Source organism: Hydra viridissima, unplaced genomic scaffold (assembly GCF_058129835.1).
Source record: "Hydra viridissima isolate aposymbiotic clone 2 unplaced genomic scaffold, HvirCarnegie_v1 scaffold_5, whole genome shotgun sequence".
Classification (NCBI taxonomy): domain Eukaryota; kingdom Metazoa; phylum Cnidaria; class Hydrozoa; order Anthoathecata; family Hydridae; genus Hydra; species Hydra viridissima.
The window spans coordinates 15,843,103-15,964,998 of NW_028324304.1; the positions used below are offsets into that span (position 1 = coordinate 15,843,103).

The 121,896-nt window shown below is 28.9% G+C and overlaps 5 protein-coding genes, 1 long non-coding RNA gene and 9 pseudogenes across 6 annotated transcripts in view; 6 read left to right on the forward strand and 9 right to left on the reverse strand.

The window, feature by feature from the left end:
- Positions 1-2,213, forward strand: part of LOC145193566 (uncharacterized) — a 17,169-nt pseudogene extending 14,956 nt beyond the window's left edge.
- Positions 1-38,528, reverse strand: part of LOC149888907 (uncharacterized) — a 280,117-nt gene extending 241,589 nt beyond the window's left edge. The window contains exons 1-2 of the mRNA XM_090089138.1: positions 38,465-38,528; positions 37,717-38,141 (exon numbers count right to left, since the gene is read on the reverse strand). Of these exons, the coding sequence (XP_089945264.1) occupies positions 37,717-38,141; positions 38,465-38,528 (489 nt within the window). The remainder of the gene's footprint in view (positions 1-37,716; positions 38,142-38,464) is intronic.
- Positions 2,890-3,856, forward strand: LOC145186836 (uncharacterized; annotated as a pseudogene).
- Positions 29,095-30,080, forward strand: LOC149888926 (uncharacterized; annotated as a pseudogene).
- A 2,485-nt stretch (positions 38,529-41,013) lies between the features above and the next one.
- On the forward strand, positions 41,014-42,759 carry LOC149888927 (uncharacterized). Its single transcript, XM_090087992.1, has 2 exons — positions 41,014-41,184; positions 41,479-42,759. The coding sequence occupies exon 2, from the start codon at positions 41,495-41,497 to the stop codon at positions 41,885-41,887; it is 393 nt and encodes a 130-aa protein (XP_089944118.1). The 5' UTR covers positions 41,014-41,184; positions 41,479-41,494; the 3' UTR covers positions 41,888-42,759.
- Positions 42,760-56,969: 14,210 nt separating this feature from the next.
- Positions 56,970-59,554, reverse strand: LOC149888928 (uncharacterized; annotated as a pseudogene).
- A 1,355-nt stretch (positions 59,555-60,909) lies between these two features.
- On the reverse strand, positions 60,910-62,947 carry LOC145184830 (uncharacterized). The gene is made up of 8 exons (XM_090087996.1): positions 62,743-62,947; positions 62,431-62,527; positions 62,246-62,311; positions 61,994-62,136; positions 61,775-61,834; positions 61,503-61,705; positions 61,140-61,305; positions 60,910-61,064 (listed from the first exon to the last, which is right to left on the reverse strand). The coding sequence occupies exons 1-8, from the start codon at positions 62,939-62,941 to the stop codon at positions 60,925-60,927; spliced, it is 1,074 nt and encodes a 357-aa protein (XP_089944122.1). The 5' UTR covers positions 62,942-62,947; the 3' UTR covers positions 60,910-60,924.
- Positions 62,948-64,861: 1,914 nt separating this feature from the next.
- Positions 64,862-66,458, reverse strand: LOC149888929 (uncharacterized; annotated as a pseudogene).
- An 18,323-nt stretch (positions 66,459-84,781) lies between these two features.
- Positions 84,782-86,188, forward strand: LOC149888930 (histone-lysine N-methyltransferase set-1-like). The gene is made up of 5 exons (XM_090087988.1): positions 84,782-84,868; positions 84,949-85,114; positions 85,194-85,389; positions 85,631-85,986; positions 86,138-86,188. The coding sequence occupies exons 1-4, from the start codon at positions 84,817-84,819 to the stop codon at positions 85,694-85,696; spliced, it is 480 nt and encodes a 159-aa protein (XP_089944114.1). The 5' UTR covers positions 84,782-84,816; the 3' UTR covers positions 85,697-85,986; positions 86,138-86,188.
- A 1,978-nt stretch (positions 86,189-88,166) lies between these two features.
- On the forward strand, positions 88,167-92,474 carry LOC149888931 (uncharacterized). The gene is made up of 5 exons (XM_090087995.1): positions 88,167-90,487; positions 90,577-90,654; positions 91,504-91,584; positions 91,914-92,018; positions 92,338-92,474. Exons 1-5 carry the CDS (start codon positions 89,131-89,133, stop codon positions 92,472-92,474), a joined length of 1,758 nt encoding a protein of 585 aa, XP_089944121.1. The 5' UTR covers positions 88,167-89,130.
- LOC149888932 (uncharacterized) lies at positions 91,228-93,605 on the reverse strand. The gene is made up of 2 exons (XR_016452644.1): positions 93,533-93,605; positions 91,228-91,603 (listed from the first exon to the last, which is right to left on the reverse strand). It is a non-coding gene; the product is annotated as an uncharacterized LOC149888932 (long non-coding RNA).
- A 2,699-nt stretch (positions 93,606-96,304) lies between these two features.
- LOC149888933 (uncharacterized) lies at positions 96,305-98,204 on the reverse strand (annotated as a pseudogene).
- A 3,764-nt stretch (positions 98,205-101,968) lies between these two features.
- On the reverse strand, positions 101,969-103,498 carry LOC149888934 (uncharacterized; annotated as a pseudogene).
- A 6,646-nt stretch (positions 103,499-110,144) lies between these two features.
- Positions 110,145-111,453, reverse strand: LOC149888935 (uncharacterized; annotated as a pseudogene).
- Positions 111,454-113,875: 2,422 nt separating this feature from the next.
- Positions 113,876-118,283, reverse strand: LOC149888936 (uncharacterized; annotated as a pseudogene).
- Between the last annotated feature and the right edge of the window lie 3,613 nt (positions 118,284-121,896).

Consider the following 121,896-nt stretch of genomic DNA (forward strand, 5'->3'; position numbering starts at 1 on the left):
GGTTCTGCCTTACACTGATATGATCTGTCAGTTGTAAATTACTCAATGTTAAATAATTGGTAAATTATATTACCTCCGCATACTTTTAATTTTAATTTTACAAATGGTTCAATTTTTTTAATTTGAAGGGGTTTTTCTAAAAGGTTATTAGTTAAGGTTTCGCAACTTTAAATTGTGGAAAACAGCCACTATAAAGTAACAGACCGACCATAACCCGTATTACGGGTTGCTTATTGCTAGTTTACATAAATTTAATAAGATCATTAGTAGTCCATTTGATCTTGGTATGAATATGTAACAAGCATATTTTTAGGTTAACTTTTGGTTAGTGCAAACATTCTTGTTCCTTTTTTTGAATTTCAAAACTATGTTGAAGAACTTTTTTATTTCTAATAAAACTTTAAATATCTTTCTTTTTTAGTTATACTGATGCCAACTTCAAAATGGATGCACGTTACCGAAGATATGGACGTTGGGTGCCAAATTATTTGTACAACCGTCCTCGTAGTTTAGTGAAGCATTGCTTGATCAAAAAAGATATAGCTAATTACATAGATTTGTCTGGGGTCACCATAATCAAGCATGGAGTCTTTGCTGTATCTAGTTGAACCAAGACTGCTATTAAGTATTTTGCATTTTTTGGTGATGATTTCACAATGCCAAAATGTACCTGTCAAGATTGGATGTCAACGGCCTACCCATGCAAGCATTTCTTTTTGGTATTCAGATAAAACCCTGCTTGGTCATAGAGTGCACTGTCATCACTGTATCTAAATTCACCTTACTTGAACTTAGATGCAGATGATTATGAAGTATCACACGGAAAAACACCTTATATTCAGCCAGAAGGTTTAAGTCACCATAAAACAGGAAAGACTGTTACTGAAGGTTGGAGTCAGAAATCTAAAAATATTACAAGTGTTTGCCCTGGAGCGAATGTTAGAGAAATGCTCACAACCATCCAAAACCTATCATTTGAGTTTAAAGAAAATTCAGAAGAAATTGTTCTTATGCACAACATCTTTGCTAGTCTAATAGATAAACTTAACCGAGCAAGAACTAGAGAATCTGGAATTCCAATTCCTCGAGTACAGGTCAAGTTGGCTGGTCCATCAAACAAGCACATTCCAATTCCTGTTCGTAAATCAAGAAAACTTTTAAGTGATCGTGTTGGTTCTCATAAAGATAAAGTAGCAGCTGCTTCTAAAATATTTCTGATGGAAAAAAGTGATACAACAGAGTCAGTTGAGGAGAACATTGTTGAACCTGTTAATGGGAAAGATATCTTTATTGAAGAGTTGATAGTTGCTTCTGATGTTAATGACGAATTCCCTATAGAAAGATATCATTTATCACCTAACTGTAATCTCTCTTCAGATGATTTGCTAGATATTTCGGCAAAACACATGTTGTCTGACACTGTTATCCACACCATCCAAAAGATGATCTCAGGTGTATGTAATCTCCAAGACCCTGTTCATGGACAGAATCTTTTATTTGATATACCAAAATCATCTTTTGTCCAGGTGTTATATGATGGTGATCCCCACTGATTGACAATTTTTACTTATGGATGTTCTGTTGGTGAGGTTTCCCTTTTAGACAGTATGTTTCGTGGCGAAGTAAAAAATCATGTTATTAGGCAAACTTGTACTTTAATGTATTGCACTGAGGATATTTTGACTGTCCGTGTTAAACCAGTGCAGCAACAAACAAATATCGTTGATTGTAGCTTGTATGGATTAGCGTTCGTAAAACATATTGCTGATACTAGAATAAATCCAAATTATGTTGCTTTTGACGATTCTCAAGTGAGGAATCATTTGCTACAATGTGCGAAGGGAAATCAGTTTAATGTTTCCAAAGTCCGAAATAGCTTTACGGTTCTGCAAGGAAAAATACTTCCAGTTTTCCCTTTATTGCATTTGTAGCCAAGTGTGGCTAGCCTCGGATAAATGTAACAAGGAAAGGTAAATATGGAGTAAATATTTTGATTGTTTATTTACGCATCAAATAATAGTGTGCTTACGAGTGAAAATATTTCTTAGTCTGAAGCGGGAGTTGAAAAATCAAAAATAATCGTGCCACACTGAGGATTATAATTAGGCAAATGGTAAAGTGCGGAAAATGTGAAAATTGAACGCATCCCGGAGTATGTTTAGGAAGACGAGTGTACAGAATGATCATGCTTCAGATGCTACTCTATAACATAAATAATTTATTTTTTAAATATATATTCTGACCTATAAAGTTGAGTTTAGCTGGTTTTTAAAAGCAGTTTAACTTAAATTGTTTCCACAAGTTAAAACAATATAAAATGTTGATTTTGCAGTGATTTATTATATTTGCTTGCATTTGATGTCATTTGCTACTATTTAGATTATAAATTTTGAAATAATAGACTTAAAACTTGGGGGGTGAGAGGCTATAACACCAAAAGCCCCCCATACTTTTAAAAGTGAGGTTGTAGCCCCACTGCTTTGTTACCTCTTATGACATGTGAGTTAAATTAAACGGGTAATAAGATTATAACAAAAATAATAACTGAATGTCATAATATAATCGAAATTTTTTTAAAATACTTTTTACTTTTATGCTTCTAAATAAGTGCATTCATATTAAACAACTAAGTTTAAGAATATGTAAGCATAGCCTTACAGTTTTTAAAATGGTTTAAACCATGGTTTGAACCAAACAACTGTGGGTATTGTAATAAATGATAAAACTACAATATTATTTAAAACTGCATACAATTATCATACAATAAATAAATGTATAAAATATAATGTACAAAAGTATAAAATATAGTTGAAACAATATAAAATTGAATCGTGTCTATTAATAAAGATATTAATAATTTTTTTTTTAATTAAAATAGATTATGTTATATAAATATAACATGTGTATATTGTGCCAATATATGGATGACTTATTAACTATTTTAAATTTTATATGCTGATCTTTTAGGTAATATTGTTTAAATGTTTAATTTAAATAGCTGGCGCTTACAAAATCGCCAACAAAACAATTTTATAGAGGAAGCTTTGACTTACTAAATGATTTACTTTGATTTACTGAATGATTTACTCACTCAACAAACATTCTGCCAAAGTGAATCAATTATAAATGAAGAAAAAAAAGATAATATAAGTCAGCCAGCTTCATCAGAATACTTGTTTCGTGAACCACCATCAGGTTCATACACAAAATTTAGTTATAGAAATGATATCTTTAAGCACCGTAATGTTTTACAGGAAAAGCTTGCTTCATGGGCTACTAAAAATAAATGCACGCGTGCTTCAATAATTGAGTTGTTATCCATCTTGAAAAATAATGGGCATAAAGACCTGCCCATAGATAGCAGAAGGTTGTTGAAATCTCCAAGGTATGTAGAATCACTATATTTAAGTGGTGGCAAGTATGTTTATTTAGGAATTTCAAATGGAGTTTCCAGACTTAAATCCCATATCTCTCGTCAATATTGATGGATTGCCTTTATTCAAAAGTAGTAACACCCAGTTATGGCCAATACTTTGTTCGTTTAGTGGGTTGAGTCCATTCTTTATTGCTGTTTATTGTGGAACTCATAAACCAGATCCAGTGTCTGATTTTATAAATGGTTTTTTAGAAGAGTATAGTGGCTTAATTAGAGATTGGTCTTAATTTCCATGGGCAATTGTTTCAAGTAAAATTAAAGTATTTCTGTTGTGATGCACCTGTAAGAGCAAACCTCACAATTGTTATAATTCATATGAAATATGTACAGTAGAAGGAGATTATAAAGAAAATAGTTGTATTTAACGACATCGGATGTGCTTTAAGAAGTGATCAAGATTTTTCACAAGGAAAGTATTAGCCATTGTATCAACTAGGTAAATGTGTTTTTGTAGACTATGGTTTTCCATGTATTTTGGGTTTCGTACTTGACAGTATGCATTTAGTTATGTTAGGTGTAGTTAGGCGTATACTTCTTTTCCTGAAATAAGGACCTAGATTTTGTAAATTGGAACCTTATGGAACCTTAACGTGGATAATAAGGCTGAGGATATTGTCTACTCGAAATTTCATGGGAACGATGTAAAGAGATAGTGTGAATCTCTTCTCTAATTCGCCACAATTTTAATTTCTGATCACTTTAAACAAATACTTGCATAATTGAGAGATTTTGATAAGTGGTAGAAAGTTGTTTCTTCAACAAAAACGAATATTTCTTCTGAAGAACTGCTGTAATCGCGAAGAGGTTTATTCTGCTTCTAGAGATTGTTGTTCGACAGCTTCCCTAGCCAATGGTCTTGAAACGGTTGGCCGTTATGGGACAAGCCCTTTAATTCACATGATGGAGATGCATCTCGGATTTTTTGTGCACAAAAATAAGTTTATCAAAGCAGGATCTGAAGATAGATTAGAAAGTTTTTACAGTAAATCATCGAACGAAATGATTCGGCATAAGTTGTCCGGAGAAAATCGGTTGAAGAATGCCGTAAAATGGATGTATATTGATGTTTTGTTATCGGATTCCGGTCTAACTTTGTAATAATTTTCACAGTCGATTTCGATGTTTCTTATTTCTTAATGATGTAGTTGATAAACTTGTTGTTTAAATTACAGTGGCATCTCTGTTTTGAAACGTACAAAAAATTCAGATATACCGCTTTGTAGAGCATTCACTCCTCTTCAACTTAGTAATACATCGTGTTATATATATTTCAGCTACTTTTCGAGGTAATCCAGAAAAACTTTTTTGGCCTTTCTAAGCCATTTTATAAGGCACAATTTCAGAACGTGATAACTTTTTTTTAACGATCTCAATTTTTCGAAACATTCACATATTCTTAGCTGGATAGTGCCTAAAAGAATGTGGAAATCATTTTTTCATTTTTACGAAATTTTTTTTTCACACTACGGCAGACTCGTTGTGCAATGCCAATAATCCTGTTAATTCAAATCATTAAACGAAGTTCCAAACTGGAAAAGTCTGGTGAAAGCATTACTCACCAATATATAAATGATAAAATTGCTAATGCTGACAGAGATAGTTGGTTTTGTTTAACTAGTGGAGAAAATATTAAGATCACTAAAAAATTGACAAATAGTGACTTTCAATGTAAAACTTTTAATTTAAAAGATATGATTTTTTTTTTTAAATGAGCCTTGTAACTCTAGATGTATTGACATATTTGTTGCAAATCAAAATATTTCAACGGAGAAAAGAAATATTTGTAAACAAGATATTCGAAATAAAATGGTTTGTTTACCGCGTAAAAGGACACTAGTTTTTTTCCCTTTTCTTCATAGCTTTAGAGATAATATTCTGGCACCTGAAAAGCATTAATAACTTTATTTGTATCATTATTTCTTTTTAGTTAAAATTTTGATGAAAAAATGTTGTTCAATCTTCTTTGTTTATATTTTATGTTTACTTAATGCAACAAAATCACAATAAATGAGAATAGTATTATAAAATACTTGTGTTTAGTTTTTGTTTGATGTTTTTATAAATGCTTTGTTTACTAAAAGTATTTAGTTATTAAATGGTTATTTAATTTTTAGTGACAACTTTACATTTATATTGATTTATATTAATTATATATTAAAAAATTAAAAAGTAACTATGTCTAATAGCGGTCCGTATGCACGAGCAAATTGGTTGAAGGAAATCAGGATTGAACCTTTACCAATAAATTAGATAGATGAGGATACTAATAGAGTATTTTGGCCCAACACTTTAAATGTGAAGAATGCATTTGAAAGGTGTCAACAACCTAAAAAAGATTGGCTGAAACATGAATTTGTAAAGATTAAAGTCTGTGGTTTGTAAAGTTTGTAAAGACTAAAGTCACAGCACTTTGAAAACACATATGTACCAACTATTAACACAATAAATGTGTTTAAATAAGTATATAAGGTTAAATATATACCTTATATACATATTTAAACAAATTTTTAAAACAATTATATAACACATATTAACACATACACAAACAATAAAAAAACACTTTACATTATAATAAAAACACATTAATAAAACAACTATACAGCACTCATTACTACATACACATACATATCAAAAAAGCATATATGCAAACAATAAACGTTTGCAAACAAAAATTTTAAAAATGATGCGAGAAAATTTAAAAAGATTCAAAGTAAAAAAAATATATATTTACAAACAATACTCTTTACCTTCTTTTTTTTTTTTCATAAGAACTTTAATCTTCATAACAAAATTTGACCTTTACATACTATAACATGTGACATGCCATGTCAGTGTTGGCACAAAACTTTAATTTACTTTCTAATTTTTCTAAAAAAGAACAATAATAGTTAATAGCATCAGAGAAATTTCAAAGTAGTAATAACCATTTTATGGAGATTGCAATAGTATAGCTCTAAATGACATCCATACCCTTATTTTCCTTCTAAAAAATAAAATAGTAAAAATAAAACTGCTAAAAGAAAAACTAAAACAAACAAAATATAAACGATTTAAAAAATTAAAATCCTTTCTACTTTATCTAATAAAAATGTATATATAACTATTTCATATACTTACTTCAATTATAATATGATCTTAACGATGATTATTTATCTTAATATGATTCTTTATGTAATATATCTAAACAAATAATTAAATTCCAAAAGGAAAAAAGATTTAACTCGCTTAAAAGATCTTTCTTCAATGACCGCGTGCATTTAAAGAACGCGCTTTTCCAAAGCCTAGTAACTAATTCAAAGACTAGTAACTAATGACGAAACGACGTTGAACATTAAACGTTTCTGCACTTATTATATTAAGGTTAATAGTAAATAAAATTAAAGATATTATAGATATTAAAACTTATATTAACCAAGCTGTGCATTTTTAGCCTTGGTAATGTCTTTGAAAGAAAACACGTTGAAAGAGATTAATTTTGAAATGCAGAAAATTCTGAGATACGCACCAAACAAGATGAATGTAGAAGATGGCAGGCGAAAACAAAATTAAAGCACAACCAATGATGTCCCAAAAAACTGCAGCAACAAGAGAATAACTAACTTCTTATTTTTAAATTTATTATGTAAAAATTCCCTCGAAATATTTGTTAATGAACGAAATTACTCTACCACGAAATGTTTTTGTAAATCGACGTTTTTAACCAATTTTTTTGTCATTTTGTTGTCAAAACTGTTGTTTATTAAACGTTAACCTTCAGCTAAGTAGATCTACTCAAACGTTTAATAAGCGTTAGAAAAACGTTAAGCAAAGTTTGAATGTGTTAATCCAAAGTTGTTCGATGTTAGTCCAACTAAATTAATGTTGGAAAAACGTCAAGATAAATATTATAACATTTCGTTTTAGCGTCTAAATTACAACGTTAGCTAGCGTTAGCAAAACTTACGTCGTCCATCCTTTCCATTCCAAACATTAACCCAACGCCAAACCAACCTAAAAAGCCCCGTTAGATTGTTGTTATACCAACGTTGCTCGATGTTAATTAATACAACATTAATTAATTTTGGAATAACGTCGAGTAATATTGGAATATGTCGTTTTTTCTCAATATTATAGCGTTAGCTAATGTTGGCAAATATAACCTCGACCATCCAATCCATTTTTAACGTTAAACCAACCGAAAAATTCTAACGTCAGAATATTGTTATTCCAACATTGCTCGATGTTAATTCAACATCAATTAATGTTGGAAAAACATCGAGGATTATTATAACATATCGGCTTCGTTCAAATTATAACGTTAGCAAACGTTGGCAAATGTGACGTCGTCCATCCTTTCCATTTCCAACGTTAATTCAACGTTAATCCAACCAAAAACCAACATCATTTAAGGTTGAATCGACGTTGGTGTGCCCGCTGGGTTACCACCGTCTACAATTTGAATAAACTGAGTCAGAATAATAAACATAATGCCATCACTAACAAGGTGATATTGCCAACTTGTTAAGCAGAGAACAGTAATTTTCTAAGTCACAGGCTGCAACAAATATTTAATTTCATTTAGATTGTTACTTCTTGCTGTAATCTGCCAAAAACTGCATTAAAAAGAGTAGAACTGATTTAACACTTCACAATCAATAATGCAGTTGGAAACAGAGAAGCAATGGAAAATGTTGCTTGTTAATGGCATTACAAATTCACTACTTAATCATGAAAATATTCAGACTTGATATATTAGTTCTTCTACTTAGCAATGAGGCAAATAGTTATCAACACTTTTTTTCCAATAAGATTTTAATCACTTAAAGCTTATTAAGAACCTCTGATGTATGAAGCCGGCAGTTGTTTTAGATTTTGTTTTTATTTAATTCCTAATACGATTTTCCATTCATTGAACAAGTTCTCAAGAGCATTTTCAGTCATTTAATCTAATCTAAAAATTATGTGTGGTAAATTATGAACATTTAAACTAGCAAGACGAGCAATTTCATTTAAAAGTTTAAATTTAAATGCTTAATGGTTTTAACATGAAGTTTTTTTTAATCAAATATAACAATGGATAGCTACTATCTATTAACTTTTTTAAATCACTAATAAATTTCTAAAAATTATATTTTTTAATTTTTTATTTTGTAATTAGTTAGTAAATGTGAATCAAAGAAGAAGAGAAGATGAAATTGAGCTTCATATTTATAATGATTACTCTCTACTTATTTCGTTGTTAAGAAATTATAGTATACGATACTTTATAATAAGCTTTTGACGCTCGATGTAAGAGGACTTAAAAATAATTAAGCACTTAACAACGTTTTATTTAACCTGTTTTTACTAAAGTATATTCTTATTTAACAGTATCATAAAATAATTTTGTAAATCACTTTTTGGCTCATAATCTAAACATGACTAAGATTATGAGCCAAAAAATTCGATTTTAATGGCGCCCCAAAAAAATAGAGAATTTTTTATTTTTGAGTAACCAAAATTATTACCCCGAGCAACATTCATATCAACTGTGCAACATAGCAACTTTTAACCTTGGTAAAAATTGTTATTTAATTACCTAACTTATTATTTCACCACAACGAAATGTGCATTTTATATCAATATACGTTACAAACGTGTTATTTCAAAATTGAATTTTGCAATAATGCTATAATTATAAATTTATTAATTTCGATTTTTGTTGGAATGCACTCTTTCGCAATTGTAATTGTGAAATGTCACGCACTAAAAAGTATATATAAAGCTTTAAATAAACGATTTCATTAGTCACACAGTGGTGAAACAAAAGTTCTTGTTTTTGCCTCATCAGATCTGTAATGCTGACGAAACGGAGATAAAAACATTTTAAGTGTCCTAACACAAACGTGCTAAAATGGTTGAACACAAAGTATCTGTCAATGTAACTTATTCTTTATAGTTATTCTTTTATAAACATTCTGTAAGTGCATTTCAAGAACACTTCATCATTAACATTTTGAGGTAATTTTTAACAAGTAGCTTATGTTGGTTTCAACCCGACAAGTGAAAAGATGATTTTTTTTTTTTTCAAAATCAGGTATAGTGTCTTGCATTTATTTATTTTCTGTGTTTTTGAACAGCATTAATATAAGGTATTGAATCATTTTCATTATCCTATTTATATTTTTAATCAAAAAGATCACAAAGTTAGACAATTTAGTTTTTTTTCTGAAGGGAATATTATGTTTATCGATACTTTTAAGGTTACAAAATTGGATTTTTTCATCCAAATTCTTATCCATATTTACACCAGCAACAATGTTTAACAAGATCAGTTCCCTGCAAATTTTAACTCAAAATTGTTTCCTAGAGCTAGAACAATAAAGGCAACTAACAGCGGAAAGAAGAAAATTGCCGCCGGTATTTTAACATATACTTTAGAAAATCTCTAGTTGTCAGACGAAAGCAAATCCAAGAAGTAGAAAATGAAAGATACTAGTTTTTAGAGACGAAATTTCCTGGCGGCAAATAAAGAACAAGACAGTAACAATGCCGCGAACTTGTTTTACGTTTTTTTAGCTTTTTTTTTTTTTTATCGTTTATTGAATGTTTTTTGAGTAACAAAGGAGCTTTTAATTTCTTTAAAAATATTTTCAAAATCGTTTTGGATCTTAAACTTATCATTTTTTTACCTGTTTTATAAAGAGTTGGTTCTTCAAATAATCTACTGTACCAATAACCAGTGATTAATTCAATATTTTTATGGTGTGAACTTGTTCGATATATATTTGGTTATTTCAGTAGTTATTGTTGTACTAAAATAACTGCTGTTTATTTCAGTACATTTAGTATCCGCTGTTTATTTTAGTACAACATGAAGTATTGAAATAATTGCTTTTTATTTCAGAACTCCGTGAAATACTGCAATAACCATAAAATATACTTATAGTATATTGAAAGAAAAATTCATTATTTTATTCGTTGGATTAATATTTTATAATATGGTTTACAATATTATCATTATATAACAATATTAGCATTTAACGTTTAGATAGACAGTAACAATTGCATTTTACATTTGTATAACATGAATAATAGTAATTTAATTTTAAATTTATTTTAACGCTTTTGATGTAACTGGAGGTTTTCCAAAAACTCCAAAAAAATGGTACTTCACTTCAATAGCATCAATTTACCCTATATATTTTTAAAATATTTTCTCAGGACTTCAAAATGGAAAAACCAGAAAAGAACAAACTTTATTTTAACAATATTGAAAAATATATAACGGAGGGAAAATATCCAGCTGGTCTTGGAAAATGCGCCAGACGATCCCTCAGGGATGTAGCAGCAAGTTATTTTGTGCTTGGTATAACAATGACACCATTAATATTTTCTTTGAGAGAAAATTTTATGTTTTACATATTTAAATATATTTTTAGATGGTAAGCTCAAGCGTAAAGTTATTATTAGTGGTGACTCCTTTCATGCAGATGTTATTTTGGATCTGGAAAAGAGAGTCAAAATATTTGTTGAGGAGCATGGCACTCATTTAGGAGGCCATAGTGGTCAAACAAAAACCATTGCTAAAATTATGGAAAAATATTATTGGCCTAATATCAGTGGAGAAATGGGTAAGTGGATTCTTATATATATATATATATATATATATATATATATATATATATATATATATATATAAATTTATTTAACAAAACACTTTTGTTAACAGATAAAAGAGTGTAGCCGTTGTCAAAAATCTGGTCAACTACTTTCAATATCCGAACCTTTACATTCAATAAAGGTCAACTTGAATAGTAATCTTAACATCAAAATGTATTTAAAAATAATGCTACTTGATGTAGCATTTTATTTAATATAAAATTATTTTTACAACTTTGTTTATTTACAAAAATTACATTTATTTAATTATAATAATATGTATAACGACATTATAATAAGAAGAATTCCTGTAAATTAAAAAAAAAAGCAGTTTTTCTTTAGACTACACGCGTATGGGAAATAGTTGGCCTAGATTTTGCGGGACCGTTTGCTCAAACAAAAATGGGGAACAAATTTTTATGAGCTGTACGGATTTGTTTTCCAAATGGCCTGTTGCCTACGCGTTACCTAACAAGGACGCTATAACGGTCGCTAAAGCAGTTATAAATTTAGTGACAACCTTCGGGTTTCCCTTTGTAACAATTACAGATAATGGAACCGAATTTTGTAACGAGGTAGCTATTTATATTTGTAAACTTATGTTTAAAAAAGGAATATATTTAAAAAAAAATTTAATCACTTAGTTTATAAAAAATAATTTCGGTAATTTTTAGTTAAACGACGAAATGTATAAAATCTTGGGAATAGAACGCAGAAAAACTGCCGTCTATCATCCACAAACAAATGGGCAGGATGAAAATACTAATAAAAATATAAAAAAGTAATTTTTGATTTGATACTTTTGGAGTAAAGTAGAGGAGAAGGAAGCAGTTTAGGAATCTTAAATTAGGATTATTATTGGTGAAAGAGATGTGTTCTGGGTTGAGGAACGACTTTTTAATGCGGCACATAAACACTTATTATTGCACTCATCATAACAAACTTATCGACAAAAAAAATTAAACTAAGATTAAAAAGATGCGCAAGGTTTCCTAACTTGCCTCCTTTTCCTATATAAAGCGATTACTTAAAATTATTTTAAATTTATTTTAAACAATGACTTTGTTGATATTTATTTGACATTTTCTCTTATTAGAAAAATCCGAAAGTTAGTTGACGATAACCAAACAAACTGGGATGAGTTTATTGATATAGTTTTGTACCCACTAGGGATAGAAAGGCAAACGTCGACAAAAGTGTCACCTTTTGAGTAAATGTCTGGGGGTCGCCCACCTGTTTGTAATAGTGAACTGAAAGAAGTAATTAAAGAATAGTATTATAAAGTTTTATATCCAAAATCATAAGATATCGTTAATAATTCATAGTTATCATAAAAATGAAAAGAGATTTGTAATTTAGGAGATAGGCTTTATTGGAGTTGATGAAGAAGAAGTAAAAGCAGAAGTAGAGAAGAGTAAGATTCATATCGAAAACTTAACTAACTTGGTTACTAAGGTAAGGCACTTCAATTCTTCGATTTAATTTGCAGTAGTTAGCATTATTTGTAGAAAAGCTATAAATTTTACTAGTACTAAGTTTTAATACCATATCAATTTTAGAATATCGAAGAAGCTCAAATCAGGCAAAAAAAATATTATGATAGAAGAGCTTTAAAAAATATTAAAATAGAAGAAGAATTTATTAAGGTTGGCGATAAAGTTTTGCTACTTGACATAAGAGGAAGAAGAAATAAAGGAGCTGCTTTTAAGCCACGGTTTAAAGGACCTTATAATGTGTGTTGTATTACACGTGGTGGTAATTTCAAATTAAATGATGATAATAAAGTTCCATTGAAAGGAACTCACAAAAGATGTCATCTTAAGAAATTGTTGAATGCGATTTAGATAAAGGTAGGCATGTTACTTAAAGAAACACATTTGTTTTGTAGTTATTAAATTTAAATTTAATTGTTTTTTTTTGAAATTTAAAAGAAATTACAACTGTAAATATCGAACAATCTTTAACGAAAAAAGCACTAGAAACCGAAAAAAGTTCTGTGGTGGAAAATGTAAAAAGTTAGTTGCCTTTTTTTTTTTTGACAGAAGTTTCACTTTTGCAAATAACTGCTAATATTTTTGTAACAATCGTTTCACGAATGATTTTTATCTTTTTAGAAGACTGTATTGTCATTGATTGTTCAACCAGGAAAGCCAAGTTCTCTATGCAATAAAAACATTCCATACAAGTAAGTTAACTAAAAATTCATACTTTCAATACAATTACCTTAAAATATCTATTATAAAACATTAAAAACGTTAAACATAAGAAACATTAAAAAGTGAATTATAAACTTTTAGTAAATCGAAATAAAAATTGATGTTTTATTTTCTAGATAGAGCTGTTACAAAAAAAAGTTGCATCGTTGAAGATAGGCATAGGCTTTCGCATTGACCCTTTGTCAATATTTGATAAAAAAACATAATCTTGGAAGTTATACGAATATTATTAAAAGTATAAGTTGGTAATTTTATAACTATAAAAAAAAAAAAAAGAAAACTTTAAAACCTAGTTGTTGAGCCCAGCCTAGAAAAACAAAAAGTATTTTTAAATATTATGTAAATTTTTAAACTTTTTTATTACTGGTTAGGTGGTAAGCTTTTTTATAATTTCCTTACAAGATTTAATATATTGTATTTCATAAATAGGTAACGGAATTACCGACTATCTTCGTAAAGTAAATCCTATATAAGCCATTATGGGTATATACCCTAGCCTAGGTGGTTGCAAGGTTTATGACTACTCCTTGCAAGATACCTTGAAAGACTGTCTTAGTGATGAAATTGTTTATATTTACCTTAAGCTTTTAGCAAATAGTCGGAATGAGGTAAAACTTGAAATGAAAAGGCTGTATTTACTCGAAAACGTTTTAATATATACAATATTAGACTAAATGTTATTCTATTTTTCTTTGGTTTCAAGTACCACATTGAAGTATTGGCACCAGCGGGTTTACTTTCACTCGAAGAGTTACCAAATCAAACTGACCTAATACGCATGCAGCCCGAGGTATTTACAAATATCAGCTAAATACGAAAAAAAGATATATTATATATATATATATATATATATATATATATATATATATATATATATATATATATATATATATATATATATATAGCATATTAATGTGAAATATATTTTATTTATAACTGTAAAAATTTGTTTCAGAGTGAGTTGTTTAAACATGACATGTTAATATGCTGTATTGTTGCAAATTTCCATTGGACACTTACAGTATGTAAAAATACTTAATTATTTTTAAAAAGATAATTTATTCCTAAAACTTATATAGAAAGGTTTTTTTTATAATGCCCATACCGCCAAGGGGGGAAGAGGTATCGTTGGTGGCGCTGGACCTTCATTTCTTACTAAATCTCTTTGTTTCACGCAAGTTTTATCAAGAAAGATTTTTATTTGCTATTCTGAACTACTCTTTTTTTAAAAACAACCCTCCTATAAATTTTCCCAGTACAGACCTGTTTATGGTACAGTATATAAGATTTAGTAAGCAATATTTTTTTGCTACTTTTATCCATTAAATACATTGTTCTTTTCTAGTATAAAAACCTTTCTAGTATATGCAATACTTTAACTTAAAATGCCATTATTACAAACTAGCCACATAATTAAAATATAAATTTGGTAAATAATTTTGTTTTAGATAATCAAATCTAGGGACAGAACGATTCATTATATGAACCCTATAGGTAAACATGAAAGTGCTGTTATAAGAGAAGAAATAAAATGGAAGTATGATGCTCAAATTAAGTTGCTTGTTTTTTAAGAATTTAGATTATATCTTGTTTTTCATTTAATAAATATAATTCTATCTTAGTAGTTACTTGTCACAGAGATAGGGTGTAACCACAAAATTCAAAATATATACATCCAAGCATGCAAAACAGGATGACAGTGTATCATGTGGAGTGTTTTGTCTGAAGGCAAGTCAATTCTTTTAGTTATTATATAAATAAGATTAAATTATATGAAGTCCAGGCTCATCTTATATTTCTTTATACTTTTATCTATCTATTTTTTTTAAGTTTTTGCTTATTTTTTTAAAACCATGTATTAAACTCTTAACTATAAACTTCAATTCTAAAATTTTAATTCTCTCAATTTTTAAACAATTTACTAAACTTCAATTCTAAAATTTTAATTCTCTCAATTTTTAAACAATTACGTCAAATGGGCGGGGATTTTATGGCCATACACTATAGCTACCCCGCCCATTTGACGTAATGAGCGCGCGTGACGTCAATAGGGATTATAAGGGATGAGCGGTGAGCATGAGCTAAAATACTTTTGTGTGAGTAGTTCAGTTAAGCGCAAACTATTGAGCAGAATGGATATTAATTTCGAACCAGACTTATTTGACAACGATAGCGAAAGCGACGAGTTGTTAGCAAAATTGTTATGCCCAACTCAGGAAATTGAAGAAGAACAGGAATTTGTATTACAAAACAGTGTTAAGGATTATATCAAAGGAAGACAAGAAGAACGAGAAATAGACTTCCGTATGCAAACTGAGTTACCTAACATACCGATAGATAAGCTACAAACGCATCACAAACAGCAATTGTTAAAAAGCAACGAAAAAGCGAAAAAGAAAGCGGAACGCCAACAAAGTGAGGCATTTTATTTAACACCTTGTTTAACATTGATAACTTACATCCAAAACTACATAAGTTATTTGCAAGAAAGTAACAGACTTAAGAAAAAAGACTTTTTCAGTCCTGTTGAAAACGAATTATTGATTAAAAAGAAAGAATGTCTAATATCCTCAAAGCATACCTTGATAAATGTGCCAACGTATTATTTTATGCAGCAACTAAAGACAGCTCAGAGTTTTCCTGCACTCCTGTCCACATTATTACATCTTACAATTGGATCGGCACTTACTTCGGACTCGAGGGGAAAAAAATCTTTGAATGTCTTCATGAAGGTAATTATTATTTTACATTTTTATATATTTTTTTATATAACAATTCTTTAAAATCTTTTTTTAATTTAGGATGCAGTTTGGGGCGCCATTGGCACAGTATTGTACTTCTACCATCTGACGATGCCGGCAACCCAATATGCACAGTTAGAGCGATCCGCAATCGCTACTTTGCAGCTAGTGCGAAAGGAAGATGCGAGCAATCCTGTCGCATACGGACTACAAACGCTAATGGTGATTTTGAGGGATGTTGTGCAGAATGCCAGTCCAAAGTTTTACAAAGCTGTGGCGCCTGCCATGCCGCAAGTAGGTCCTCAAGTCAAGCAGATTGTCCTACTTGCGAAAACCATTTCCGATTGTACTCAATTAAGTCAGAGAATCATTTGCGAAACAGTCTTCAGTATTGCGGATTCCGCTATCTATATTCATCAGGCAATTGCGTTCATAACTGTGGCGAATGTGGAAAGTGTTACGAACACTCTATCGAACCTCAAAAAGGGGCTGATTTCTACTACTCCTTTGACGAAAGATATCCCGTTACAAAGCCCAGTTATGAAGATTACCGAGAATACCTCAGGAAAAAGAAAGAGTCCGCAGATTCCTACGAAGAAAACAGTCAGGCAAAGCGATTTAAAAGAAATTCAGAGTCGGACGAATTTTGAGAAGGTAGTTTTTCCTAATAATCCTATACCTTCTACCATTTGTACGAATAGAAACGCAACTTCTAAATTTTTAACTGAATTTATTAAACATAAAATAGTATCTAATCGTCAATTTTACACAGTTTTAAAAACTAGTAATGAATTAAGAGAAAGTTATTTATCTTTACCATACGGTATAACTAATCAAATTATAAATAAAGGCTTAACTATTAATCAGGCTAATTTTACTCCTTACACTTTTGTTGATAAATATAATTTATTAATTAAAGATAATTCTAAAGTAGTTAAACGATTAACCGGTTTGTTTAAAGAATTTCTTGAAATAATTTCTATTGAAAACTTTTATCCAAAAGATTCTCTTTTAAATAACATATTTGATTGCTTTCATCTTCGAGATAAAAAACGAATAACACTTGCTTTAATTGGCAGTAGCAACTCGGGTAAATCCTTTTTATTAGATGTACTAACTAGTATGTTTGAATCTCACGAAATTGGTAATATACTACCACCAACCAATACTAGTTTGTCTGATTTTTGGCTTTCAAATTGCGTTTATGCATCTATAAAAAGGTGTGAAGAATTTTTAATTCCGACAGTTGCTATTGCTGGAGAATTTAAAAAATTACTTGAAGGTTCTACTTCACAAATAGCTAATGTAAAGTATAAAGAAAATTTAAATTTACATACTACACCGACGTTTTTAACTATGAATGGTAGAAACGTATTTGAAATCACTAAGTTTTGCAGTAATGAGTTCGATGCAATTGCTAATAGATGTTACCTTTACTCTATGCAAACGGACATTAATAGTCAAAAGATTGCACCGTATCTAAACATGATAAGTCTACACAAACAACAAATTATGGCACGACTTTACGAAATGGACGCCGCTACCCACCGTATTACAGTATTTACTACAGACTTGGAAGAATTGAAAGGGTACTCCGGGGACGAGGAATGAAAAAAGCAAAAACAATTGTAATAAACATGTAAATATATTTGAAATAAAATTAAGTTGGATTATCTAATGTCATTATTGGAAATGCATCTGGTACATAGAAATTTCTATGAAATCCAGGTTGCACAGTGTTTTGTTTTACTCTACTCCCTTGTTCGTGTTTTAAATCTAAAAAATAAGATATATATTTGTTTTTATCTCGTAATTGAGTAGTAGTAGGATCAAAACAAGGAGCAGTTGCACATTGTTCTTGCATTCTGCGATAAGTTTCACTTGGTAAACCAGATCTATCGGCTTCTCTCACTAATATTGTATGCTCTATAACAACATCATAATCAAATTCTACAGGCATATTACCAGCAGTAAAATTTACTAAACTTCCAGTATATATAATTGGCAACATTACATTATTTTCAAAGTAAGCTTGTGGGACTGTTAAATCAGAGTATTCGAAACGTAAATCGCCATTTTTTCCTTTATCTAAACATCTATCTGTTGAACCATTTACTGAATCTCCTTTTGGATGAGACATTCTATCTTCATTTATTGTATGAGCAACTCCAAATTTAACCATTCTATAATAAATATCACTAAATGCTTCTAATGGGTATACGTCCATCATATAACGGTTAGTTCCAATTTGAGCAGACCAATTATCTGAAATTATTTTCATTTCTTCGTAATTTTTAAAATCAACCCTAGGCTTAATAATTTTACCTTTAATATAATCAAATCTTGGTAGCGATTTTAAATTAACATATGCAATACCAGCTGAAGGACTAGTAGAAGATATTACTGAATCAAATGGTATTTCTGTTGCTTTATAATATGCATTATTTTCCCATTGCGCCAAAAGTTCGTTTCTTAAGCGCCAAGGACTATCAATATGCAAATTATGTTCCCATTTAAAATGAGCTATAGCTGGTTTTTTACCAACTCCAAATTGATGCCAAGCTGGGTCATTTAAAGTTATTGCCTTAGCGCCATAACGAGAAAATCCAGAATAGACGGACCTTATTATTCCACTAAATGTATTTATTGTATCAGGAGGAGTATACCCAGACCAAATGCCGTAATCAGCATGATCTTGAAATATAGGTAAATTTAACGGGGCATCTTCACCACATAATAAAAATTCCATTGTATAATCTGCTATATCCTTATGATTTGGGGATGCATTAGTTGGAGGTTCTGTAACCCATGCTCTGCCATTATTAAAAGTAACTGAGGCCCTTACTGGTTTCCAAAATCCGCAATTATACATTTTGTCTAAAATTACTTCAGGGGGATGACAGGCATTTAAACTTTCCCAGGGAATATATCTAAAATATCCGTCATTAGTATTATGAAATTTATATACACTACGAAACGTTATTTCTTTTTCTTTATGTATTTCTAACTTATGTAAATTTTCCAAATTGTCCATTAAAGGTTTACCAGACGCATTTTCTAATGTTAAATTACCTCCTTGAGAAGATACTGATGTTGCAGACATCGACGATATTGGTGAATCATGCATATCAAAACTGCTTGTGGAAGCTGATCTTGGTCTTTTATTTGACATTCTATCTGGAATTGCACTAATAGATGGGGAATTAAACATTAACGGACTACCTGAACTTTCTCCTGCAACTTCTCTTATTCTATCTGCTACTCTTGTTAAAATATTACCACCACCTCCTTCTATCGCCTCTCGCATAAGTTGGGTGAGTATGCCATCCATTCGTTTGTTACGGGATCTTTTTTATAGTAATAATAGATATTCAAAGTTTTGTCGTAGAAATGTGCTGTATTTTCATTTGCATATATTTGTTTCATTTCATGCCATCTATAATAATCTTTATACAGAGCAGTTTCATGTTGCCATTCAAATCGGGGTGAATTATATTCAGTCATTTTTGTTTTGTTTCGTTGCGCGCTCGCTTTTTATTCGTTGTTTTTCGTTTTGTTTTCGTGCAACTACTCACACAAAAGTATTTTAGCTCATGCTCACCGCTCATCCCTTATAATCCCTATTGACGTCACGCGCGCTCATTACGTCAAATGGGGAAGAGCTGGTACATTGTTTTCCAGTTGAAGAAGTGAATAACTATAGAGAAAGAGTGGTACAGTTGCTTTTAGATGAAGGAGGCTTGGTTATAGTAATATTTACAAAAAATTTACGATAGAATAAAAATAAACAAAAACATTAAATTATTCAAGCTTAAATTATTAGGTCAAAAATGCTGGTACAATACAGTGTGTCGCATTTGTGGAAACATAAATGGTCCAAAAACAAGAAAAAAGCAGAAGTTAGATGAATGGGTAATAAAATCTTTGTTCCACTAATTTTTTATTATTATGTTTCAATTAGGGAAAGAATTATAAAAAAAAGATGTTTTTTATAGATAAAATGTGATATTTGCATTCCAAATAGATGGTATCATATGGAGTGCATAGCCTATGAAACCAAAAACAGCATATCGTTTTGCTGTGGAAACATTCATCTTTAAAAGTATGTTAAGATTTATAACTATAAAATTTTGAAGATATTATTTATGCACATATATTTACTATTACAATTCCTTTATTAAATCATAACTCTAGGCTTTATTATTATTATTATTATTTCTTTTGAGGTCTTTAATACGTATAATATATATAAATATAAAGCATAAAACATCAGTAGAAGAAGTACGTTTTCATTTATTTTGTTAAAAATTGTTTCAGATAGTTATACAGAGATATTTGAACTCCTAAAAGTTGGAGCTATTTTTCAACTTGAGACAGAAGAAGTCTTTGTACTACAAAGAAAAACTAATTTTTAGTTCGATTTTGAATTTGTTGTGTTTAAGGAGGTTTTTCAATTTCTTAAGACTAGGTTGGTTTTAAGAAAAAAACTAATTATTATTGTTATTATTATTGTAGATTTTTTAATTTTGGTTTAGATTTTTTTAAACATTTGCTACAGTAAATGATATATTATAATGAACATAGGTTTAGTATGAACATAGGTTTAGTATATTTGATATGATAAAATATTTGATTGATTTAAATAACTACAACTATACTTTCACTATAGGTTTGGTACATGGCTGAAAATTTTTCAAGCAAAAGAAAAGAATTAAAAAATTTTATAAAATTTTGTATATAAAATGCTTTATTGTAATATTGGTTTATATAATATGATAACCCTGATAAAGACAAAGTAGACTTTTACCTGTTATCAGCTTCCAAAAAACAAATACCAAAAACTTAATACAATTAGATGTAATACATTAGTATAACTAAGAAAAAATTAACAAAAAGTTTTCAATTATGTTTAAAAAAAAATTGTATTATTTTAATAAAAACTAAAAAACCTTGTACACCAATTTCTAAATTAAACGAAGTTAGAAGTGTTGGAGCAACTATTTACAACCAGATGCTCTTCCTGGCATTGACCGTTTCTTCAGATCAAGACTGACAGTTTTTATTGTGATTCTACAACTAGGAAGATTAAGAACCTAAAATCAAGGAAAAAAAAGGAAGATTAATTAATGATTTTAGGAAAATCAAAAATACTTTAGGCCTTGCGATTAAGATAAGCAGTGCAAACATCATAAAAGAAAAAAAAGAAAAATAGTTATGTAGAACATAGATAAATTACTGAGCTCTTTTTTTAAATATAATCAAAAACAACAAAACAAGCATTTTCAATGTATTTTCTTTCTAATTATTATAGTTATATTTGCAGCCTAGAATCTATGAACAGCACATCAAATTAATGAAATTAAAAAATATATTATATACTATCAGTATTAAATGCTTAGAATAACACATCGCCCATGTAATTTGTTAAAAAACAACATAGTAGATAGTGCTTAGAATCTTAGAATATCACCTCCCCTTAATAAAATTAAGAAATATTGGCATGCTACTATTATATGTGTAGAATATCAAATCGCTCTTGTATTTTGTTAAAAAACAACAAACCAAATAGTGCTTAGAATGTAACATCCCCTCATATAGATATATAAAATATTGCATAAAATCTGGTTGAAAATATGTAAAATATGTAAAATATTACTAGAAAATCATCAATTTTAGAATTAAAAATTAAATTATAGTACCATGTCTTGCGGACTTCGTATATAGCAACATATTAATAATGAATTTCATTTATGTATTTGTTGCGTTATTATTATAAACTATGAATGTTCTTGTATTATTCGGACGCACTCGGTACCCTACTAAGTTCTATTACTTCAAAACGCATCCTCGTTTTCATTATTTCTACTGGTGCGGTGATATTCTATTACATAGCACTTAAAAAAAATATGTTTCTTATAATAGAAAAACAATCTGTTTTGCCATTTTTAAATATTTTCCAAGTAATCTACACGTTTTTTTTCTATCGGAATAATTTACGCATCAATTATATTAAATTAACAAGTGGACTTTGTTTGCCTTTTGAGCGATACTTTCATCAGCTAACCTGGAAAATGTTGCTTGTTAATGGAATTAAAAATGAATTGCTTAATCATAAGGGTATTCACTTGACATACTGGTTCTTCAACTTGGCAATGAGGCAAATATTTAACAACACTTTTTTTTTCCATACCAGATTTTGATCACCTAAAACTTTACAAAAAGCTCTGGTGTTTGAAGGTAATTGGGAACATTTTATGCCAGCAAAGTGAATGCTTCGCACTTAAAAAACCATTTATTTTCAAAGAAAAGCGGAATTGTTGGCAGCAAATTTTTTACAGATATAGCAAAAACAGTGAACAAAGATTTCTTTTCTAGGAAGTATGCAAATGTATATACTTGTTTCTTCAAATTTCCATGACAAAATTAATGATAGATGCATGTTAACCAAATATATAAAATCTTTTTAAATTTGATATGTGTAGAGACCCTGCAGTTTCATTAGATTCTGTTTCTATTTAAATCCCAATATGGTTTCCGACTGATGAAACAAATGTTTACTAGCATTTTAAGTCATTTAAAGAAATTATTAGTCCATCTCTATCTGAAAAACATGCGGGAGCAAATTATGATCATTCAAACTATCAAGGCGAGTGATTTCATTAAACAGTTTAAATTTAAATGCTTAGATGTTTTAAGATTGGTTTTTTTATTATTATAAGCTAAGTATGGGTATTAAGGCCCGGCGGGTAATAAGGCCCACTAATCCAAAGTTAGGGAAAAAATAAATTGTGAAACTTTTTTTCGACATTAAAATATTAGAGTTATCTGGTTTTATCACTGGCAGCAAAAAAAAATCAGCATTTCTTTACCGCGCGTTCGACAAAGCAAGATTACTTTGTTAGTTTCGTCAAAAATTGCTTAAGTGTAATTTTTAAGATACGTATTTTTACATTTTAAAATATTTTATAAAGCTTCTATTTTTTTCAATTGCATTTATTTGCATTAAGTACTTGTTCGTTATCATTACTCATCATGTAATATTTATGCAAGTGTTGAAACAAAAGGATACATTATCGATAAACGTAACAGGTTCAAAGCGAGTAATGAGGCCCACTAAAAATCGGGTAATAAGGCCCAAACACGAGGTCAGCGGTAATAATAAAAGAAATGCGCTAAACTTTAGTTTAGCGTTACAAAAGAATTTATTAAAAAAAGTAATTAAAACAAACAACTTGAAACTGACTAAAGTTTAGCGTAAATAAAAGAAATAGTTAAGAAAAGTAATTTATACAAACAATAAACAACAAACTTTAGTGTAAATAAATAAAATTGTTAAATATTAGTTACAAAAACGTTGTTGTTCTGGAATTTATAGATTTTATACTTTTACTACTTTTGAAAAAATTTATTTTTTACTTTTTAATCAATTTAAAAATGTTGTTTTTTAAAAGAAAAAATTATATATTTATTTTTATAGACTTAAATACTATTTATTAAATATATATATATTTAAAACATTGTCTTTGGAAATGGCAACTGCTAATGGAAAAAGTAGAGCTCATTGGACAGAAGGTCAATTGCAGGAGGCTTTCAAAGCTGTGCAAAACGGAGCATCGCAAAGAGAAGCTGCCATAAAATACAAAATTCCTCGTAGAACTCTACGAAATCACTTGTGTACAGGATCCCAGAAAAAGTCTTTAGGAAGAAAAACTACGCTTTCTAGTGAGCAGGAGCAAAAGTTAGTGTCAAGAATTTTCAGATTGTCAGACATTGGTATGCCAATAACACAAAAACTCTTGAGGGCATATGTTTTTGAGTTTGTCGAAGCAAACAATATTAATCATTGCTTCAATGTCAACAAAAAACTGGCAGGTAGAGACTGGTGTAATAATTTCTTAAGGCGCTACCCAAAAATTAGCTGCCGAAAGGCGCAATTTATAAACCCAGCAAGGGCACAAAAAATGAATCCGTTTATTGTTAAGGACTATTTCACCAAATTAGAAAAACTAATGTTATTGCATGGCTTTTTTAATACTCCAGAAAGGCTCTACAACATGGATGAAAAAGGAGTCAGGCTTACAGTTCATCACCAAAAAGCTGTTTTAGTACAACGGGGAGCGAAGAGAGTTCATCTTGTTACTCAGGAACATGCAGAAAATGTGACTGTGGTTGGCTGTGCCAATGCTATGGGAAGTGCTATACCTCCAATGGTGCTTTTCAAAGGTATTCGCCTGAAGAGTGAATTCAGTGATGATTTGCCTCCAGGTTCAACTACATTAATGACGGAGAAGGGGTCGATGACCATCGAATCCTTTCTTATATGGCTTGACCACTTCAATAAATATAAAACAAGTGGAGAGACTCTGTTAATTATTGATGGTGCTGCTTCCCATATTAATATTCGAATAGTTGAAAAGGCGGAAAGCTTTGGGATTCACATCTTTTGCTTACCAAGCAATGCTACCCATGAACTGCAGCCCATGGACAAATCTGTCTTTAAAGCTTTCGAGTCCTATTGGGATGAAGAAGTCATGAAATATTTGAGGACATATCCAGATAGAAGAATAACCAAACCTCTATTTGGCAAACTTTTTACACCAGCATGGAACAAGTGCATGTCAATTGGGAATATTACAAGTGGTTTCAGGGCTACTGGGATTTATCCTTTTAACCCAAATGCCATTCCAGATACTGCTTTTTTTCCAAGTACTTTGACAGAAATTGATAGTGCATCTTTTAACACGTGCCTTACTGAATCTGGTCCTTCACCAGCTTCAGTCACCCAACCCAGTCCCTCAACAGTTTCAGTCGATCAACCTGAGATTAATCTTAATGCAAGTTTCAATGATTTAATGCCGAGTCCTGCTAAAAAGAAAAATATGGCTATGGTCGGTCGCAAAAAAAGTTTTAACTATGTTGCTAAAGCCCTAACGAAAGAAGATTTTCAATCCTCTACTTCTAAAGCTGTTAATAATAAGAATAAGGGCAAAGGAAAAGCAAATGTTTCTAAAGACCTGAAAAAAGATTATTCTCAATCTTCCACTTCTAAAGCTGTTAATAAAAAGAATAAAGGCAAAGGAAAACCAAGTGCAAAGAAAAGTAAGTCTGTAAGTGTGGATGTGAATGATTGGTTTTGTTTGTTATGCCAGCAAAAGTCTGTAGAAAGTATGCGACAATGTTGTAAATGTAAAGTATGGTACCACGAGGGGTGCATGGGGTATGATTCTGAAGATGAGGAAGAATTAGTATGTCCATTCTGCGAAGAATAATGTTTTTCTTTGTAACATTTCTTTATTGAATTTTTTAATTTTCTGTTGTTATTCACTGTTGTATAAAAAATTGATTCTTTTAAAGTATATAAATATGCAAGATTACTTATTATTTTATAAATTTGAGATAAACTATGCAATAAAAGAATGTTTCCAAACTTTTTTCTGGTTTTTCTTTATTTATTTTTTGTATTTTTTACATGTGCCTTATTACCCCCATAAGGGGGTAATAACGCCCAATTAAGGTATGCTACAAAAACATGAATAACCTTTGTTATAATTATTTCCTCAATATGCAGATAAGATTTTTACATCAAGGAATGTTTAATCTTAAGCAGCAATCGAAAATATTTTTTTAAACTTAATTTTTAAAGTCTAAATGACCAAAAGTCTGTTAGGTGGGCCTTAATACCCATACTTACCTTATATTAAATATAATAACTGGAAAGCTATTATGTATTAACTTTTTGAAATCACTAATCAGTCTCCAAAAGTTATATTCTTAATGAAGTTTATTTGTTATCAATCTAAAATATGTTTTTCCTGTGAATATATACTTTTACATAAACTTTTCAACTCCATCATTCTTTGAGGTTGATTAGGCAGCAAATTTAACAGCACAATGTATACTGAAAAAAATGATTACTTTTGAACTGTAAATATAGATCTAATATTTTAAAGACCGTGGATAGAGTGCCGAACGTCCGCACTGTAACGAAATTAGCTTTAGTGCTGAAAGCCCGTTTATTGGTTGAAAAAATCAAAACAAGTTCCGATTTCATTTATTTTAAATTCCAATTAATGGGAAAATATTTCAACCATACATTTTAAAAATTTCATTAAATTCATACTTAAAAGGTATCAACTAGTTTTGTATGCAAAGATACATTTTAATCATTGGAAGATTTAAAATCAGTTATTAAGTAATGAAGATTCTCATTTTGTGCAGTTGTGGGTTCGTGACGCCAAAACAACTGAAGCTGCTAGAAAAACCATTCCAAGAAAAGCTGCTATAATAGTTCCACAGATAAAATATAACTATATAAAGTTTTGTTGTATACATGGTGGAAGGAAGTTTACAAATAAAGGCAATGGAAAGCGTCAAACTTTGTTAGTACTTTTTTGTTTTGTAACTTTGATATTCTTAATGATGAATTTTTTATAAAGGTTTAAAATAATAAATTGATAGCTTATTTATGAAATAAACAATGTTCTAATTTAAATGCTTCTATTCTTTCTGCTAATCAAAATGCTTTCATCAAAGGATAGCACATTTATTTTATGAAAAAATACCGATTTTGAACATGTTTGTACAGAACTTATAAGAAAGAGTGTCCATTCCTTTTAAGTTTTAAAGCATCAGAAGATGGGTAAACATTATTTTTGCAAGATTTAAATAATGAACATGCAAGATTAAAACAATGAATTATCTGAAGTATATTAAAACATTTATGATAAAATGTTTTAAAATATGTAAATGAAATTCTTGAAGCATCCTGCAATTTACTTTTGAAAATTTTGTCACTGACATTTTCTGGAAAGATAAGGTGGTTAAAAAACCATAGAAAATTATGTTGTTGGTATTTTTTTGATTGTAAGGATTAAAAAAATTGCTTTTAAAAATAGATTTTGTATCAGCAGTTACCAAATTAAAGAAGACATCCTAATTATGCTGTTGCAAAAGAAGAAAACTTGTTACGCTTAAAAGCAAACAAAAAGCTCCTTCAACGTGAATTGTCGAAAGAGACTGGAAAAATGAAAACTCCTCGTAACTTATCAAATATTGCTGCTTCTGCACACAAAAGTGATGACATGAAATCAACTTAAACTTATCAAGAGGCACAGTCCATAGAAAAAGGTTTGAACAAATTCAAGGATTAGGTGATCAGATGAGGCAGGACATATTTGACAGATTGAAAGGAAAGAGACTTTGTCTTCATTTTGATGGAAAACAAGTGAAGCAGATAGAAGAACAGCAGAGCATAACTGTCACAGTTAAAAGAATAGCTGTATGTGTCACTTCCACAGACATAGAAGATACAGATGACATACTCTTGGGAGTGGTTCAAGCAAAGAGCTCCAAAGGTTGCGATCAAGTTTAAGTTATCTCTAACTTGCTTGGATACTATACTATCATAGATCAAATTCATGCTATATGCTGCGACACTACACCATCAAAGATTGGGATATTTTCTGGAGCTGTTACCATTCTTGCCTCCAGTCTAGATGTTCCACTTTTATGGTTTATGAGCGGCAAGCATAACTGCGGCGTTTTAAATTTTGTGCTATTTGTGCTAAGCTATTATAGAGTTAAGATGTCTCGCCTAGTTTCAGGTTTGAACATTCGAGGACGCTATTGAATGGCCACTTTTAATAATCCGAATTATTTTTATCATGCATAGCACGTAAAAAAAGAATGAAAACACGACTACTACATAATGAAATTCGAGCAGAGATTACTGGTAGACTACTAAAGTAAAAATTGAATTTTACAATATTTTATTTCAATTAAGTGAGTGTACCCAACCTTTTTTGGAATTGGAAGGATCTGTTACAACGTTACTCATGAAGGATGCGGTCGTGGCCTTCACAGCCATTTTGTTGTGTTGTTACCGGCGCAAGATAACGGAACCCCATTTATCGAATTATCTCAAGTTAGTAGACAATATTTTTTACAATGTTACAAGAGAGGAGTTTGTATCAAATGCGGAAAAGTGTTTAACAAAGATTTATGTGAAAGTGATACAACTTGTCATGAAAGACGCGGATGTTGTTTTATTAACTGTGAAGGATGCTATCGGGCTTCTAGATCAGCCAATCCTGCCGTAAGTTATTTGATTATTATTTATAATAATACGTTTATAGTATTTACAATTAATATATATTTTATTCGTATATAGACTTGTGCAGTATGCAACAACCGTTTCAAATCTTGGAAAATTAACAATGAAATGCGTCTTCAGAATACTAAGAAATACTTTGAGATGCGGTATATATATAACCCCACTCCCTGCGTCTCTGAATGTGGAAATTGCGAACAATGTTACGCATTTAAATTCCAAGTTAGTTCAAATAAACCAAGTTACCTGTGAAGTTCATGACAAAAGATTCGAGTTGGTCAAACCAACTTTCAGTGAATACAATGAATGTTTATCATCTAAAACAATCGGCTGTCTCGAACTCGAAGAGTTCCAACAATCAAAAGCCAACAAGAAAAGGAAAGCGAACTCTTGAAGAACTTGCTAAGGTAGCTGATTATAATTGTTTGATATTATTGTTATGATTATATTATTTGATAGTATACCGTGTAGTTCTTCGATTCTGGATATGTTCTTCCTTAGTTACAGTTATTTCAAGTATATCATGTATATCACATCTATCACTATTGGAAAGATCGAGTTTCTCATTGTTGATGGGATCATCATGTATAGCGTCTCCATTATTCATAGGTGTGTTAGGTTCATTTAGGCGTTTGTTTATTTGATCACAGTGTGCTAATGTTCCGGAGGAGTTATTCCTCAAAATGATTGCAGTGTTAAGACCAGCCTGAGATATGAATGCAGCAAGTTCACGTTTGGAATCTGGTTTTTGTCGATACCATAATGGTGTTCCACTTTCAAAACTCATAGTGAGAGGAGATCTTAGCTGTCTCCCCATCATATCGGAAGGACTTCTTGATCTCCCTACACATTCTTTTCCACACTTGTTTCATTTTTATGAAACACTATACTGCTTTTCTACTTTACATGACCACTGGAACAATAAAATGTTTCAGTTTGCTACCAATTCTGCGAGAAGCATTTTGTAATACAACTACTATAAAACAAATGGGAGTGCTGGCACTATTTAGTAAACTTCTCAGTGGACCGTGGATGACTAAGTTTTATGTATCAACTGATGATGCAAGTTTTGATCATGTCACTGGTATCCAGGTAGTAAAAGATGTTTTAAAAGAAGTTACTACTTGCAAGTCTGATCCAGCTGCACTATTTTGGAGAAAAATTCATTTTTTTGGAACAAAGCTTGCCCCAAAATATTTTACAACCTATTACAACTTTATGCCCCATTGATGACCAACTTGTAAAAATGACTTCAGCTTGTCTTTATGCAGTAAAGGAAGTCTTGACTCGTCAATATAAAAAATATTTCTCCCTTTCTATTACAGCAGCACTCAAAAAGGAGACAGCGAGTGCAAGGCTTCACAATACAGACAGCGAAGAATTAATGGGTATGTTTAGTGATGCCAAAGGACGATGCACAAATGCAACAATTTGTTATATATCTAGCAAATTAAGATCCAAAAAGAATAGGACGACCGATCATCTTGATAATCTGGACGAGTTGTCTAGAGAAAAGGTAGTTAAGTGGTCTATCTGCATAGCACGTAAAAAAAGAATGAAAACACGACTACTACATAATGAAATTCGAGCAGAGATTACTGGCAGACTGGGTTGTAAACGTCAAAAAATAGACGAAAAACAAAAAAGAAAGTTAGAGCGTGAGCTCTGTTTTTTAACTACCAGTGAAATGATGCACAAATATAAACACTTATTTAGATGATGTTATGTCGAAGAGAATTGTAGGCAGAAAACTTGGTCATGAGTGGTATGATGCTGACAATTCCAAACCTGTCATTTATGATGGTAGAGTTGAAAAGGTAAACAAGAGATTACATAACAGAATTTACACTATTTCTTACTGGAAAAAAGATGAGACAGATATTGAAGCTGCTGAATATAAGATGAAAAAAATACAGCTTGCTGCTAATGTCATAACAGGTGAATTAATATCTTCCTAAATGGAATATAAAAGTTATTGATATGCTATTTTATTTTTAATATTGATAATTTCAAGTATACAGATAAGTTAAATAATAGTTAATAATCATAACATAATAATAATAATCAATAAAAGTTAATAATGAAAACATAATAATTTTAAAACAAGATATTCATTAAAAGTTAAAACATATCAGCAATAATAGAAAGTGAATAACCCAAGTTTTGTAGCTTGCAAATATGGTACAGCAAGTTGTGTAATTTGCAAAAAGAGTACTGCAAGTTTTTTAGCTTGCAATTATTGTACAGCAAGTTGTGTAGCTTGCAAAACATTTTTGATAGACGGCTCTGGCTTACCTTTACGTGGTGTCTATTGTTAAAAATGATTTATTTAGTTTCATTATTGGAATTTTAAATAATATCATTTACTAAAAGCCAAGACATTAATTTACTATATGTTGTATTTTAAAAATTTTTTAAATATGTTTTATCTTTGGCTTATTTTTAGGGTGGATACTCCAACTTGCATCTTGTTATGTGGTAAGATTTGTAAAGTTATATCTCTCTTTTTAAATAAACATAATTTAAAAACATTTTCAAGCTTAAATAAGAATTGGAGGGGGGACGTTGGGTGTGGCACATGCCCCTTCCCTAACTAACATAGTAAAATAATTATGAATACTTATTTCTTTTTTCTATTAACTCTATTTAAAACCTTCATTCATATGTATTTAAAAATATTTGTTTTAGGTTGGATAAGACTGGGCGGGGGGCGCGAAGGGGGGGGGGGGGGCGGGGCGTTAAGCGTGGCACATGCCCCGCCTCTAATGTCAATTTATACACCACCTGTATATGATGTAAAGTAATAAAATTTAATTTAAACTTTTTTAACACAAAATATAATCAGTGTTTTTTAGGTTTAAATATGTTTAAGAATGTAACATTTCACTACGAGGGTGTTATAACATAACAAAGACGTCCACCCTTTAATCTAAAAAAGACCACTAATATTTGGAAATGGAATGGTAGCAAGTTAGATTAACTTTTTGTGTATAAAGATAACATATTTTATCAGAAAAACACTCTTTCGTATGAAAAACTTGTATTTTTTAAGGTTACGATGGAGTTCCGGTTCCCCCCTCTGGCTCTCTATACACCCCTTCTATCTATAGAGTTATGTGAACTTGTAGCCTACTCTTACATCTATCTTTTGATACCAAGGTTTAGGCATTTGGATAAGATTTGACAAAGTTATAACAATTTCAGTGAAAAAAAAAACTTTTTTTGGAACCAATTTCTTCAATAAATCCATATATCGAAAAATTGCTTCTAAAAACGTCATAACTTTTTTTTAAATTGTTCGTTTTTAACAACTTTTTCACCTTTAGAATACTGTATTGAAGGGCTTTCTAATGATATATAACATTTTAGTATATGCTTAATTTTAAAAAATCAGTCCACGTACCTACATTGTTGGAATAGATGAATTTGTTTTTTGTCGAAGAAAATATATAATTGGTAGAATAATCCCGTAGCAGTGGATATTTGGAGGGTATGAACCTGCAACGAAGAAAGACTTTTTGGTTCCTGTCCAAAATCGCGATGCTGCACATTAATTCCTATCATACATCAATGGTTCCTGTCCAAAATCGCGATGCTGTAACATTAATTTCTATCATACATCAATGGAAACTTCCTAGTTATATTGTCTGGAGTGACATGTGTGCAGCATATGATTTGCAAGCTCCTGCATAGTTACATGGTACCGTTAACCACACCCTCAACTTTGTAGATCCACAGACAGGTGTAACAACAAATGACGTGGTAGCTATGTGGTGTCAGGCCAATGCAAAAATTCAAATCAATGATGGGGCCAACTAATCGCGAAATGGTAGCTGATTATTTATCCGAGTTTATGTGGATGCAGAGATTTTCCGAACATCGGTTATTTCAATTTTGGGATTAAGTTTTAACAGCGTGTCCTGTTTGATATCCTGTGTGCATCAAACGTAACATACATTAAAATTCATGCCTAAGGTTGTGTAAATCAAAAAACGGCTATTTTCATAGCTACACAAAATTATTAAGAACATTTATTGCAAAGAACATTAAGAAAGCCCTTTCTCATATCTCTAAGAAAGTTTGTCTTTCCAACTAATTTTTTTCTTTAATAACATAAAAATAAAATTATATTCGAAAAATTAATCGTAAATTCTGTTATAAAACTTATACTCTTAAGAAGGAATCGCATTTTCACAAGAGCAACACGTTTTATAACTTGAAAACTCGATCGTCTGCCTGATACCTCTGGAAAGAACTTACGCGTCTATATTAAACTAGGAACAATTCCTTATAGTAAAAACCAGGCTGGCAATGTTTTGCGGTTAAAAACAATATCAACCGTAAAGTTAGTGAAGTCAACATGGCGAATATTAACGATTTGTGGTGAATGTTTGTACTTTCAACTTCAGATTAGAGCACTTTCCGTTGATTTTGAGACCCATGATTTTATACGATTCTTAATTAGCACAAAATTCTCTATCAGAATCAATCATAAAATGAGGAGGGGGAGAAAGTGGGATTTTTTACAACTTTGACTTCGAATTAAAGCACTTTCCGTTGATTTTCAGGTTTATGTTTTCATATTATTCTGAATCAGCATAAAATTCTCTATCATTATCAATCATAATAAAATAAATTAAAAAAAAGGGGGAGGGGGAGAAACTGCAGAAGCGCCAAATACTTTACTTGGTAATGATATGACAATTTCAACTTAAACGATGAAAAATTCTTTTTTTAGAAAACTGGAATTCACGATATTACTGTTCCAAATAAAATTTACAAATGACATATTCCAAATATACCAGTTATGCTGTTTGAGAAATAACAGACTAAGTTAAAAAAAGAATACATGAACCCTATTATTTAAGAAAAAGAAAAAAAAAAAGAGTATTTTAATCCTGCTTAAACAAATTTGATTTATTAACATTATTACACAAATGTCTTGTAGGTCATACTTTGATTAATTACGAAATGGTCAATACGTATATTTACGTAATATTTCAAAAACATAACGAAGTTTCTTTTTTTCGGTTTTTAGTTCGAGCTTTTATTCGGGCTTTAATAAAGTGTTAATTCTAGTTGATTCATATAACTCTTCTCACTTATATTGATTTGTAATGTAAGACATTGGAATGACCAATGGTGAGGCGAAATAACGTAGTTATTCAACAATATACGATATATTGTCATATAAAATATATTTTATTATACACATTAACAAAATGTATAAACAAGTTTTGCAATGAAATATATCAACTATCTTAAACAAAAAGCGAGTTTTAATTAAATAAATAAAGTCATTTAAAATAACAAAACAATAAAGAAAGGGTTGTTATTAACAACCCTTTCTTTGTTATCGTGAAACCTCATTTGAGAAATAAAATATTTCTTCTGCCAATCCTAAATTATGATCAGTTTTACTGAAATATTTGAAGCCATCATTTAAAGAAAATAGGTACATATAATGATTGTTTTATTCATATAACTTTATCATATTAAATGGCTATTTACTATGACTTTAAAAGTATTTTTTATCACTATGACTTTAAAAGTATTTTCTTGATGATGATGTCTTGCGCTTATAGCACAGGTCTACAAAAAATTTATTGCATTAAATTTGACACTTGTTCTTACATAATTTTGATACGCTGAATTCAAATCTGGTTTCAGATTTTTACGGAATGCTACAGATTTTTTGCAATAAACATTTCCTTATTTTGCAAAACATTATAATAAATAATAAAATACAGATTTGAAACTCATTTCCAAGTGCTACGAAATATTTTTTACAATAAAAGTTGTTTACCAAACTAAAACAAAAGGAGAAAGCAGATGAAAACAAATGCCAGCTGTTGAAAATAAACCTTTTATAAATATCATCCTATAAATATTGTCCCAGAAAATTATCAACTTTATACTAATTATTAACAAATTCATGTTTTGCTTTAGTTTTAAATCTAAATCTGCATAGTTTTCTGCTTTTTTATTTCCAAGAAAGTTTTTCACAAAAACAACAAACGACAACCCAGCCGTTTTCTCTTTGATATTGATTGTTTTAACTAACACAAATCAACCCGTAATACGGGTTATGGTCGGTCTGTTACTTAATTTATAGTGACTTTTTTCCACAATTTAAAGCTGCGAAACCTTAACTTATACCCAATTAGAAAAACGCCTTTAAATTGAAAAAATTAAACCATCTGTAAAATTAAAATAAAAAGTATGCGGAGGTAAAATAATTTACCAAGTACTTAATATTCAGTAATTTACAACTGACGTAGGTCATATCAGTGTAACGCAGAACCATTTTCCTCGACATTGCTAAGTTCAAAACAATAACAAAGTTTTTAGTTACTAACACAAAATAATAACACTTCATCATGCTTTAAATTGACAAAAAAGTAAAGCTAAATTCTTGTCATGTTTTTTATAACATGAACTTTAATTAATAAGATTAATATAAAGCGAACGTAAATTATACATGAGTTATTAATTTTTTGGTATCCCCTTGATAAATGTTTCTTTTTAAAAAAAAGGAAAGTGACTTTAAAACGTTAAATACACACAACTAAATAAATTTATTAAAAATAACTGATCATTTGACCATTACAATATTTGGCACTAATCTGACCATTTTTATATATGCCCTCTTTGTTTCAATAGTTTTTAGTAAAGGACCTCTCTTACCCGTTTTTGCTCTAATGGTGGTCAGGAGAATAGAGTTATTTTTATTAAGAGTTATCAAGTTTTTGATGGAGACCTTTTACCAGAGTAATAAAATGTAAAACTATGATTGACATGTATAAGAGTTTTTTTCTTTTTAATATTCATAAGAATTTAACATATATAAGAATTTAACATATATAAGAATTTAACATATATAAGAATTTAGCATATATAAGAATTTAACATATATAAGAATTTAACATATATAAGAATTTTTTCTTTCCTTAAAAGTGTTGCAAATGCAAGCTAAGCTAATTAATTAGTTAAACACCTTACAAAATTTAAGTAACTCGATATTTGACAAATGCGCAAAACTACAATATTCACCCCCCGTTTAAAAAGATCCCCTAAGTTACGTACAACAAGTTATTTGGCATAGTTTTTTCTGAATGTGAATGTACACATACACTCACTAGTCAAATAACATTTATAATTTTTTTCTTATTATTCTTTGTAATAGTTAAGCACATTATTTCACTTTATTTTAAATTATTATTTTAGGACCTGTTAAAGTGCATTTTCCTGACTGCTAAAATTATAGCCAGCGTGGTTTACAATTGATTTAAAAAAGATCGTGCTGGAGCATCACAAACAATATTTTTTATTGATATGTAAAACTCTGTACTACTTAGCACTACCTTTTTTCCCACAGTATTTAATTCTTTCATAAAATCATTTAAACAATATCGCTTTTTATGTCCACAATTTAAAGCTATTAAAATTAAATCAGATTTAACAACGCCCCAACTATAGACCAAAACTGAATACTTGTTGACTGAAGATAATCAACACTGATTTATAAGTCGAGCTTTTTTACATTAGCTTTAACTAAAACATTAAAATCAACAATTTCCTCATTATTTTTAATAGTATTTTCTTCAGTGAAACATTCTGTCAATGAAGATATACCAGTATTGTCCATTTCTAAGTCATCTGTTAGAAGTTTTGCACGTTTGCATGATCTGTACTGTCCCATGTACCTCTTTATATACATTTTACTATCCCATTAACGTCGAGGCATTACGTCAAAGTTATGATTCAAAGAAGACCCAAGAAATTCAGATAAAATTTTTAATAGGTAGTTAAGATAATAATATTAGTGAATAAATATATTTATTGTTATACATATAACATATCGTGTTTGCAAAATAAAATAATGACTTGAAAAAATATTTCAATCAGATTTATACGAAGTAAAGATGTGATCTTATTAGATCACAATTTAACTTCAAAAACTTATCTATTTTAAAACATGCCTGCTGTTTCTTTTATGCTCTTTCATATTTTAATGAAATAATGAATGGAAATAATTTACTTCAAGACGTCTAAATTTCAGACGTCTTGAAGACGTAGCATAAGCATCTATTGGCTGGTGACCCTGATTCATTTCTTCCATGTGCTTTTTTCTTTTTTTGTTTTTGTCTTTTTTGCTTTTAACATAAGTTTAATATAATTTTTTGGCATAGGGGATTGGCACAAACGGACAATATTACTAATTAATCTTTGGATTATCGTAGCCAACGATGGAACCAGACAAATTTGCTAAATTTCCGAACCCAGCCCCCAGCTAAATTAGTTAAATTAGCGCAGGGTTAAAATGCTTTTTTTTGCTGTTGCAATTCACATTTAACTACTTTAAAAGAGAAAAAAAAAATTGAGTAAATTTTTGACAAACTTTTTATGTCTACTAATATAAGGAATAACACTATTAAAAATGAATATATATCATATCAATACTCTGAGTAGGTACAAACGGCGGGGCGGAGCGGATCAGCGGGGCGGATCATTTAAACGGTACAAACGGCGGGGCGGATCATTTAAACGTTACTAAAGCGAGTTATATTTCATTAAACGAACAAGAAAAAAAACTATTCAGATATAGTTTAAATTCACAAAAGATATACTATTTAGAAGGAATTTGCATATTACAATTTTATTAAACGACAAAAAAAAGTATATAAGTTTATAATATTTTATAAATTTTAAGAACTCAAAAAACAAAGTGATCCGCCAATTTATATTAAGTGATCCGCCAAATTTTTATGAAATGATCCGCCTAGTATTTTGATTCTTTGAATCAAACTCCTTTAATTTTATTGTTTGTTCTACCAAAAAACAAAGTGATCCACCAATTTATATCAAGTGATCCGCCTAGTTTTATGAAGTGATCCGCCTAATATTTTGATTCTTTGAATCAAACTCCTTTAATTTTATTGATTGTTCTACCAAAAAACAAAGTGATCCACCAATTTATATCAAGTGATCCGCCTAATATTTTGATTGTTTGAATCAAACTCCTTTATTTTTATTGATTGTTCTACCAAAAAACAAAGGCGCTATTTTACTTTCGCACCCCTCTATTTTTATTGCAGATTATGAAAGATCGTCGTTTAAAACGAAGAAAACGTATAAGAAACAATACTTTAAGACCAACTTAACGTACTCTAATTTCAATCTCAAAAAATCAAAAACTCATACGAAAACGCTAATATTCGCCATTTTTTCAACGCGATAACGTGTTTAAAAAGTGAAAGTAAATATTTAAAAATTAAACATGGTTTTCACCGCTGTTTAACATTTTAAATTTTAATTTACCAGCTATTGTAATGGTTGTCAAGGAAATAATGGAGAAATTAACAATTCAGTAATTTTTATTTCTCCATTACTTCCTTACATTAAGTTAGAGTAAATAAATCTTTTTCATAAATGTATTAAGTTTATAAGTATTTCTTGCTGTTATCAAACTACATAATCATGTGCAACTTGATCCCAAAAATGAAAGTAAGAATGTTCTTTAAAACGCTGTGCCCACATGAACTCTGACAAATAATCTGGTATCATGTCATGATTTGTGGGTCCGAACATAGCTTTGAATTTTGATTTGCTTTGTTGCCACATCGCTTCGACTCTATTAGTAGTCACCCCTGTAGCTGGATCAACTAAGTTGTAAGTATGGTTTACAGTATTGTGTTGGAAACCTTGTGCAGCTAAGCCTCTATATGCTCCCCACATATCGCTCCAAATTTCTGTTCCAGGGCGTATCCATTGCGTAATAATGGGCAATAGGGTCGCTGCATCACGGTTCGCAACAGGAATGAGGAGCCCCTCTTTGGTTGCTGGCTCATACGCACCAAATATCCATTGTACTTCCTCAATTCTCCCTCGGTTATATTTTCGTCTAGAAAAAAGTGACTCGTCTATTTCAACTATTGAGCCTGGGCCTCCTAATTGAATACGGTTGTTCACAAAGTAGTTGACGGCTATGTCTCTGCAGTACTGTTTCCAGTCCACCACTGTATTGCAGGCTCCGACTTCTTAATCTTTTTGAATGTCATTTACCGACAACCCACGACTTTTTCCTGCACTTCGAGTCCAAATATACGTAATTCCAACTGTTTGCCATAATTTAAGTTTGGATCGTTCGAAGAAACTTCCAACTCGAATGTTTATTGTTTTTTTTGCATTGCTTTCTCGTACAACGCCAAATCTTTCCATCAATACTACGACTATAGCTTTGTTCGTTGCATTGAATATTACATCGAGGTCATGGCTATAGTAAGTAACCCGAGTTCTCTGCACCAACGTATGCACTCGTTAGTGTTGCCTTTAAATCTACAGCCAATATCAGTTATTGTAATTCCATCTAAATCAAGCATGGTAGGTCTTCTAGCAAGTGCCATTTTATGCTTAATAGTAAAAAGATTTTAATCAAAGTTTAGATTTTGATCAAAAAACAAAAGAAACCTATTTTGGTAATTTCGAATTCTTTTTTACGTATTACGCGGTAATTTCGAATTCCTTTTAACACTGATGGTAGCGGAAATTATGATGCAACAACCACACCATATAAAAACCAGGTCTATAACTGTAACATTTATGTGGTTTTTTAAACTCGTCATCGCGTTGAAAAAATGGCGAATATTAGTGTTTTCGTATGAGTTTTTGATTTTTTGAAATTGAAATTAGAGTACGTTAAGTTGGTCTTAAAGTATTGTTTCTCATACGTTTTCTTCGTTGTAAGCGACGATCTTTCATAATCTGCAATAAAAATAGAGGGGTGCGAAAGTAAAATAGCGCCAAACAAAGTGATTCGCCAATTTGTATCAAGTGATCCGCCAATTTATATCAAGTGATCCGACTAATATTTTGATTCTTTTAATCAAACTCCTATATATTTAATGATTGTTCTACAAAGAAACATGGTGATCCGCCAATTTATATCAAATGATCCGCCTAGTTGTATGAAGTGATACGCCTAATATTTTGATTGCATAATCAAAATATTAGGCGTAACTCTATAAGTTTTAGTGATATATTAAGTCATTCGCCTAATATTTTGATTGTTTAAATGAAACTCTATAAAGTTTAATGATTGTTCTACAAAAAAAAAGCGTGATCCGCTGATTTATATCAGGTGATCCGCCTACTGTTGTCATCGACCAGAGTGAATGTTTATTGCTTAAAAACAAAATGTTACTTGAAATTCTTTTATTCAACTGCTTATTAAACTGCTTATTCATCAAAATACTCTTCTTATCACAAAATTCTTTCTCTTCAAAAAAATCCTCTTTAAATCTCTTAAAAATTCTTTTCTCTTAAAGTCCTCTTTAAATCTCTTCTTCTAACAAAAACTCCAACTTCCAGATTTTATCTTTTTTTTTGAGCTTTTACAGCTTTTGTTTGTTTTCCAGTTGCGATATCTTTTCATTTATTTATATGGCAGGTTTATGAGTCTTCATGTTTACGTCTTTTCTCAGTTGTTTTCAACTTAATTCTTTTTTGCTTTATCATTTACGAGTCTTCGCGTTTACGTCTTTTCCACCTATACCCATCTGCCCGCCAATCGTCTAAATAATGATAATAATAATAATAATAATAATAATAATAATAATAATAATAATAATAATAATAATAATAATAATAACAATAATAACAAGAATAATAATAATAATAATAATAACAAGAATAATAATAATAATAACAACAATAACAAGAATAATAATAATTATAATTATAATAATAACAACAAGAATAATAATAATTATAATTATAATAATAATAATAATAATAATAATAATAACAAGAATAATAATAATAATAATAATATATATATACACACATATACATTGCATATACAATAAACAACCGCAATATTTACATGCAACATCACTTGGCAACAAATAAGGAGAATTTAAACTTTTGTTTGAACTAAAAAGAGCATGGTTTAACAACTCATCAATTTTATAGTTACTAGGTTTCACAGTATAAAATGAAAATAGATGTGGCAGGCAAAAAGCTGATAATTGCTGGAATAATTGGAATTGCTTTATACATGGAGAACAACTTCACATCATATAAATTAAGTGACAGAAATCAGGACAACCAAAATTGTTGAGTAAAAAGAGCAAAAATATAAGCAAACAAAAAAAGTTCAAAACATGCAGAGGTAATAACAAAAAATAAAGCTGAGAACAAACCAAGTTTATACCGAGGTACGAATTCCTTATAAACAAAACAGAAAATTTATGGAACATATTCAGGGTGTTAGCTAGCCTAATCATTAACCAAATTGCACCGAGTATACTGTAGAATTCCTACAAAAATTAATGTTTAATGTTTAATGTCGTCGTTTCGTCATTAGTTACTAGGCTTTGAAAGAGCGCGTTCTTTAAATGCACGCGGCCATTGGAGAAAGATCCATAAGCGAGTTAAAACTTTCTTCCTTTTGGAATCTAATTATTAGTTTAGATATATTACATAACGAATCATATGAAGATAAATAATAATCGCTAAGATCATCTTATAAATGAAGTAAGTATATAAAATAGTTATATTTACATTTTTATTAGATAAAGTAGAAAGGATTTAAATTTTAATTAGATAAAGTAGAAAGGATTTAAATTTTTATTAGATAAAGTAGAAAGGATTTAAATTTTAATTAGATAAAGTAGAAAGGATTTAAATATTTATTAGATAAAGTAGAAAGGATTTAAATTTTTATTAGATAAAGTAGAAAGGATTTTAATTTTTTAAATCGTTTATATTTTTTTTGTTTTAGTTTTTCTTTTTGCAGTTTTGTTTTTATTATCTTATTTTTTATAAGGAAAATAGGGGTATGTATGTTATTTAAAGTTATACTAATACTATTTCCATAAAATGGTTATTACTACATTGAAATTTCTGTAATGCTATTAACTATTTTTGTTCTTTTTTAGAAAATTTTGAAAAGTTAATTAAACTTTTGTGCCAACACTGACATGGCATGTCACATGTTATTGTATGTAAAGGTTAAATTTTGTTATGAGGATTACAATTCTTACAAAGAAAAAAAAGAAGGTAAAGAGTATTGTTTGTAAATGTATATTTTGTATCTTTTTAAATTTTCTTGCATCATTTTTAAAATTTTTGTTTCCACACGTTTATTGTTTGCATATATGCTTTTTTTGATATGTATCTGTATGTGGTATTAAGTGCTTCATAGTTGTTTTATCAATGTGTTCTTATAATAATGTTTTTATAATAATGTAAAGTGTTTTTTTACTCTTTGTGTATGTGTTAATATGTGTTATATAATTGTTTTAAAAATGTGTTTTAAATATGTATATAAGGAATATATTTAACCTAATTGAGAGAAGGAGCAGAACAAATGGCTTTAGATCGTGCAGCTCAGTGTGATATGCACCTAATGGCATGGTTTAAGTTAAATACTGAAAATGAAAGAGCACATTGCTATTCGTATGTAGACATTCCTTATCACTTTATATTTGATGATAAACATTGTAAATGGAAGGTTAGACAAAGGGGTGGTAATAAGGTGATAGTAAGAATGTATAAAGTTAATCCAACTGGAGAATTGTTTTTTCTTAAACTGTTACTTTTGCAAGCAAAAGGAGCAACATCTTGGGAGGATGTGCGTACTGTTAATGGTATTGTCCTTGAAACGTTTCGTGAAGCATGTGTTTTAAAAGAATTGTTGCTATATGACACTGAATGGCAGAATACTCCTTCTGAGGCGGTTTTAACACGTACGCCAAAGTAAATTAGACAGTTGTTTTCAATTATTTTGACCTTTTGTGAACCTGACAATCCTTTACATCTCTGGAATACATACAATTTTTTTATGATGGAAGATTTCATTCACCACTCAGTCCCACTTCTAATAGCTGAACAAGCTACTCTTCATCAAATTGAAAAGATTATTAATCAAATGTGTTATATAAAACCATATTTGTTTATAGTTGTATATATGTTTAAATTATGTTGTCTCCATGTTTTCAAAGTGGTGTGATTTGGCATTATGTTGAGCAAGATTGATAACCTTGCCAGCCAAGCGATGTACTTATAGCAGAGTTGTGACTTGGCAGCATTTAGTGCCAGGCGGAGTAACTGCTTTGGAGCTAGGTTGTGTTGTCTAGCCTTTTTTAATTATTCTCAAAACATATAATAATGTCTGTTAATGTTTAGCGTAATGTGTATGAGAGTATGCAACCTTGATCTTTAAGTCTAGGGTGTTTTCATGTCCTAAATTTGAAGTAATTGAATAACTAATATTGAACATAAAAACAAATATACTTTTATGTATTTATATGTTTAGTAAAAAGATAAATATAGCTAACTTTAAATTGGTTTTCTAATTTTGCCTTTCATATTTTAATTTGCTTTGTTATCTTCACTGGATTTTAGGATCAAGGATGTAAATATTCTATTGTTATGTGTTATTGTTGTGATGTTTTGTGTTGGTATTCATTTTTAACAATAGACACCTTCATGTTGGTGACTATTGTAAAAAATGAATAATAGGTAGTTTCATTATTGGAACTTACTGCTTTTATTTATTTACTGAAAGCCAAGACAACATTATGCTAAAAATGCAATTTATATCTTAATTTGATTTTTTTTTTTTTTTTTTATAGTATTGTTAATCCTTTTGTACTTCGAAACAAGTTTTATTGTTACATTTTCGATAAATGTTTATATTAACTGCCATGTCAAAATGGGTTACTATAAACAGGTAAATCGATTTTCAGTTTTTATGTGGTGTTTTATTTTTGTTTGTTTTTTTTGTTGTTGTAATTATAGTATCATATTTCCATTTTTTTTTTTCTTTAGGATTTACGATTGACGCATTTATACGATTTATAAAAAGAAACCTGATTACCTTTTATTGTAAATTTTGGTCAGTTAAAATGATATAAATGTATGCAATTAGTGCAATTTTTTTTAAATTTTCTCTATTTTAAGCCTAATAATTTGCTGTACGTAATTTAGGGAATCTTTTTAAATGGGTGGTGAATATTGTAGTTTAGCGCATTTTTCAAATATCGAGTTGCTTAAATTTTATAAGGTTTTTAACTAATTAATTAGCTTAGTTTGGATTTGCAACACTTTTGAGGAAAGAAAAAATTCTTATGTTTAAATCTTATAAATATTAAAAAGAAAAAACTCTTATACACGTAAATCATTGTTTTACATTTCATTATTCTGGTAAAAGGTCTTCATCAAAAACTTGACTACTCTTAATAAAAATAACTATTCTCCTAACCACCATTAAGGCAAATACGGGGAAGGGAGGTCCTTTATTAGTGTCAAAATATTTAAGAGAATTAAATTTCAAGTAACAAAAGGAATTTTTAGCAAATGGTAGTAAGTTACCGTTTACTAAAAGCTATTGAAACAAAGAGGACATATATTTAAAAATGGTCAGATTAGTGCCATATATAGTAATGGTCAGTTATTTTTAATAAATTTATTTGGCTATGTGCATTTAACGTTTTAAAGACATTTTCCTGTTTTAAAGAAAAATGTATCAAGGGGATACCAAAAAATTAATAAATCATGTATAATTTAAGTTTGCTTAATATTAATCTTATTGAAATTCATGTTATAAAAAATATTACAAGAATATAGCCTTACTTTTTCGTCAATTTAAAGCATGATAAAGTGTTATTATTTTGTGTTAGTAACCAAAAACATATTGTGTTGAACTTAGTTATGTCGAGGAAAATGGTTCTGCCTTACACTGATGTGACTTACGTCAGTTGTAAATTACTTAAATAATGTTGAATAATTGGTAAATTATTTTACATCCGCATACTTTTTATTTTAATTTTACAGATGGTTTAATTTTGTCAATTTGAAGGCGTTTTTCTAAAAGGGTATAGTTAACGTTTCGCAACTTTAAATTGTGGAAAACTGCCACTATTAATATGGTCCGTCTGTTAAGTAACAGACCGACCATAACCCGTATTACGGGTTGCTTTTTGCTAGTACTGTAGAATTCCCAATGGGTTTAAAGTTTCCAAAATTCAATACCTCTTTTTTTTTTTTTTTTTTTAGTAGTAGTAGTGGTAGTGGTGGTAGTAGTAGTAGTGGTAGTAGTAGAAGTATAGTGGTAGCAGTACTCTTAGTTGGCCTCATTTTACGAATTGCCTAGCTCTGGCCTATCAATTTTGCCCTCATGTTACAATATTTTGCCTGCGTAACAATATTAAGTTACACAGAATGTAATTATGAATCTGCCCTTATGTCACAAAATGTGCATAGCATGAGGGCAAAAACTGCACTCATGTTAAGCTACATAGTAACATCAGGGCATTTGTCGTAAAACATTTATTTTAAGATAAAAGATTAAGCGAGCAAATTGGTCAATTTAAACATGGCAAAGTTTGATGTATTTGTGGAACGATTAAGATTGATATAGTAATAAATTTAGATTGATAATATAGTTAGAACGATAACATATTAATAAACAATATTTATGTTGAACATATATGTAATAATATCTAAAATAAATTGAATGATATTGACAATATATTAATTAAGATTAATGATAAAGTTAACTAATACCGTAATCTAACTTTATTATCAGCAATAAACACAAATTTATTGCTATCTAGATAGTAATTAATCTGTGTTTATTGTTAAACCAACAATGCTATTGAACTTTTTGTTGACGAATCATACTAATTAACAATACTTTTGAGGTCCTCATTGATGTAAGTTCTATTCTTTTTTGGATAAAAAAGATAGAACTTACATCAATGAGGATAGAGAATAGAATCAGGAGTAATAAAGTAGCAAGCATGGTAAAGAAATACAACCTTAGCCGATGGTTAAAATCAGAAGCAAGATTTGATCCTAGAAGACAAAGGGTAGATGACTTATTCAGTACATTACTGTTCATAAATATAGGAAGATCTAGATTTTTGCGACAAGGATTCCCCGAAAAAAATGTAGTCTTATCTGAGTTAGAGATACTTCTCTATCAAAAAAAGAAAAAATATTATAATTTTATTTTCATTGCAAAATTATAAGTTTAATTTAATAAAAAAGTTTTAAAAAGTTATAACTTTGAAAATATGTCTCACCCATTTAGGGCTAGATGTTTGGGTTACATGAGGGCTTCGAACCGGGATTATAGATATATTCCTGTTTATCATAAAATATATTCCTGGCTAACACCCCGACATTGCCACAAGTCAACAAATGTAAACAGTTTCAAGAACAAATTAGACAAATATTTTGCATTAAAAAAATTAACTTAATGAGTTTTAATAGTAATGAAAATTTTTAATACTAATAAAAAGTATAAAAAATTTAAACAAAAGTTACTTTTGGTCTTAAGTCTTCTAAGTAGTTTTTGTTTAAATTTTTTATTTTTTATTAGTATATACCTACATTATCAAAAGTGAGTCGTCAAAGTGAGTTTCTAATTCACTCGCTGTTAACACATAGCTAAGTGTTAACAATCATAAATAAATCTTCAAATAAATTATAATAGGAAAGACAATTTTTAGCTTCAAAAAAATGTTGCATATTAAATGACATCTTGAAAATATTCAATATAATGTTAAATGACATTTAGAAGTCCTTTCATATTTATTAATAAGATATCTTGCTTTACTGTAGCATAGCCTTAAGTAAAGGATAAACTATGCCTAAGTAAAGTTAGATTTTACTTTAAACATTAAAAGAAACAAAGCTATATACAGTCTTGTAGACTACATGCAGGCTACAGTCTACATTGTAGATTACAGGTATAACTTCTTTAAATGTGTTTAAAGTCTAACTTTTCTTTAGGCATCATAATTGATTTTTTCTAGTATAACCCAAAAACTATGCTATTTACTACATTATACTATTTTAGTATACAAATATATTTAAAAAATACAAATACTATACAAGTGCACTGAAATATTGCTGCCTAACCTTTTCCATGATTCACTTGTATGACATAAACTTCGCCTGCCTTAGGATTGTTGAGTGTAGTTGTTCTATCTTCATATTGCTCTTGGCGATAAGATTTGCAATAACCTCTATTATAAGGTGCTTTATGCAACCTGTCAAAACTGGCACAGTCATTTATTAAAAATTCATCATAAAAAAATTTAGCAATTTGTTTGTTCAGGTTGAATTCGTTTGCAGAAATTTAACTATTAAAAGTGCCGTGTCACTTGAATGATGCGCCCCGCTGATCCGCTCCGCCCCGCCGTTTGTACCTACTCCAATACTCTGATCCAGACTATCGTACAACCCCAAAAATTTGCTTTTAATTTTTGATGGGCCAGGTAACCCCTTGAAAATAGTAATTATTAAATTTGCACTACATCCTCATTAGATAGAGAAAAAAGATGAAGGTGTTGACCAAAATCAGCAACCATAACCGGATTGTTAACTTACTGCTTCATTTTTAAAGCAAACGTTTTTCGTTTTTTTTTGTAGAACATAGCTTTTTAAATTAAATTCTTGTGTTTTCAAATAATTTTGAATAAAAACAGTAAGATAACCATACTCAAATAAAAACAGAAATAAAAAATACAAAAGTAAACAGAAACATTTATAATGATCTTTTCCACAAAGTTCCAATAACATTTTTCAATGAAATTATTTATAGATTTTTTAAACTTGTTTTTAGTAATTTAATAAAGTTTTTAACTAATCAACTGAGATGACAAACCACTTGAATCAACAGAAACATCGTCTTCATTATTATCATGATCATTAGTATTCCCAAGCATTATATCAGAAATGCTTGCTTCTTGTTCATGGAGTGTGTAATTTGCGTATATGAGAACTAAGCCAATTGCTTTTTTTTTTTTTTTTTGCAAGTTGGTTTCTACGCTTTGAATTTATAAAAACGTACAAACTCCATATTCGTTTGATGATGAGGAGGAGGACGAGGAGGAGGAGGACAAGGAGGATGACGATGATGAAGGGTTTTTTTTTTTTTTTTTTTTCTAATGTTCCTCATTTAATTAAAACAGCAAGGAAAAACCTTTACCATTCTGGACCTGGTAAAAGCAGTTTTTCTATGTGTAATCAGGGTCAAAATATTCTCTGGTGCCATATTTCTGAATTACTTTACGAAATTTTAAAATATCATTTACTTGCATGTCCAAAGCTAACTGTTGAGTACATCAAAATAACTCCTTTTTTAACTATGAATGTTCCCTTAGCTGCACAAGTTTTAAGTGATTCATGTAATACTGCAATAAAAGTCTATGCACAATCAGATACAGCTGGGACAGCACAATTTTGCAAATATTTTAATGATTTTTTTGATTGCTTAAATGTCCGGAATACAAATGATTATATATTAAAGTGCAACTCTTTTTTGAAAGCATTTTCTGACACAAACAATTTTCGATTTATATGGCTAAAAGAAACATTTTTTAAAAATATTTTTGATTGGCTTTTTTCTATTGAATCAATATCTGTAAAATTTTCCATAAAGCAAGAGAACTAATATGTTTATTGATTGTCAAACGGTTTAAAAAGGTAAGGTTTAAAAATCACAGTTAGTTTTGTTATTGAACTTGTCAAATTTTTAACTAACTAATACAAAAGTTATTCATTGAAAGGTTGATATGAAAAGTTGACTTTTCAAGGGATTTGATAAAAATTTCCCTTATGTCTACTTACACTACTAAAAAAAAAAAAAAACAACATGCATAAAAACGGCTATTTTCAAAGTCACAAACCTGATTAAAAATGTTTAATGGCATACAATATTAATTATTTGCATTAGAATTTATTTTTATATTTATAATAAATAACATTTTAGTTAATTTCGCAGACCTTTTTTTATATTGACTTTTGCTACAATGTAAACAGGCACTACTAATATATTTATATGATTGGGGCGGAATTGATCTTTTAATTTATGAGTTATTTGCTTTTTGTTGCAAATATAAAACGAGTGTGTTTATAGTTAGTTTTCGACTTCAATTTTAATTATTCTTTTTTTTCTTTTAGATTTGTGGGAATGTCTCTTACCTAGCTCTTATTCATACGAACAAATAAATACATTTTTAAAAAGTAATTTTGTTTATGGTAAATAATTGCTAAAGTTATTATGCCAAGCATTCTTTGGAAACTCCATTTGTGCAAAAACTACGAAGTTCAGATATGTTAGCCGAAACTCCAGTTTTTTAATGTTTCACTTACAATTAACTCTGAATCAATTTTTTTTTATAAAAGTTTCTATATCTAGATGAGACACTTTCCGCAAACCAGCACGATGTTTACCATTTACAAATTTTTCATAAGATTCAATCCATGTTTCAGGATTCTCAAAATATTGTTCTGTTTTACCAGCATTAAAAAGTGAAAGGCAGTCTGTGCTTAACTTTTGCTGCCATAATCGAGAACTGCGAATTCTGCAATAAAATGTGCTAAATACATAACCACTTAGATAAAATATAATTTCTTTATCTCTATCAGAAAGTTCAACAGATGATAATCTATTTAAATTTAAAAAAGAAGTATTGTAAAGTGAGTTTGTAAGAAATGCTAAAACATGATTGCATAGTTCATAGCCAATAAGTATAGTTGATTTTTTAGTCAGATTGCTAAAAAAAATTCCTCGATTAGCATTTTAGTAAAATTTAGGATAAAATTTTTCAGTATCACCAACAACTTTAAAACCAGCTATTATTGTCTCTAATAGAGAAAGAGTTTGTTGTGAATTATCTAAAATCGTTGCATGATTAATCCTGAACTCATCTCTATAAAAATCAGGGTAGCATTCGTCGTTGATTAAGGTAGTAATGCTTTCATCTAGCAGATTTTTAAATTCATCAAGAAGAATAGGTGGTTTAGGACTTTGTATCGTTAAATCTAAAGGAATACTTTGATGCTTTGAACTTGTATGCCTTGAAAGTCCTCCTTGAGATATGCACTTCCTAGAACAAATTAGGCAAGAAAATATGCTTGTTAACTTGTTCACTAGACAACTCCAATACCAAATCATCTACATCATTAACAAAATTTTTGTCTTCCAAAAGAATATCATTCTCTAAAGAAATAAATAATGCTTCTTTATTTAATTCACCTTAGAGTTCTTCGTGCATTTTCTGTTCTTATGCGTTTTGTTCCTGGCCGTCCGAAAAATTTGATGCGTTTTTAATGATTATTAGCAGATATTACGGTCCAAGTAACCAGACTATCTATTTCCTGACTATGTTTGTTTACATTGATGTATTTTCGCCTGTGTTTTCGAACCAAACTCATGGTTCCTAGATATTCTATTTTGTCTGCTGATCCTTCTATGTATATGTCGAACCATTTATATCTGTTGTTGTCTGAGTTTGGTATTTGCTGAAATGTATTTCCTTTTTGATAACTTGTGGATCTTTAACTGCGTTGTATTCGCTTGTAAATACGAATAATGTATTTTTAGCATATACTTCTGTTAATTTTTCTCCAAATGTGCAATATCTTTTGTTTCTGTAGTTGCAGAATGTTTGAAATTTTACTTCAAAATCATTATTGTTAATGCAGTTTTGCTATTCTTGCTTGTTGTAGATTTTGTGCAATATTTATTGCGTATCTATTAACAACACTGGAAAAGTAATATTCCTTTTCCTGATGTTGAATCAGGTTGCCATTTTGTACCATAAGTTTGCCATATATTGTATTTTAATCCGGTTACTTTTATATTTCGGAATACCAAAGTAATGTTGGCACATTTGATCCTGCGTTTAATGTTTATATATATAAGAATAATGGACTTGTAAACTAGCTAAATTTATATCTGATGTTATGTTTAGTATGAGTCATTGTAAAGTCAAACAATGGGTTATTGTATTTGAATAAATTAAATTAAAATCTCCCATTAACGTAACCTTTTTTTTCTCTCAGCTAGTTTTTTAAAGAAGGTGATTTATGCTGTGATTAAAAAAATCAGATAGATTCATTGTTGGATGACGATGTAAACAATCAACTATAGAGTCTTCCCGTAGACACGTGACTTTGAAAATTTTGCCACTATGAGAGGATAAAAATGTAAACAAAGCCGATATAAAAAAATTAATTGTGCAGAATTTTAAATAGATTTTAATTGGGAGCGTTTTTATTTTACTTATAAAACATTATAAAATACTATTTTTTATTTCATAATAGGTATTATATATATTAAATATTGATATGGTTTCTTTTTGTAGAGTGTTTAGTTTCTCATTAACTAAAAAAAGTAACCAGATATCAGATTTTTCAGGCTTCATGTGACAGTAACAAATCTTATCTTGTAAAGACAAAATATTACTTTCAATGTATTCAGGTTCACTATAAAACTTTGAAAATAGTTCAGGAAGAATAATCCTTGTAAAAAAACTCCATTGATATATTAAGAAATTTTTTCTATCAAATTTTCATCGCGAGGAATTCTAAGAATTAAAAATTCCTTTACTGTCCATTCAAAAAAATCACAAAATTCATATTCAGTAACAAGAAATTGAGTTTGAACTTGAAAGTAATATGCATGGTCTATTTTTAGTGATAGTTCACCACTTTTATCTAAACAAAGATAACTAGTTTTTTTATTTTCAACTGTATCTTGTTGTATGTTGTTTCTAAGGTTGTATGGACATTTAATTTCTAAACATATTTTCCCACAACAAGAACATTCAACAACACCATCTGGTGACGCACCCATATAACTAAAATCTGTATTAATAAATAAACCTGAGTCAACAACTTTAAAGTTTTCGTGACATGCAGTCATAAGATTTACATATTTTTCTCTAGCAGCTTTTGTGAGAAATTCCCCAATCAGTAGCGATGCTTCGAAATTTTTCAGGATAACATATCTTTTTAATAACATAGCGAAGGACTCTCAATATCAGAATGACACACATCTTTCATAACAGATGCAGTTACTCGACTACATCGAAATTGATACCAACAACTAGAACTTGATTGTAATCGTGTCAAGCTTTGTATTTTAACTACTTGCTCAGTTGTTAAAGTTAAACTAGTATAAGTAAATTCACAATAAGATTGCAACTCCTTGAAATTAAGAGTTTTTTTCATCTAAATAATGTAAATCACTCATTAAAGGTTCTTTAAGATAATCAGATTTTGTAGAGTATGCATGAGCATATTCAGGGATTATTTTTAATAGCTGCCTTTGATTTTGATTTATTAAGTTTATTAAAATATACATTTAGTTCTTGATGTGTTGGCTTTTCAACAGATTTCTTAATGGTAGAATAAACTAATGCAGAAGTACTGCAATCATTTGGGTCATCTTCCAAACCTTTGCCTAATATTCTTTTCTTGGTTATGCTTGATCAAAAATTTAAATTATTTAAAATAAAAAAGGTTTATACAAATGGAAAGTTGATATCCTCTCATAATAGCAAAATTTTCAAAGATACGTGTCTACGGGAACACTGTTAAATTGCTTTTTTTTTTCTTTTTTTTTTAACTATTATTACTTCAAAAAGTATAGAGTCGAGTTACTTACTTTAAACCTGGCTCAAGTCAGTTCTAATGTTAAAGTTTAAACTAAACTTAATATGCAGTGGTGTGCAAAATAATAGGTAATTGTTAAATAATTTGACTTTTCGTACAAAATAAGTACTTGATAATGATCTAATTTATTTAATTAGTTTGAAAATGTAGTACCGTCTTCCTTTTTAACGCATTTTAAATTCAAAGGGAGTCAATAGCTGGCAATTCCAAACTCTAAGTAAATTTCAGATCCATTCTTAATGTCCTTTCTTACAATTAGTGCAAGAGTGCTTCTGTATTTGTTTCGGAACGCGTTATTTTACTTTTTAAAAAATATTACTGTATGAATAAAAATATTAGGGTCTTTAGACATGATTATCGTGCGTATTAGAATCAGTTATCTCAATCATATCAGGCAACTTATCAAAAGATGCTAATAATATTTTAAAATCATCATTATGATATGGTAGTGAAAATGCATGGGGATAATTTTGCATGGGGATAATTTCCAGAGTTTCTGGACAAGTCCAAGTACCTAGGAAAATCTGTATACTAGCAGTTGATTGTAGGTAAGACAACTCATTGAGAATCCCAAAAACAATTTTAAGTTTGGATTATCAGATAGCTTCTTTACCAGGTTATATTTCAGTAAATTTCCCACAAGTTTGGTAGATAATTCAATATCAGAAATATTATAGAAAGGCAGAAAAATTTTTGTGCAGAATAGGCATTACCAGGTATATGAAGTTTTGAATTTTTCATGTCAGTTTGTGAACTCAATTGCCTTTTATGAATATGTACAGGTTTTATGTACTGGCACTCATATAAAACCTTTTGAACATTAAAGTACTTGTTAAAAAGGAAGCCTGAGTGGGTCTTCGGCCCGTATATTAAATTAAAAGTCGTTTTTTTTTAACATTGATAAATTTTTGTGTGTAGTTAATCTGTTACATCAAATTGTTTAAATTTTTTAATATGGAAATCGTACTCTGAAAAAAAAAAGCATAAATATTTTTATTTAATTTCAAACATAAATAACATCTACAACAGTATAGTTATAAATATCTGTAACAGTACTTTCATATCAATACATATATACACCTTTGATTAATATATGAATTTATATACATCTATTTAGATACTTAAAAAAATGTACACACAGACATGAATATACATATTTTCCTATGAATGCATAAAAATATACAGTATTGGACAAAACATTTGCAACCAAATAATGCTAATTTAGCTTCTTTATATAAAAGTGCTGCATTTTTTCAATTTAGAGAAATAACTATGTAACTGTTTAGAGCCAAAGTTCTTCAAGTTTTATTCATCACAAAGTTCATTATTTGTACACGAAAGTTAATAAATTAATCAAAAGTATTAAAAAAAGTTGATTTCCTTCTGGACAAAACAAGTGCAACTCGACAAAATGTTGACCAAGCTTTATTTCGCTATCAATATTTCGTGGCGAATCCTTTGTTGTCGATCACAGCCTTGCATCTTATTTTTTTATTATTTTAGTTTACATTATTTACATGTCGTGATTTACATGTAATATAAATATATAAACTTGGAATCTGGAAGAAGATCATATTGATCTTGTCGCCGGAACCATATAAAAAATTACAATATAATTACAATATAACTTTTAGACCATATAATACAGTTTATAACAAAATATTATTCAAAAGATTTGAAAAATAGTAAGAATAACATCTCAAAAATATTTGTTGAAAAAATAATATTCTTTAACTTATTTTTAAAAACAGAAAAAGAGATAGATGAATTTAAATAAGGCTAGACAATTTCATTCCAGAGATAAGGTGCTCGATAATCTATACAAAACTGTTTAAGCTTTGTTTGACAAAAGGCTTCTTTTAAATAGTTTTTATTTCGCAAACTATATTTATTCTTTACTTTAAAGGTAAATAGATCTTTAAAAACATTTAATAAATGGTTGTTCACACAACAAAACGTAAAACATAAAGTATTATACAAGTTTAGTTCATAACCGTTTAATAAATTCATATCTTTGAATAAAGAATTTGTGTTTGAAAAACGATTTAAAAAATATATTACTCGCATTGCATGTTTCTGATGGCGGTAAAGACGTTGCAACTTACTTTTACCTGTACTTCCCCAGGCAATATTTGCATAGCTTATATAGCTATGAGTAAATGAGTAGTATAGTTGTTTTAAATTATTTTTATTTAAATAATTTCTGGTCTTATAGAGGATTCCAATACTTTTTGCAACTTTAGTTGATAAATAATTAATATGAGTTTTCCATGTCATATTTTCGTCAAGATAAATACCTAGGAACTTTAAAGCGGAATCTTTTTTTATTTCTACTTCATCAATATAAAGTTTAGGTAAATTATTAGGTAAAAAACGTTTTTTTGTTGAGGAGTGGAAAAGGATCCACTTTGTTTTGTCAATGTTTAAGGTTAGTCTATTGCATTTAAACCAAGTAGAAATTTGTATAAGTTCTTTATTCATATTTAAAAAAAGTTTGCTAATATCTTTGTTAAATAAAAATAAATTAGTATCATCTGCAAACATAATTCTCAATAGGTTCGAGGCCTTATTTAGATCGTTGATGTATACTAAAAAGAGAAGTGGACCAAGGATAGAACCCTGTGGAACACCACATTTTATTTCAGTTAATGTTCTATTTTGTAGATCAATAGGAAGCAATTCTTCTCCGTGGTAGACGAATTGCTTTCTATTAGACAAGTAGCTTTTATACCATTTAATCAATTTGCCAGTTATTCCGTTGAATTCAAGTTTTTTAAATAAGATATCATGATTGACTGTATCAAAAGCTTTTGATAAATTGACAAAAACGCCAAGTGTATATTGTGATCTTGCAAAATAATTTGAGACTTCGTGTGTAAACTGATTAATGGCTTGTTCGGTTGAACTATTTTTTTTAAAGCCAAATTGATTTTTATATAGTAAATTATTTGAAATCAGGTAGTTTTATGTTTTTTCGAAGATGATTTTTTCTAAAATTTTCGAAAACGTAGGAAGCATAGAAATAGGACGATAATTATTGATGTTTGATTTTTCTCCACCTTTATGAATAGGAATAACTTTGGCAATTTTTAATAGATCAGGGAAAACCCCTTGTTGTAAAGATATTTTAAAAACTTTAAATAGAATACCGCTCAAATTTTCATAGCAATCTATAATTATGTTCCCGTTTATTCCATCAGCACCGAGTGCTTGGTTTCTTTTTAGGGATTTAAAGGCTCTTTCAAACTCTTCAATTGTTAAATCTAGGGATAAGTCATGGGGAGAAAGTAAATTATTTGGAGTTGTCAAAAAATCATTAAAGGAAATATTTGTAGGAGGAATCCTATCAGCCAACCTGCTTCCAATATCCGTAAAGTATTTATTAAATTCTTTTGCTATTTCATTTGGATCATAAACACAAACATTGTTTATTTTAATCATTTTCGGAAGGAAATTTAAACTAGTTTTCTGTTTCCCCGTTATTTCTTTCAATATTTTCCATATTTGTTTTGAGTCATTTTTATATTTGGTAATTAGATTAGAGTAATAATTTTTTTTCATGTTTTTACGAATTTTTTCAAATAGAGTTTTGTAGTTTTTATATATGCGTAAGTTAGCATGGGATTTTGTTTTTAAATATTTTATATACAATTTTTGTTAATTTTTGAAGATTTTTTAAGACCCTTGGTAATCCAAGGACTATTTAAGGTTTTTGGTTTTAAGATTATTTCGGAGACGGGAAAATTTGCATCATACAACGAGAAAAATGTATTAAAAAACTTATTATAGATTATATTTATGTCTTCATTAAAATTTATATCCTTCCAGTTTAACAATGATAATTGATATTTAAACGTTTCTAAATTTTTTTTGCTGAAAATACGTTTTCTTATAGTTTGACTTTTATTACAGTTAGGAGTTGAAATGGCGTTGATTGTTAGAAAAATGGGAAAATGGTCTGATATATCTGATTTTATAATGCCTTTTTGCATGTCATTGTCATATACATCTGTTGTTAAAATGTTGTCTAATAGGGTGGCTGAGTTTTTTGTTATTCGAGTAGGCTGGTTGATAAGCGGTATTGCTCCTGATACAAATATTTCATCATAAAATCTTTTAATTTTTCTGTTTTCGCAATAGCGTAAGCAATCCATATTAAAATCGCCAATTACAAAGTTTTTTTTCTTTTCTTTGTTACCTTTATGAAAAATATTGTGCTTTAAGTAAAAGCTTAAGTTTTCTGACGCACCACCAGGTGGCCTATAACAACAACTTAGAAGAATGCTTTTGCTTTTTAACTTTTCGCTTTTATTGTTTAAAATTTCAATTGTAACGATTTCTTTATCGTCATCAGAAACGCACAAATCATTCCTAATGTTATTTCCAATGTTTAGTTTTACGTAAATCAGAATTCCTCCACCGCGTTTATTCAATTTTCTTTCTAATAAAATTGCTTCAAAACCAGGAAGATGGAAATTAGAGTTATTATTAAGCTCATTTTGTGAACACCAAGTTTCCGTTAAATAATATCAAAATAGTGTTTAGTTTCTTCTATAAAATGCCGAAGATTTTCAAAATTTTTGTTTATACTTCTTATATTTATGTGGACAATTCTGATTTTTTTGTTTTCATCGCCATTTTTAGAAAGAAATCTTCGAGGGATAGATTCGATCAGGTGATCAATGAAACTTTGTGGAATCGCAGCCCAGGCCTTTTAGGTTTGTTCAAACAGTTGATCAGCAATGTCTTTGCAATGCTCCACACGAGCGATTTTTTGGTCTTCATTTAATTCATGTGGATTAAAACGCGTACATACCTTTCTTTTACCGAAATCTTGAGTTAAAATTCTACAAACAGTGTTTTTACTTGTATTTAGTTCCTCAGCCATTTTTCTCGTAGTAAAACTTGCATCGATACCAATGATTTCTCGGACTTTTTCCACCAATTCAGCACGATTACTAGCTTCTGGACGACCTGGCCTCAGACCGTCATTTAAATCCTCACGACTATTTTTAAATCGTGTAAACCACGTATAAACTTGAGTACGACTCATACAATCATCACCATAAACTTTTTTCATCAATTCGTATGTCTCAGCGAATTTTTTTTCAAGTTTAACACAAAATTTTATAATCGCTCTTTGTTCCATTTTCGTTTCGTAACATTAGGACGCGTTTTTCTTTTATTGAAATGGCTGTAACTTTCACATCTGTCATCCGATTTACGTGAATGTAGGTGCGTTTGAAAGAGGATGAATGTGTCTTTGTCATGCTGCAAATTATCAATTGATGGCGCTGCATGTTATATGATTTAAATATGAAGTTCGGTTATTTTTGAGACACACCGTGTATGTGTACACACGCATATTACGTATTAGGCCATGCCAAAATATCACGAATTTCTGAAAATGAAAGGTTGCGGTATAAGTACCTGTTCTATACATAAAAAGAAGTATATATACTAAATATGACCTCCCTAGAACTGCAAGCTGCTCTTCAAAATCTAGATCTGCCAGTGTTAACACAGAAACCTTTAGGGCAAGGTACCAAGAGAGTGCCAATTTCAGAATATAATTAATATAAATATAATACTAATTTTGACATCAAGTTCTTGCTGTGTAACATAAGCTAACTTAAATGACAGGTAATCATATTTAGCATATTCTTCTTTGTATGAACGTTAATACCATGGAGCATAAAAAGCTGTACATATAAAAGCTGACTTTTCCAGGTGAGGTAACTGATCTTTAGGCAGAAAATCTATTATACCTGATGTCATAACAATAGTTAAATTGTAAAACCTGTCAGCCATGAAACAAGCATTGTGATTGGCTTCTGATTGATGAATTTTAAAACCATTCAGCTTTGGTGATGAGACATTTAAATAAAATGCAGCATACTTGACTAGACGATTATAATCATCTCTTGGAAACACTTTGTGATTAAGAGCAAACTTCAGATATTCCTGAGCTTCCAGGTAAAGTTGATGAAGTTCAGATGCAACTTCCAGCTACTTTTCATCAAATTTCTTAAACTCAGACAGGTCAGCTTTTTGAATTATGGCATGATATTTTTCCAGTCCTTCCTGAAATCTTTATAGAACTGTCTATCTGGTGCAGCAGTAAGTCCAAGGACAATTACGATTGCCTTATGTATTGCTATTTCAAACATGTGATGTCTGCATAACAGCCAGAGAACAGGTTTTCCCAAAATAAAGCACAATCAGGTTATAATTCCTGCTTGGGCTCCTGTATTAACATGGTAGTATCTGCAACTGTATTAACATGGTAGTATCTGTATCTGTAAGTTGTGAATAATTTCTGTTTCATCAACAGCTTTGCCAGACTCTGCAGGTAAAACACCAAGTAAGAGATCGTTTTTATTCTCAAATTCAGGGCCAGTACTACAGATTGCAAGATATTTTCATTTAAATGTTTTAACAGCTTGCCATCAAAAGGGAGAACAAGGTGTTTTCCAGCCATTATCACTCTGTAATTTTCTCCGTTGGTAATACCTAAATAAAGATCATTTTTTAATACAATATATTATTGTTATAATGATTTATTTTTAGGAAAATATTCCACTTTTTAAAGGTGTAGTAAGATTTGTATCATAACTTTCATTTATAATAGATTTATATTAGAAAAACAGGGACAAGAAATATGGCATCTGAAGAAAAACCTTTTGATTTGAAAAACAAACTTAACTTAGACTGGCAAAAAGTTGGCATAAAACTTTTTCTTTAGGTGTTATATTCCTTTTCCCTTTAAAAATTACCTTGATGTTCAATTACTTTCGCTCTTTCTCTTGAAATACTGGATTAAGAAATGCCCATCTGATTAACATCTCCTCCCAGATAATTAACAACAGACGACAACAGCCAGGTTTGTAATTCAATGCTGATGAACCCTCTAGCACAAATAGGTGTAGTTACTGCCATCAGTTCTTCTCTTGTGATCTTTTTATTTACTTGCATTGAGCCTTTAGGTAAGACTTTTGGGGTTTTATCATGAGCAGCATCATATTCAAAGTCATCATCACTTCCTTCGAATGAGTCTTCTTCTCCAGCAAAATCTGGATCTGTCAAAATTGAGTCAAACATATCCAAACTGGCTGGACTAGAATGGTATATTGGTATATTCAGAATGAGCAGAGAAAACCCCAGACTCAGCTACAAAAAGCTAGCACAAATCTTCAATGAGTCAAAAAATAATCCAAAAGTTAGCAGAGAGCTCGTGAGACGAACATTGTCGGACAAAGATATTGGAACGTACATAGCTGCTAAAAAACCTATTCTTTCAATCACGGATAACCGTAAACGACGAGTGTGGTCCAAAGAAAGGCTGGACTGGTATGTAGAACAGTGGGCAAAATTTATTTGGAGTGATGAAGCTAACTTTCAAGTTGTAAACCGCAAGGGAAGAATCTATGTCAAAAGATTTGCAACTGAGAATTATTCAGACAGGTTTTTGCAACATCGTCGACAAGGCGGTGGAGGTTCGGTTGGCATCCGGGGATGTTTTTCTCACAAAGGTATAGGCTTCTGTGAGCTGTATGAAGGCCGAATTAATCAATACACCTACAAGAACACATTGGAAACGTGTTTAGTTCCATCAATCAGACACTTGTATGGCAGAAGCAAGCAATTCATCTTTCAACAAGACGGGGCTTCAGCTCATACAGCACACTCAATCAAAGAATATTTTTTGAAGAAAAAGTTCAATGTGATGCCCTCCCAGCAAACTCGCCATGCTTGCTCCATGCATGGCCCACCATCGGCCGACAAGCATGGCCCAAGCCAAGTGTTGCTCACCGTTTAATGCATGGTCCATGCATGGCAGCCGTTTTTCGACCAGTGTTTAGCCGTTGCTTCACCAATTCTTATTTTTGTTGTTTTTAGTTCGTTTTTTTTAAAATTACTTTAAACCGGCGTTTATACGTTGCTTTGTCATTGCTCATTTTTATGTTATTTTTGCTTTATTATTATTATTTTGTTACTTTTTTTAAAAACTAATACTTAGCACATAAGAGAATTTAAATTAAGAGGAATTCCTCGTTCTTCCTTTGTTCAAAGACGTAATAAGTTGCCGGAGGAAAAATATGAAAATAAGTCAATGTTTACTTAACTCAGAAAAGGTATACGCGAAAACATATAATTGATGAGATATTTCAAAATATTATAAAATGGAATGTAGAAAATTAAGTCCACCGTTTTTGCAATACGCTTTGTATTGATAAATATTTTACATTTCAATAAAAGTTAGTTAAAATGCAATTCAAATTCATATAAAGGTTTAAGATTAGCAAAAGCTTAGCCATCATTTCTTCGGCCGCCATTTATTCGACTATCGTTAACTATCGATACTCTTCGACTTCACATTTTACTGCAATCTTTCTGGCATGTCAAACTGCTTCTGATAAATCAAAAGTAAAACAATTGATCGTTCGTAATATAAGACATTTACACTTAAAAAATTACATCTACACTTATTACTTATTATACTGCGTTACTTAACAAATCACTCGCTGACAATTTTACATCGCTGTCAACAATTAATCCAAACAAGTTTTTATCTATTTTTAGACATAAAAACTAAAATTCATATGTATATAAAAAAAGATTAAAAAAAAAAAAGGATAAAAAACGATGACGATACACTTTGTTTGTTTTACATATGATTACAACGAAAAGCTGCTAAACAGCTGAAAGTGAAAAAAATGTTAAATAAGCTTCAAAACTGAAATAAAGTTTAAGAAATGTAATCTTTAAGTAAAAAAAGTTTAAAATAACACATAAAACAAACTATAATAAAAATAACAAATAAAACAAATTCAATCAAATTCAAGACAAAAACTACAAGTTTTGTAAAACTACCATCTGTCAAGAGTTTGCGTTAACCAGCGTTTGATGCGCCATTCGACATCTGCTTCATATTCACCTTTCTTATGCCTTCAAAGTGTGACTGTTAAATTGATAAAAAATTTATTTAAAAGCTATTCACTTAATTGTCACCAAAAAAATTGTACTTAGTGTCGATGATGAGTGGACCTTTGAACTTTTTAAATAAAGGTTTAGTTTTATACATGTCATGCCACATTTATTTTTTTCAGTTGATCATCAACATCATTATTATCAAAAACTTGACTAGTTTCTAAAAAATAATTTGCGTCATTAAGTCTAAACCTAAATCTGGCACTGAAAATATTACTATTGTATATAGGAATAGTAAACTATAAAAATGAGTATTATACTATAAAAAAATCATACCGTAATGAAAGAAAATCATTGTAAAATATAAAATATCAAAGAAAGTTTTTACAATTATCTAGAGTTATGAGTTAAAGTTTTTAATGCACGACGTGCACGACCACCATTTCTATCAGGAGCTTTCATCAGCCATCTTTTAATGCACTTCTCAACATCTGCATTACTAGCACCTTTTTCATGCTTTTGAACTGCAACTGTTAAATTTAAAACAAGATAGATATATGTGATCCACTTAATTAGCACAAAAAAATAAATATTATTTTGCTTACTGTTGACTATGCCAGGAATTTTTTTTAACTTTCCGAATGCATGTTTATTTTTATATTTATCCTTCCAATTCATTTTTAGTGCTAGTTCATGACATACTAGTTGGCTCATAACGTTGTATGTTATTGATTTCAAATTGCTCCCACCAATTACACCAAGCACCCTTGACTAATATAAAATTATAATATTTATATGATTACAGATATATATATATATATATATATATATATATATATATATATATATATATATATATATATATATATATATATATATATATATACCTATATAAAATTTTTATTAAATGTTCTTGATGCAAAAAAACTTTGGAAATTGATTATGGTTAATAAACTTTCCTAGCTTACCAAACCAACAGAAGAACTCATTTCATCTAATATTACTAAATCCTCCCAACTTTGAACAGGCAATGTGACAGGTAAATCTGCAACTGGTGATTCATTTATACAGCTTTCTAACTGCATAAGAATGGTTTTTAACATCTTTTCATTGGATTTCTGCCTGTTTTCCATCACAACAAGCTTTTCCAAAATTTTATCCATCATTAAATCTAAAAAAAAATCATCATCACTATCATCATCATCATCATTATCATCATCACCATCATCAAAAATCTAACCTGTCCTATTAATTGGTGTTGAAATTTGACCGTTTTCAAAATATGAATTAGTGCCATTATCTAAATATAAAGAATTTTTATTTTTTTTAACATGCCAATATATATATATATATATATATATATAAACACTAATAAAATGTATCAGATTTGTAAGATAAACTTTAATAAACTGAACTTATTATTTATTGATTATTAATTCGATTAAGTATAATAACTAACCTAAAGAACTATTTAATGAAACAGAACCTTTGTTAAATATTGAAAAAGGTTTCGACTTCTCATTACTAGGAGAAAAAATTTTACACTCCACATTTGGTGCACATGTGTTTCTAGAGCTACTTGATGTTCCTTGAAGTGACAACCTAGCCCATAAGATAACAATTATTAACAGCATTAACATTTATGCTAGGCTATGTTAATATATTATAGACTATGCATGTTCAATTGTCTATTCAAATTCAACAATCATGCTTATTAGGAGAAAAATCAACATCAAGCTCATCATTTTCATTGAGAATTTCAAATCTTTGTATTTCCCTAAAAATTAGAAAAAATTAACATAGAAAAATAAATAAGGACTAAAAAATCAAATAACATGAACTTATTGTAAAAACAACATAAAACTTTGTTAAATTTTTAAAGAAAATAATATATACTTTCTCTTTCTTTTTTTCCCTGTGGTTTCTGTATCAGTATTGAGATCTGAAATATCTAACGCTAAAGTGGCTTTATCGTGCGCTATTTTGTAATCAGCTAAATAAAACAATATGTATGTATAAAAAACGTTATTTGTAAAATACATTTAAAATGAATATTATAAATATGAATATATTGATAGTTATAATACTAAAACATTAAAAATATAGCTAAAACTATAAATAATTTTCAAATAAATTTTGTAAAAAAATATAAAATTAATCTTCAGAATTTGTAACCTCTATTCAAATACTTTTAAAGATTTAAATTACTTGTTTTCCACAAAGCAATGCCTGTATATGTTTTCCAGTTGTCTTCTGGCGGGAACATCTTTAAAACATAATTATTAAATGTTTTTGAATCCATTTTTGTTGGAAAAAAACACTTCCCAGTCTCATAAGAGAACCATGTTTCTGGAACTACTTCCACTGAATCCTCTTCTGGAAATTTTACAACTAAGTAATGTGTCATGGTCTTTTAAAAAAATTATATATATACATATATACATACATATATATATATATATATATATATATATATATATATATATATATATATATATATATATACATACATATATATATATATATATATATATATATATATATATATATATATATATATATATATATATATATATATATATGTTTGTAAATTCACTTAAAACAGACACTTTAAAATAAAAAAGTCATCTTTATACGGACACTTACGTAAAGCGGACAATTTGATGTCCGTTTTACGTTTCGTTGAGCATTTTCTCAAAATCCGCTAATTGAAATTTATTACTCGTTATGTTTTACATAAGAATGTTGCTCTAGAAAACAATTTTAAAAAGTACTAACAACCAAGTGTAGTTATTATGAAAATGTTAAGCTTTTTAAGTTGGCCGATGTATATTTGATAAGTTGTAAAAATAGTCTCTTAAAACGGACACTTATTAACTTTATTTTTTACTCAGCTTTCTACATGTATATCTATAAAGTGTATAAATCTTTAGTAGTGTTAGCATACATATTTTTTATTTTTATAGTTATTTGCAAGCAGCAGAAAGAAAATTATCATGAAAATGAGATATACATAATATATATGTAAACAATTTCTTTTCGGATTACAGAGAAAAGACGTTTAAACGCTGAAACTTTTTAAATTTACTTTAAATTTAGCACAATTGCTGTGGATTTATTAACTAACAATACTAAAATATTTATATTTGTATTTAAACTTATTTTTTTTGTTTCTTAAATTCATTATAATTGTTTTCTCTTAATGTCCGTTTAGCGTCACTTTTTTATGCTTTTTCAATTGTTTTAAATGTTACGCTTTTTTTTTTGTGTGTATAAGAAACGTGTTTATAAGAATTAATTTGTACTAAGTTACTTTTTGATAAGAAACTTATTTTATCAAGAGTTTGAGGAATAATTTCTAATTTGTGTTTATTTCAGGGACAATTCTGAAGATTATATTACATTGAACGATATTGAGGGAATTCAGATAATTTTATAGTTGACTGTGAAACATTTTATCTTGCTTATAAATGTTTTCATATTGTATTTTACTTACTCTTTCTCTTTTTGAAAATTAGGAAACTCTTATGAAACTTTAACATTAGAGTTGTAAAAAAATACCCTTAAAATAAGAAACTTTTTAGTACAGTCCATTTGTTGGTTTCTTATAAGAAAAAAAAACAAAAAAAAACGCGTAAACGAAGCTCCTCAAAGTATACTTTAAGAATTTCTTTGTTATGCGAAAGTGATAAAATATAATTTAAAAATAAATTTAGTATTGAGTTAGCCCCATTACTACGTAAATTAATCAATTAAAACATCTTGTTATTAATATGAAAAATGATTTTGATTTATTTATCTCTTAGAAACCGTCTAACCGTTTAGGAAGACTTTGGTACAAATAAACTTTTTCAGAAAGTGCTTTTATTTGTCTTCTGTTAAGAGGCACTATACATAAAATAACAAAATGATTTATCATTTTTATCATTATTATTATTTCTATTATTATTACTATTACTCAGTGGGCGTTTGGACGTCCAAGTTGGACCTAGGACGTCTATTTAGGACGTCCAGCAGACATCCAAATGAAACACCTTTTTTCCGCCCCTATTAGACGTCCATTTTAGACACTTTTAGGACGAATTACGATATCTGGTGGACGTCCAAATTAAACTTATCCCAGTAAACATTGGACGTCCTTAGACGTCCACTGGTCTCCTAAGGACGTCCAATGTTTACTGGGATGATCGTTATTATTCGGGCATTAGCGACACTAAACTCTAGGAATAACTACTTTTTTTGAAGTTATTTATAAAGATATATTTAAATGTTTAAATTCAGATTAGATAATATAAATCCTATAACAAAAAAAAAAAAAAAACTTTTATTATTTAATTTCTTCTTTTTGCAATTTAGGAATTGCTCGTTTTACCAGGTCGCCAACCAGTGTCACGATATTGCCTACGTCAAAACTATCTTTTTCTGAAATAAAAGCTTCTAAAACAAGCAAAATATAGAGATACTTTTTATTTAAATATTTATATTTAAAGACATACTACATAAATTTTATTATAACTTTTTTGTTCTTCATAGAAACACTCAGTAGAAACCTTACAACATAATTTGATATGTAAACTAACTTACTTTTTAAACATTTGTATAACATTGTCGCTACAAATTTCCATTTTCCCTCTATCCCATCTTTAATAAAACAGCTTTGCAAAGGTTGTGTCATTATGCTGTCTAACACATTTTAACTGTTCTACGTGGCATTGAACCACCAACATTTTTAATCTGTGTAATCTAGAGAAAATAAAAAATTTAGTTAAAAAAAAGTCCGGTGCAAACAAACCTATAGTTGAGGAATGGCAATAACAGTCTACATCAGTGTAGGGATGCTTTTAAATCAAAATAACATAAACTTTGTTTTTAGTTTTGAGCTGTGTTTATAGTGGTAACATTTTAAACTTTATTGATTAAAGTTACTTTTCAAAAAAATTTTCTACATTAAAAAAAAATAACACTGAGAAAACTACCTTCTGAAACCTAGCTACTTTATTGGAGTTTAATTAATTTTCCTCCTCTTCAAACCTCTCTAACATGTGAAGTGGTTCTGTAAATCAGTCTTATCCGTGTAATCTAGAGAAAATAAAATCCCTGGGTCCTGCCTCTTTTTCCTTAATTTCATCAAACTGATTTGTGAATTCCATAAAAACAGCAAATATTGGAATTCTGAAAATAAAAGTTGAGATTTTAATTAAACATTTTTAAACATTCATTCGTCAAAAATGATTAAACATGTAACTTTTTGATTATATTTAATTAGCTTTTTTATTCAATAAATTCTTAATTCTAAAACTAAAATTAAATCAAACAATAGAAAAGCTTATATTATTGATATAATACAAAAAAATGAATAAGAAGCAGTTTTAATAAATTATCTGTAATATAATATTGATAAAATTATTCAAATAAATACAAAAGTACTCACGCTTATTTGTCATTTCTTTACAAGAAACCTATATTTGAATGTTTCCTTTTTAATTTATCAGTTTTAAAACAATCTAAAGTTGAAAATTTAATGTCAACATTTATTTAAACCAAATCAGGAGGAAAATCATGCAACACACTGGGAGATAGTGCTGCTTTCAATTTTTCTAATTCTAAAAGTTAAAATAAATACTAAGAAAGCAAATTTTATCTGGAGTTTTTTTAAGTATATCTTCATCATCTGTATTTGAATATTTATCACTCAGGTTATGAAAAAATCCACTTATCATAAGTTCATTAGAATGAAAACTGAAATCTAGCTCTGGACTAGGTGCATGAACTTTTTTTGACTTTCTTAATAGTTGATACAAAAAAACTATTTACACACTATAATTTTTTTATCATGAAAAATGATTATATAAGTAATAATAATAAAAAAATGAACCTTGATGTTCTGACTCATTTTCTGTTTGAAACTGAAGCAACTGTTGCATGTCTCTAATGTCCCAGCTTCCAAAATAAATTCAATAAACTTAAATTCTTTCCATCCTGGCTTCAGAACAGCCCACTCAGAGATATATGTTCCAAGAGTTTTGAAACTTTTGGGTAGGAAATAAATAATACATTTGGCTAAATTAACCCAATTAAAAGGAACCACTGTCTTGGTTGGTAGACCTTTTTCAGTTATAACAACAGTACCAAACAGCCTGAGAATAAAAAAAGGACTTAACTATTTAAAAAATCAAAAGCATATACACTTTACATTAATTTTTCTAAAACTTTAAAAAAAAAATTTTAAAAGAGGAAAAAAACATGGAAGCTCTCTTTATAACATGTAGATATAATCTACTAGATTAAAATATCTTGTATATTTTAATATTTTACTAGATTAAAATATCTTGTATATTTTAATCTAGTAGATTATATCTATTATATTTCAATCTAGTAGATTAAAATATATCTAATTAATTAGTTAATTAGAAAAAATTCTTGTCAGATATCTAGATAATATATATCATTTATTAGCACCCTGTTAAGCTCAGTAACAAATAAAAAAAAATGGCGTTCAATAAATTAGTTCACGCATGCGTGCTAGAAAATATCCAAAAAATTTTCTTTGGACGTCAATAGACGACTGAGTTAGAAATCAAGACGAAGTTCGACTAATTAGGACCTGTATTCAATGATATATTAAAAATAACTAGATGTCTAACTTCCGCGTATTTTTTTAAGCAAAAATCGGCCATTATGGGGGGTAAATTTAACAAATCATAAGCTTCGTATTTGTTTTGTTTTGATAAATAGCGTAAAGATTTTGCCCCCCATAATGGCCGATTTTTGCTTCACTTTTTCTTATGCCGATTTACGGCAGTTAGACATCTAGTTATTTTTAATATATCATTGCCTGTATTAGCCAAATCACGTCAGAGGCCTGCGTCTATTTGTAGGGAAAAAAATAAAAATGGTAGTTTTGTTTAAACTTTTTTAGCGCATTTTAAGGCTGTTCTGTTTGTGCTTTTTATTCAGAAAAAGTTTAAATTGATAGCTTTAGCAAGCCTAGATTTTAAAATGGTGAGATGGACATGTGGTTCTTCTATGTGTTTTAATAACTTCACTTCTAAAGACGCAAATGAGAAACCAATAGGATTTTATCGCTTTCCACGTGTAGAAGCTATTCAGAACGAATACAAAAAACTTTTTAAAACTGTTGGAATGAATTGGGATCATGGTTACATTTGTGCAGCTCATTGGAGTAATGAACGAGAAAGTGCATCATCGTTACCCGATATTGTTATTCCTAAAGATCAATATAACAAAATAAGAGGAAACATATGAAAAGTATAAAAACCCTAGTGACAGTATAAAAAGTCGTTTAAAAGATGCAAAACAAAAATTCGAAATGGCAACTGAAATTTTAAGTGATTCTTTAAACAAAAATAATCTTGTTAAAATAGATACCATTCTGTCATGCTCATCAATACAAAAAGAGCCTACACATAAGAAATATAAGAAACAGTTAAGTTCAGCACTACCCAAGATATTAAATCTAAAAAAATATAATTAAGAGACGCAAAAAATCAAATTGACCTGCTTCAAGCACAAAATAAAATTTACAATACAAATAAAAATAATTTTAAATATTCTGAATTACTTAACCAGCCAATTGTTTTTAAGCACTTATGTAGACTTATTATGACAGTTGAACAGCTTTGTTTACTTTTAAATTCTGTTGTACCATATACTCACTTAATTCCATATCCTGACTGCAAGAATAACACTAATCGAAGTTCGATCGATTACCAACTGAAATGTTATCTGTTTTTACTACATGTTGACATGGACATTTAATTATTGACGCAACGGAGTTTAAATTCCAAAGTGCATCAAACTTTAAGCTAAGTTCTTTGATGTTTTCTTGTTATAAGAACAATAAAAAAAAAAAATTTGTTAAAAAGCATTATTTCATTTTAGATTGACATGAAATTTTTTAACATTTATATACGCGAATACAAAGCTGACCTGCGTCATATAGATTGTTTCTGGATTTCAGAAATAAAAGTTATATGAAAAATGATTACACTTACATACTAATATTTTACAGTTTACTGATGAAAGAAACTCTTTTCATCAGTAAACTGTATTTCAATCGCATATAACTCTTATTAGTGAAAACAGTCTTCTCCCAACCAAGATCTCCCACCAGTTTTAAAAATAAAAAAACTTCTTTGATTTTCACATAATCAAATTGACCTCTGTCCCCCCCCCCCCCCCCCCTTGACACTCCTTGTTCGGCTAAGTATATTTCTTGATGTGGTAATTATTTTATGATTAAAACTATCATGTAATGTGAACGAGTTTTATTTAATAATTTCTATATATAGTTTGCTAGCATATTAAAATATAATAGCATGAAAGCAATCTTTTTAAAAATTTTTATCTATTATCTTTATCGTTCAATTTTGCCAAACGGCAGCAATTAAAATTTAGGTGTTACTGCGTTTGAAACAAAAATTTTTTTTTTTTTCATATTTTTATAATATTCATTAAAAAAAAATAATTTTTTGAATAGTTTTTCCAATATTTGATCAATAAAGGGTTAATGAAATCTAGATCCAGACTGTGCGCTTATTTACGTAAATTTAGAATGTGTGTAAAAAGTCATTAACCTAAATCAAACGATAAAGAGTATTGTTTTGAGTGGATACACACTTTTCTAATATTAAAAATCGTAGATATAACAACTTTATGAGATGCAGAGCTGGCGATATATACTACAGAAATCTAAGAAAATATTCATTTCAAAGTGCGAATTTTTTCTTATCTAACACACATAAATAACCTTACTCTCAAATTAAGCCGTTCCAACGGCATGTTAGCAAAAATTCGACGCTAAGTTAATTTTGAAACATTGCTACCAATATATGACTCAATTTTTGGTTCACATTTAAAATATGCATGCCAAGTTTGGGGATATTCTAAAACCGCCTGTCTAACTAAAATCGTTTCGCTTCAAAATAGAGTAATACGAATAATTATTTTCTGCCCAAGAAACTTTCCTACTGACATCCTGTATCTAACATCCAAAGTTCTTCGTTTCTATGATTTAATCCAGTTTCTAAATTGTTCATTTGTCTGGGATCAACAACGCGGTCTCCTTCCTTCCATATTTCGTAACTACTTTAATAGTAGGACAACGTGTGGGCATAACCTAAGAACAGTCACTCTTAACAACTTAACCATTCCACAAAAACAGACAACTAAACATGGAATAAATTCCATTACATATCAGTGTGTCCTTTCTTGGAACACCCCTCCGTACACCCTAAAAACAGATTTTATCTTTAGACCCAAGAATCTGTTCTTAAAGTCACTCCATCATTTCTACCTAAAAAGTTACGCTTAACTTTATTCTTTACCTCTATAACTTTTTTCTTTATGTTTATGTACATTTTACAATTTCTTATTTTTGTATATGTGTATATATCTATGTATATGTGAATACATTATAATAATTATTTCACCTATATTTTAACTCTTTTAAAAGTCTGTTTTATAAGTGTTACTTATAAATTTTTGTAAAGTTCTACTTTTACTATGTGACTAGTTTATTTCTTATGATTTTCTCTTGTCTTTTCTTTATATTATTTAGGTCATTGCATTTTATTAGTGAATTACTATTTGCAATGACCTGTGTTTTTTGTAACATCCTTAAAACGAAATATATTGAATTGAATTGAATTAAAAAAAACAAAAAAAAATGCGTAAACGAAGCTCCTCTACAAAGTATACTTTAAGAACTTTTTTGTTATGCGAAAGTGATAAAATAATATAATTTAAAAATAAATTTAGTATTAAGTTAGCCCCATACCTAGGTAAGTTAATCAATTAAAACACCTTGTTATTCATATGAAAAATGATTTTGATTTACTTATCTCTTAGAAACCGTCTACCCGTTTAGAAAGACTACAATGCCTGAATTTACTTTATAACGATAAAAATGGAAAAAATAACTATTAATCAACATTTTAACTTATTGAAGCTTTTGCAGTTATTTTAAATTACTATTGTTTTTTTGTGTAAATTTGATCATAAGTTTTAACCATAAATTAAGAAAAAGTATAAAAAAATACAAATTTGGTCATGAATTTTAAACTTACATGCAAAGTTAAAAAACACATTTTAAAAAAATATGCTTGTCGTACTTGAATTATTCAAAGTCTTGCTTTTAAAAATATCTTTTTGGCAATTAAAAGCTTTAAATTCTTATTTCCAATAATTGCGCTGTTCAAATTTTGAAAATTTGTAAGTTAAAAAATATTTAATTTATGTTGTATTATTTTTTGCTGATTGGTTTAAATATTATTTAGATGCAAGTTGTGATGCAATTTATAATAAAACTGGGAAATTAAAGACATTTAAGGCAAAAAATGTAAAAAACTAATTTGCTTGATTAGTATAAAATTCAAAACATTTTTCAAAAATAAATTTGAAACAATATATGCTACATCAAAATTTTTGTTTATCTATTATTTATGTGATCATGATAAATAATAATCATCATGATGATTTATGATGACCATATGAAATAAGACTGAGTAACTGATCAGTAACATCGACAAAATGAGTAAGCAACAGTTTTCTATAACAACATATTAGCATAAAATTATTTTATATAATTAACAATATTTTAGACAACTAAAATAAAAAAAATGAATTAGATAAAATATTTATTGTTTTCACTTTTTTATTCTTTGCTTCCACTGCAATACTTGATTAAGTATTTGAGTTGCATGCTCTTTCAGAAGATGTTTCAAGCTTAATGTTCGCCAACTATGATAGCAACTTTTACCTTGACAACAGATTTAAATTCCAAATATGCAACAATATATCTTCATGCAATTTTTCAGCAACTTCGTTCATGAGGCTCTCAATGATATTGAGAACTTATGAACGAAATAGCTGTTGATGCTAGTTGCTCGCCTGTCTTGATTAATCCGAATATTTGGTCAACTATTTTAGGCTAATTTCTTAGCTTTAATCTTTTTAGGATCAATTTTTCCGGAAGAATTCTATTCCTTTTTTCTTTCTAATATAAATAAATTACAAAATAAAAAAAAGTAAAACACTTTAACAGCTTTTTTCCAGACTTAATTTTTCATGAACTTTAAACGCTAAAAGTCTCTTCACAACTCTCATAAATCTTGCTAAGTTCAAACATATTTTATCGAATCTAATTCTTTTTATTTTACAAAATAAAAACTAAAGAGCGTTTCAAATATTTGTTTCGAATTCGAATGATTTTGAATTGTATCGAATTAGTTTCGAATTTGAATGATTTCAAGCAAGTTCGAGCAGTTGCGCGTGATTGGAAAAAATTTGTAACCATTAAATTGCCAATAAGATCGCTAATTTTTTATTAGGGATCGCTTGTGTACGGTATACTAAAAATTTAGTGTACAGTTTACCGTATAGTATACCATTAAGCATAACGTAAACTAAACATTTTACTTATTGATTTTTTTAAATACTGTTATTATTAATTTATTTCAGAACAGAAATCCATAGAATAAACAATCTTAAACCTTAAAACGGTGAAGAGCAGCACAAACAGCGTGGTATAAAAATATAACAACTTAACAAATTAAAGTTTTTACTAAGTAAATCTAAGAAACAAAAACTGAATTAAAAAAAACACTTTAATCATGATAAGTCAAATAATAGTCCAGTATTTTAATTTATTAAGATAATATAAATACCAGATTATCAAGTGAGTCCAAAAATATTTCACAAATAAAAGTAAACAGGTATACTAATCTGTATACTAACTTTTAGTATACCAAGTATACGGTAAAGTATACCATAAAGTTAGTATACCGTATACTGTAACCGGCGATCCCTATTTTTTATTTAAGTGCCACTCCTTAAATGTTTCTAATAATTAGTTTTACAAATTTATTAGGTAAACTTTTCATAGTTTTTTTCATCATAGCCTTTTGTGTCATGGTTAAAACTTTATAATTACTTAATTACTTAAAATTAATGTAAATTTATTGGAGTGGATGGATACATGGCCAATATGTGGTAATGAAAAACCTTATTTTGGCTTTTATCATTGCTTATAGAAAAAAGTTTATCGAATTTTTAATATATTTAACACACGCTAATAGATTTCCCGAAATAGAACGTTGACCTCGTCTACATATGAATTTTACTTTTTAATACGTTTATATTCCATTTGCACTTATTACATTTTTAAAAAATATAAGTTACATATTTTCAATCATATTATATAATTAAAAAGGCTGGGAGGAGTTAGACTTTAGAATATAATTAATGGTAAAACTGTTAATAAAACCTAAATATAACTTAATCTGACGAAAACGTTTATGGTCTTCATGTTTATTTAGAGCACGTTTACAAGGAATTTCATGTCGGGGAGAAATGAAATATTTTCATTTCGGTCTTTAATAAAGCACACATACCTGTTTACATTCATTAGGCGAAATGAAATTCATTTTGATGAGAATTTCATTTCTGTCATTTTGACCGAAATGAAATTTTATTTCTGTTATCGTTTTATCATGTTAACAGTTTTTAATCGAAACGCGCATGCTTAAAATTTACATGATTGACATATTAGTTTTTCTTTAACGCGGTATTGGTTAATTACAAACAATCGAAAAAATTTATTCATTATGATGTAATATTGTCACATTTGTGATATTGTCAAAAAAATTTAAATTCAATAAAAACAGTAACAATTATATGATTGTGTACGACCAAAATACTTTTTTTTTATTCATAACAGTTTATATTGAAACCACATGTATTTTTAATATAAACTCTTATGAACTGAAACCACATGTGTTTTTAATATAAACTGTTATGAATAAAAAAAGTATTATTACAAAACTTTTAATTTTTTTTGGTGATGCTTAGAAATTTTTTGAAGATCCATGTTCATAAAAGAAATGAGTTGCAGTTGATTACCATTTAACCTTAATAAATGAAGCAACACCAATGTTGTAACCATAGCTATATTACCTAAAGCTGAAATAAAACAGCTGGTCAACGAAGCAATGTTCTTGTATATATAATTGTTTATAGGTGCCATTTTGAAATAAAGCTTGAAATGCGCGCTTAGTTAAACTTTACGGGCAACTTAACTGTGGCTGTAACCGAAATCAATTGTATATTGCTTAATCTCTTAAACCTTTTGCTATCTTGAGTGCAATCACATTATAGCTGTCAGTTTAGCGACTGGCTGAAACATTTTTTAAATTTAGGAAAAGTTAACTTTAAGCCACGCAAGCTATTAGTTGACTACGAAAATTCTTTGATTACCATATTTGAAGGATAAATCTGACTAATAGGATGTTAGTCACTTTTGCTAAAACTCACGGTTAGAGCTTTAAATGACTGAAACACGTGAATAATATTAAACAACTTTTTATGAACCCAGCCCCGTTTTTACAAGTTTGAATGCCCTCTAGCTAAAATATCTAGGCGTCTTAATCCACTTACACTCAGATATTAAATGGCTGTTCCCCTGTATAGAAACTATGGAAAGTTTTCCACCTAGGATATTCTTATTACACCCCACCAATCCATATCTGTTTATTAAATTTATGAAGAGTTCCAGCCAGAACATTAAAAGTCTGTATTACCTCTTAAGTATTTCTCCTAAAAATAGACTTTAATACATCTTGCGTTCAAATTTTTAATGTCATTACATAATGGTTTCATATTAAGAAATGCTTAAATGTTTTAAAGTAATATTTGTTTTGTTTATAATTTGTATTAGACAAATATTCGCATTACGGAATAATATTCATGCTTCGAATTTTTTCATCGTTTATAACATTGCCTACACAAATATTTCTTCGTAAAACGAATATTTTGTTCGTATTTTAAGTATAAGATAAAAAAATAGTAATTTGTACACATATGACCATTAATAACATATGGAATTTAGTTTACAACTCAGGTTATTGAGCTCAATTAGTAGTAATAGTAATAGTAATAATAATAAAATGGAGGGGGAGGGGGAGGGGGGACTAGGTGAGGCTATAGCTCTGAACCCCGCAGTTTTGTGAGATCACGAAAATGTACTACAAAGCTTAGCGGCTTTTAGACGATAATTCGTCTGACTATTTTTCCCGTGAACTTTGGGAAGTCAGACGAGAAAACTTTGGTTATTTAAAAAAATGAATAATGGCGAAATATAATTAAGGTTCGCATGTTTAAAGACGGGGGTAATAAACTTTTTAAAAATCAACTATTTTCAACCAATTATCAACCATTTTGCCAAATATAAATATACGTCGAATATATTTTGTAAACCCGTATTTTGTAATTTCAAATTAATGTTTTTCACAGCCTGTTGGATGGCAAACAAAACAATCTTTGCCATTGCTGAGAGCTATTAAAACTTCTTTTTGGTAATCCTTTAAAAACTTAATAAAAAATAAATCACAAACTATTTTAAAAGCATACTCTAAATTATCCTTTTCGTTTGTCATATTGCTTCTGAATAGCACTGACAATTTAATTAACTAAATTTTGGCGCAACCTTAATTAACCCCCCGAAACTTTACGATATTTCATTAAGATCAGAGAAAAGCCGCAGGAACATATTCCGGTAGATGAAAAATTGCATTAGCGCAAAAACCAAAGTTTTCTCGTCTGACTTCCCAAAGTTCACGGGAACTTCCCAAAGTTCACGGGAAAAAAAAGTCAGACGAATTATCGTCTAAGCGGCTTTGTAACTTCTTTTTAAACGGTTATCTTAAGAAATATATGAAAGTAATGTGATGTGAAAAGCGTGGATATTTGTTGCTACATGTTGTAGTACACTTTTTCTCTATTTAGATCTGGTTCCCGATTGTACAGCAGAAGTTTGCATTCGTGGCCTTCGTCATTTTATTGGTCGCTTTGGAGCACCCGTTCAATTTATTTGTGACAATGGTTTCAACTTTTTTGATAAAGAAACACAAAACTTCTCGAATTCACGACGTATACATTGGTGTTTAAACATTCCTGCAACGCCTTGATGGGGAGGAGTATTCGAAAGGATGGTCCGAACTACCAAGAGAACACTTAAAAAAAGCCTTGGCACATCAAGATTTGCATATGAAGAAATGCTGACGATATTGGCTGAAGTTGAATTACAAATAATCGTCCAATCACATTTGTTTATGAAATACTTAGAGACGAGCCTCTCACTCAAAATCATGTTATTTAAAAAAAAAATGCCTCCGGAATCTCTGAATCCTAATAATTTTACAGTTCAAAGCGAAGATAAACAAAGATATTTACATCATTAGGTGATTTTGGACCACCACTGGGATGTTAGGAAGAAAGAATATTTAATTAATTTACAAGAACTTCACAAAACCATTACAAATCAGAATTCGGAATTTCAAACAAAAGTTAGCGACGTCGTGTTAATTGATGACTCAAAAGTTCCACGTTCAGTTTGAAAAATGGGCATAATTTAAAGTTTAACCCCATCCAGTAATGGGCAGGTACTGGCTGCAGAAGTACGGGTAATCTCTAACAATAGACCACTTATTGTTAAAAGAACAGTTAACAAGTTTTACCAGCTAGAAGGACACAAAATATCAAATCAATTAATTAAAGTAACATTTGAGAAAAACATTAAGATTCTAAATGATAATATTAAAGTGCCGACCGCAGTGATGCTTTAGTTCGCTAACACACCAGCCAGATTAGCTTCTTTGAGCGTGACCGCAAAATAGTACTATAAAGCTTAGCGGCATGCGCAGGATCTCTCTCTCTTTCTCTCTCTCACTCTCTCTCTCTCTCTCTCTCTCTCTCTCTCTCTCTCTTCCTCTTTCTCTCTCTCTCTGTTCTTCGATACACTTGGTGCAACTCAAGTCTTTGTAAACGGTTATCTTATTAAACTAGTATACCATAGTTACTAATTTAGTGACATTTTTGGAACAGAGGGATTAACGCTCCGTTTGTTTCTAAATATGAGGATCCGTTAAATTATTTATATCACCTATATTGCATTTCTATAAAAATTCTGATTTATACTCTGTAAATTTTGTGTATATTTTTTTTTTTTTTTTTATGTCATTAATTTATTTCCAATATTATTTTTGTATTACTGTAATCATAGATCAGCGCAATTTAGTAGTGAATCACTATTTCTAGTGACTTGTATTTTATAACAATCTTATTAACACAAAAGAAATTGATATTGATTGATATTGACGCATTCGTTTGTTTTTCTAAAAACTCTCTTAAGAATTTTTTGAAATGATGCTATTGTAATGCAAAAAAGTTATTCGTAAATGGCTCTCAATGTAACTATTAATGTAAATATTGTTTCCCCGTCTCTTTTCACCTTGATTGAATGAATAAGTTTAGTATGATTCATTTGATTTTCAAATAGCTTTTAACTTTACGGAAACTATATTCTTTTGCCCATTTTATATAATGCCTAAATCAGTGTTCCAATAATTTTCTTTGCTGGTAAAGTTTAAAATTTTCAATAATATTTGTAATCTTATTTTCAATAACATAACTTTTTAAGCTCCCCTTTCTCACTGCAAAGTTATCAAGTAAGGAATATGTAAATGAATTTTACACAATGTAATTCAGATACTTGTCTTATATTCTCTTTTTATGGAACTTATTCTGCATGTATCCTAACGCTGCATATCGTATAGTTTAAACCGAATTTTAAAGATGGTGCTAGTAGCATTGCACAATGTGGTACTTGAGTACATAACGTTAACCAAAATTAAAAAGTTGTTAAAACGATTATGGTATATTTATTGTTATACTATGATAACTTAGCCTCTGTGAAAGTTTCATCCTTCTAGCTTAAATAGTCTGTGAGAAATTTTGGGCTAATTTGAGATAATCGAAAAAAACTTCAAAATTAATTAAAAAGAATTTTGTTATGAAACTTTAATAACACGTTTCATATTATTAAAGTAACATTGTTGTCTTTTTACAGGTTTAGTAATAAGACAACTTCTCTTCTGTGAAGATTAAAAGACAATTTTACCGCAATACACTGGTTTTGTGCTCCTTCCTTTAAAATTGGTTTTCACGGATCTGCAGTTACTTAAAATAGGTCCTCTCAAAGTTAAAGTACATAAGTTGATCTAACATTTCAGCTATTCGCGACTATTATTTTTATGATACGAAATTTTTTTTATGTTAAATATTTTCAAAAATGCCAGAACCCAGACATGTTGATTTGAAACGTTTTTTTGTGTTGCTGTCATTTTAAAAAAATATTTTTTTGCTAGATTGAATTGATTAAATGAAAAATAAAAAAAGTAATTGATAATTGAAATTTCATTTACTCAGGGATCCAGGGTCGTCTTAAGTAAATAGGCACCCGTGGCCTACGAAAAATAATGCGCCCCTCTTCCTAAGAAAATACACAGAATGGCAAATGGGAGCGGAGTCTCCGGAAAAGTTTTACAAAAGTGTCAGAACTAGAAAAAATCTATTTATTACTTTTATACTAAACAAAAATGAAATTTAATGAAATCAAAAAACATTTAAGAACAAAAACAAACCTTAATCTAAACAAATGTAAGTTATATATTTATTTTCCTGGCTTTTTCTCTGGCAAATTGATCAATAATATCACTTGTATTTAAATTATCAAATAAATCTCTCGCAATGGATAAAATACTTAAATCATTGAGTTTGCTCTGTTCCAAAGAAGATCGTAAGTATTTTTTATTGTTTTGATTGCTGAAAATGATCTTTCGCCACTGCAGTTTGTAGTAGCAATACTTAAAAATTGCGCAGTGCTGCGGTTACGTTTGGAAATGTAGATTCAATTTTTAACTCGATTATTGTCTAACCAAAAGTTATTGATGTTAGACAACAAGTAATTTTTAAATACAAGGTTGGCTTGATGGCATCTATAACATATGCAGTGTGTATAATAGTTCTATTAGTTAAATATTTTGTTAAACTAAGTTATAGTATTGTTAAAAATATATATTTATCATTATTAATTAATTTTTAGCGAACATATATGTAAAAGGAAAAGCACTTACCTTTTGAATGTAATAACATAATTTAGTAATTTCCACTTAATTGTCAACTTTTAATTCACCTTATTCAGTCGACAAATACTATAATACTAAAACTATATCAATTTTATTTTTGTCGTGTAATCTTCATTAAGGTAAACATCAGTGACCCATTGTGCGTTCCTATATTTATTAAATAATACAATTTACGTTTTGGTAAATAAATACGCCCGGGCGGCGAGTATACGTAGGTGGTCTGTTTTCATTTAAGCCGTCTATCGAAGTTTAAGACATCCTAAATTATTTTAACATTATTTGTCAGCACATTTAGAAGAAATTAAAATCAGTTAAATATTTTAAGAAAGGATTTTCATTTAAAAATAAGTGAAAACCAATAGATTAAAAAATTAATTTTTATAAAACTAATAAATAAATGACTAATAATTAACTAATAAGAACAAAAAAATACAGATATCACAAATAAAAATTGCAGCCCCTAAAAGGCTTGCACCCTGGGACTATAGCCCATTTAACTTGTGGTTAGGGCGGCCCTGCAGGGATCACCTAACTTGATTAAAATACAAGTTTTCCCCTGATATTTACATTTTCATAAAATTTTGTAGTTTACTGGAATATAATATTTCAATTGGAATAAACCAGAGCAACTTTATATTTATATATTGTCTTAATTTAAATAAAATCTTTAAAATCAAAAATAAAACTGTCGAAAAAGAGATTTAAGATGAGGCATTTTCTTCGGCATTTTGGTTAGAAAAATGGAACTATTATAGTACTTTACATTCAAGTTTTTAGAATTTTTACATGTAAAAATTGTTGGCAACGCTGTATATAGGAGAACATGGGGTAAGAAGACGAAGGGCCAAGATGAAGACCTACCGTTATCTTCAAAGCTCACCTAAATATGAAAACTGACTGTAGCTGAAAGGAAAGTAGATTAATATACCAGATTTTTTTATGCTTTTTTTTAAATTTTATTTTTGGGATTAAAGATAAGTATTAATAAGATTTTTCCTATAACAAGAAAAAAAAAAAATTTATACACTTGTATTTCATTTATTTCATTACTACATCACCAGCTAAAGGTAAGTGAGAATTTCTCATTCAGTTTGTTTAGTTTAGAAGCCATGCAACTAGTATTAAGCTATGATAACATATTTATGTAGAGTTCTGAATCATTTTGAAGATTGTGTAGCCAAGAGGCAACATGATTCGTTCGTCATTGCCAAAGTACATGTTTTACTATAAACTTGTACTGTATATTGCTGTTGTGTAGCTTAGTCATTATTACATTGCTTTATTATGCATTAAAATATTTTCTTTTACATTTGTTTTGTTTTGGTGTGTTGGAATTTTCTATGAACTGATTAGTTGGCTTTTTTTGCATAGCCCTATATAAATATATAGTTAGTTTTAAAAATTACAAAACCATTTATTACTTGTCTTATAAACAAGAATTTATGATATCGTGTTTCTTCAGAAGGTATGGTATCATGGGATTTACTTTTTTAAAAGTTGCTATCTTGTTCCGCATAAGGGGCAAGATAACGATTTGAGGTAACATTTTTGAATTAGTTTTTTCCAGCATAATTTCCTTTTTTTATGAGGCTTTTTTTAAATACATAATATCACTTCTTGATAAAGTTTTACTAATTGAAACAGTTATTGACCAAGATATAAGTGCTTTTCAAAACGTTAGTTATCTTGTCCCACATTCCTATACAACGCAATATCAAATTGAAACGACTTCACAAATGAAATTCAAAGGAATCTAGTTTTAACAATGTTAAAACCTCTCAAATTTACAAATTTTAATATTAACCCCGTTAACGAAAATTTTTCGTCATTCACAACTGAAAACGGAATATTTTAAATTTAAACATACTAAAGGACATTTTCTCAATACAGTTTTTTAACAAATTAGTAACAATTATAAAAATGTAGAAACACTATAAGGTAAAATTATCATTAACTAGAGAAGCAAAATAATCAAGGAGTTTCTTTACTCTTTTCTGTTTAAACAGAACTTTTTGTTCTAGGTATCTAACGTTTTATATTTACTTCTCAAAGAAACATGTCAATAGTTCTTAAACTTTGAAGCGCTTTTGTTCTTGTATTCAAAGTCAAGTAGTTCATTCTTGTTAGTAATGAGGGGCCAATATTGTTGCGATTTTTTTAAAGTCTGAAGTTAAATTTGAACAAAAATAATTTTTTGACAATAACGAACGACGATTAAAAATTTCAAAGCTATCTGACTTTAAATTGAATTAAAATGTTACTATGGCTACCGTTAACAAGAGGTTTGTCATAAGAACTTTTTAATAGAATTTTTAATTTTAATTACCATTATTATTTATAAATAGATAAAATTGCGAATACAATCCTTTTTACTGGGAAAGAACTTTGCTGTGGTGTTTTCCAATGTGGAAAAAACCCAAAAAAAGCAATATAATTATATATTAGAAAACAGACTAATGTAGAGTTAAATTTCTAGTTAAAGACTAGCGCACTAAACGTACTTAAACTTCTGTTCTCCGTTATAAGTTTTGAAAACTTATTCGGAACACTTATGTAATGGTTTCATAAAGGAAGCTTATTTTATATAGACTTTTTTCTAAGCCGTACACAAAAACCAATTTCTTAGGTCAAGATATTGAGACGTCAAATGAATTTTAAACTAAGTCTAAAAAATTTTAAAATCAGAGTTAAAATTCGTTGTTTTCTATATTTTTATTCGACGAAAGATTTTCGAATAAACTTATGTGAAATAACTTGATTTTCGAATTTTTTTGGCGCATAAAAAAAAAAACAGCGGCAAAGTTCCGTTCATTATTCAAAAGAAGAAAAATTTTAAAGACTTTCTTTTAAGACATTTTTAAAAGGTATTCTTTTGTTCTTGTGGAATTTAAAATATGCGTTATACGGTCAGGAGGTTAGGCACGAAAAGGAAAAAAGTAGACTTGTTAAAAATAAATTACAAAATTTCATTTCAGGTATCTCATTTTTAAGAGTCAAAAATTTCAAATTATATTATTCCAAAAAAACTATTTTTTTTTTTTTTTTAAATCTTAAAAAGACAAATCCTAAATCCAAATCCAAATTTAGAGTTATTTTCTGCTAATTTAAACAAATTCTTACATTTGTATGAATCCTTTCCGAATGTTTTAAAATGTAGTAACATAAAATTTATTCACTAATTCCGCGGTTCGCTTCAAATAAATGTGAAAAACTAACGGACAGAAAAATAAATAAATAATAAAGGAAAATCAAATGAAAAAATCCCCCCATTCGTATTACACAGCAAAATAACAATGAAAATACTATCACAAGTCTTTATCATCCTAACTAAAGTAGAATTTATAAAAGTAAATCTGTACTGTACACATATAAAGATGTTTCATATATCTCCACCGATGAAAATAAGATAACAAAATTATTTTTAAGGTCTCATCCATTAGTCTTTAAAATCAAAACAAATGGTACTCAATTTATGGTTTTAAAATTAAAATAGTAATTTAACCCTTTATTGCCAGGAAACTCTTAGGCTTATTTATATTAGCCAGCACCTTATAACAAATTTCGGCATATAAGTTAACTCGTAGTCGGCAGCAAATTTTTTAAAATAGATTACACATGAATCAAATATATATGTACAGAATATATTTACTGTTTGTCTATTGTTTTTTTTTTTAAATACCGCTCTTGTAAGTAAAACGAATTTTAATGCTAACTTGATTAGAATAATATTAGAAAAGAGAGAAAGAAAAAAAAAAAAAAGTCTCAGTCGAGTAGCGGATCAAATCTTTACGAAATAATAAGACAATAGATTGTTAATATTTTTATCTTTATAACTGATCATTCTAAATATTATTTGCTGTTTTAGCAAAAAATGTAAGCTCGAATAGCATTTCTTGTAAATTTAATATTCCTGAACTTGTAGGAATATCGTTTAAATTTTTATACATTAATGCCAATGACTACAATGAACATTTTGGCACTCCTAACTCCAACCCGCACTATTGGTACCCTTTATCCCAGCCGATCACATATACAGTAAACTCCTAATTATTCGAACTGGAACTTATTTGAATTTCCCGCTTATTCCAAGAAACTTTCCTTCCTGTTAATTTTTCTTGACAAACTCAAGCAGATGTCCGATTTTCAGTTATTCAAAAGTAAATTCTTTTAAAATTAGGCTTCGAATGACCGCGAATTTACTGAATCACTTTCATGAACGAAGACTTGAAAAATCTGTTTTTACGGTTTCAAATCTTTGTTACGATTCAATAAAAACAAACGGGTTTTTTTTCCCCTCTCCTAATAGAAAGGTATTATTAAGTAAGGATTCGTTCAGTATTAAACTTATTATCACATGTGCAATACAGTGCAGTTCGCGTTTACAGAGATTTAATATGGTCAATTTATATTAAATCAACTTTAGCTAAGCATGCAAACCACGTCAAGGTTCCTTTCTTCTTGCATGCTATTCTCTTTAGACATTGCGCTTAATTGAAAGGGGAAAAACTTTGACCATCTAAGTACTAAATAAAAAAAAAAAATCTTTAAATTAAAATTTTTCAAAAAACCCTTTTTTGAAAAATTTTAATACCATTTCTATAAATGTAATTTAAAATAACACAATATAAATCAACGTATGTATAATTAATAATATAAAAAAGATTTTCTAAAACTTACACCGTAAACTTTTTTAATTATTGCCTTAACTGATAATACTTAACTCAAAGATGTAATATTCCTTTTAAATGCTTTCTCCTTTCTTTTAGGAAACCAAAATGAGCTTGTTTACTTTTAAAAACAGTGAATTAGAAAAAAAAGTGAGAGATTTCGAATTGTCTGAACTGCCTCTAAACTTCTCTGATTTAATTGGCGAAGGTAGTTCAGCTAAAGTGTACAAGTCAGTTGTACAGAAGAAAATTTTAGCAGTTAAAGTTTTTAAAATGCAATTTTCAAAGAAACGTGTTTGGACGGTTACTGATCAATTAAGACAACTCCAGCATAAAAATATTGTTCAATTCTATGGGTTTAGTTTACGCCCTACAGCTCTTTGTTTTGAGATTTGCTGTGTTCAACTTAATGATGTGATTGTGCATTCGTTAAAAGATTTAATGATTATTTTAAATGACAATGATTATTTCAAATTAAGTGAAAGGGTCGACTATATAACTCAAGCATGCGAAGGAATAGATTATCTCCACCAAAAAAATATCATACATCGCGATATCAAACCAAATAACATGCTAGTGAGTGGCACTTTAGAAAATCTTATTGTAAAAATTTCAGACTTTGGAGATATGACAACAATAAAAAACACAGCAACAAGTAACGCAACAACAGTAAACGGAACAAAATTAGAGGGTTTAACAATAAGCTATGTAGCCCCAGAGATTGCTAAAAAAAGTACGAGTTTTCTTTCAGTATCGACAGATATTTATGCTATTGCTATTTCGAGTTTTGAAATTTTATCCAACCTTAGCTCACCTTGGGAAAATAATTTGCCTTTATTAAACGATGTTTTCCTTCTTGATGCAATTAAAAACGATGAAAGACCAAACGTCGGCATATTAAAAAATCTCTATCCTGAAAATGAGAAGGAGATTTGTCAACTCATTTACCTAATAACATTAGGTTGGAAAACCTTACCAGAAGAAAGATTACCACTGGCAGATGTAAAAAAAGTTTTTTGTTTTTTTTAAATTACCAAGAATTTGTTTACTATCATTTTCAAAAAAATATTCATTTTGATTTTTTAGTTACTCAAAGAATTGAATTTATTAAGTAGTAAAAGATTGGATGTAGAAAATGTAAATGTAAGTCACACTTTTTAACATTTTCTATTATTTTACGACTCATCATTTGGCTTAACAAAATGATAGAATACAAATCTCTCCTTAGAACGAACCAGAAGTCATTATTGATAATGTTACTAACTCGGTAAGCATTAGCAACTTTTAGCATACAACTTATAACTTTATCTCCTAATTCTTACAGTATATTATGTTTGAGGGCTAATACTTAGTACTTTTAATAGCTAGTACTTTACAGTTTCATTTTTCAGCACAAAGACTCTTGTTCATTGACAGAACCACATGTCACAACAATAACTGTTGAAAAAAAAACGAAATCAGTACGTAACTCCATTTACTATTATTATTCCTTAGATTGTTTTTTACCCATAAGATATTTTTTAATGCATTACCATAAAAAAAAAATTTTTTTTTTACTATTACCATTGTAGCAGCGTCTTTCTCCAACTGAAATAGCAAAAAATTATATATTAATGATGACAGATCCTGATTATATATACAAGAAATTTATTAACAAAACAAAAGGTAAGGAGATAACTGTAAGTTTGGAGAGGTAATATAAAAAGTATTTAAAAATATTATAAACAACTTTTTGTTTTACGTAGGATATGGAGTGTTTGCATGTAAAAACATTCAAAAAGGAGAATTTATAGTTCAGTACAGGGGAGATTTATTCCTAAAGTGTGAAATGATAAAAAAAGAAAAAGTATACGAACAAACTAATGCTGGGAGTTATGTGTATGACTTTATGCACAATAACATTGAATACAGGTAATAAACTTATCTTGCTTATTTCTATTTTTTGAAGTTTGATATTAAAGACATTTTTAAAAATCTCTTTCATATTTAGTATTGATGCCACTTCTCATGAGGAATACTTGGGTCGGTATGTCAACGACTTCAAATACTTTCCAAATGCAGTAATGAAAAAAGTTTTAACTGAAGATCAAAATCCACATTTGTGTTTATTTGCGTTAAAAGAGATCGAACCTAATGAAGAAATTGTATACTTTTATGGTGTTGATGGTTTAATGTGGCATGCAGAGGTAAGGTTTTTCAATTTGGTGATTCTAATGCAAAATAAAATCTAATTTTTAGTTTCAGTATTACTCCTAAAAGAAAGGAAAATTTGTGTAACAAGAAAAAATCTTTTTAAACATCGAAATTTTGTAACGTTGTAAAACTCTAGAAATAGATAAATATATTATGTAAAAATATTACTTAAATATTGCATAAATATAAAGACGTATTTGAAACGGTTTTAAAGTTTAGTTTATATACTTTAAGGAGTTAGAAAGGAAACAAGAGCAAATTAAGGAGTCAAAGGTAAATGATATTTTTCTAATTATTTGAGAATCTGTCCGTTAGTGAGATCAATACCATGTCAATATTTACTAAATATAAGCTACTAAAAAATAACTGTATGTGCACTAAGTAAAATTTGACTTAGCCTAGTACTTTTGAACTAAACTCTCCATTCGCATAACAAAGTATTTTTTATATTGCAGAGGAATAAATCAAAAAAAAACAAAGGTGAAACAAAACTGGCACAGAAACAGTCGCAAACAAATCAAGCAATAGAATTTAAACTTAGAAAAAGTGTTGCAGAAAATCCCCTATTTTTAATTAGTGATGAAAATCAAGTATTTTTTTTTTTTTTTACTACTTCTAAAACTTGTGCGTCTTCAAATTAAATGGAAAACACTAATACTATACACAACAAGAAAATGAAACCAAAAAAAATCAGTAATCAACCTTAGGTAAATGCAAAACAATATGCTTTCTATTTTTTAGAATTTCTCAGATTCAGTAAAGAAAGGCGCTTCTAATGATGTTAAAAATGAAGTGAGTTGGTTCTTTAGTAAAAACAAAAAAGTAATTAAAGTATCAACTTTTGCATTTAGCATCTAACACTACTTCAAATTAAGAATCCCCTCATATTGATAGAAACTTTAGAATATTATTTTATTTTTTTAGAATTCAGCTTGTAATATTCTGAGTATGCTTACAGATGAATTTGTAAGAATGATGAAACTTTTATTTCTTACTTTGTATTTGGTTAAACTTTTTAATTAAAATTTAAGCTTATCTTTGACTTCAAGTATTTAGTAGTTTTGTTGTTTTTTTATAATAAAGTGATGATTAATTGATAGATTACAAAAGCTATCACTTCTACTTGGATAAACAAGTCAAATGTAAGAAAAATTTATAGTCTTAATTGTCTTTATTTATCATATTGTTATTATATAAGTTAAAAAAGATGAAACACTCGGGTTGCATAAAATGGTAAATTATTATAACTTATTCATTTTAATATTTATAGAATCATTGTGAACCAGTAAAGAATGATTATGTCAACCAAAATAGTGAGAGTGTGAGTATTTTAAATACAAAATAGTCTTGTTTTACACAAGATATTTTTGTATTAAAAAAAATGATAAAAATTAGATCTATAAAACTAATTAAACTCTAAACAAATTAAAATTTTTAAAGACCACATTAATGATAATTTAAATACCAGAAAAATAAATGTGCTGAAGTTTTTTTGAGATATTTAACAACTGAAAAAAAAAAGTTAACTATAATAAAAATAAAACTGTCATTCTTAGGATAATTTAATTAAAAAATATTGCACTCAATACAATTTTTTTTTCAATAAAAAAAATTCCTGTTGATGATTTAGAATGAAGTTAATTCATCAGAAAAAATCTTATCAGACAAGATTATTGATGAAGGTAAGTACTTGCACATGTAAAAAGATGAACAAATGGAGTTTAAAAAGAAAACATTTGAATCATTTTTTGTAAATATTTTTTAAATTTAGACTTGGAAGAAATTGACTTGAGTGCTTGTAGCACATTACAAAACTCACATTTAGTAGAGGTAAAATTAATTTTTATCCTTTTTAAGTAATAGAATAAAGTCAAGGAAGTTCAATCAATACTGAAATATTTTTGCAGGCATTACTTTGACATTTTATTTTCTAATTACTTACCACTGTTCTTTCTTAATGTTAATACTTCAGAAAAGAGAAAAATTTAATTTTTTAGAATATTTAATTGGAAAAATTTTGCTTTCTATCTAAATGGTATTAAAAAATTTTTTTTTATCATTAATAAAGTATCCTATTGATTCAGATCGGAGCTAATTCTTCACAAAAAGATGAACTCTTATTGGAAAAGTTTATTGGTAGAGGTAAGCTTGTTCATATAAGCTCTAAAACTTATAGATATTTAGTAAAAAAAATTTTCATAAAAAGATTAACAAACAAGATTTTTAAAATTTAGACTTAGAAGAAATTGACTTCAGTATTCAAACCATATTACAAGACTCACACTTAGAAGAGGTTAAGATGATCTTTTTCCTAGTTTTTAGGTTTTATTACTTACATTACTACATTTCTAGATAGTAGTTTAAATATTAAAATTTTTTCTTTATATTACAAAAAAAAAAAAAAAAAAAAAAGAGAGAGAGAGTTTATATTATCAAACAAAATGTTTGAGTTGTTTTTATTAATAAAGAACAATAGTGCTAAGTAATAATGGACTGCAAACTAGCCCTAGTTAGTTCTTACTTTAACTCCCAAGAAAACCCTTTTGGAGCTATGAATATATACAAATGGTTGAGTAACTATGCAAAATTTCAAAATTTTTACAGTTCGTTTCAGAAAGATATTTGATTTTTAAGATTTTGATAAAAAACTTTTTCAATTAACTTGTTTCAAGAAAGCCATATTTTCTTTAGCCAAAAACTAGATTTGTAAACATATTTTAAAATGAATTGGAGAATCCAAGTTTAAGTTATGGAATCAAAAAAAAGGGTGTGGGGAAACGGAGGGTTTAACCTTCAAAAGTTGTAATTATATAATAAATTTTAAATTTCAGACAAAATTTTAATAGTTGCTCTACCCTGTGTATAATCATACCTCCATAGGGTTTTCTTGGAAAATACTGTAAACATTAAACCTGATTTTTACAGACCATATTAATAACAATTTAAATACCAGTTTTATTTTTAACTATAATAAAAATAAAACTGTCATTCTTAGGATAATTTAATTTAAAAATATTGCACTCTATATGATTTTTTTTTCAATAAAAAAAAATTCCTGTTGATGATTTAGAACGAAGCTTATTCATCAGAAAAAATCTCATCAGACAAGATTATTGATGAAGGTAAGTACTTGCACATGTAAAAAGATGAACAAATGGAGTTTAAAAAGAAAACATTTGACTCATTTTTTGTAAATATTTTTTAAATTTAGACTTAGAAGAAATTGACTTGAGTGCTTGTAGCACATTACAAAACTCGCATTTAGTGGAGGTTAAATTAATTTTTATCCTTTTTAAGTAGTAAAATAAAGTCAAGGAAGTTCAATCAATACTGAAATATTTTTGCAGGCATTACTTTAACATTTTATTTTAAAAAAAATAAGAACAAAATAAGAACATTTAATAAAAAAGAACATTAAAAACTACAGCGAATTATTTGAGACTATTCTAATTTATTTCTATTAAATTTTGTAGAAAAAAATACGTAGAAAACAACCTACCAGAGTTTGCCCATTCTGTGGTGAGCTGCATACAAAATTGAATCGCCACATCTTAAAGAAGCATAAAGATGAAAAGGCATTAGAAAAAATCAACACAAAAAATAAAACAGAAAAAAAAAGAATATTTCAACTAATTAGAAAAAATGGCATTCTGCAATACAATAGAAAACAATTATCTGAAAAAAACCCAACTTACCTAAGAGAGAGATACTCTCAAATAGAAAAAGACCCAGTAATGTGCACTGGATGTTTTGGGTTTTATGCTAGATCATTTTTTAAAAGACATGAGATGAGATGCACAAAAGATTCTTGTGCTTCAGCTTTGTGCATACCATTAAACACCATGGATTCTGCATCAATAGAAAATTATAGTGATGATTTTAAATCTTTTATAATTGGCAAATTAAGAGATGATGACATTGGATTACTCATAAAAAGTGATCCAACAATTTTAATGATTGGTTCTCGTCTCTATGATAAAATAAAGAGAAAAAAAGATAAACAGACAGAAGTAAGAAGGTCTGTTAGGGCTGATATGAGGAGATTGGGTCACCTCTACAAACATTTTAAATCGTTAGATATTCAAGCAGTATTTAACAATTCAACTGATATGTTTCTCCGTAAGAACTTTACCAACCTAACAAAAGCAATTAGTATTTATACATCATCTGAAAACAATGATCAACAAAAATCTGGACTAAAACAAGCTTTGTGTTACCTTATTTTAAATGCAGCGGAAAAGCTTGTAGGAAACTTTTTAGCTAATGATGATGATAGTGTTGCAGAAGATATTTCAAATTTCATTAAGCTATATAATCTGGAAAAAGAAAATGTCTTTGGTGATGCAAGTTACAACCTTAATAATAGAAGAAACAAAAAACTTAAAAAACCAGCAAACTTACCTGTTGAAAGTGACATTATCCTTCTAAGAAACTTTACTATAGAAACAATAGATAAATTAGTAAATGACAAGTTCATGATGTGGGATCTACATTCATTTGTTTTGCTAAGGAACTGTACTTGTACAAGGTTAACTTTATTTAATGCCAGGAGAGGTGGTGAGCCAGCCAGGTTGCTTTTGACTGATTGGAAGGAAGCAGATGAAGGGGCATGGGTTGATCAGCAAAGAATTAAATCTTTTTGTGATGATTTTGAAGACAATCAGATGAAAATAACCTATCAGACTGGAAAAGGGAATAATCATCTTGTTCCGATTCTTTTTCCAGTTGATACAATAGCAGCAATGAGAATTTTGTCTGATGTTAAAATTCGTAGTGATGTTGGAATTAAAAACAACAACCCTTATGTGTTTGCAAGTGGAAAGAGTTCTGATAGTCATTGCTCTGGTTGGCATGCACTTACAAGCATTTGTGAAAAATTGCCTATAATAAATAAAACTAGGTTAAATGCTACTACCAACAGACATAGGCTTAGTACTCTTATCGCTTCACAATCAATGATAGAGAGTGAACGCAACCTTTTTTATGAGCACATGGGGCATAGTGAAGCAATTAATAGAAATATTTACCAAGCTCCACCTGCCATCATGCAGCTCATCAAAACAGGAAAGCGATTGCAAACCATTGATGAAGGTAAAAATCAACCTAAACTTTAACAAATTTAAAATGTTTCTTCCTAAAAATTTCTAAAAATACCTACAATTTAAACAATATCACATTAGGTGAACAAAGTACAAGTAAAGAACCACAGAAAAAAATACAAAAGACAAGTTTGATCAATCATCCTCCAGAAAATAATGGTAAATATATAATTCTTACTAACCCAATATTTTTTAAAAATTACACACAGGAGTTTAACTTAAAACAAAACCAAAATCTATACATAAACAATTTAACTGTTTTAGTACTTTTTATCGTATATATAACTGAAAAATAAGGCTCAGAGCTTCTACTTTGTTATGTTAAAGTCTCAAACAAAAGAAAGAAATAAATATTGGAAATAACAAATATTTTATCACAGCATTAGTAATTAGAAATTTGCCAATAATTGTTTGAGCTATATTATATAAACTTGTTTTTTAATAGGTGTTACCAGTTCCTATAAAGAATTCCAATCTCATTTAAGAAACATGACTTTAAGAATGTTTTCTTTTTAACATATATGTATGTATATATATATATATAATATACTTTCTTTTAAAACTTGATTTTTTAAAGAAACTCTATACTACAGCTTCATTGAGATTCATAGTAAACAAAAACTTAAACATCATACTTTACAGCATGATTCCTAGTTGCTCAGCAAAATGTGAAAAAGCTTCAGAAATTTGCCATCTCACCAAAATCTTGTATATAGAATTACACAAAGTTGCTTATGCAAAAGTTTACTTGCTGTTTTAATTACTCTATTGTAAATATTTTGGTACAAAGATTTTATAACTAGTTAATACTAAACTTTCATTATTACTAGATAATGGTATTTATTTTGAGAATGTCATGATAAAAGCACTCAGTTCCTTTCGATACTTTGCAGGCTGGCGTTAAAAGACTATCCAGTAGCAAAATTTTTGTTAAACTGTGTGTATTTAAGCAATACTCATTTCAACTAACTTGGACTTGAATTGATGTTCTTTTGTTAATTATTACAGAGGGTGATATAAAAACGCCACTTTTTGAAACAGATGCAAGTGATTCAGATGATTCAAAATATGAAATTCACAGAGAGAATGGTAGCTATGTTTTTTTTTTCTAAAACAAAATTGAGTAATAAAAACACAAAACAATATAAATTTCAAACTTTTTGTATCAAATAATATGATTATTTCATTTGTTATGCATGCCATTTTCATTTTAATTGAATTACTGGAAATTAGTCTTTTTCAAAAAATTGATTTCTTATGATTTTTCTGTTCAAATCATTTGTCAAAAGTCTTACCTTGCATTCAACAATACGAATAAGCAACTACTATAATAACATTAAAATATATTTAACTATATCAATTGAACTTTGTAAAGAGTTATGCAAAAACATTTCCCCCATTCATGGTTTTAATTTTAGAGAGTAAAGCAATAAACAGAAACTATTGTCGTTGGACAGTTGAGTATGAAGACCTGTTTTTTAAATGGTTTCAAAAATACTTGGACAAAAAAGCTGGTTGGCCAGGTATTTATTTTAAATAGAGTATGGTATCTTAAAATGCATGAATTAGAAGCTTAAGCAAATTTATCTAAAAAACAGCTATACCAATTTGGTGTTTATGTTACCTAGCAACAACTAGTTATAATGAAATCCTTCAATTAGGAGCAGTACAAATCATATTTGTATATTAAGTGAACTTAACTGTTATTGAAAAATTAGTTTTTAAACTTTAACAAATTAAAAAAATGTAAAGTATATTTTTATAAAATTTCTTACTGATGTATTTCTGAGAGTAAGCTAAATTTTATCACTAAACAAGCAAAAAAATGACCTTTTTATTTAGAGCGTGATTACATAAAAAGGTTTCAAGAACTCGTACCATTCTCATACAAAACAATTAGAACAAAAGTAAACAACGAAAGAAAGAAAAGATGTAACTCAGTGATGCTTCGCAAAAAAAATATGAACATTAGTGTGTGAGAATATCCTACTTCAGCATTTCTCTTTTTTTTCTTCTGTTAAATCTTTAACTAACAAATTCTTAACTGCTTAAGTATTCTTTCTTGTTATCTTTATTATAAAAAGCTTCTTTAAGTTTCTTTAGAGCAATTTTATTAGCACATGATTATTCCAGTAAAATAGTGAAGGCAAAACTTGTGCATTATTACTTTCAGATTACTTAAAAATGTTGCAGCTAAAATCCTTTTAAACTAACAATCTTGTTGCTAAATATGACATAAATTAATATGATGAATCCAGAATTAATTTTAAAATAATAAAAACATAAATAACTTCTAACAAAACAGCTATATTTGGTGGAATGATTCCTTATTTTGATGTAGCCACTTTTTGTTTATATACTTCAACATCAAGTAACAAGATTGCTAATATTGTATTGCAGATATTATTTATTTTCATGTTTATTTTTACTGTTCGTGAATGCAGAGTATTATATAAGAGAGGGTGCAATTACTTCAGAGAGTTTTGGAATCTTGTTGAATGTGCATTAATTTTATTTTCTCTGCTGGAAGTGGCTTTCTATTTTTACAAAGGTATTTGTTATTTTGAGACACTTTTAACATTTAAAAGATTTGTTATTCTTAAAGTATTATTAATTAATACTTGGATTTTACTTTGGATTTTGAATTTTAAAGTCATCATAAAACATTAATACTTGGCTTGCTCTTTAATATTTTTTTTTACCTATTTGATGCTTTTATAACAAGTGTTGTTTTCCTTCCCATCTCCGTATTAGTATTTCTCTTTCAGTCTTATACTGCTATATTTCAGAAGTTTTGGATGATCCATTTTTTTTTTTGTCTTTGATTAAAAACTATAAGAACTTGTTTTTACTTTATTCTTAACATTAAATTAAAATATATTGGTAAGTTTCAAAAAATTCAGCGTCTTATATTACTTTAAAAGCAGAGTGAACTAAAAAATATATCTAAATAATTTCTGAATAAGCATTGAACTTATATAGATGTATTAAATTGTATGCTTACTTGAAAGGCTACAAAAATGAAAGTTAAACTTACAATAACATAAAATAATGACGAAGACTAAGAAGACTTTTAAGCCAATATCATTTCAAAGAATCCCCAACCGTTTTACTTAGCATGCGTTTTTAAGAACTAGATTTACGCATGTGCAGAGCTGTTTAAAACTAACGGCTCCGGAAAAGAAAAGCAGGAAATTTTTATATACAAGGAAATAAAACTCTTCTTTGGAAGATGATAGGTCTTGAGCTTTACATAAAAAGAAATTTACACAAGTGATGCAGGATAAACCAAATTTCACTTAAAAATTTAAAAAGAAAAAAATTTTTATACTTTTAATTTTAAAATTCTATTACTTTCTTTTTATCTTTTTATGCTTAAAGACGAAAGATATCTTTTAAATGACCCTAATTTTCCAGTTCACCAAGGCGAGTACTTTCTATAGCACTCTCCTTAATAGCTAGTAATTTGACTTTGTTCATCATTTAATTTTCCTGAAGAATAGTTTACTTAAGTTCGACAATAATTGGGGACTTTTTAATAAACATTCGCAGTTTAAAGTATTAGGCAGCGTCGGGATAACGACTTTTAAAAACGGGTTGAGATAAGAGAGCACGAAAAAGTCTCCCATGGTTGGAACCTTGATTAATTTTCCTAAAAAGATAAAACCTTTACAAAAATTTCTCAAAAAATTTAAAGCCTTCGATTAATTATAATATTAAATTTTGTCGCTTTAAATGGTGAAAAACGTCTACCCACCTGCATTTACGAGATAGAAAAAGTTAAAAAAAAAAAAAAAAAAAAAAATGGTTGTAAGAAAATATCTCCGAATTACGACGGCACTCATTATATTTTTCGAGCATATCGGAAAAAATGTAGTTTATTTAGCAAATTTTTTGCTTCTTAATCAATGAGGCAATTATTGCACAAAATGCTCATCTATTGTTACACTCAATAGTATTAAACATTAAAGTAACTTGATTGGGAAAAGAAAGGGGAAGTCATTACCTTAACCGGTTTTTGGAATAACCAAATACTAATCTTTTCCAACACTCAATACCTCTGGAGCTCTAAGCATTTTATAAAGATGTAAGAGGGTATTCATACTTTAGAAAAGGAATGTAGAGAAAATTTATTTCATGAAATATTTCAATTTATTAGGAAATAATAAACCTAGCTAAATAAATCGTAACTAAATGACGATTGCTCGGAAAAGCATTCTGTTCGTAAAATTCTGTTTACAAGAAGACCTTGCGCTGTACGCAAAATTTAATGTCTGCTTTAAGTTAACTTAGCGTCAAAATTTGCGTAAAACAGACTGGTAGTATAAACAATTTCGCTAAACGGACATCAAATTTTATTTTTCATATTTGTAATTAATCACCTAGTTAGGGAATAAACACTTTACTAAAACAACTAAATTATAGATTTATTTAAGATTTTTAGCAAGTTATATTGAGTTTGACGTAGGTTAAATAGTGTCCGCTTTAGGTGGACTTTTTTATGACTGTCCGCATTAGGTTGAAATAGTGTTATATATATATATATATATATATATATATATATATATATATATATATATATATATATATATATATATATATATATATTGAAAAAAAATAAAACAATACAATTATTCTTTTCTTGCAAGATAAAACTAAACCTTAAGTTGATAGAATCCCTACCCTAATGGGACATTAACTACTCTAAGCCTAACCTAACTCTGCCCCAACCCTCAGTCAATGTGTGCTGTCCCTAAATCATTCAATATATATACACTCTGCTTTGATCCTTAAATAAATTAAAAAATTTAAAAAAAAAATAATAAAATAATATAAAATAGTAAATCAATTAAATAAAACTCATACAACATGAGTAACTTCTTATTAAAACTTGTGAATTTTAATCCAATTGGGAATTCTGCTGTATGTGTGGTGTCATTGGGTTGGCTAATGAGTGAGTGTGTATGTATGTATGTATGTATGTATGTATGTATGTATGTATGTATGTATGTATGTATGTATGTATGTATGTATGTATGTATGTATGTATGTATGTATGTATGTATGTATGTATGTATGTATGTATGTATACATACATACATACATACATACATACATACATACATACATACATACATACATACATACATACATACATACATACATACATACATTCATACATACATACATACATACATACATACATACATACATACATACATACATACATACATACATACTAATACATATATCAATGCAGCATTAAGTCAACACATTGACGTCACACGTTTTTGAGGGGAAGCCTGTTATCTCAGTACATACATTGACTGACCGTTAGGGAGAACATGCAAGGAGTAGTACATACATCGACTGAGGGTTAGTTTACCTTTAGGTTGAGGGTTAGTTTACCTACCAAATGCAGCATGAAGTCAAATATACGTGCGTTTTGTAGTTGTTTTTTGTGCACCTTAATTCATGACAGGTATTTGTTTAATTGGTTTCATCAATTAAACAATTACCTGTCATGAATTAAGGTGCACAAATAACAACTACAAAAGGCACGTATATTTGACTTAATGCTGCATTTGTAGATATATATATATATACAAAAATATTATAATTTATTATATATATATTATAATTTGTTATATATATGCTATACTTTAACTATACTATAACTTAATTGGTAATGTTAAAGCAAGTAAAAAAGGTAAATCAAGTAAATTACTTATTTTTATTACTGTAATACAAAGAAAATTTAATAGAATTGAAAGGGTCGTTTTAAAACAACAGGTTTATCAAGATGTAGTCAAATGTGTAAAATTGGATAAACAACATAAGATTCTTTTTTACATGGCAGCCGAACAAACTTCAATAATATTTCTGATGCATCTGCTTTGTATAGGTTAGAGGAAAGATTAGAAACTCTAAAAATATTAAGATCAGATGATGGCATTGGATACTTAAAAAAATCCTGAATTGTTCTATATTTTTTATATAAAACAGTTACTTTGCCATCATGTTCCTCTACAATATTACACACTTTTGCAACATCTGAAGAAATTTTAATACAAGCATCTCTTTCTTTTGTTGCAACAGTAAGTCCATCTTTAATAATGATTGAAAACTGTTTTTTTGTTTTTAACTCTGGCAAAAGAGGCCCGTTTTGGTGCTGTTTTTTTAATTGAAATTTATTGAAAGACTGAAAAGTGACATGACTTTCAGACTCATTCCAACGATTGACAACTTGCTGAAGTACTTGTTTTGGTTTTCTTACCATACCGCGTAAAGATTTTAAGTAATTTTCAAAAACAAATGCTGAAACATTGTCAAGGCAACCAAACCTCTCTGCATCATATGATAGATGACGTAAACTATGTACATTATGAACAACATTTTTCTTACCATATAATGATGTGTAGTGATCAACAAAAGCATTTAACAAATTTGAAGCTTGTAATAAATTGTTTTTAAACAAAGAAGGACTCAAAAGAATGGTCATTCCACATTGTGAAAGAAGAAAATTTTTGTAGTATTCTTCTGGTACTATATCAACAATAGCAACAGCGCCAACATATAACAGAAAAAGCCTAAACTCTGTTGCCTTAAATCTATCTAAAAAAGAAAAAGATCTTGTTTTTCTAGCAAACTCTTTAGGTATATATTTGTACATACTTTCTAATCGAGCCGTTATAAGAGATATTGAAACTGATCCAAAGGTTGTCCGTCGATCTCCAAACCCATCTTTCCACATCTTTAAGAGTCTTCTGACAACACCTAAACAAACTAAATGCATATAGTCAGCAGGGAATTCCTTAACCATATCTATTTTTAATTCTAAAAGGGGAGAACTTCCTGTGTGATGTTCAATATTAGCCTTTTTTCTAAATAAGTAATCACTCCTTAATTGATTATCACTGCCAGAAAAAGTCATTTTATTAAAATGTTCTCCTTTGATGTTACACATAAAACATGAATAATAACCACTGTGGCCTTTGGTGCACTTGATAAATGCTTTAGCTGGCGTATCACATACAACTGCATGTATTTTAATTACTATCTTTCTCTTTTCAATTATAATTCTTCAAACATTTTACACTCTTTAACAAGCTTATCTAAAAAATTATTCACATTAGGTATTCCATTTTTACAATAAGCAAGTCCAATAAGAAATGGTGATGTTTCAACATTATGAAAAAATCCTAAAATTGGCCAAAACTCACCTGAACTTGATTTAAATAATTGAAGTCCATCAAAACTTAGCTGTAACAATAAAAAATTATTTGTCAGTCCAGCTTTAATTAATTCAACTACATAATCTTTAATGTGAAAATGGTGATACAAATTATCATTTCCAATATTGTCTATAAAATAAGGAACTTTTTTACCAAGTAGACCATTAATGCTTAAAGGTAAATAAGGATGAAATAATTTAAGTCGACTTAATAAATCAGAAGTCGCAGCATCAGTTATGTTAAATTGAGTATGCCACTCACGGAGACTTGAAATAATATCAGGTATAGCTGATTCATTTTTAAAAAACATTTCTTCGTCATCCAGGTAAGAACCACAATAGCTGCTTTCTTCATCAGATTGCAAATTTGATTCAGTTTCAAAAAAATGTTCTACTTTTTTATTTTTATCATCAAGTACACTTGTGAAGAAATTGTTGCACGGTGAACTAACATCTGGCAAACTCAAAGAAGTATTCAGAAGTATTAAATATTATTTATTTAAACATAATTCACTTTCGTTTGTTTCTATAAATTGTTTCATTATATTATTCATGGGATTCAACTGCTCCCGTATTTCATTCTTCACTATATTTATTTCAGCTAAAACTTTCCTTCTTTTTGTCCAGGTTGAACTTTCGCTTTTCCTTTTAAAGCTCACGAAGAAAGAATAAAACAAAATCTAAATAATATAAAGTAATTGTTTTAAACCAATGTAGATATTATAACTTATATTATTAATATAGTACAAACTATGAAAATATATTATATAATACTATTAATAATAGTATTATATAATATACTTTATAATATTTTATAATCTTAATACTGTTAATAATAGTATTACAAAATAGTATTATTAATAATAGTATTAATCATGTCAGGTTATGATATTATGCATTACATTACTCTATTATTTGCTGTTGTATTATAATATAACCTGTTATGAATTACAAAGTTTCTTATCATTTATTAATGAACTAAAATAAATTTATTACAAATGGAAAATCAATACGTAAAAAGTAATAAGGAAACGGACGTGAGTTGAAAAGTTAAAGATGGCAAAATTTACAAAATAGGACATGCGCAAACGCAAAACCTTTATTTTATCACAAACGTGGTTCTAGCCTGGCACAAGATCGGCAGGATCGGCAAAGTTGACCGATCGTAAAACAAGCGTGGCCAACCCTTGGTTGATGACCGGCATCACTGGCGCGGTGATGCCGGTCATCAACCAATGAATCCCATGCATGGACCATGCATGGCAAGTTTACTGGGCTGGTGCCCTAGATCACCAGATCTCAACCCAATCGAAAATATTTGGTCTTGGATCGACAATCAACTGACATACCATGAAATTCAATCAACTCAGCATTTAAAGCAACTTTTGAATGAGTACTGGCTGAAGGTACCTCGCTTGATGTGCATGAAATTAGTTGAATCAATGCATAAACGAGTTTATCTTTGCTATAAAAACAAAGAAGGACACTTCAATTATTAATTTCGCTTTTTTTTTTCATTTTTTGTTCGAATGTTGCAATTCGTTCAAACTTTTGTGCTTGTTATTTTTCCTATAAGATTTTTTGTAATAGCTTTTTTCTAACTAAATATTAAAATTTTTATAACATGTTCATATTCATTTTAAAGCTAATTACCTTTTCTTTAATAAATAAAAAAAATTAAGTCGATATCATTTTACAGTTTTTTTTTATTAAACAAAAACCAAACATACTTGATAAAAATTCTGCAATCGTTTAAACTTTCGTGAATAGCTGTAGTAAAATTAATCTATTTTTATTAAAATATGAACATAGTTCACAAAAGAGTTAAATTAATGATTTTTTTATTGCTAAAATAATTAGCAAACTATTTGTTCTTTTCAAAATTTGAATTCAAAAATTGATAAAAAACAATTTTATTTTAAGTTTTATTTTTTAATTTAAAATTCATATACAGAAGAATCTTGACTAGTTTTTAATCACATATCCTAATTTAATAATATAAAATTAGAAATAAAATAGATTACTATTTAAAACTACGTTTTAGTTAATTGTATAAAAGTAATAATTACCTGGTCTTTACCGGTAGTTTTAATGAAATGTTTGAATTAACAGTTGATTTTTGAATTTCTTTAAATATTGCACCTATTATGTGAGAGTTTTTGATTTCCTTTACAGTTTCTGTTGCTTGTGACATTAACACACGAAGAGTAGTTATTTTTATAAAATCATTAAAAAGCAAATTGAGACCATGAGATATTCATCCATAGCAATTAAGAAGAGGATAGCTGATTTTTAATAGTTTCCATGCCTTTTTCACGTTTGCTGCATTGTCTGTTACTATTCCCATAACTTTTTTAGAATTAATTTCTTCTAATACCCTCCGTATTTCATCCGCTATGTATTCCCCAGATATTGTTCACATTCGGCCAAAAAATAGTTTTTTTACATGATCTTTTATCATAAACTAAATGACCTTATATTATAATATTGTTTTAAGTTTAGCACTTACGTTAAATAGTTTAATGTTTTCAAACTTTGAAGAACTATGATGCGCTATTTAAATTGTTTTAAAAACCTCAATTTTTGTAATAAACATGTTGCACTTTGTGAAATTGAAGTATTGTCTCTTCATAAATTAAATAATTTTTTTACAAATAATTAACAACAAGGTTTACCCTGAGATATTATTACCTCAAGGTTTGCTAGGTATTCCAGGTTGAGTGAAAACCCTGTATAAGCACCACCTTTAAGGTCCATTCTTAACAATCCAATTATAACAAGTATATTTAGCAATAAAGAATCATAAGATTCCAGCTAATCTTTTTTGCATTGACTAATAATTCTTACCAATTACTGCTTGAAAACTCCCAGTTGATAAAAGCCTTAACACTATTAGTACTTTTGCTTATGAAGATATTGGGTTGCTTCTCAATGTAATTGGTGACAAATTATTGTGTAAAGTGTTGACAATATCTCTTATATTACTTTTTGGTAAACAAAACTTTTGAAGACATTCCACATCAGAGTAATCGCTTAAAGCAACACAATGAGTCTCACGCCAAATTTGATCTTGATTATATGCAGCTAGAATAATCGGGATATCCATTTTGACTAAACTATTATATAGCTGTTAAAACAACGATATGAATTATAATCATAATACTTAATAAGACATGTACCTTTTTAAAAAAAGTGTTGTGAAACATATATTTAATAATAGTATTATATCTTTATAAAATGTTGCATTGTTGTAAAGGTACTGTGCAGTCATATTTTAGTACAGGGATTTGTATAATACAGATCTCCACATAATATAACATCTTATGAAGATATTGCTCTATTTATATATAAAATAGGAAAATATCTTTATAAAATGTTATATGTTACATTTCACACATTTTTGAAAATGAGCATAATTGCTCTGAAAAGCACCGGAAAAACCCTTTGGTGGGAACGATATACACACCTTCCTGAGCAGTTTTTGTCAAGTGTTAAAATCTGCATGACAACTTTTTTTTAACTTCAAAGCAAAAATGCCAAATTCTGTTAAAAAGCATGATGGACTGTAATCAAAACAGTTTGTTTCTTTTGTTTGAACAAATGTACTCGAGAATAGACAAGTTTTTTGATTGAACAAATCAAGAAATCAGTTTCATTCACACTTGACTTTTCTGACTCACGAGTTCTAAGTGGAATATGCAATACCTGCAGGGTTCTTTTAGGAAAAAAGTGCAAAGGTGAAAATGTGGCTCTCCCAAAACTTTATGATTTCACAGAAGTCCTGGTAAGACCAGAGACACGTCTAAAGGTCAGCCTTGTGATTGCATTATTTGTTGAATTGATCAGTTGAAAGCACTTCAAAAGCACCCTTTGGACAAATCAGGAGCTTCACAAAATCAAAGAAGATGTTCAGACTGTCTCACACTTGTTGCAAGAGGAGTGTCACATCAGTGCAATCAATACACCTTCAGAGAAAATCTTAAAGAACTTGCTTTAAAGGATCCAAAAACTCAAAAAAAAAAAGTTTGGTGAATAAGCTCCCAGAATCGACCCATTTTGGACGTCTAAATAGGTCTGTTTTAGACTTGGACAAATGGACGAACGGACGAATATAGTTGGTCCTATGGACGTCCTAGGACGTCCAGTGCCCGCTGTGTAACGACACTAAAATATAGGAACAACTACTTTTTTTGAAGTTACTAATAAAAATAAATTAAAATAAAATAAAAAGGTTTTATATTATTTAATTTTTTCTTTTTGCAATTTAGTCATTGCTCATTTTAGCAAGTCACCAACGAGTGTTTCGATATTGCCTTCTTGAAAACCATCTTTTTCTGAAAAAAGCGCTTCTAAAACAAGCAAAATATAGAAATATTTTTTATTTAAATAATTATATTTAATTAAATACATACTTAAATTATAATAGAACTTTTTTGTTCTTCATAGAAACACTCAGTAAATACCTTACAACACAACATGGTATGTAAACTCGCTTACTTTTTAAACATTTGTATAAAGTTGTCGCCACAAATTTCCGGATTCCCTTTATCCCATCTTTACTAAAATATATTTGCAAAGGTTGTGTCAATATGTTGTCTAACAAATTTTTAACTGTTCTACGTGGCGTTGAACCACAAACTGCTTTACGTGGCGTTGAACCACAAACATCTTTAATCTGTGAAATCTAAACAAAATAAAAAATTTAGTTTAAAAAAGTTCGGTGCAAACATATCTATAATTGAAGAAAGGCAATAATAGTCTACTTCAAAGTGTAGGGATGCTTTTAAACCAAAGTATCATATACTTTGTTTTTAGTTTTGAGCAGTGTTTATAGCGGTAACATTTTAAATTTTATTGGGTTACGTTACTTTTCAATTACGTTTTCAACATTAAAAAAAAAATAACATTGACAGAGCTGCCTTCCGAAACCTCGCTGCTTTACTTAAGTTTAATCGTTTTTCCTCCTCGTCAAACCTCTCTTACGTGTCAAGTAGGTCTGTAAAAATGTCAACAGTCATGAATCCACTAGGTCCTGCCTCATTATTTTCAAGAAGCTCAAGGCGATCAAGATTTTCTTTTGGTTTTCCTTAATTTGATCAAACTGACTTTTCAGTTCCATAAAAATGGCAAATTGGAACTCTGAAAAAAAAAGCTGAGAATTTCATTAAACATTTTTATACATTCATTTGTCTAAAATGACTAACATAACTTTTTGATTAGATTTAATTAGTTTTTCATTTGTCTTTTTTGTCTGTTTCATTCATTTGTCTAAAATGACTAACATAACTTTTTGATTAGATTTAATTAGTTTTTTTATTCAAAAAGTTCTAAAACTAAAGTTAAATCAATCAATTAAAAGCTTATATTGTTATTAATATAATACAAAAAAATGAATAAGAAGCAGTTTTCATAAATTATCTGTAATATAATATTGATAAAACAGGAAAAAAGTAAATACGACAGCTCACGCTTATTTGTCATTTCTTTAAAAGAAACTTCACCATCACCTATATTTGAATGTTTCCTTTTTTATTTATTAAATCATCTAAAGTTCAACATTCAATGCCAACATTTTTTTTAACCAAATCAGGTGGAAAATCAAGCAACACACTGAGAGTTACTGCTGCGTTAAATTTTTCTTATTCTAAAAAATAAAGCTGAAATAAATGCTAAGAAAGCAAATAGTTTTTATGGAGTATCTTTAAATAAATCTTTTTTACCTGTATTTGAATATTTATCACTCAGCGTATTAGAAAATCCAGTGCTCATAGGTTCATGACAATGATAACTGAAGTCTAACTCTAGACAAGGTGCACGAACTTTTTTGACTTTCCTAATAGTTGATACAAAAATATTATTTATACAGTATAAATTTTTTTTATCATGAAAAATGATTATGATATTCTGATGATGAATACATTTACAAACGGAATAAATACTTGATGATTATTCCACCATTTGGATCTCAAAGCTTCGGAAAACCAGTTTTTACAACCGGGTTTTTCTCCTTAAAGCAGTTGTACATTTCGTACAAAATTTATTAAAACAATCTTTTTCGTTGTTATACCTTCTCTTTAAGATAATTATAGAGTAAAAGCACTGTAATTTTTTCTGGGATTGACCTAAAATGTTGTTTGTCATAGTAGCATGAATGAGTACCCAGTCGGCAAACAGCGTTGAAATAACGTTGAATTAACGTTGAAACCTAACGTTGAATTTATGTTTATGCAACGTTTAGAATGAAAATTTTTTTCAACGTTGATTTATTAACATTAAATTAACTTTCGGTTCAAACGTTAAATCAACGTTCAATCGACGCAAAATACGTTATAAGAACGTTTAATTTACGTTGAAACAACGTTTAGAATGACAGTTTTTTTCAACGTTGGTTTATCAACGATAAATCAATCTTCAATTAACTCAATTGAGTCTATTGGACTATCAATGTATATTAAGCGTTTAAAAAAGAAACTCATAGTGTACAGTTTAGTTAGACATTTATTAGTAAAGAAAAAGATAACATTTGTTTATTATATATATATATATATATATATATATATATATATATATATATATATATATATATATATATATATATATATATATATATATATATATATACATATATCTGTGTGTGTGCCACCGAAGATATAGGAAAATACTTATATGGCTATAGTAAAGACTAAAAAAAGTAAAAGTATTGAAAAACATCAAAAACCAAAAAAACAGAAAAACAATTATAACAGTAATAATAATAACAATAATAATAGTAATAATACTAATAATACTAATAATAATAATGATAATATTAATGATAGCAATAATAATAATAATAATAATGATAACAATTAATATAATTCTAATAATGATAATGATAATGATCATCATGAGAATAATAATAATAGTAATGATAATTATTAATGTTATTATTATATATATATATATATATATAAACACTACCTACTCATTATTAGACTCAAACTCAATTTTTAGCTTTTTGTCTTTTTTGTGTGTCTAAAATGCAATACAAGCAATCGCAACTGAATTTTTTTGTTACATAAACTATATATAATTACATACAAAGCATATTAAGAAACTTAATACTTGGTGGTTAGTCCTTTTGACTCTATAAGAGCTTTTACACGCCTGGGCATACTATTTATGGATTTTGAGATCAATTCTTTAATTTCAGGATCTCGAACCCATGCATCAATCAGTTGTTCTGTAAGCATCTGTTTACTCTTATTTTTTCCGCACTGATTTTGCGTTTTACTAGCTCTCACAGATTTTCAATAAGATTCATATCTGGAGAATTACCAGGCCAATCAAGAAACTCAATACTCTCATTAGCAAGAAATGTCTTTATGGATTTTGCAGTATTGCATGGAGCACCATCTTGCATAAAATCTATTTTTTCACCAATAGGAAACCACTCTCGTATCTGTTTAATCAGGGTGGTCTGTAGGACATTCTTATGCTGATCTTGCTTCATTGTCCCTTGTACAATGTAAAGTTGACCGGTACCCCTGCTTGATATGCATGACCGAATCATTATGGATGCTGGGTGCTTTACCGTGTTTACGATACGTTCTGGCTTGTGTTGTTCTCGTGGTCTACGGCGGACAATAGTGGCTTTGTCTTCTAAAGTTTGAAAGGTAGATTCTAGAGAGTGACTCGGGGGCAGAAAGTCTTCCCATCCCCACCCCATCTGCATACACATTTTTCCATCCCTGTCCCATCACCATCAGGTTTGTCCCCATCCCCACCCCATCCCCATCAAGTTTTTCCCCATCTCCATCCCATCCCCATCATTACCGCTTCTCTCCCCATCCAGTCACCGCATCCAATATAATCATTCAAATACCAAAATCTTATATTTTAACTGTTTTTATTAACACTTTTATTAATACTTGAAAACTGTCCTTGATTCAGATATATTATTATGCATACCTATTATACCTATTCTTTGTTCAAACCATGCAGAAATAACAGTCCATCGACACAATCCGGATGAAGTTGTGTTCTTCTATCGTCAAGTGTTCTTCCAGCAATTGAAAATGAACGTTCAGATGATGTGCTAGTTGCTGGAATTGACAACACTGACTGTGCTACCTGTGACAAATTTGGATAGAGTCCTGTTTTACTTTTCCAATACGAAGAAATATTATCCTCAGAATCTGTGCTGTTCCAGTAGCTGTCAACTTCATTGATGACAGCTTCTTCACTTTCAAATAAATCCACAAAATATTCACTTGAATTGTCATTATGTATTTTCCTCTTTTTTTCAGGTGGCTCAAGAGAAGTATTTTGATTCGAGTCATACGAGGCTGGTCTGACTAGAGGGAATTCATCTACCATGTTGTTTAAACTGTTTAGTGCTTCTTTAATTTCTTCTGTCATTATTTTAGTTGCAATTCTTTTAAATTTTGGGTCCAAAAGAGTTGCAATTCTATGCATTTCATTTATTGGAAAATAGTGCTTCATCATGTCATTTAAATGTGTCTTAAAGTCTCTTATGATATTACTATCTGTAGCCGATACTTGCAAATGTTTTGTTATTTGATATTTAGTTGCAACAACCATGTGCAAAGAACATTCTTTGTCCGTTGAAAGATTTTTAGTAGCAGTATCAAATGGTGTTAACACTGCGATGACATCTTTCAATAAAGTCTTGTTCAAATCGAATAATTTTCTTTGAAGTTTTTTATCTTGTTCTCTTGCTGAAAAAGTTATATCTTCAATATTTGTCAACACTGATTGTAACATAGTGAGTTGAGAATTCCACCTTGTTGAAACAGATTGCTTAACCGATGTTTGTAGTTCATGTTGAATTTTTGAACGTTTTATGTGTCACTATTTTCTTGCATGTGCCAATAAGACTAATGATTTCCAAACCGAAGCAGGGGCATCTTTCACTTCTAGACCATGAACCAAAACCAAATTTAGGTTGTGTCCACAGCATAGAATCCAAATTTGATCTTTAAAAGCAGCTTTAACATTTCAGCCATTGTCATTTACATAATAATTGTCACTTCGCCATGCTCCCATTTCTTCTAGAATTTCTTTGGTAACGGATTTAATATTCTCAGCCAAATGCAATAATAAAATATTTATGAAACGTTAATTAAAATAAAAAATACAAGATTGACATTACCAATGACATTCCAATGAGATATTAATTGATGAAAGCTTTGTGAAAAGTTATTACAATAAACTACGTTTTAAATTGACAAGAGAAGAGAATCGACAAGCCAAATAAGTATTTATGAAATCATGTGGTTTAACTTAAGTAAAGAAATATTTATGAAACCATTTCGTTTTAAAAAAGACATATTTGTAACCAAGTGGTTTTAAAAAAGAAATAATATTCATGTGGTTTAATATTAATAAAGAAATATTTTTAAAACCATTTCGTTCAAATAAATAAATATTTTAGAAACCATCAAGTATTTAAATCAATGAAAATTGTAATAATCTCACCTGGGTGTTCTTCTTCCATTGATCTTGTTGCAATGATGTATGAGTACAATTTTCATTGGTCTTTGATATAGATTATTGTAATTGTGATGTATGGCATTGTTGTCTGTACGTGTGTCCACAAATCAGTCGTTACAGGAAAACGTTTCTGCTTCTCAAACACTTTTCTAAGTTCAGCTCGTTTCTTTTCTGATTCAGTGTAAACATGACGAGAAACAGTTCGAGCAGAAGGAAGAATATCATCAACAGAAACATTTCCATGTTTAGCTCCAATTGAAATTAATTTCTCTGCAAATTTTCTAAAACCAACACCTTCTACAATTGAAAATGGCCGAATGTCAGAAGCACACATGTTCGAAATTACATTAACCAGCTCAGTTTTTTCTGTAGTCGATATTTTTTTAACAGTTTCAGAGGTTGACACAGCAAACCTGGTTATTTTTGGCGACTCTGTTTTCCCCACACACGATTTTATGTGAGTTTTCAAACCACTTGTACCATCTCGAGATTTCCATTTTAGTACAGCCTTACACTTCGAACAAAGAACGTGCTCACTAAAAACATTGTCAACATTCACCTTTAATAGAAACGGCCAAACATCGCTGGTTCCCGGATTTTCAACGTAAGTTATACTATCATCGTTTTTTGAAATAAGTTTGCTTAACTTTAATTTAACCATTTTATGTATCCAGGTGACAAATTAATAACCGTTACCGCGGAAATAAACTCAGATCTGTTACTGCTACCGCGGTATAATCGAGCCCATTATTACCGTTACCGCGGTATTACCGTATTTTTTTTTCCATCCCCGCGGTAACCGCGGTTTTACCGCAATTCCCGTTACCGTGTCACACTCTAGTAGATACATCGCTGAATACAACCTGAATATAGCAATAATTATTGATGTTTAATAATATTTAAAGTATTAGTTAAATAAATTGGGGAAAGATATTAATCCAAAAGTGTCTTTTGAAAACTTGTAATAATAAAATATTATTTAAGTTTCAGGAAAGAATAAATGGGAAATCTACCCTATTCTAGTCATCCTGAGAAAAAGAAGAGTGTTTTTTAGCCCAAGCAAGACGTTTTTTAATCATCGCAGTGGTAAGTTTTGGTTTCTTCAGTGGCTTTATGCACTTGAATCCTAACTCGTAACTTCGCCTTCTTAAAGATCCAAGTGAAATGTTGATTTCTTGGTCCTTAAAAACGCTTTTCTTTTTTTTTTTTTCTTGCATCTTTTGATTTTGCTCAATAACTTTTTTGATCTTTCTATCATCTCTAGCACTTGTTATTCTTTTTCGGCCACAGCACACTACGGTTTCTGAGAAGCGTTTTTTTGGCATAAATTAATAATTTCAATTTAAAGACAAAATAGCTAATAATTTTTATTTCTAAAGATTGGCAATATGTTCCATATATTTCATAACTAAATTTTATATGATTTTAATATATATATATATACATATATATATATATATATATATATATATATATATATATATATATATATATATATATATATATATATATATATATATATATATATATATATATATATATATTATATATATATATTTAATATTTAGATATATTTTATTTATATCTATTGTAAAAAATATTATTAGATGAATTCATATTCAAAAAATAAGTTAAATTTTAACTAAATTTTATTATCCAATGTAATTAAATCTATATAGTTTACGGTAATTAAGTCCTCGTCGGAAATTGCATCGCCATAGTCGTCATCGCTTTCACTACCCTATTCGCTTTCGCTATGTTGATGTTGCGAGGTATTAGATGGCATTTCTGTAAACTTATCACCTCAGAAGGAAGAGGTAACTTAAGATGAATCGGAATTCTAAGGATCTATGAAAGGATCTTGAGAAATTTGGCAACATTTCTTTTACTGTGATTAGTTTCTTGCAGAAGAACAGCTACTTTAGCTAATTTACGTAGGGAAACATCACTAGCTTTACCCGTTAATAATCCTAAAACCACAACAACATTTAATAAGTTGTTATATGACAGGGATACTTTAAAAAAACACTTAAAAACAACTGAAATTTTATTATTTGAGTTATTGAACTAAACATTAAAAGTAGATATAGATAATTAAAAAGTTTTGCTTAGCATATGCAACAGCTTACTAATTACAAAGCCATCTTTTACCGGTTAATAAACACATTTGTTAAACAAAATATCTTTATGCTTAACTTTGACAGCATGTCGAACATTACTTCTTAAGAAATATACATCTATATTCTTTGAGTTTAAAAAGTGTGTAAAATAGTTATCCATAAAATCTTTTCTATAATAGAAGCACGAGTATTGATCATTCCCTAAATTAACTTTTATGAAAACCACACAATGTTTGGTTCAGAAGCAACCATCTTTTAAGTTGGTATTAATTTTGGTTTTTTTATTGCTCAAACCTAATAAAAAGATTGATTTCATCAAACCTTTTACATATTTGGGATAAAGGATTATGTTTAGATCGAACTAATTTTTTAATCTGCTGCAAGAAATTTTCAAACGGAAAAGCAGATAAACTGTTAAACGGAGCATTGTAAAATGCAACATCATCACATATATGCAGAAGACTATATATGTTATAAACACAAAATAATTGACCAAGTATTTCAGTTTAGTTTATAACAAAGTATTTAATCAGGCGACGAGCATTCTCTAAATTTGATCTTTGAAACTCAGCATTACTATCACATAAAATCCGTATGGATATCGATAAGCTTAAGACATGTTTATAAGTACGCAAATCAATGATGTCTTTTTATACAATTATGCCATAATATAATAAAAAAGAACGTAATTCTGTTGCTTTCCATCTATCTAAATCAGAGAGACCTAGGCTGTCTACCAAAATCGCTGGGCAATTTTCCATTTAGCTGCAATAAACTGTTTGAAATTTGGTCTAACATGTTTAAAGAAATTTTTCCCTGATTATTTCCTTTAATCCTACACTTAAAAAAAATATAGATTTCTCCGAGTAACTTCTATACAAACAAGGTGCATATAGTCCAAAGTAAACATGTTTATAAAATGACATGTTTATAAAATGACATGTTTATAAAATGACATGTTTATAAAATGACATGTTTATAAAATGTCATCTTCCATTGTGATCTCTGTCAGCATAAGTATAATCAAGAAATTCGATATTTGTACGCAAATCTACATTTACTTCTATATGAAAAAAAACAATTCGGTTTAATATACATCTTCCAGCAATAGTACATCGTTCACAAGAATGATAACCGGTATGATTAACTACATCTTTTAATAAGGAGCGAGCAGGGGCATCACAAATAAAAGCATAAGTTTGAATAATGTAACTTTTGTCATTAACTACAAACGGAGATCTTGTTATTATTTTAATTCATCTGAAAAATCTTTTAAAAATAAATGACATTTAGGTTTAATTGATCCACAATACATTCCAATCAAAAACGGATTGTAACCTTTAATGAGACCAACATAACGCCACAGCTGTGTACAGCTGTATTTGTACAGTGGTAAACCATCTATATTAAAGCTTAAAGAAATACTAACATCAAGAATTAAATAATAAATTATTTGATTAGTGATCTGGTTTTTTTAATCCAAAGTATATATAATTTCCACTAACAACATTTTTGGAACAAATACTTTTTGTTTTTAATAAGGTTCTACAATCCGATGGCACTTTAAACTCATATTCAAAAAATATAGCTAAAATTTAATTAGTGCATCGACGCGTACAGCTGTTTTTAAGTGACCATTCCTTATTTTTTGAGCATAAGACTAAATCATATTCTATTTCATTATCAGGTATCACACATCTAGAGTCAGAAAGACTGTTACTATTTTCCTCAAGTGCCGAATTTTGAGATAAATTATGATACTTAAGATCATCACTCTGAGATTTTGGTAACTTAAACTCTTCAAAATTTGGTTCAATTAAATCATTAATAAATTCCGTTTCTACTTCAACAGTCGGATAATTATTGCTTTGGGAAACTAAAAAATTTTGAGGATTATTTACAAACTTTTCTTGAACTGCATTTCGATTTTTTCTCCATACACTAAAATAGTAATTTTTATCTCATTTACATTTTACATATATATGGTTAAAAAACTTAATTCATTTAAAAAAATTAAGTTTATTATAAAATATGCTTTTAAAAATACCTTGAATTTCGTTGAGATTGTTTGCTTGCAAGTATTTCTTTGCTACTTATTACTGAGAACATATGCACAAAAATCTTTGTATTACATTATATCTATAATTTACAGTACCAAATATAAAAACTACAAATTAGAAATTAATAGTTAGAAATGCACTAAATTGTTGTTATAATTGAATAATTTTATTTTAATACTTTATAATAAAATGTTTATAACAAATACTAAAAAATGTAAAACTTCATACAATAAGTAAAAAAATATGGTATCGTATAGCTGTAATAAAGTACATAGATAACTGCATAGCCTATATATTTCTTTTTTGATTATTGTAGTTTGATATGTATATATATATATATATATATACACTGGCGAGCAAAAAAAAGTGAACAGTACAATTTTTCAGTAAATTATGTATTATTAATAAATTAAAAATATAATACATAAAATATAACATATCGCTTATATTAAATACATATACATACACATATATACGACTCATTTTGAAAAAAAAAATTAATATTTTGTGTGGCCACCACCATTTTTCATCACTTCATTTAATCGACGCGGCATCGACTCAATTAAATTTGCTATCAAACGGTCAGGTATCGTAACCCAAACTTGTTTTATGGCTGCCCAAAGATCATCCAAAGATGAAATATTATTTTTATGGACCTCTTTATCCATATAGTCCCACAAATTTTCAATGGGATTAAGGTCTGGACTTTGGGCAGGCCAATTTTCAAAAAGGAAGATATTGTTATCCTTGAGCCATTTTTTAACTTGTTTAGACGTATGGGAAGTAGCATTGTCATGTTGAAATTTAATTTCATCCTCTTCTAATTCTTCCAGTGTGGGCAGCAAAGATTTTTGTAGAATACTAATGTATTCTTTGGAATTTATTCGTAATCCATCTTCGACTCTATGCAATCTGCCCTCACCTTTGGCAGAAAAACAACCCCAAACCATAATTCCAAGATTACCCTTTACCGTTTGGTGAATACAATCTGGATTTAATTGTTCGTTCTTACGTCTAATGCACATCTGTGGACGATCTGAATGCAAACAAAATCGTGATTCATCTGACCATAATATTTTTGTCCAGTCTGTGTTTTTATTATTTTTTACCCAAGCTAACCTTGCCTTTTTATGGCGTGCTGTAAGAAGAGGTACTTTTTTACATGGGTGTATTTTGAACCCCTGATCTTTAAGACGCCTGGAAATTGTCCATCGGCTAACCTTTTTATCATCAGAACACGTAAAAGTTTCTGCGATATGCGTCATAGTGGTTTTTCGATTTTTTAAAACATTGAATTTTAACTTGTGACAATCTCTTTCCGTCATTTTTCTTGGTCTGCCAGAACCTTTTTTTCTAGCTGTTGTTTTATTGTTTTTCTGACATGAAAGTATCTTGTGAACTCCACCAACACTAATGTTTACACCTTGAGCTTTCATAATTTGAATAATTTGGCGTATCGATTTACCGGACGCACTCATTCCAACAATGATTCCTTTTTGTTCCATTGTTAAATGAGGTCCTCTGTGAAAGAAAAATGATAATATTTTTAGAGTAATATATGAAGAAAATATTTATTTAATGATAAACTATGTATTCTAAATGAATATTTTTTTTTTCATAAGAATCCAATAACATCAAAATTAAAGGGGATTTTTCATTTTAAATAAGTTAGAGGCATAAATAATAACCAAAATAAAAATAAAAAAAAATTACCTTTTATTTGGAGACATTTTTTTCCTTTTATTTTTTATAATAATAATATAGCGATAATACGACCTATTTCACCCACGCTCTAATATCAACTACAGATTTTGCTGACAACGTTCACTGTATTCATATCTAATGTTTAGAAGTTTATTCATGTTTTCTTTGAAAGATAAAGGTAAATTCTTTGATAGTACGAACAAAAATAAACAAGCTTGTATGAGTTTCTGACCAGAGCTCTTTCATTTTATGCGTAAGCAGTCGCTGTTCACTTTTTTTTGCTCGCCAGTGTATATATATATATATATATATATATATATATATATATATATATATATATATATATATATATATATCCAGAGGGCCCGGGTTCGTTCATTGCACGTACAAAAGACGTCCGGACGGAACGTACAATTTCAGTTCAATTTTGGTTCAGATTGGAAATACTGAATGACGTACAAATTTGAATGAACAATGTTCGTCCAAATTAGAACGTACACTGTACATTCAAATTCAAATTCAGACGTACTCTGCACCCTCAAATTATAGTCGAGAATTTTTCAAATTAGAGTTAAATTGCAATTACAAATTAGACTTAAAAAAGTTAATTTCGAGTCAATTCGACTTAAAACGCCATATAAATAGTCAGGTATGCGTAAATTTTTAAATCAATTTTGAAAATTCAGTTTTGTTCTAGGTGAAAATTACGAAACTTTCCACTTCAAAACATCATCATCGACATCGTTTGGTTTAAAACATCAATAAAACTAAAAACGAAAGCAACTCATTAAGAATAATTGAGATTTATTATTAAAATAAATCTTGATCTTCTGCTTTACAGCCGTGTCCACCGCCATCTTTTCTATCTGGTGCACGCTTCAACACATTACCAATCGCCTGGTGCACCTCATTTAGTGTATACTTCGGCATACTATCTACATTGACACAAAAATTTATCAGCTATAAATTATATACTTTTTTTGAAAGCAAGAACAAAATAACTTGGCTAATAGTTTTAATATTCTATATATAAGATTGATATCTGATTTCCTTGATTCACTAGAAACCTTCTGTGTTAGATATATTTTATTTAATTCGAGTTGTGCAATATAATTTTGCAAAAAATTAGACACTTTTTTTTTAAATAAAAACGTAAAAAAATCTTTTAAAAATATCTTTTAACAGAAAATAATATACTCACAATCACTCTGATTACGTTTGTTTTCTTAAAGGCTTTTTTGTTTTTACCCTCCATGTTATAACTTGCCATCAACTTGTTGGTCATGAGTCTAAAATATGTATAAAAAATCGTTTTCTGTATAAAAAACTATTTTATACAGAATATTTTCACATTTTTATACTATAGGGTAATTACTAAGTACTTTTATAAACTAGCAGAGAAAATGTAAATAGTAGTATATTGTCTATGGATGATAAAGTTTTTTTTTTGACAAACTTACTTTAAAAGTATCGCTTTGATATTTGCATGGCACGACTTGCCGCCAATCATTGTTAACCGTCTAAAATCAATGATTTTATAGTGTGTGTAAACCTCCTCGACGGTAGAACCCCCTCTGTCTTGGGGAGGTGAAATTATATATATATATATATATATATATATATATATATATATATATATATATATATATATATATATTAATAAAAAACACTTATCTAACTTTATCTTCGACTTGAAGTTTCAGGATTCCTCGCTATTCAGAAAGCTTCCTGAAGTAGCTTCAAGAAGTGGAGTGGAAGTTTGTGGTTTTTACACCTCTCGAAAGTATATTTTTATAAGTAAATACAAGGTTGTGACTGTGATAATAAACTTGCTGAGTAAACCATTAATGATAAAAAAGGTATTAATACATTTGTTATTAAAAAATATATTAATACATTTACTTACTAAAAGTTGACATTTTGCTACGTCAGAAAGTTCTTCATTAAACCGCTCAAACTCCTCCAAATTATCAAACTGCTGCACATGGTATAAAGAATGTTCAGGTTCATAATGTGTTCTAATCTTGCATTGCTCTTCAAGAATTTGTGTGAGTAAATGAATTACTTTGTATTGGAATTCTAAAATTTTAGATTATTATTTCATACATTTTCATTTTTTACAAAACATACCTAATATTGATAGATAAATAAGATAAATATTGGGGTAAATAGGCAAATAATACCCCAAAATTTTTTTAATTTCTCTTAATATAAATATAATTTCTCTTAATATAAATACAACTTAATGGTAGAAAAAGTGAAAGAGTAACTTGTGCAATAAAAATATTAAAAATAAATAATTTAACTGGCTTTAGGAAGAGGAAATCTAGACATTGAAGTTTTATTATTTTGAGCTGCATTTACTTGATGACTGGTTTACTAAATCTGAAGATGTTGGTTGGGACAACTGTCTTACAGGGATTTTAGATTTTACTGAAGATGATAATTGGGATTGGCAGGTTGATTTTACAGCAGGTGACAAAAAGGTAAAACAACTTGTAGAAAAAGTAGGTATTATTCACTGTCACTGTGTTGAAGATTTTGAACCATATAATTTTGAAATTGGCTGCTTAAAACATGACTCAAGTTCTGGAATAGCAAGAGATCCTACTGAAGGATTTTGTAAAGAAGAAACACTGTAAGGAGATCGCAACCTAGCTCTGACAAACATGGGCTTTTCAGGACAGCTAAATAAAAGTTATGTTCAGTATATATATACAGTATTGGTCATTAATAACAATCCACCATAATTTTTTTGATATCATTTGACTTTGATTGATGATAAATCATGATTGTTTGACTCATTTCAAATATAAAAAGTGTAAATTGATGAATATCACATTTTCTTTAAAATAAATATAGATATTCATAAAAGTATCAATCGATGCGCTAATTATCTGGTTTTTTTTAACACTTACCTCATAATCTAAAAAAATTATAATGGCCAAAAATAACAATCCACTCTATTATTTCAAAATTCTTTCAAAATTGCGTTTGTCTTTGAGTAAAACTTTGAACTTATTTGCGATTTTAATAATTACTGTTAGAGAATTTTTTTTAAAATATTATAAATATTTGAAAAGTTTGTGTAAAATGAAATATGAAAATGAGTATCTAATTAACTACAACATTTTAGCAATAAAAAAATCAAAATGACTGGAAAAACTATTGATAATATGAAAAAATGTAAAATCATAGCTATGAATGAACAAAACATCTCTATGAGAAAAATTGCGAAGCATTTAAACACAACACATGCAACTGTTAGCAGAACTATCAACTGATATCATGTATACAATACAATTGAAAATCTTCCGCGTCCTGGAAGACCCAGCATTTCAAATGAAAGAAATGAACGTTCACTTATTCGCATAGTGAAAAAAAATAGAAAGGTATCATCTACTGATCTCAGTCGAAAATGGCTGGAAGCTTCTGGTGTTGTTGCTAGTGCTCGAACAATTAGAAGAGTACGACAAAATCATAATTACATGTGGCGAGCTGCTTGCAAAAAACTACGTCTATCAAAAAAACATCAGAAAGCAAGGAAAAACTGGTGCTTAGCTCAAAAAATTTGGCACAACGTTCTTTTCAGCGATGAAATGAACATTGAGGTTGATTCAAGAAAAAACCGAGTAATGCTGAGAAGAATGCCACATGAAAATATGCGCCCTGATTGTTCTATGTATAGAAAAAAACAAGGTAGTGGCAGTATAGGCATCTGGGCATGCATGAACTATGAAGGTGTCGGTTGCTTCAAACTATTTGATGGAAGGCTTGATTCTCAAAGATATTTAGACATATTAGATAATTATTTGATGCCTTATGTTGACATATTCCGAAAAGACACGGGAATTATCTTCCAAGAAGATAATGCTCCATGTCATATTGCTAAGATTTGCAAGCAATAGTTTGAAGAAAACAACATTAAAATCATGTCTTGGCCTGCTAATAGTCCAGATCTCAATTGCATAGAGAATTTGTGGTCTTGGTTAGACGACAATCTTGGTAAAATTGAAATAAAAGCTCTGGACCAGCTGAAAGAAGAAGTAACAAAATTACTAAAAAATTTTCCAAAAGATATTACTCAGCACTTAGTGAATTCCATGCCGAAACGGCTCAATGAATGCTTAAAAGCTAAAGGATAGTCAACAAAATATTAATTTTTTGTTTTTTTATTTTTTGTGTTTTTTAATTTATTTTTGTTTTTATGATTAGTTAATTTTGTTGATGTGGTTTGTTTATTTTGGCCACATTTTTTTTTTTTTTTTGATACATATGAACACTTGTTTTCATTTCAATATTTCAGTTTTTAATTCTTTTATTTATTATTACTTTATAATAAATTTATATGGTAAATATTTGATTTATTTGAATAAAAAAAAGTCGAAGAAAAAATCTCTTTTGATTTTTAAAATATGTAATTTCAAACTTATATCCATACTACAATAACATGATGGATTGTTATTAATGGCCAATACTGTATAACCTGTTTTAAAGATGTGACTATCAAACTTATTTATAAAAGTACTGCAGTTAATTGAAATAAATGGCAGTTTAAACTTAAAAGTGTATTATATGTTATAAGTTATCATACAATAAATATTTTAAACATATCTTAATACAAAACATATCTCAAGAATAATAAATTATATATCAATAGAATAAAACAAACAAACAAAACATACGTATTTTATGTATCTTTTGATTTTTAGTTCCTTTTTTATTTTCATGGGTCAATTGACCAAATTCAATCTTGTTAGAAGCTTCAGATTCCTCACTCGTAAAATCAAACCCTTCACACACTGCTTTATCATTTAAACATATATATTTTTAAATGAATGTGTAAAAAAAAGTAAAGGTTAAAAAAAAGTAGAAACTTGAGACTTGTACGAAAAGTTCTTTTGTCTAAACTGGATTTGGAATAATTAACTGCTAATAACGAGTTAGTGAAAATGTTTCGCAATACTTACTATGACGACACATTTCCTTAAGAAGGGGAAAGCAAAACCAATCGTTCTGTGGTATTGCCTATTGCTTTCAAGCTTTTAAAACATTTATACCATTAGGCCACCTCACAAACTGCTTTTCATTTACGGATCCTTCAATCCACACTGAAGGGATTGTCAGCTCTTCTTCTTCTGATTCCTCTAGCCAAACTGCTCGGCACCACGACATTTTAACTGTACTATAATAAAAACTATTGTATTTACTATAAGTAAAATATAGTGTATATAATATTTAAATATAGCACTTACTATAATAATATTTATAATATTTAAATATAGTACTTACTATAATAATAACTATAGTATAACTATATGATATTAACTGCTGCAGTTTAAACGTGGCAGTTAACAATAGCAATTAGTAATAAAAACGGTTTTGTCTGTGTGTATTTATATATAACATCTTTGATCTCATATGGGCTATAAAAAGTGCTTATCTAATTGAGCAAAAAATAAAAAAAATTCATTTTAATTATCTAGAAGAAAAAAAAAATCGTCTGCTTTGTGTGGACTTGCTGAATCCATTTTTAAGTACTTTTACGTTTTTTCTACTATTCTAAAGATAAAAAATCAGTTGGTAAAAAAAACTTATTTCCATTTCGACAATTTCTTGACAAAAAAAATAAGATAAGTAAAACTTAAACAATTAACTTCTTTGATTTAAAGAAGTCTCTACTATATATATATATATATATATATATATATATATATATATATATATATATATATATATATATATATATATATATATACAGGGTGCGGAAGAAGCTCATGTACAAAAATATAAACAATATAAAGGAATACAAAAGAATACTAAAAACACACTATATATTTAAAGGAGACCATACAGTTGATTTTTTTAAATTATAGTTTTGTACGGGAACTTTTTCCGCACCCTGAATATATATATTGAATCGGCATTACTTTAAGTTTAAATGATTTGCAATTTATTTCTAAAACAATACTTTGTAATTTTTAAGTAATAAAAACTGAACATATAAAAAATATATTAAACCTACTGCTAACTGTTTATTATAAAAGTTAACAAACCTTAATTTTCAAAAAGAAGAATTTTAAATAAAAAGAAAAACAAAATTAAATGATTACATCAAAAACAAGTCATGGTTTCAATTTCTCATCATAATGTAGTAATGGAAATATTGATAAGCCTCTTTTTTCTTCTAAACAAACACACTTTCTTTGAAAATCAGCAACACTTAGTGTTCTCTGGACAACTTCATTAAAATTAATAGTTCGAAATAATGATATACTAAATTGCATTGATGGAGCTGGAGTGTCAAAAACATTGTCTAAATATTTAGTTTTTGTGGGTAACCCTCCAAAAAATGTTCATACTCAGATTGCCGTTTTGATACTTGAGCGACTGGATTGGAAGAATTACGTATGCTCTTTTTAACTTTTTGAAGAAAGTTTTCAAAAGGAAAACATGATATTCTGTTAAGAGAACAAAAATTATTACGACAATCATCAACTAAGTGCAAAAGATTATTGAAATTGTAAACTGTAAATGTGTTACCATATATATACTTCGCTTGATGCACAAAATACTTTAGCAAATCACACGCATAATCTAAATATGTAACACGCTTATCGTCATCATCTTGTAACAATATGTTCATAACAATACTTAGGGTTAAAAAATGTTCATATAACTCCTTTGAGACAACACCTCATAATGCAATTGGGCCGGTATATAATAAAAATTTTCTGAACTCTGTTGCTTTCCATCTATCTAATTCTTTTAAACTCCGAGGTTGTCTAGCAAACTCACTTGGCATACATCCACTAAAAGAAATTAGTACTTGAGATACCTCTGAAATTTGAGCAGCAGATATTTTCGCACATGCTCCTTTTTTCAGGTAATTCAACATGCGACGCATTACACCTAAACACACAAGGTGCATGTAGTCTAGTGCAAAAGAATTAATGCAATCAATTCCAATTCCAATTAAAGGAGACCTATCTCGCTGATGATTATCACAACAGCCAAACTGTTCAAAAGTATTTTTTTCTCGTAATTGAAAGTCTTCTTCCTCATTAAAAACAACTCGTCCTTCATGCGTTCCATGAATGATACACCTTTCACATGAATTATAACCTCCATGATGAATTATGCATTTTAAAAAAGGCCCTAGATGGTGCATCACAAATGAAAGATTTAATTTCTACACATAGGTGGTGCCCATTAAACACAATGCCATTCTGTCTTAACTGATTCCATTTACTGACATAATCTGACATTAATATTGTTCGGTTTATGATCACCACAAAAAATAGCAATGATAAATATGTCAGAGTTATCAAAACATGCAAGTATCGGCCACATCTGCCTACTTGATGATTTTTAAAAGTGGGATTCCGTTTATATTTATTGATAATTTTATAACATTACTAACACAATTTTTATAATTGAGGAGACTTTTAATTCCTTTACATGATCCATAGTATGCATAATCACCACCACATTTTTGCTCTTTTGGTATTTTTCTCGGTGTTTTCAAGAGAGTTCGTGCATCTTTAGGAAGAGAAGAATCATTTTCACGAAGGATAGAGAAAAGCTTATTTACGGATGACCGAGTCCAACGATTTCTTGTCGCAAATTGAGCCAACTTTTTATTTAATAGTGAGATTTCGCCCACATCAGAATAATCATCATCAGAATAATCATCACTACAGTAAAGGTCTGTAATTTCACCTTCAGATTCACTACTGGTGTTCGTATAATATTCATCAGTTAAGTAATCGTCAGATTAAAAAAATATCGTCTGTTACATTATTCCACGATTCAACGTCACTATTTATGGACTTTATTGGACTTAATGAAAAATCAACATCAGCATTTTCTTTTACAGTTGTTTCGTCATCACTTGATAAATCTAAAAGAGTGTTTACTTTTTTATTAATACCTTTCCATTTTTTTACACACGATGCCATTTTTAAAATTTATAAATAACTGAACCCTGATTGTACGCCACACTACTCAAATAAAAATGAAAGGAAAATGGTTCTTCAACCATGATTACAGTAGACGGTAATGACAAAATTTATCATGTGTACGGCTAAGCTTATATAAATATAGTATAGTTGCTATTTTGGTTAAAAAAAAAGAAATCTCTTGTAAGGTTCATTTTCAGTACAAAGACGGACGGACAAGCATTGGACTTACATTGTACGTACAATGAACGTGCTTGTGCCCGCTGGGTATATATATATATATATATATATATATATATATATATATATATATATATATATATATATATATATATATATATATAGAGAGAGAGAGAGAGAGAGAGAGAGAGAGAGATGTTTGATCGTGTTACGTACTCGACTAGAATAATCTAGGTCGACTAAGTAATGCGTATTGATCTAGGTCGTTTACGCTTCGCAAAAATTTGCAAGACTTGTACATAAAGATATATATATATATATATCTTTATATATAAAGATATATATATATATATATGTATATATATATATATATATATATATATATATATATATATATATATATATATATATATATATATATATATATATATATGTATTATTCTTGCCTACTTTATACACCGCCGGATATGTTGCATAAATAGGCCGAAAATAAGAAGGCCAGTTTTTCAGTATTTTAAGTTTTTGTGTTTTAAAATGTAAAATAGTTTTAAAAGTAATGTTATATATATATATATATATATATATACATATATATATTCACTACATTTCTTATTTTCTTTTTTCTCTTTGTCTCCTTTTGAAAGATA

Coding starts and splice junctions, on each gene's coding strand:
- LOC145184830 (XM_090087996.1), bottom strand. CDS start 62,941: ATGACACATTACTTAGTTGTAAAATTTCCAGAAGAGGATTCAGTGGAA. Junction 61,706..61,774: donor AACACCAATTAATAGGACAG/GTTAGATTTTTG, acceptor ATTTTTTTTTAG/ATTTAATGATGGATAAAATT. Junction 61,065..61,139: donor AATTCCTGGCATAGTCAACA/GTAAGCAAAATA, acceptor TAAATTTAACAG/TTGCAGTTCAAAAGCATGAA.
- LOC149888931 (XM_090087995.1), top strand. CDS start 89,131: ATGTGCACTGGATGTTTTGGGTTTTATGCTAGATCATTTTTTAAAAGA. Junction 90,655..91,503: donor TCATCCTCCAGAAAATAATG/GTAAATATATAA, acceptor TAATTATTACAG/AGGGTGATATAAAAACGCCA. Junction 92,019..92,337: donor CAAAAAAGCTGGTTGGCCAG/GTATTTATTTTA, acceptor CTTTTTATTTAG/AGCGTGATTACATAAAAAGG.
- LOC149888930 (XM_090087988.1), top strand. CDS start 84,817: ATGATGACAGATCCTGATTATATATACAAGAAATTTATTAACAAAACA. Junction 84,869..84,948: donor ATTTATTAACAAAACAAAAG/GTAAGGAGATAA, acceptor TGTTTTACGTAG/GATATGGAGTGTTTGCATGT. Junction 85,115..85,193: donor CACAATAACATTGAATACAG/GTAATAAACTTA, acceptor TTTCATATTTAG/TATTGATGCCACTTCTCATG.
- LOC149888927 (XM_090087992.1), top strand. CDS start 41,495: ATGGCTTTAGATCGTGCAGCTCAGTGTGATATGCACCTAATGGCATGG.